This window comes from Xyrauchen texanus, chromosome 44, assembly GCF_025860055.1.
Source record: "Xyrauchen texanus isolate HMW12.3.18 chromosome 44, RBS_HiC_50CHRs, whole genome shotgun sequence".
Taxonomy (NCBI): Eukaryota; Metazoa; Chordata; class Actinopteri; order Cypriniformes; family Catostomidae; genus Xyrauchen; species Xyrauchen texanus.
In genome coordinates this window covers 21339057-21480942 of record NC_068319.1, presented here as the reverse complement: position 1 = coordinate 21480942, position 141886 = coordinate 21339057, and the positions used below count along the sequence as shown (strand labels likewise).

General features: G+C 40.9%; 3 protein-coding genes across 5 annotated transcripts; 2 read left to right on the top strand and 1 right to left on the bottom strand.

Moving 5' to 3' along the window:
* Positions 1–3296: 3296 nt before the first annotated feature.
* On the bottom strand, positions 3297–15753 carry adra1ab (adrenoceptor alpha 1Ab). Its single transcript, XM_052117795.1, has 3 exons — positions 15646–15753; positions 11855–13096; positions 3297–3966 (listed from the first exon to the last, which is right to left on the bottom strand). The coding sequence occupies exons 2-3, from the start codon at positions 12771–12773 to the stop codon at positions 3461–3463; spliced, it is 1425 nt and encodes a 474-aa protein (XP_051973755.1). The 5' UTR covers positions 12774–13096; positions 15646–15753; the 3' UTR covers positions 3297–3460.
* Positions 15754–20920: 5167 nt separating this feature from the next.
* tmem230a (transmembrane protein 230a) lies at positions 20921–24221 on the top strand. The gene is made up of 4 exons (XM_052117702.1): positions 20921–21111; positions 21686–21797; positions 21870–21992; positions 23633–24221. The coding sequence occupies exons 2-4, from the start codon at positions 21699–21701 to the stop codon at positions 23771–23773; spliced, it is 363 nt and encodes a 120-aa protein (XP_051973662.1). The 5' UTR covers positions 20921–21111; positions 21686–21698; the 3' UTR covers positions 23774–24221.
* Positions 24222–28469: 4248 nt separating this feature from the next.
* On the top strand, positions 28470–79270 carry LOC127636788 (protein turtle homolog A-like). 3 transcript variants are annotated; one of them, XM_052117521.1, is made up of 22 exons: positions 28470–28670; positions 52189–52281; positions 52998–53192; positions 60865–61014; positions 63202–63353; positions 63979–64096; positions 64366–64507; positions 64607–64752; positions 65654–65796; positions 66044–66184; positions 66702–66818; positions 70065–70215; positions 70314–70425; positions 70762–70949; positions 71499–71716; positions 71885–71969; positions 72593–72760; positions 72936–72972; positions 73082–75310; positions 75874–76055; positions 76618–76740; positions 77201–79270. In XM_052117521.1, exons 2-21 carry the CDS (start codon positions 52215–52217, stop codon positions 76725–76727), a joined length of 4851 nt encoding a protein of 1616 aa, XP_051973481.1. In that variant the 5' UTR covers positions 28470–28670; positions 52189–52214; the 3' UTR covers positions 76728–76740; positions 77201–79270. The 3 variants fall into 3 exon arrangements, with proteins under 3 accessions (XP_051973481.1, XP_051973479.1, XP_051973480.1); XM_052117519.1 differs by having other exon boundaries at positions 77198–79270; XM_052117520.1 differs by having other exon boundaries at positions 77144–79270.
* Positions 79271–141886: the final 62616 nt, after the last annotated feature.

Genomic DNA, 141886 nt, shown 5'->3' with positions numbered 1-141886 from the left:
TCTTCACAAAGATCACAAGCATTTTTGTACCATTTTCAAAACACAACAAACAAAACTCTATGAATTGTAAAATAGTCAGTTGCACACCTTATGTCCTCAATTAACCCCAAATTGATATCTGATGAGTTAATAATCCACTCAACACAGAAAAAGCCAATTTACTAATTGTTCACACAGCTGTCTTAATTACAACAACTACAAAAGGGGAAGAGAAGAAGAACAAAGATAAATGAGGAGAAAAGACAATAAAAAGAATGAGCAGTGGAAAAGGAAGAGGTGTAAGAGTGAGAGGCGGTGGACAGGGTAGAGGGAAAAGAAGAGGAAGAGGAGATGGAGAAGGAGCAAGAAGAGCTGAATATGTAGGAGAAAGAAGAGCTGAGGATGTAGGAGAAAGAGAAAGAAGGGCTGAGGATGAAAGAGAAAGAAGAGCTGAGGATGAAAGAGAAAGAAGAGCTGAGGATGAAAGAGAAAGAAGAGCTGAGGATGTAGGAGAAAGAGAAAGAAGAGCTGAGGATGAAAGAGAAAGAAGAGCTGAATATGTAGGAGAAAGAAGAGCTGAGGATGTAGGAGAAAGAGAAAGAAGGGCTGAGGATGAAAGAGAAAGAAGAGCTGAATATGTAGGAGAAAGAAGAGCTGAGGATGTAGGAGAAAGAGAAAGAAGAGCTGAGGATGAAAGAGAAAGAAGAGCTGAGGATGAAAGAGAAAGAAGAGCTGAGGATGTAGGAGAAAGAGAAAGAAGAGCTGAGGATGTAGGAAGAGGAGAAGAGAGAGGAGTAGAGGGAGAAGAGATGGATAGATTGGAGGGCAATGGTATAGTGGAAAGAGAAAGAATAGAACACATAAGAAGAGATGGACAGAGAGGAAGAGGAGGGCGAGGTGTAAGAGGAGGGCGAGGTGTAAGAGGAGGGCAAGGTGTAAGGCAAGGTGTAAGAGGAGGGCAAGGTGTAAGGCAAGGTGTAAGAGGAGGGCGAGGTGTAAGAGGAGGGCGAGGTGTAAGGCAAGGTGTAAGAGGAGGGCAAGGTGTAAGAGGAGGGAGGAGAGGTAGAAGGATAGGGTACACGCGTGTTTCAAATTAAATCAGAGCCACACTGATTGACCATGTCATAAATCATGGTCTCTCACTGAGAGAAGTTGGGCAGAGAGTTCAGCCCAATATAAACAGATCCACAGTGGCTTCAATTATCCGCACATTTCAGAGGGAAAACCGGTAAGTAACTATATCATTCTACTTCTAAAATGATAGTCCATGTAGTCTTGTTTGGCATAGGTCTAGATTTCTACAGTAAATGTTCCTGCTTGTCCAAACATTTTTCAGAATTGAAGTTCGAGAACATTCAGGTGGACGAACAAGACTTCTTTCAATTGAACAAGAGCATGCCATTGTTGACATGGTGGTCCAGAACAACACCCTCCGCCTCAAAGAAATTCAGCAAAGGATAACACAGGACAATCAACTGTTCCACAATATCCACCAATGCAGTCTCTCCACAATTGATCGTGTTCTAAGGAGAAATTCAATCCGAATGAAGCAAGTATACAAAGTGCCCTTTGAGAAGAACTCCGTTAGAGTGAAGGAGTTGCGATTCCAGTTTGTTCAAGTATGTGCAACCCAATTACTGCACTTTTATTGTCAAAACAAAGATATATTTTTTCTGAATTTTAAGTATGTGTCAAACTATTCCATGCTACTGTAAGTGAAAAGATTTAGGCATATCTATGTATACTGCTGCGTCAAAGTGTGAACTCAAACTTCAGCAACAGTTTCACAGTAGTATTGACTGCAATCAATGCCATTACTGTAAAACACTAACTTACTGTATTGTACCTTGTGTTCTTTTTACTCTAGAGAATCTTGGAGTTGGATAGCAGTGCAACTCATTATGAGTACCTGTATATTGATGAAGCAGGCTTCAATCTTCACAAAAAAAGGAGAAGAGGGAGAAATGTGATCGGCCGTCAGTGCTACAGTCAATGTCCCTGGACAACGAGGAGGCAACATCACTCTCTGTGCCACAATTTCTACAACTGGTGTTGTGGCACACAATGCTGTCTTGGGACCATACAACACAGCAAGGCTCCTACATTTTTTAAATCTCCTCAATGAAATCCTCTTTCCGCAGGGTGATCAGGAGCAAATGGTGCGGAATTTTGTAGTTGTTTGGGACAATGTCCAATTCCACCATTCAGCACTAGTGCGAGAGTGGTTTGAGAATCACCCACATTTCAGGATGGTGTTCCTTCCACCATATTCTCCTTTCCTGAATCCAGTTGAGGAATTCTTCTCCTCTTGGAGATGGAAAGTACATGACCGCAACCCTTACAACCAAGTAAGTCTTCTTCAAGCGATGGAAGAGGCCTGTGGAGATATTGGGGCACAAGCATGTCAAGGATGGATACAGCATTCAAGGCGTTTTTTCCCACGATGCATGACTCGTGAAAACATTTGCTGTGATGTTGATGAAATTCTCTGGCCAGATGTAATTGAGAGGCATGATCAATAAATTAATTGATTCAATGAATGCAGTTTTTTTTTTTTTTTTTTAAACCTATGTACTTATTTGCATTTTACAACTCCTTGTAATACACCTGGACTCATCATTAAAGAACTTAATGAAAAACATGTATTTGCATTTATTTCTTTGTGTATCTTCAGCTGAATTTGTTATCAAATCAACAGAGAACACACTTTTATGTGAATATTGGTGTTAATATTGAATTTTAATAAATGCATTACTAGAATAAAATGCTGTGTTTCATTGTGCAGTGAATACTTAACTGTTTCGCCAACATAAGAGTGTATTTAGTTTGCTGTGTTAACTGTTTTGAGAGCAGTTACCTGAGTTTGGAGAAATGTACCAAATCGATTGAGAAAAACTGTAAAGCGAGGTGATGATAAAGCAAGTACGTTAAAAATGCATTGAAATGCTAGTACATCTTTAAAAGTATGGTTTAATTCAGCACTACATTGCTAAAGTAAAATGTGCAAACAAAGAGTAAGTAAAGATTACTTGAGTATTTCTAATTAAGGCCACCAAGGATTGTGCGTAGCCTTACTTAAAAATATGATTATTACTTTTAATAGAAATTTCTACATGGAAGTAAACCCCACTCCAAATTTTTTTCAGTGTATATTTGTAATACAAATCACAAGAAACACAAACACAAATTAATAAGTTATCCCTGTATAACCTAGTTGGGTTATTTAGTCAGTAAACTCAAAATAATGAATCCTCAAAATGTAGACACATATTAATACACATATTAGAATACTAAACATAGAATATTGAGTTATCATTTTTGCCATTAGGTGGCATACGTGTACAAGAGATCCCTCAAATGCAGAGCCTTCTGACATTGTGTACCCTTCTACAGAAGCTTTCCAAGTTTCATAATGTTTTGTTCTTTGTAAAATGCCTATTTAAAAGTTCTCTTTAGAGACTGAAATTATTTCTGAAACATTTCATATAGCCTCACCTTCCATGTCACCTATAGTAACCTGATGAACCTTAGTCAGAGAGGGTACTGTAGTTGCATGCAGTTCCATGCCAGAGCATGCAGATTTCTCAGTGGTACTGAAGCAGCAGGTCTTCAGTACACACATACCATGGCCATGTGCAGTACAGGAATGCTCAGTCAGTGCCACAGTGGTAGGTGATGCCTTATTAGACATCCAGCATGCTGCTGAGTCAGCAGATCTAGATGGTGAACCCTGTGAAGGCAGGGCGAGGTTGAAGGGTGAGTCTGGTTTGGGGTCATGCAGGGTAATTGGGCTTCGACAATGGCCTGCCGGGGGGCTCCAGGGCGTTCTGTTGAGGCAATGGCCATGAAGAACATTCTGGAAAGCCTTCTTGAACTCCTGGCTGAAGCATGGGTAGATGATGGGGTTGAGGCAGCTGTTGAAGTAGCCAAGCCAGAAAGTAATTTTAAAGACAGTCTCTGAGGGTCTATGGGAGTGGGAGATGGAGCCTTTGGGGACATGGAGAGAAATGAAAGACAGAATCATTATCTGAGGCATGCGACCTCCAGCTGAATTCTTACCGTGACCCCAAGACACCGATTTAATATTTTCAAAGGCTGAGACTTGCTGCAATATTGCTTCTCTTTGCCTTTGATGTGGACATTTCTCTCAAGTGTTTTGAAAGCTTTACATTAAAAACACAAATTACTGACTCAGAGAGTATTTAATAATATCTTAGCTTTACACTAAGGCACAGGTCAATAAAAAGCTACAGCTGAAGTCACAAGTTTACGTACACTTAGGTTGCAGTCATTAAAAAAAAATGTTTAACCACTCCACAGATTTAATATTAGTAAACTATAGTTTTTTTTTAAGTCATTTAGGATATCTAATTTGTGCATGACACAAGTAATTTTTCAACAATTGTATACAGACAGAATGTTTCACTTTTAATTGACTATATCACAATTCCAGTGGGTCAGAAGTTTACATACACTAAGTTAACTGTGCCTTTAAGCAGCTTGGAAAATTCCAGGAATTAGCCAATTAGATTCAGATAGGAGGTGTACTGAATTGGAGTTGTACCTCTGGATGTATTTTAAGGCCTACCTTCAAACTCAGTGCCTCTTTGCTTGACATCATAAGAAAATCAAAAGAAAATCAGCCAAGTCCTCAGAAACAAATTGTGGACCTCCACAAGTATGGTTAATCATTGTGAGCAATTTCCAAATGCCTGAAGGTACCATGTTCATCTGTACAAACAATATAATGGAAGTATAAATACCATGGGACTATGCAGCCATAATACCAGTCAGGAAAGTGATGCATTCTGTCTCCTAGAGATGAATGTAGTTTGGTGTTGTAATGATTACCCTGTCTTGTCTCTCTGTTGCCCCCTTGTTTTCCATCTTGTCACTTTTCACTTCTTAAGTTTTCACTTTAGTCCCTTATTTAATTCCATAGTCCACCCTGTCTCGTTTCACTGTTGCCCTCTCGTTTTCCATCTTGTTGTCACTTTAGTCCTTTATTTGATTCCACAACCCTCTGTTAGCGTTCGTATTCACTGTTCATTGTTTACACCTGCCCTGGTTAATTTGCCTTTGGTTTCTGTTTATCACCTTGTTACCTTGTTTGAGTTCTGTCCTTTCATTGGCCACCTTTCCCACGTTTGTCTATTTATACCCCGTGTCTTTGTGCTGTCTTTGTCGATCGTTGTTTGGTGTAAACCCGGTATGTGTTCCCTGCCCAAGTTCTCCGTTTGATCCTTCGTGTTTTAGTTTACTGTTTTATGCTTTATTTCCCCATCGTGGGTTGTTTGTTTGTGTTTATCTTCTGTTTTTTCAAATAAAGCCTCAGCTGCGTTTGGATCCGTAACTCCTCGTCTGCCTCGTTACTCCAACATTACAGAACGATCGACCTCCCATGGATCCAGCAGCTATCCGAGCCAAATGTCGGCTGCTCAATTTGCAGCAAGAGCACTACCCGCTCGTAGACCACGCTCGCTACTTCCTCCTCCTGGCCAACGCTACTGACTTCCCGGACTCTGCGCTGATGGTCTTCTTCAGGGATAGCTTAAATCCCTCGCTGAGGGAGCAGGTGCCACAGGCAACGCCCGGCAGCACTCTCCGCGACTACCTGGAGATGACCCTACTAGCGTGCAGCTCACCGCACCCTGTCACACCAGCCCCACCTGTCAGCGAGCCTGCCCCCACGCCGGTCGCCTTCCATGAGCCAGCGCGGCCCACTGCGTCTGCCCGGAGGAGGGAAAGAAGACGGGCTTCCGCCTCCCGGCCCGCGCCAACCCCGGTCTGCGAGCCTGAGCCCACGCATGTCACGGTGAGCGAGCTAGAGCCCCCGCATTTCACGGTGAGCGAGCTAGAGCCCCCGCATGTCACGGTGAGCGAGCTAGAGCCCACGCATGTCACGGTGAGCGAGCTAGAGCCCCCGCATGTCACTGTGAGCGAGCCCGAATCCTCGCCAACCACGGTAACCCAGCCAGAGCCTGTAGCCTCAGACATCAATGAGCCAGTGCCGCAAGCCCCAAACGTCAATGAGCCAGTGCCGCAAGCCCCAAACGACAATGAGCCAGTGCTGCAAGCCCCAAACGTCAATGAGCCAGTGCCGCAAGCCTCAAACGTCAATGAGCCAGTGCCGCAAGCCTCAAACGTCAATGAGCCAGCGCCTGTAGCCTCGACCGTCCCTGAGCCAGCGCCTGTAGCCTCGACCGTCCCTGAGCCAGCGCCTGTAGCCTCGACCGTCCCTGAGCCAGCGCCTGTAGCCTCGACCGTCCCTGAGCCAGCGCCTGTAGCCTCGACCGTCCCTGAGTCAGCGCCTGTAGCCTCGACCGTCCCTGAGTCAGCGCCTGTGGCCTCGACCGTCCCTGAGTCAGTGCCCAAAGCCACGACCGTCCCCGAGCAGGTGCCAGTAGCCACGACCGTCCAAGAGCCAGTGCCAGTAGCCTTGACCGTCCAAGAGCCAGTGCCAGTAGCCATGACCGTCCAAGAGCCAGTGCCAGTGCCAATGGCCGTGACCGTCCAAGAGCCAGCGCCTCTCGAGCCTTCCAGGGCTCCTCCTCCCGAGCTTTCCAGAGCTCAGCCATCCGAGTTTCCCGAGCTTTCCAGAGCTCAGCCATCCGAGTTTCCCGAGCTTTCCAGAGCTCAGCCATCCGAGTTTCCGAGCTTTCCAGAGCTCAGCCATCCGAGTTTCCGAGCTTTCCAGAGCTCAGCCATCCGAGTTTCCGAGCTTTCCAGAACTCAGCCATCCGAGTTTCCCGAGCTTTCCAGAGCTCCGCCTCGAGCTTCCAGAGCTCCGCCTCCGAGCTTTCCAGAGCTCCGCCTCCCGAGCCTTCCAGAGCTCCGCCTCTCGAGCCTCTCGAGTCTTCCAGGACTCCGCCTCTCGAACCTACCAGGGGTCCGCCCCTCAAGCCTCTCGAGCCTCCCAGGGCTCCACCTCCTGAACCTCTCGAGCCTACCAGGGCTCCGCCCCCTAAGCCTCCTACGGCTCCACCCCCAGAGCCTCTCGAGCCTCCTGCAACTCCGCCTACGGGGCCTCCTACGGCTCCGCCTCCAGAGCCTCTGATTGCTCCGCCTCTCGATCCACTCAAGCCTCTGACGGTTCCGCCCCCAGAGCCTCTTGAGCCTCCTACGGCTCCGCCCCTCAAGCCTCTCGGGCCTTCCGGAGCTCCGCCTCTCAAGCCTCTCGGGCCTTCCGGAGCTCCGCCTCTCAAGCCTCCCAGGGTTCCGCCTCTCAAGCCTCTCGAGCCTCCCAGGGCTCCGCCCCTCAAGCCTCTCGAGCCTCCCAGGGCTCCGCCTCTCGAGCCTCCCAGGGCTCCGCCCCTCAAGCCTCTCGAGCCTCCCAGGGCTCCGCCCCTCAAGCCTTCCAGGGCTCCACCCCTCAAGCCTCTCGAGCCTTCCAGGGCTCCGCCCCTCAAGCCTCTCGAGCCTTCCAGGGCTCCGCCTCTCGAGCCTTCCAGGGCTCCGCCTCTCGAGTCTTCCAGGGCTCCGCCCCTCAAGCCTCTCGAGCCTTCCAGGGCACCGCCTCTCAAGCCTCTCGAGCCTTCCAGGGCTCCGCCTCTCAAGCCCCTCGAGCTTCCCAGGGCTCTACCCTTCCAGCCTCTCGAGCCATCCACGGCTCTGCCTTCCGAGCCTCCTCCTGAGCCTCCTACGGCTCTGCCTCCAGAGCCTCCAGCGGCTCCGTCTCCTGAGCCTTCCTTGGCTCCGTCTCCTGTGCCTTCCTCAGCTCCATCCCCGGAGCCTTCCAGGCCTCCGCCTCAAGAACTGTCTACGGCGCCACCGCCCTCAGCTCCGCCTCCTGAGCCTCCAGAGCCTCCCTCTGCTCCGCCTCCTGAGCTTTCCAGGGCTTCGCCCCCCGAGCCTCCTACGGCTCCGCCTCCAGAGCCTCCAGAGCCTTCTAGGGCTCCGCCTCTAGAACCTCCTTCGGCTCCGCCTCCTGAGCCTCCCTCAGCTCCGCCTTCTGAGCTTTCTACGCCATCGCCTCCCCCGGCTCCACCTCCCGAGCCTCCCTCGGCTCCGCCTCCCGAGCCTTCCACGGCGCCGCCTCCCAAGCCTTCTACGGCTCCGCCCACAGGGTACACCATGGCTCTGCCTGCCTCTGCTCTGCCCCCAGGGTCTCCTGTGGCCCTGCCTATGCCTCCTGCGGCGCCGCCACCCAAGTCTTCGACTGCCCCGCCTCAGAGGTCCTCCTTGGCTCCGCCTCACGCGGCTCCGCCAGCTCCCCCAGTGGCCACACCTCCCAGGTCCCCTGAACCGGCCATTGGCCCACGACCACCTCCCAGGCCACCGAAGCTGGCCTCTGTCCTGTGGCCTCCTCCCAGGCCTCCTGACCCGGTCCCTGTCTTGTGGCCTCCTCTCAGGGCTTCTGACCCTGTTCCCGTCCTGTGGCCTCCACCCAGGCCTCCTGCCCCTGTTCCTGTCCTGAGTCCTCTTCCCTGGCCTCCTGACCCAGTCCCTGCCCAGTGGCCTCCTCCCAGGCCCCCCGACCCGGTCCCTGTCCTTGCTAAGTGGCCAGCTCCCGGGCCATCTAAACCGGCCTCTGTTCTGCGGCCACCTGACCCTGGTCCCTTGACACACCCCCATAGACTGCTTGCCTGCCCTCTCGGCCTCATGGTCTATCTATCTACCCTCTCCACCTCCCTGGACTGCCTAATGGCCCCCGCGGACTTCCTGCCTGCCCAGTGTACCCCCCCTGGTCCGCCCATGTGCCCACTTGTCTCTGTCTGTTTGCCCCTGGTGCCCTCATTTTGGTTTTTCTTTGTGGGTCTTTTTCGGTCTTTTGTTGTTTTGATCGTCTGGAATCCGATCCTTAAGGGGGCTATGTAATGATTACCCTGTCTTGTCTCTCTGTTGCCCCCTTGTTTTCCATCTTGTCACTTTTCACTTCTTAAGTTTTCACTTTAGTCCCTTATTTAATTCCATAGTCCACCCTGTCTCGTTTCACTGTTGCCCTCTCGTTTTCCATCTTGTTGTCACTTTAGTCCTTTATTTGATTCCACAACCCTCTGTTAGCGTTCAGTATTCACTGTTCATTGTTTACACCTGCCCTGGTTAATTTGCCTTTGGTTTCTGTTTATCACCTTGTTACCTTGTTTGAGTTCTGTCCTTTCATTGGCCACCTTTCCCACGTTTGTCTATTTATACCCCGTGTCTTTGTGCTGTCTTTGTCGATCGTTGTTTGGTGTAAACCCGGTATGTGTTCCCTGCCCAAGTTCTCCGTTTGATCCTTCGTGTTTTAGTTTACTGTTTTATGCTTTATTTCCCCATCGTGGGTTGTTTGTTTGTGTTTATCTTCTGTTTTTTCAAATAAAGCCTCAGCTGCGTTTGGATCCGTAACTCCTCGTCTGCCTCGTTACTCCAACATTACAGGTGTGAAAAGTGCTAATCAATCCCAGAACAACAGCAAAGGACCTTGTGAAGATGCTGGAGGAAAAAGGTAGACAAGTATCTATATCCACAGTAAAACAAGACTTTTATCGACATAATCTGAAAGGCTGCTCAGCAGGGAAGAAGCCACTGCTCCAAAACTGCCATAAAAAATCCAGACTACAGTTTGCAATTGAACATGGGGACAAAGATCTTTTTTGGAGAAATGTCCTCTTATCTAATGAAAAAAAAATGGAACTGTTTAGCCATAATGATTATCGTTATGTTTGGAGGAAAAGGGGTGAGGCTTGCAAGCCGAAGAACACCATCCCAACATGAAGCATGGGGCTGGCAGCATAATTTGTAGGGGTGCTTTGCTGCAGGAAGGACTGGTGCGCTTCACAAAATAGATGGTATCATGAGGAAGGAAAATGATGTGGATATATCACAAAGCCCTGACCTCAATCTGGCAGAACTGAAAACGCGTGTGCGAGCAAGGAGGCCTACAAACCTGACTCAGTTACACCAGTTCTGTCTGGAGGAATGGGACAAAATTCAGGCAACTTATTGAGAGAAGTTAAACAATTTAAAGGCAATACTACCAAATACTAACAAAGTGTATGTAAACTTCTTGTTTAAGAAGATGAAATAAATAATTATCTTGTGGACTATTATTCTTCTTCTGATATTTCACTTTCTTAAAATAAAGTAGTGATCCTAACTGACCAAGACAGGCAATGTTTTCTACGATTAAATGTCAGGACTTGTGAAAAACTGAGTTTAAATGAATTTGGCTGTAAACTTTGTAGGTAAACTTCTGACTTAAACTGTATATCTCCACTGAATATTTAAAGATAGCTTAAATTATATCAATTTGTTTGTAAATACATCTGGATTCCATCCGGAATATTTTGTTTACTGAACTAGTTGCTGTTTAGCATATAGAAGCCTATTCTCGCAGACCTGGTCTATCACAACAAATTAGGGTGGTTGAAAGAGCAAAATACTCTCCCTTTCTCCCATAATTCATTCTTTCTTTCTAAACAGCCTCATTTAAATGCAATTTCAAAGGCCCAGGGAGGCTAATGGCAATGCAGTTTACACGTCACTTACAGCTCTGTTGTGGGAGTACAATGGATGTGTATTGGGTCATTTGGAAACATGGATCAGAATAAATAACAGAAAGTATATGAAGGCTTAACATCCGAAATGTGTTGTCCGTGCCTGAAAACAGTGTGCAGATACACTCATACACTCCTCATCTAAAACAACAAAATATTTTCAACATTACGTTTCCCATACAAATATTCTCTGAGTTATTGCATCTGTATAGAAAAAAGGTAAAGGAATAGTTCACCCAACAATTCTGGGCAATGGCGATGTGGAAGGCCCTTAAAGGTGTAGTTCACCCAAAAAGGAAAATTCTCTCACCCTCATGCCATCCCAGATGTGTATGACATTGTTTCTTCTGCAGAACACAGACAAAGATTTTTAGAAGAAAATCTCAGCTTTGTAGGTCCATACAAGTGAATGGTAGCCACAAATTTGAAGTTCCAAAAAGCACCTAAATGCAGAAAATAAACGAAATCCATAAGACTCCAATGGTTTAATACATGTCTTCTGAAGCAATCCAATCGGTTTTGGGTGAGAACAGACCAAAATGTTACTCCTTTTTATACTTTAAATCTCCTGATATGAAGTCTCCTTGTTGATCATGATTTCAAATTTGAGCTTGAAATCATGATTGTGCCTAGAGACTGCAATGGTAAGATGTACAGTGAAAAATGAGTTGTATTTTGGTCTGTTCTCACCTAAAACCAACTAGATCACTTCAGAAGACACTGATTAAACCCATGGAGTCTGATGGATTGCTTTTATGCTGCCTTTATGTGCTTTTTCGAGTTTAGGTCACTATTCACTTGCATTGTATGAAAAATGAAATTTGAGCTTGAAATCATGATTGTGCCTAGAGACTGCAATGGTAAGATGTACAGTGAAAAATGAGTTGTATTTTGGTCTGTTCTCACCTAAAACCAACTAGATCACTTCAGAAGACACTGATTAAACCCATGGAGTCTGATGGATTGCTTTTATGCTGCCTTTATGTGCTTTTTCGAGTTTAGGTCACTATTCACTGTATTTGCATTGTATTGACATAACAAGCTAACATCACATCTGGGATGGCATGAGGGTGAGTAAATGATGAAAAGAATTGTAATGTTTGGGTGAACAATCCCTTTAAGGCTTCAGAAGACACAAATCATATAGACAACCTTTATTATACTTTCATGGTGCTTTTTGGAGCTTGGTAGCATCCATCCCTGTTCACTTTCAATGTATGGAAAAGAGTAGCTTGACCATACTCTCCTTCTGAGTTCAACAGAAAACTTCATATGGGTTTGGAATGACATAGGGTGAGTAAATACATTTTTTAGGTGAACTATTCTTTTAAATTGACCACATTGATAAGTTTTGTGGTGTGTTTAGACTAGAGAAACAACTTGTTGATGGTACTCACTTATTGGCAGTACTACAAAAAAAGGCAGCCAGCAGAGCACGAAGCAGCCCACCACAATCCCCAGAGTCTTGGCTGCCTTCTTCTCCCGGGAAAACTTCAGCAGACGCATGAAAGTAAAGTGTGACTGCCTTGATCGCATGGCTCCTTCCTTCCCCGCAGCATCCTGAGCTTTGCGACAGTGAATCCGCAGTGTCTCCCCATGCTCCGTTAACCCATTAGTCTGCCATCCCTTATTCATGGAGCGAGTTTTGTGCCGGGCCACCACGTACACCCTACAGTACATTGCCAAAATCACCGCCAACGGCACGTAGAAGGAGCACGCAGCAGAGAAGATTGCGTACCCTGGTTCCTCGTTGACTCTGCACACTGATTCATCCTCCGGCATGGGCTCTCTCCATCCAAACAGTGGGCCGACAGATATGGCAGCCGAAAGGGCCCAGAGAGCTGCGACTGCGGCCAGTGCCCTCTGTCTTGTGGCTAGGAAAGTGTATCTCAGCGGGAAACTGACCGCCACACAACGATCCACAGAGATAACGCAAAGGCTAAGGATTGAGGCTGTGCTGCACAGCACGTCAAGCGCAGTCCAGGCATTACATAAAGTATGGCCGAACACCCAGCGGTCCAAGGCTTCAGAGACAGCAGAGAAAGGTACCACCACAGAGCTCAGAAGCAGGTCTGCTACAGCAAGATTGGCAATAAAGTAATGCGTTACAGAGCGAAGATGGCGATGGCATGCCACGGAGAGGATGACCAGGATGTTGCCCATCACACCGAATATTATAAAGACCATCAGCACCAAGCCTAAGGCTAGTGTCTTTGTGACACCTATCTCAAAAGAAGATATCACACTGCAATTTGGACAGTTTTCAGGAAAAATAGATGAAGTTAAGTTATCTTCTGCTGGAAGCAATTTGGTCATGATTTGAAAGAGTTTCTAGCTGTAAGTTAAGAAGTTAGGTTTGTGTACCTGCTTAATGTCATGTTTCTGTCAGAATTGTAGTTATATTGCAGACATGTTGTCCAGGACACAATCATCCATGGCTTTTAGTATGTATGTGGTGACAGGAATCATGTATTCATCTCAATGTAAATAGACTGTCCAGCCAAGACACAATGTTTCAAAATCAACATGCTTCAGTATCCAGTAGTTCAAGGCAAAAAGGTTTTGAAGGGAGCTTTGAGTAAAATTTCATCTTCTTGATTGATTCAGTCATCATTATATTTTGTATATGAACTTGCAACCTTGAAAAGGGAAAAAACAATAAAACAAAACTGAAATCGTTATTCAGTGGTAATCAAATTTACCAACATTTTTCAACATTTTATAATTTATGATTTATAAATTCTGGATGTGAACGTGGGGTTTATATAAAAATTTTAAAAAAGTCTACTGTGAAAAAGTCTTCACCGTAAGTCAAAATAATAGTATGAGATGGCGAAAGAAATAGAACAATTTGGCTTGTAAAAAAGTGATCAACTTTTACTCCTATAGAGAAAAATAAAATGATCAACGAATTATGTTATTATGATTTTTCTTAAGTTTAACCCCACACTCAAACCCTTAACAAAACCTAATTGTAATAGGAAAATAACTTTTTTGCAACGAAGAAAGAAAACATCGGGCCAATGCATAAATTGTGTGTGTGTGTGTGTGTGTGTGTGTGTGTGGTTTACAAGGACTTTTTTTGGTTACAAACCGGTAATTACAAGGGTATTATGTTATAAATGTGGTTTATGAGGACATTTCTAGTGTCCTGATAATTTACATCACTTAGACATACTAAACAATGTTTTACTGAAAATATAAAAGGTTTTTTGTGAGGGTTAGGTTTAGGGGTATGGGGTCTATAGTTTGTACAGTATAAAAATCATTATGTCTATGGAGAGTCCTCATAATTATAGCTGCACCAACGTGTGTGTGTGTGTGTGTGTGTGTGTGTGTGTGTGTGTGTGTGTGTGTGTGTGTGTGTGTGTGTGTGTGTGTGTGTGTGTGTGTGTTTTAAAGAGTTTCAAAGGCCCTGGTCAATGTGAACTGAACCGTTGCTAGATTTCTACTTTTGCCCTTGATGGACAAAATGCTTACAGGTTTGGAACGACATGAGGGTATAGCAGTTATGTCTTGTGCATGTTTAGGCATCTCAATTTGCAAAACCCTTAGGACTGATCTATATGCCAGTTTGCTTTAGCCCTGCACACTATAGACAAAATATACATCTTTCACTGAAACACAAGAAATTGGAAAATGATATTCATTTCATGCAATGAAAAAATCAAGCATGAAAATGCTGTCTGGTTGGTGAGCTGCCAAACAACCATATACAAAAGCTCTCAGGCTGATTGATTATACAAAGCTTTGGGAGATTTATGGGAACATATACCGAACCATGTCAATATGTTGGAAATATGCCTTGTGCTTAATAACAAGAGCAAGATACACAGATTACAACGATAAGGTGAAAGATACAACTAAAGAAGGTGGTGATCTTGTGTTAAGATTGCAGGATCAAAGTGGGATGTTTTAGATATATATAAAAACAAAATTCCAGCAGATCTTGGACTTTGTTTTGAATCAGGTATTTAAGCGTTTGTCCTCTACATTAAATCATGCACCATTAAATCGTGGTGTAGTGGTCTAAAGTGGTCTAAAGCACATAACTGGTAATCTGGTAATCAGAAGAACACTGGTTCGAGCCCCTCAACCACCACCATTGAGTCCTTGAGCAAGGCACTTAACTCCAGGTTGCTCCGGGGGGATTGTCCCTGTAATAAGGGCTCTGTAAATCGCTTTGGATAAAAGTGTCTGCCAAATGCATAAATGGTGTGTTCATCAGATATTAACTAGGCATTAAGTATGCCATTTACTCAAGTGAAGTCACAACGCAAAACAACTGCCCTGTTTATATCAAAATTGTTGCTGATGTGTATTTGTCCATTGATAGAACTCTTAATCCGAAATAAGCATAAATATCATCTACACTGTAAAAAGTGGTAGCCTGCAGTTGTCACCTTAACCCTTAAAATATGTTTTGTTGGTGTAACCTAATGTAGTCATGGTGATTTTGATTTTGTAGTGTTAAATAATATTTTTGACAAAAAGCTTACGTTTTAGGTTAAGATTTTTGTTCAGTGTAGCTAAATAGCTGCCTATTTTCCTTCTGAAATAAGGGACTATTTGTCACATATTTTATTCCAGTTAAAATATCTCAGGATAGGTTTGTTTTCAAAGTAAATGTTCTTGTTTTAAAGGTAGTCACATACCAAGTAACAAAGTAAAACTAGAATTGCAATTATAAAGGCTTACTTTTTTCAGCACAACTTAATCAGTAAATCAAATATAATTGTTTTAGATGATATAACATACAGTATGAATAATATATATATAAAAAAAAATTGCAGCAAAAGTAAAATAAACCTTATTAATGGAATAAATATATGTAAATTGAGCAATTAAAGCAGTTCTTCATGCAGACATGCAGGTATAAATGTGTGTTCTTTGCAGCTAATTCGATCCAGACATCAATCATTCCGTCAAAAAAAAAAAAAAAAAAAAGAAAACAATTGTATACGAAATTTGTATGTTCGTTTTATTTTCGAACAATCATTGTTTGTTTGTTTGTTTGTTAAGACTCAAACGCACGGAAATGAACACGTTAGTAATAACCAAGCGCAGTCTGCAGTCACAATTACTATCAAACAAACATTAAAATTATTAGGAATTGTAATTATGGACGGATTTCACCATTTCAACGAAATATAGGCTAATTCTTAAAAAATAAACGATTAAAACGTACCGTCGTCGTTCACTTCAACTCTCTCGTGACCTTGAGAAAACGAATTCCACGCAGCTGATGGGATGCAAGTTGCAACAGTGTTTGTACAAACATCCCATAAACATCCCATAGGCTACTCAGTGTTTTCTACCAGAGTCTCTCTCTCTCTCTCTCTCTCTCTCTCTCTCTCTCTCACTCTCATTCACACTCACTCACTCACACACTTTCACACACTCTCTCTCTCTCTCTCTCTCTCTCTCTCTCACACACACACACACACACACACACACACACAAGGACAACTTTTTTTTTTTGCATTCATTTCCTTTGTTCTCTTTCAGTAAATCATAGATTGCTATCAATGTCACTTATCAATTCCATTAGATTTGATTGCGCAACAAGACATTTAGTACTAGATTATCATATTGTTGGTTTTATATGATCATTACAAAATTTCTGAGCACAGTTCATGGTTGCATGAACAGTCAGTGTGAAAATGTGTATAAAGTCTCTTAAGGTCAGCTTTGGTAATGAATGTGACTGTCACAGGCAAGAAACCCAGAGTGATTTATGTGGTTTTATGAATGGCATGTCCATCTATGGCTATGAATGTTGCTCCCTATTTCTCTTTGTGTCCCTTGCTTTCTCTCAATTATTCATCATTATGATTTGTTTCACAATTCCACAATTATACCTATCCATCCATCCATCCATCCATCCATCCATCCATTTTAAACACAATATTATTGAGTGCACCTATAAATTAGACTAATAGCATGAACACTAGAACTTTAGTGCATGCAGGATTGATTGCATTGGCATTCAACCCAGATGTGTTTGACTTTCTTTCTTCTGCTGAACACAAACAAAGATATTTAGAAGAATATTTCAGCTCTGCAGGTCCATACAATGCACGTGAATGGTGGCAAGAACTTTGAAGGACCGAAAAGCACGTAAAGGCAGTATAAAGTAATACATATGACTTCAGTGGTTAAATTCCTATCTTCAGAAGTGATATGATAGGTGTGGGAAATGTATAGTAAAAAATGACAGGCTGAGTTTGGAATGGCATACTATTCATACTATTTCTACCATATACACATGTGGTATGCCATTTTGAGCTCAGCCTTAAAAAAAAATTCCCTAATAATTTTCACACATTTCTCACTACTGTGTGAACATTATCAAAACTCTTCATACAATCAGCACAACGTCAGTCTGTGGACTAAACCGTTTTAATGCAAAATCCATTCATCTCTATCAAAAGTCACGAAATCTTTAGTTTCCAACAAGAATATGGGAACTTGAAGTGGTATGTACTGTGAGGAGGTACAATTTACAGTTTTTTACAGAACTACTGCAGGTTTTTTCATTGCTGTCTTTTTTTTTTTTTTTTTTCTGCATGGATGTCATTTTGTGGCAATATTCTATTCACAATATATGACTTTACATGTAAGGAATGTGTAAAATGGACATGCAAATGTGAATTTTCTGTTTACATGTAACACATTGCTACATTGCTAAAGATCCTTTTTCTGTGTACTACAGTATTGTACAGTATTGACTGTCCCCAGTAAACTTTTACCTACTGTTGAAATCGGTATCTAAAAAGCTCAGTGTGATACACAATAGCATTCAGCTAGACAAAACTGACATATAGGAATATCTTGTAAGCAGTCAGTGTCAACAAAAAAAGTTGAATAAAAATAATATTTGTATATCACAAACATTTCCAGGGTTAACTGCCATGGTGAAAAAAACATCAAACATTTTGACCTGTATGGCACACACGATGACAAAAAATTTTCATTTTGGTGGCATTGGCCAATTTACTGACACAATAACTAGGTTTTGAAGCATGAATTAAATGTTTTGGGTGAGTTACTACATTTTGCAGACATGCAATAGAGATGTCCCACAAAACAGTCATGACAATTGCACTTACAGTTTAGAGAATGTTAAGACGGTTTAAAAATGAGCCACAGCGATTGAGAAAAACTGCAAACTTCAGTTCAAAGCCTCACACAAAACAAAATTTGACAGAATTGCTATATTTCTATTATAACAGTATACTGAAATACAGTATATCTACAATCAAGATAAGCAAATTAATCATAATAATAAAATAAATAATAAAAAAACCCAGCAGATTCCCATTTTAGTTGAAGACCTAGTTTATCAATACCATTACATCTCTCAAAAATTATATATATATTTTTAAATGATTACTTTTGCATGCATGGATCAACAACTAGGTAACAGAAAAAGAGCAGTTGGCAGGAGAAGGAGAGGAGTGCAGAAGACAAATGAGGGGAAGACCAAGAACTGTATAGTCTCTGATGAGATAAGGGCTACTGTTATTGATGATTTGATAAACCATGGTCTATCTTTGAGAGAGGCTAGACTGTGAGTGCAGCCAAATCTCCCACGCTCAACAGTGCTATCCAATGTGCGAATATTTCAACAAACAAACAAAGAAACAGGTAAGATATGCATTCATACACTCAGTATAGAATAGATTACATTCTACACAGTAAAGTGCCTCTCTTGCTTTGTAACAGAATATTGGTTTACATATAAACAAATTACAAATATTAGGACATGTGTTTTTGATTGACAATACATTTATATTGGGAGAAACAGTGTTTTGGTGAATGTATGAAGTGTTGTGATGGTTGTAGGGTGTTTTGGATGAAACATGAACTGTTGTGCTAGTTTATTGATAGAGATGACAGCGTGAAGAGGTTTGAAAATGCATCAGTATTGAGAAATGTGTGAAAATTATTGTAAACAACTGTAAATATTGATCTCTTTTTCATCCAAAGCAATTGTAGCACTTTCAGAGTCATTCATTTAACCACTGAGGTCTTATGGATAATCTTTATGCTGCCTTTCTATGCTTTTTGGTCCTTCAAAGTTCTGGCCACCATTCACTTGAATGGTATGGGCCTACATAGCTGAAATATGCTTATAAACATCTTGGTTTGTGTTCAGCAGAAGAAAGTAAATAATACACATCTGGAATGGCATGAGGGGTGAGTAAATGATGAGAGAATTTTCACTTTTGAGTAAACTATCCTTTTAAGCCATTATAACGCTTTCCCCAAGCTGCAGTCTCAAGACGTGATGCGAATGTTAAGAGTCCTTCAGTGTTTTGTTTCAGGGTTGCTTTGGAAATCAGCCAATAGCAGCACTTGCACAAACAATAAAGTATATAGAAGTAAGAATCTCCACTGATTAGAAGCTGGCAGACAGCAGACCAGATGACGGAACAGGTTTTGCAATTGAAAAGTGTTTTGGCCTGTGGAAATCACATCCGATCCAACTAATCCATTATGGAATATTAGAAATAAAAAAATGACATACTTACCAATCACTACTTACTCTCACTGTATTAATAAAATTCATTTTCTCTGTCCAGCATTGATGAAGATGTATTACTTGACATAGGTACACTGGCCATGCTTCCAAGGTATTCCAGAAGCTATTTATAACTGTAAAGTAACATAATAAACTTTCCAAGTTTCTCTGAAACTTAAAACTTCTACCACCCCTACCATCCCTAAGAAAGGGAACTCAATTTACTCTATTTTTAAGTTATGCAGAGAGGGAACAGCTGGCTTCTGTGAAATTACTGTCACTAATTGCCAATTTAGATAGCTGAGAGTTGGTGTTTGTGAAGAACACGGGGACCTGCACCCATTTTTAAAAGTCTATGAATTCCAATTAATTTCTCACATCAATCTGCATTTGAGAATGCTGAAAAATGTTGGTTTTGAACAAGAGGTGAACACATGACACATGAACACATGCCACAAGAAACCTTGAACAATGTGTTCTAACACTTTCTGTGTTCAACAGTCACTCATATCTGTCACTCATACAGATATGCAATCTGATCCAATGTAGTGCACATTGTGACAACTAATGGGTCATGATTAATTAATTTATTTATTTTATTCTGTCTTTTACTTTCTGTTTTTTTTTCTTCTTACATGTCTTTGCAGTATGTTTTATTCAACACTCTATATTAAATACATAAACACAAATACATATAAAGAAATAAACACACCTACACATTTGTGCATGAATATATACATAATTAAATGTGCAAGATATACAAATGAATAAATAATTGCACCTATTAATGCAAAATAATCCTTCACGCAACATGCCTAATGAGAGAATGTCAACAAATTTTCAGGCATCATAGACAAACTATCAAGTGTCTATCAGGTAGATATTCAGATGCCTACTGATATTTGATTGATATCCTCTCATTAAAGGTGCACTCTGTAACTTTTGTCTTTGTATCAACTTGGACTTACAGTGACACCAAGCGGCTTGAATGCAGCATCATTTAAATTCGATAGTTTTCAGTTTCAGATGTCATTGTAGAAATTTAGTGTTCACAGTCAGCCATGATTACTTTAATCAGTGAGTGAAAGTGTCAAATAACTGGACGGTTACTGAGATTAAGCGAATAGTATTCAGCTGGTCATGTGATTCTAACATGGCAGCCCCCACGTGCGGACCCTCTTCCTGTAGAATAAAACAGCTTTAATAAGGTTACTGATATGAGTCTTCACTTTAATGTGAGTTGTCATGATTTCCTACATATATTGCAAAATTACAATTAATGTCTTTAGTAGAGTTTGACTTTTCTAATGTGGAAAGAATAACTGAAAGCACCTTTAACATTTTGCTCAAAGATAAAAATAAATAGGGAACTACATACAGAAATAAATAAGTTATTAAAGAAATATAGACATATTGAATAAAAAAATCAACTTTCAGTTTAGCATTTAATTGAACATTTTTGCATTTTCAAATATTATTTATGTTTTATTTTTTATTGTTTTTGCAGTGATGGGTGTATTTGTTTTTTGTTAATTAATTATGTCTCGCACATGTCATTTTCATTTTTATATACATTTATATTTATGTATTTACGTATTTTCTGATTTTATTTATTTATGAATTATTCTTGCAGGTTTTGTCCTCCATATGTTTTCAACTCTCAAGAGAATAAATAAAAGGTGACGGATTAATGTTTATTATTTTTTATGTGCATTTCACCAATATTATATATGATGTTTTCTGTGTAAATTAATATCCAAACAATTAATATTATATTTAATATTAATATTCATTTAATTTTACAGCCAAAATCTTTATTTGTTTAACTCAAATAATTTGAATAGTTCTTATTTGCATAAAATCTAAGACGAGATACTATTGGATGTCGCCGTTGCTCTTTCCTGCGCTTGCGCAGGTTAGTATGAGAATCAGGAAGTAAACAATGACAACAGAAAGACGAGCAGTGTTTTCATAGGGGGAAAAATGGAAGTTTTATTATTGCTCTGGAAGTAGTCGTAGGAAATCAGCCAGTCTGCTCGAAAACGTCAAATAGCGACTTTGCTTATTTTGCCTTCTTCTGAAACAGTATTTGCTTAAAAGCACGTTGAAAGCGTGTTTTATTAGTTGGTGAGTATATAAACGCCTCAATAAACCGAGCAACTATTACATTGCATCAGACACTAAATACATTAAAAATGTATGTAATACTGAGTGATCGTTACAGTAGTCCAGCATCAGGCCACAAATCGAGTGATTTTACCTGTTCTACTTACTCAAAGAATGCATGAGAAACGGCAGCATAAAGAAATAAATGCATGTACGATTTCCCAGCAATTCATGCTCCTTAAATTATATAGGATTTATATGATTATATAGCTTCATTTTTAGAATTATGCTTGCAATGACCTTGAGACAGTGCACTTCATCAAGATGTTATTAATTTACTGTTATATTTGACATCTAAATGGGCTGGTAATCAGACTAGCACTGCACAGTCTTATTCCCATGACAGTTTTATCTAGTTGAAAACACCTCACCAAAATGAAATATATTGGTTCATTTTGAACCAACTTAAACTGGTATTTTATTTGAATTGAAGTGTTTGCTGCACTAATTGTAATGCATTATGAGCCAGAGTAAACCACACATGCGCTCTCAGATATGAGCTTTTATTTTGCTATTCCTGTTCATCCTGATCAAGCCAAGACACAATCATGATGCCAACTCGGAACAACACAACCAGTGCCGCTCCAAACATTAAAGTGAAATACTCCAGGCTGGCAGACAGCGATGAGGGCTACATTGATCTACAGGTGAGAGGAACTGAGGCATAAAATCAGCATATTTAAATTTATAGATTTAGCATAACATCTTCTGTTTTACAGTTCAAGAAAAGCCCACCAAAAGTACCCTACAAGGCTATCGCCCTGGCAACTTTCCTATTTCTGGTTGGCTCTTTATTGATTATTGTTGGATCACTGCTTTTGGCGGGATACATTCATGTTATGGTGAGTAGACCAAAAATATGGAAATTGAAAAGAAGACGTTTATGAATGAGAAATCAGTGTCATAGTGTGATATGTTTTAATATGATTCCTGCAGTTGCAACCCTTCACCTCAAATACTGACAGTTTAAACATTAATGTAAATGTTTTAAACTGAACAAGTAAACAAAGACTATATATATATATATATATATATATATATATATATATATATATATATATATATATATATATATATATTAGTGTGTGAATCAATTAATCTTCTCATGCCAAACATTGTTTGGGCTGAATGATTATAAATACCTGCACTGAAAACCCTAATAAGTTGACTTTATTCAATTGATTGAGTTATGTCGTCTCCAAAGCGTGTGCAATTAAGTTCACTTAACTTGGTGATCATCTTACAGAATAAACTCAACTATTTAAGTTATGGTAAAATAAGTACAAATAAATAAATAAATAAGTTCAAGGAACATAGATATATGAGTTATGAGCCCAAATCTTGACATTTCCGCTAGAGCTGTCGGAATTAACATGTTAATCACATGCAATTAATTAAAAAAGTTTAACTTTAATTTTGCTAAATCGTTATTAACACATTTACTGTTAATACAGCATAACCACTTGTTGGTAGGGCAGAAATGTTGTAATGTGTCTGCCCAGAGTCATTACGCTGACACACACACCACAGCAGCGCTTCCCTGTCAGTGATAACATGATGGAGAAAGGAGCTTTTAGCGCTATTATTTCATGTACAAAACAAGCCCAGATGGGACTTGTGATAGAAATCAAGTATTTTCAGCACATTTTATTTGCCACTATCACTATGCTTTTCCCATGGAGTTCAAAGTGGCGCTGGATGCTACCGTTGAGGCTCTGATGAAATCATGAAAGCAGCTTAGCAATTGCTGTAACAAAGTGGATAGTGGCAGTCTACCGGCATATTAATATTGTGGAGGATGAGAGTTTAAGAGATTTAATGTCCACTGCAATGAATACTAAACCTTTGGGGACTAAAGCTAACTTTACCCAGCAAAGGTGGCACATAAGCTGCATCTGAAGTGGCATTTAGATGTGTTTTCACAGGGCAGGAATAAATGCATTTACACAGCAGTTGCAAATGCATAAATAATGCTTTGAGATAAATATTTTAAATGTAAAATTATGAATATAGAAATACTGTATGAAATAAATTAAAATATGACTGACTACTCAACCTATGGGGACTAACCTCTCACTTAAACTATGGGAAACGTATAATGTTACTTGAATTGGTCCTATTTTAGTCCATTTCTATCTTTATATTGTGGAAGACTTTTTTGTAAAATGTTAATAAAGCATAATATTTATACATATTGTTTTGTTTTCTTTCCTAAGTTGGAAGTAAATGCATTTTGACAGGAAAATAATATACAGTGTAAAATTTCAGAATTTTCAAAATCTGTGATTAATCACTATTAACTTAATAAATAAAAAAATAAAAATGTTATTAAAAATTTTAATCAACTGACAGCTCTAATTTAAAGGAATTTGCATATCTCTCAGCACAAGTAAGAACAATGTAGTATTTTAGTTTTATTGACTATGTTTGGTATAAATGTATTTGTCAGTCATTTAAATAATAATGTTCCCTCTTGATTTAGTACCCAGATCGCACAATTCCAGTAATCATCATCGGCATACTCATCTTTCTTCCGGGATTCTATCACCTGCGGATTGCTTTTTATGCCTCCAAGGGGTACCGCGGTTACTCTTATGATGACATCCCTGACTTTGATGACTAAACCAATCCAGACGTACTGAATGCTGTTTACTTTGAGTTTTAGCTGCAACTGTTGCATGATTTGCCTTTGGACTGCCATCCTGTATTAACTCTGAGTTTCTCTAGAAGAGAAACTATGGCAAATGTTGGCCTGGCTAAGCTTATTTGAGAGCTAAATACCTTTATTTAACCAAACATAGAAGTGCAATATTTAGAAAAATAGAGTATTTATTTAGCTAAATCCATAAAAAGCCAACCAAAGTATGCTTATATTTTTGTAGCCTTTGGCAAAACTTTCTTCAAAGAAGTTTTCTATAGTTTTAAAAGCTTTAAGAGGTACCAAGTGTTTTTTTTTATATATATCGCCTGTGTTATTTTTATAGTTTCCATAGCGGTATTTGTTTTGATGTACTGGTTTTATTCAGCTTTGTATGTGGTTTGAAAATGATTGAATAAAGTACTGATGTTGACCTTCATTTGGTGTCACCATAACTAAGAGTGCGAAGGATGTGTTGTTATTGGATGGATTTAAGAATTCGTTAAGTATACATTATTTAAAAAAAATGTAATTACAAGGTTTGGTGATGCTTATTAGACAACGAAACGTTATTATAAACAGGTTTTTGCAGGTTGTGTTGACTTTGAATGTCACAAGTCATACCATAAATTTAGCAAGATAAAAAAAGTAGATTTTTAGAATCCAGAATCATGTTTTGTGTTTAGAATTTTTTCACTTGAAAAAAAAAAAAAGAAGAACATTAAGGATAATTTTTCATATATTGCTGTTCAGCCATGATGTCTATTTGTATGTGGAACCAGAAGGCTAATTCGCCATGGGTTCCCTCAGGAATTTCCTTTTTTTATTTTTATAATGGGATTTTTCAATTTCTGAGAAAAATACACCAATCAGCCACAATATTATTTTTTTTTATACCCTTTTCTCTCGATTTGGAATGCACAATTCCCACTACTTAGGTTGGAGGACAAGTCTTAGTTGCCTCCGCTTCTGAGACTGTCAATCTGCTCATCTTATCATGTGGCTCGTTGTGCATGACACCGCGGAGACTCCGTATGTGGTGCTCATGCTACTCTCCGCGATCCACGCACAACTTACCACATGCCCCATTGAGATCAAGAAACACTAATTGCGACCACGAGGATACCCCATATGACTCTACCCTCCCTAGCAACAGGGCCAATTTGGTTGCTTAGGAGACCTGGCTTAGGAGTCACTCAGCACACCCTGGATTCGAACTCACGACTCCAGGGGTGATAGAAAGCGTCAATACTCACTGAGGTACCCAGGCCCCGACCAAACACAACATTAAAACCACCTCCCTAATAATGTGTAGGTCCCCCTCATGCCGCCAAAACAGCACCAACCCGCATCTCAGAATAGCATTATTAGATTATATTCTTTTTACCACAATTGTACTGAGCTGTTATCTGAGTTACCGTAGACTTTGTCAGTTCGAACCAGTCTGGCATTCTCTGTTGCCCTCTCTCATCAACAAGGCATTTCTGCCCGCAGACCTGACCCTTACTGTATGTTTTTTTTGTTTTTGGCACCATTCTGAATAAATAATAAATAAATAAAAACATGAAGGTCACACAATATAAGGCAGGTGGTTTTAATGTTGCTGATCAGTGTAAGGTCTGTTGTAAACATTACTTGAAGATATTTGGAAGTTTTGCTCTACAATATTAATTACATACAGTACATTCATATATTGATTTTTTTTTTTAAAGCAGCTGTGTTTTTTAAAACTTTTTTAACATTGCAAACAAGTTGCTAGATAAGGACTAAAAACCACAAGCATGTGAGTGTGCGTGCCTGATGAAAAGGAAAATGATTGTAGTTCTTATCTTGCAACTTGTTAGCAACATACTATTTAAAAAAAAAAACAAGCCAGTTTCAAAATTCACATTTGAGGTTTGATTGTGTAACATATTTTAGAACAAAATGTCCAAGTATCTTAAAAGTGCACTCATTATTTATTTTTTCTCTCATTTAAAAATGTGTCAGTGTAAGCCACATCGACCTACAGTTGAACACCTTAGCCAAATACATTTCAACTTGTGTTTTTCACAATTCCTGACATTTAATTGTAGAAAACATTCCCTGTCTTAGTTCAGTTAGGATCACTTTATTTTAAGAATGTGAAATATCAGAATAATTGTAGAGAGAATGATTTAATTCAGCTTTTATTTCTTTCAGAAGTTTACATACACTTTGTTAGTATTTGGTAGCATTGCCTTTAAATTGTTTAACTTGGGTCAAACATTTTGTGTAGTCTTCCACAAGCTTCTAAAAATAAGTTGCCTGAATTTTGGCCCATTCTGAACTTTGTAGGCCTCCTTACTCGCACACACATTTTCAGTTCTGCCCACAAATTTTCGGATTGAGGTCAGGGCTTTGTGATGGCAACTCCAATTCCTTGACTTTGTTGTCCTTAAGCCACAACATTGGAGATATGCCACACTGAGGCCGTTGTGAAGAAGGCTCTTCTTCCTGAGATGGCTTAGGAAGTTGGGAATGAACCACCACATCCTCACACGATCCTGCACCAGCACTGTAGAGATCATCCTGACTTGCTGCATCAACACCTGGTACGGCAGCAGCACCGCCCTAAACCACAAAACCCTGCAGTGTGGTGTGAACTGCCAGCCACGTCATCGGAGGTGAGCTTACCTCCCTCCAGGACATCTTTACCAGGTGGTATGTGAAAAAGCTTGGAGGATCATTAGAGACTCAAGCCACCCGAGCATGGGCTGCTCTCACTGCTACCATCAGGCAGGTGGTATCGCAGCATCAGAACCAGAGGACATTTATCCCAAAAGTAAGATCTTTGTCCCCATGTGCATTTGCAAACTGTAGACTGGCTTTTTTTATGGAGGTTTTGGAGCATTCACTTTCTTGCTGAGCAGCCTTTCAGGTTATGTTGATATAGGACTCTTTTTACTGTGGAGCATTACTCCAGCATCTTCACAAGGTCCTTTGCTGTTGTTCTGGGATTGATTTGCTCTTTTTCGCACCAATCTACATTCATCTCTAGGAGACAGAATGTGTCTCCTTCCTGAGCAGAATAATGGCTGCGTGGTCCCATGGTGTTTATACTTGCATACTATTGTTTGCACAGATGAACGTGGTACCTTCAGGTGTTTGGAAATTGCTCCCAAAGATGAACCAGAATTGTGAAGGTCCACATTTTTTTTTCTGAGGTCTTGGCTGAATTCTTTTGATTTTCCCATGATATCAAGCAAAGAGTCCATGGTTACACCTCCAATAGACTCCAATTAGCCGATCAGAAGCTAATTGCCTAAAAAGGCTTGACATAATTTTCTGGAATTTACAAGCTGCTTAAAGGCACATTTAACTTAGTGTTTGTAAACTTCTGACCCACTGGAATTGTAATATAGTCAATTAAAAGTGAAACATTCTGCCTGTAAACAATTGTTGGAAAAATTACTTGTGTCATGCAAAGTAGATGTCCTAAACGACTTGCCAAAACTATAATTTGCCAATTTGATATGACTTCAACTTAAGTGTATGTAAACATCTGATTTAAAATGTACTGTAAAAAAATGACTGAGTGCACCTTTAAAGCGATGTTTACCACACACTGTTTTACTCATAAATCAAAACCTGCCATAAAAATCCACAGGACAAAGAGAACCCGTGGCTCAAAAATGCTCATTTTCTTCTGGGGTTTTTGGAGAACAAACTAATCGCCTATATTCTTGCAGTATATATAGAATGTGTACTGTCTCCCACAACGCAATACATGTACGCAAATGGCTAAATTATGCAGTAATGAGACAACAGTGTAAACTTCAATCGTTTCATAATGCGTATCACATACAATTTTTAAAGAAATAATGGGCAGTAAATAAAACATACAGTAAGTGCTCTGTTTTGAAGAGTTAGATTTACATGGACCCCATTGAATTGCACAGAACTTTACTGCCCTCTAGAGAAAAGTTGTTGAAAGTGTGAGAAACACCGCAGTCTGACCTCATACCTCCCGCCCACACTATCGCGGATGATTATACTGATAATCATAACTCTGGCACAAGCGTGCCCGAGTACCAGGAAAACTCGTCTAGACGGAGGAGAGTACAATCATTTAATAAACTGAAATGGTTGGCATTGTCTACTATAATTATTATTCAGAAGAAGGATGTATGATAGATAGCCTATATGATTTTACAGTAGAAGTTACTTTGTGTCTAAGAAATATAGCCCAAATCACCATTAAAGAACCAACACACTCAAATCATTGTCACATTATTTCACGTTCATTAGTTTAGTGATTGTAATCACAGGAGTGGTGTCAGAATCTGGGCCAAAGTAAAAAAAGTCAATAAAAAAGTCAATAAACACACCTTTGCATTATGAGGTCAAAGTTATCTGCCACATTTTTGTTTTGCATGTTTCTGAGGCACCTTCCACATAACAACACGCCTAGTTTATTTCTGTATTCAATATTAGCCGTCTTAAAGAAAACTTTTGAAACATCTAAAATAAAAAGGAACATTTCCATTGTAATTAACACGGAAAGTTTTGTTTTTCCAGACTTTTTTATTGCGCACCGGTCAGTGTGCGCTCTCCGCGCATGCGCTTCCGTGTTTGCATTCGTTATGAAGGAAGTGGGGAGGAGTGAACTGACGCGCGAGAGGTGCGCTGATGTCAAAGCTGCCATAGAGACAAAGTTTATGCGCTTGGTTTTCTTCACCACAGTCACAACGATGTGAGGAAAATGTTTTTTGTTGTTTGGAAAGTTTCTGAAGTTGTCCATAATAATTGCTTTTGATATGGAAACAACACTGAATGAGTAATATTATTTGGGATTATTATATGCGTGGTATATTTCCGAAAACAACGCTGCTGACAACAGCTGATATATGAAGTGATACAGGTGAGTATACTGTAAGCAATAGAGCTGACTCTGGCAAGATGTAAATAGATAGTTTATTTTAATCTATTTGCTTTTTGACATGGTCAGATTTGTTAGGCATTTCTAAATAATAATAAAATAAAATAATGAGGAAGAATATTAACATTATATTGTCCTTACAATGATAAATAACAGGGAATCTAGTTGTGTTGCTTGGTGACACTGTAGTATGGAATGACTGAAATGAACGTAGCAGTATTTAATTCTGAGGAAATAGTTAAAGTTGCTTGTTTAGCTTGGTTAAAGTGATTAGTGTTGGCAATAAATTATCTATCTATCTATCTATCTATCTATCTATCTATCTATCTATCTATCTATCTATCTATCTATCTATCTATCTATCTATCTATCTATCTATCTATCTATCTATCTAACTGTCTGTCAATCCATCCATCCGTTCATTAGTTCTTCCTTTTTTTTATACTTATGAAGTTGTACAAAACAACCACTGTCCAAGTAGATTATGACAAAATATTATGAGTGTGTTTGTTCATTGTAGAGATGGTTGATTTATTTAGTATTTGACTCTCAGTGGTGGGACATTGTGGAGGAATTCAAGGGTCCAAAGGGGTTTGTGGGGCAGATCGAGGCTGATGAGAGATGAGAATGTTTTAATATACGTGATCAAAGTATAGCCTGCCAAATCGCCTTGTATGCTAACCTTTATCCAGCGTCATAGTGCCCTACAATAAAAAAAATACTTAGGTTATCACATAGGACTAGTTATCCTATTTATGGCCTGTTTGTCTATTGCAACACAAAACTTCATGCATTTCAACATTTGATTGCCTTAATTTTTTTGCTTGTGTTTGTTAATTCTTGTACTGTCTTCAAAGTTCATTCAAATGCTAATCAAACTCGCCTAATCGAGTGCAAATAATTCTTATTGAGTGCAAGCAAGGGTTATGACAATGGATTTTCCTTTTTTGTGGAATGTCAGCCCAGTGTGGACCTAGGTGTACAGTAGATTCAGAGCAGGTCACATGCTTAATGTAGTCAAATTCTCAGTATACCACAGTGTAAATTTATGCTGGTCAGAGACTGCTCTAATAATGTTTTGTCAAGTTTTCACTCTTATTATACCCCTTGGCGTAGATGGCGTATTGCGAGAAAGCAGCATTCTTGTTTACATGCACTGTATAAACGGTGTACTCTTTACTCCGGTATACATCGTATCAGTTAGTAAGCAGCTTTCTCCAGACCAATGTAATTTTCCTGTGATGCTTATGTAAATAACAAACATGGTATCCGAGGAAGACTTCACTTTTATATTCTCTTTTGCTTCTCTTTATTTCAAGATATTCTAGAGCTGTTGCTGTGTTTGTTTCCTTAACTTTCAATTGCAACCTGCAGCGGAATTGCACTATAGAGGGGTTTCCCTTTACGTAAAATACTGGGATTCCCTCTATGTATCAGTGCTTATGCGAGAATGTGAGGGATCATCAATATTTTACTTTGGTGTGTATAAATGGGTATAGTTTATTGAATATGCTTTTCCCACTGTACTCCCCGAAATGTTTTATTGACTTGTTGTTGGGCTCCATCCTATGACGTTTGATTTTCGGTCTGTTCCACACACATGTGCACTCTTCAAAAACCTGTTTGAACACAGAGTATGTGTTTACATGGCTACATAAGCGGCTTTCTCTGGGAGAAACCTAGGTGTGTTAAACCATTTTCTCTTAATCCCTTAAATGAAGTAAGGAAATCGGCGTTCTCGTTTACATGATGTTTCAGAATACCGCTTTCTGCAAAAAAGGCCCGGAATAACCCGCTTTCTAAAGTGCATGTAAATGTTGTCACTGCATCCAGATTATCCTGGATTAAACAGATAACTGACTGTCTGACCAAATCTGTCATAATTCAGTGACCAGACATACACAGTGCCATGCAATGCATGGATTAAGGCACTTTATACACATTTACATGCCACCTGCATAGGCAAAGTTGTTACATTGTTAGCACTGATTTGGAATATGAATAATCCCAAATCCAAATCTCAATTGGTGAGTTGTAACTCAAGACTGGGTCGTTGGGTCCTGCAGATGGCAGGGGGATAAAATAACGCTGAATGCAAATAAAATGCAACTAAAGAAATAATTGTGCGTTGGGATCAATTTTGAATAGGGAGTTGGAAAAGCTCTTTGTTGCTGACGTCAATGGCTTTACGTCAAATCAAACGGTGTTTTGGCACAAATGTAACTGTTACTTGGTAGAAACTAGCCATATCAGTGTTTTGTGCAATGAATTCATGGTTTCAGATAAACAATTTTAGTACTGTGTTGGACCACCACTTCTTGTCGTGTTACATTTTGATCCTGAAGCAAAACTTGTTGACAACCACTGGCCTAGTCAATGCATCTTAAATAATGACACTAATGCTACAAATGGCATAGTTTGCATGGTTGACTGAAGTGCAAGGGGTTGTTCATTGAGAATGTGACACTTTAAGAAAGTGTTCGTCCTCTCTGTCATTGTGTAAACATTGTGTTTGCTCCCTGTCATGTCAGGAATTTGCATGTTGGTCAAGACTCCCAAATTCATGGTCAACTTTTGGTTTCGCATAATATATTTCAGCATGTGACGAACAGTGATCTCGTTTCTTCTCTAAGCTGAAATCAATATCAGTATAGCATTTTTAACTTGTTCACTTGGTAATAGAATGAGCATAATTGAGCCAGTTATCTATCAATATTGTATTTGTATAGTATCTCTGAAATGAGTGTGGAGAATTTTCAAAGTGCACATCTGGCTATATCATCTTCCCATCAAGGGTATTGTTGCCTGCTCTGTAAAATAATGCATATGGGTTAAGATCTCTGACCTCTACAAATCAATTGTTAGTGCATTTAGTTGATTAAATCCTTTCAGCTTTGGTGCACCCATGGTCATGTCAGCAGGGATTCTGCTCAGAGCCTGCTACTGTTGATTGTTCTGTTTATTTGTACTGGTGAAATAATAACTTTAGCAAGTAACACTAGCTTTCTCACTATGGGATGACTTCTGTGTTTATGATTTAAACAAGTATATACACTCACCTAAAGGATTATTAGGAACACCATACTAATACTGTGTTTGACCCCCTTCCGCCTTCAGAACTGCCTTAATTCTACGTGGCATTGATTCAACAAGGTGCTGAAAGCATTCTTTAGAAATGTTGGCCCATATTGATAGGATAGCATCTTGCAGTTGATGGAGATTTGTGGGATGCACATCCAGGGCACGAAGCTCCCGTTCCACCACATCCCAAAGATGCTCAATTGGGTTGAGATCTGGTGACTGTGGGGGCCATTTTAGTACAGTGAACTCACTGTCATGTTCAAGAAACCAATTTGAAATGATTCAAGCTTTGTGACATGGTGCATTATCCTGCTGGAAGTAGCCATCAGAGGATGGGTACATGGTGGCCATAAAGGGATGGACATGGTCAGAAAAAATGCTCAGTAGGCCATGGCATTTAAACGATGCCCAATTGGCACTAAGGGGCCTAAAGTGTGCCAAGAAAACATCCCCCACACCATTACACCACCACCACCAGCCTGCACAGTGGTAACAAGGCATGATGGATCCATGTTCTCATTCTGTTTACGCCAAATTCTGACTCTACCATCTGAATGTCTCAACAGAAATCTCATCAGACCAGGCAACATTTTTCCAGTCTTCAACTGTCCAATTTTGGTGAGCTCTTGCAAATTGTAGCCTCTTTTTCCTATTTGTAGTGGAGATGAGTGGTACCCGGTGGGGTCTTCTGCTGTTGTAGCCCATCCGACCTCAATGTTGTGCGTGTTGTGGCTTCACAAATGCTTTGCTGCATACCTCGGTTGTAACGAGTGGTTATTTCAGGCAAAGTTGCTCTTCTATCAGCTTGAATCAGTCGGCCCATTCTCCTCTGACCTCTAGCATCAACAAGGCATTTTCGCCCACAGGACTGCCGCATACTGGATGTTTTTCCCTTTTCACACCATTCTTTGTAAACCCTAGAAATGGTTGTGCGTGAAAATCCACGTAACTGAGCAGATTGTGTGAAATACTCAGACCGGCCCGTCTGGCACCAACAACCATGCCACGCTCAAAATTGCTTAAATCACCTTTCTTTCCCATTCTGACATTCAGTTTGGAGTTCAGGAGATTGTCTTGACCAGGACCACACCCCTAAATGCATTGAAGCAACTGCCATGTGATTGGTTGATTAGATAATTGCATTAATGAGAAATTGAACAGGTGTTCCTAATAATCCTTTAGGTGAGTGTAGATCTGTGTTATTATAGTGAGAATGGTTGAAGGTTTCTTGTGTGAAAAAAACATGGTGGTTTGTTAATGCCTGTCTTTGCAAAATAATTTGTGGTGTTTTCTTTGTCTCTTTGAAGTATTGTTCAAACTTAATGGCTTTGTTACATCTTAGAGGGTTGTCACTTCATTGTGTCTTTAGGAGAGCAGGCAAAAGTAACCCAGCATACCATACGATTAATTAAAAAAATTTAACGCATTAAATTTGGTTAATTGCGATGAACGCCTTTACCGTTAATACAGCATAAACCAGCAAAAAGGCTGGTGGGACTAGTAAGGAAACTTTGCGATGTTTCCACCCAGATTCATTACACTGATCCGCACACATAACAGCCTTGGGAATGGACCTCTAAGGACCTCATAACTAGGGATGTACCGATACTGGTATTTGTATCAGTTCCAATACCACACTCATGTACTGGTACTGGTATTCGTAAAAATGCTCTGATACCAAAACCGTTACCATCTGACATACGAATGTCATTATATCAACATTCAGCACACAAATTAAAATCACATTATGTACTAGTGAGATTATTTTACAGCAAAAACTGTAATTTAATAAAATAAATATATAGTTTGCATGAGTGCTGCACTGCGCTGCACTGCAAATGTGAGCATTTGTGCATGTGTGGAGACAGTGTCGTGCTGATGCCAGCTGCAGGTACCTTTTAATCCTCCTTGGCTCTTACAGGGAACACACCGTGATGAGCATCGAGCGCTCTGTTTGAAGCAGATGACAGCAAACAGAGCTTAAATTTACTTTGTAGTGTGAGACACAAACAGAGTACATACACTGCCTGGCCAAAAAAAAGTCGCTGTTTGGATTGAAATAAGCAGATACTTAAGAGCCTATGATTGGATCATTATTGCAGTGATTAATATGTTTCAGCTGGCAACTATTTGTTTAACCCTAACGGATGCAGTGTGTGGCTTCTCATTTCTTAAACAACCATGTCTGAAGATGGTCACGGAAAAGATGTTACCATGTTTCAGAAGGGTCAAATTTCTGGCCTGAATCAAGCAAAGAAAACAACTAAGGAGATTGCTGAAATCACTGGAATTATGTTAAGAACTGTCCAACGCATTATTAAAACCTGGAATGATAGTGGTGAACCGTCAGCTTCGCGAAAGAAATTTGGTCAGAAAAAAATCTTGAATGATCGTGATTGGAGATCACTAAACACTTGAAGTCACATCCAAAAAATTTCTTCACTGATGGCACGGGCATATTCCAGGATGACAATACCAAGATTCATCAGGTTCAAATTGTGAAAGAGTGGTTCAGGGAGCATTAGAAATTATTTTCACACATGAATTGGCCACCAAAGAGTCCTGACCTTAACCCCATCGAAAGTCGAGATGACGGGAGAGTGGTTCTACTCTCCCGTCATCAATACAAGATCTCTGCCAAAAATGTATGTAACTCTGGATGGAAATAAATGTTGTGACGTTGCATAAGTTTGTCGAAACAATGCCACAACGAATGCACGCCATAATCAAAGCTAATAATGAAATATTAGAGTATGCAACTTTTGGCTGTTCTTTTTGAATGTCTATGGAGGAGATGCTTCATTACGCTGAATAAACTGCTTTTGTGAGGAAACAGCTCATCATTTAAGGAATTAACCACATGCCTACTAATCTTCAACATGTTTTACACTAAATAATTATTTTGGAATGAACAGCATATGCAGTTTACTATGATAAAATTTCTTTTTTATAAGAGAAGTCACTGACAATTTTGCGACAGGTAGGTGTCAGTTTACGGCTCTCCCCTTTCATTTGTATGGTATCTGCAAATGGTGACTTGCTGTCGTAGCACGCTAGTCGACAAACGCAGAGATTGTTATCTCAGTATAGATTATCTCTGGCTCCGATCATATGTGAGAGCTCCTTGGCCAAAATAACACAGAAACACTTCAAAATAAAAGCTCAGTCAAAATAAAAGCTACATTTCAATAAAAAAAGTATGACAGAAGTGTAATATTCACTGTTATACTACTACTACTACTACTACTACTAATAATAGTGATAATAATAAATCAATAGTAATTGTATTATCTTTAAGCAATATCTCACATCTGTGATGCTCTGTAGTGCAGCACTTTATTTAATAAAATATAAATCCACTGTATTCTGTATTTTGCTGTGAGGTTCTGAATAAAAGCACTTAATTTGATTTAAACAGGACAAGGTCATGTTGAAAACGAATTGTTATACTTTCAAGTTTTAATGAATTTATTCATTTAAACACCATTGTTATGATAAAATTGACATAAACTGATGATATGCAGTTAAAAAAAAAATAAACAAAACAGGTATTAGACTCAGTATTGGTGAGTACCAAACAAAATGTATCGATACTTAGTCTCAAAAAAATTGTATCGGAACATCCCTACTCTTAATGCTATTTGTAGGGTACATAACAAGCCCAGGTGTGACTTGTGATAGAAATCAAGTACTTTGCAGCCTCTGTAAGGTGCAATTTAATTACCACAGAAGCAGGTGTCTTAACTATGTGGAGTTCAAAGCACTGCTTGACACTGGAACTGATGCGCTGAACATGGCTTCACTGTTGCTGTAACAAAGCAGAAAGCTACAGTCTGTCAGGTGATTCATATTGTGGAGGACGAGAGTTGAAGAGATTTTATGCCCATTGCAATGACAATGCATCCTATGTGGGGACTAGTTCTATCAATTAGTCAAACTCCCACAAAGACTTTGGGAAACAATTAATGTTACTTGAATTGGTGCTGTTTTAGTGCATTTATGTTTTTAATCTGTGGATGGCTGGAACATTTTAATAAAGCATTACATTGTTATATATTGTTTTGCTTTCTTTCCAAAAAAGGATTAATCACGATTAACTATAAAAACGTATGTAATTAATTGTGATTAAAATTTTTAATTGACTGACAACACTAGTTTTTAGCAATCTGATTGATCAAGACAAATTAAGTGAATGAAGTTTGATGAGAAAAGCATCCTTCATGTCAGGTTTTATTTGGTCTTTGGTCTCATTTAATAGGCTTTCAAAAATATACACAAAATCACACACAAAACTGGGCTTGTTGCTCTTTAAACCTAACACTCCCTTATTCCTATCTGATATGTTAGATCTTATAAAGCCAGCTTGCCCATTAGACATGTTTGATTTACTTTGTCATCATTGTTAACTCAACATTGGTCTGTTGTACACAGAATAGATCAAATACAAATAATTGAATGACTGGTAATCCTTGTGTATTAAGCTTAAAACCATAAGCTTTTAATGAATGATCTAGCCTATATTTAGCTTTCACGCTCAATTTGAGTCAGTTATTTTTCAACACAGCCAGATTTGTTGACTGAGACACATTTATTTAGTTTATCCACTGTAAAAAAGAAAGGAGGAATGAAATAGGGTTGTGAATCAAATTCTTTCAATTGCTTGAATTCGAATTAGCATAACCTTCAAAACTGACCCATTTCCAAACTGTGAAACTCACTGTGAATTTGGTGACAGTAGGTCAAAAGCTCTTCAGCTGAAATTAGTCTATGCTTACTGAAATTCAAACAACAACCCTAGTGGCCGTAGCTGGAAGTGGTGTTGAACTAATGGGCAGGTGTGAGCTCCAGTTTCCAGGTGAAATATCCACAGAGTGGCTTCAAAAGTGAATTGTATTTTTAGTTTTAAATTATCTAATTTAGTCAACAGGAATGCATATAAATCTTATGCACTAACCGAAATCCCAACCCTAATCCTAACCATCAGTGGAGTAAAAATTTTAATTTACAGTGGGAAAATTCAACTTCCAAATCACCCTTGTCACTGATTAAATTAACTGGGGTGATATCAGGGTACTGGAACATTCATTAGAAACGTCTCGGGTTACATGTGTAACCCTTGTTCCCTGAAAAAGGCGGAACGAGATGTTGCGCTGCTAAGCGCTACGGGGAACAGCTTTCGCTGTGAGCCGAGCTGAAATAATGTGTGGAACACGTCAATGAACATTGAACGGAATTTATAGCCTCGGTTGACGTAATCATTAGATGCACTTGAGGCCAGGCTATAAATGGATACGTCACCAGGTGTCGTCAGATACTTCTTTTTGAAGAGCAGTCCTGGGACGTCCCAGTGCGGCAAAGCAGCGCAACATCTCGTTCCGCCTTTTTCAGGGAACAAGGGTTACACATGTAACCCGAGACGCTCCTTTACAAAAGGCTTCACTTTGATGTTGCGCTGCTAAGCGCCACGGGAACGCAATACACACGCTGTCACGACTTGGGGCTGTCCGGACCCCTACGGTTGTGCAGTGTACTCACAAAACGCGAGAGGTCTCAGACATGAGCTTGAGATGTCGACTCAAGGGCATAAGAGCCCGGAGTAGCATAAACATCTAAACCATTCAATTTTGATGAATGTGTGTGGAGAGGACCAGCCTGCCGCATCACAAACTTGTTCAGGCATGAGCTGAGATGTCGACTCAAGGGCATGAGAGCCCGGAGTGCAGAACATCCAAACTAAAAAAGTCCAATGAATGTGTGCGGCGAGGACAACCTGCCGCATCACAAACTTGTTTAGGCATGGGCTGAGATGTCGACTCAAGGAGATAAGAGTCCGGAGTAGCAAAGCATCTAGCCCATAAAGTTCGATGAATGTGTGCGAAGAGAAACCTATCGCAACACAAACTTGCCATAAAACTGATGAATGTGAGCGGAGAGGACCAGCCTGCCGCATCACAAACTTGCTCAGGCATGAGCTGAGATGTCGACTCAAGGGCATAAGAGCCCGGAGTAGCAAAGCATCTAACCCATAAAGTTCGATGAATGTGTGCGAAGAGAACCCTATTGCAACACAAACTTGTCATAAAACTGATGAATGTGAGCGGAGAGGACCAGCCTGCAGCATCACAAACTTGCTCAGGCATGAGCTGAGATGTCAACTCAAGGGCATAAGAGCCCGGAGTAGCAAAGCATCTAACCCATAAAGTTCGATGAATGTGTGCGAAGAGAACCCTATCGCAACACAAACTTGTCATGAAAACTGATGAATGTGAGTGGAGAGGATCAGCCTGCCGCATCACAATCATGTTCAGGTATGAGCTGAGATGTCGACTCAAGGGCATAAGAGCCCGGAGTGGCAAAACATCCAAACTAAAAAAGTCCAACGAATGTGTGCGGAGGGGACAACCTGCCGCATCACAAACTTGTTTAGGCATGGGCTGAGATGTCGACTCAAGGGCATAAGAGCCCGGAGTGGCAAAACATCCAAACTATAAAAATCTAATGAATGTGTGCGGAGAGGACAACCTGTCGCGATCACAAACTTGCTGCAGAGGGAGACCTCTAGCCAAGGTTTTAGAGGAGGAGTGCCCTCTGGTAGAGTGCGCCCTGAAACCTACTGGCGAAGCTTGACCGCCACCGTGAGGCCCAGGCAATAATGAGGATGCCTCTTTGAGGGCACCCCGCCCACCAAGCCGTGGCAAACCGCAGTGGCCAAATACAGCCTGGCAGTGGCGAGGCAAGTGCCCGCTGACAGTTCTTTCTACAGAAAATCCAGAACTGAAGCAAACTGGCAGTTAGCTGGTTCTGTAATAAGAACTTTAGCAGAAGGAAACGCATGCAGGCGCATTTGGCGCTTATCGCTCAGCCCTCCCGAGGGGAGGGGGGACTGGGCCACTCGGGAGAAGTAGAGGAGACATTGCGCTTATCAACAGAGGCTAAGAGGTCCTCTTCTGCCCTGTAAAATCTACCCAGATCAGTTCCAAGTGGAGGGAGCCCTAGCACTTGAAATGCTCTCGATGACCTCAAGGATGAGAAGGTCCTCCCTGTTCGGAATCGCCCAAGCGAGCCGCCGAGGAGAGGAATTAACTCCGAGAAACATATCCTGTTCGGCCAGCTTAGCCATTATTAGGAGGCAAGACCCTTGCTGGTGAACATTGCCAAGACTCCCGGGAGCAGAGAAACCGGGAGAGAAACACATACAGACGCATTCTGGGTCATTTATGTGTCTTAACGTCCAGACCCAAGGGGGCTGGGTGATTTCAGGGAGTAGTAGAGGAGACATTGTGCGATTCATAGAGGTGAAGAGGTCCTCTTCTGCCCTAAGATCTCACCCAAACTTGTTCCAAGTGGAAAAAGCCCTGCATTTAAAAAGGTCTCGATAACCTCAGGAGAGAGCCCTGTGTCCCTCAGTTGGTACCCTTAGGGGCCAAACATGAAAGATTCCACAATTTGGGGCAGGGATGAAATATTGCCCTGTGCCTGAGATAGAAGATCCTTCCTGTTCGAATCGCCCAAGGCGAGCCGCCGAGGGAAGAGATTAGCTCCGAGAACCAAGCCCTGTTTGGCCAGCTGGTGCTATCAGTAAGAGGCAAAAACCCTTGCTGGTGAACTCTGGGCAACTACTACCTTAGGGTGGAGTTCTTAACTCCCCGCTGGTATTTCCTGTCTGGACCGTGAATCTGCTCTCGTGATAACGGGCATCCAGGGATATAACTGACCTGAGTGACAGGAGCTTACCCTGGGCCCTAAGGAGAATCCAATGTGTCAGAAATACAGCTGACAAGAACGTGGGTCTCCTTGAAGATTTATGTAAGAGGCTACCGCTGTATTGTCCACCCAGCACCAAGACATGGCAGCCTCAGGAGGAGGTATTTCAGGGCCAGAAATACAGCCATCAACCCGAGACAGAGACTGTGACAACCGAGCTGATGACCCTCCTATCCCCTTAAGCTGGATCTGACCACTTAAGGCCGCTACCCCGCCCATCAGGGAGGCGCCTGTCGTTAGCAGTCTGCGACAACAAGACGCACCTAGAGTGGGACCCAAGGCAGAAAACCGGGTCTGAACCACATAGGAAGGGAACGAAGCCTGAGGCGCTAGAACCCTATTTAGCCCAGGGGTTTTGGCCCTTGGAAGAAATCCCCTGGCTTTTGGCCACAACAAAAACGGTCTCATGAGCAGAAGGTCCAGAGGGATCACCGTGGACGCTGCTCAGCCCTGAGACCTGGAAATCATTGGTACTGATAACAGTGCAACCTTGACCTAGCCTGACTTTGCTCAGGGTGATCTGAATGGACTCAATCCTAGCGGGAGACAGTTGTGCCCGCATTGAGATTGAACTCCATGCCCCGATAGACAGTGTTCTGAGTGGGAGAGAGGACGCTTTTCTTGGCGTTGAGCCTCAACCACAGAGAAACAGATGAGCTAAGACGATGTCCCTGTGCTGAAGTGCCAGTTCCTGGAACTGCGCTAGGATCAGCCAGTCGTCTACGTAATTCAGAATGCAGATGCCCCGGAGTCGCAAGGAGCCAGCGCTACATCATGCATTGTGAATGTGCGGGTAAAAAGGGCTAGGCTGAGTGAAAGAACCTGACCCTGGAAGACTTCGCCCCGAAGTGAACCTCAGGAACTTTCCATGTTGTGGCAGAACTTCTAAATGAAGTATAGAAGTGCGCCATAAGATCGATGGTGACCAGCCAAACGAGTTGTAGGGCTTGAGACACGACCGCCTTGACAGGCATCATCTTGGACTTGAACACCCACGGGTAGTTCAAGCTTTAAGATCTAAGCCAGACGCCACCCCTCACCCTCCATGGGAAACGGAAGTATTTAGTGTAATAACCTAACTCTCTCTCTGGAAGGGGAACACATACCATGGCCCCTTTAACCAGGAGATTGAGTTTTTTTTGTTTTTACAAAAAGAAATCCGGCTTACGGTAGTGAGAACACGCCGTTGAAACACGGAAAAGCGGCGAGAGAATTAAATCCTGACGCTCTTATAAGACCCACAGAAAAGAATATATCCGCAGAAGTTTCCACGCTGCCAGGATCTCTGAGATGGGTATTATATTTTAACACTTCCTGTTGAGGGTTGTCGGGTGTTTTAGCGCCCTGAATAAAATGCAGGAACAGCTGAAAACACCCGATTTTGACGGAAGCCTCTGCAACCCGAAACACCAAGAGGTGGCGGAATGGAGGGGCTTCGAGGGGGTACCGGAGGGGTGAAGTGAAGCACGCGCCCGCCCCAGGGGAGCTACCCCAATCTAGGTGCAAGACCGCCAGGGTTTCTCTTACTAGAATTTATAGTCCTGAGGTCTTGCTTCGGGGCTGGCGAGGGCGGTGAGACTGTCCCCAATCCCTGGAAGGAGGAGCACGACTCGCCACGCTTTGCTTTTGAGCCTCCCTTCAGTCAGGACTGAGGTGGGTCTGAGGCTTGCTTGTCAAGCTTAGAACCCACACTCAGGTCGCCCAGGAGGTCAGCCTGGTACGCCTGAAAAACAGCATAGTGTGCAGAGCAGCACCAGCCTGACCTGCTGCTTGATAAGCCCTTCCCACTAAAGTGGAGGTTGTCCTACAAGACTTTGAGGGGAGAGAGGGCTTTAGTGACGATGCCGAGCCCGGCGAGAGATAGCCCTCAAGCCGCCTCTTCGACCGGGCGGCATCACTGAATACCCCGTGCCTCAGCACCCACGTATAGTCGAATATAATGACGCCGAGGGTATGTGAACACGGGAAGAAAAAAAAAAATATATATATATATATATATATATATATATATATATATATTTTTTTTTTTTTAGGGTTCTCCATGAGAGAAAAAGCTCTTCATGGAGGTTATCAAAGAAAGGGAAGGGACCCATGAGGCGCTCCCTTTCTGAGACTGGAAGATAAAATCTATCCCCTAATTTGGAGCGTTTGGGGTCTCTTTTCGCGTGGCCAGTCCAATCTGGCAACCGCGACGAGTAACAACATCGAGCAATTCCTCCGTGATATTTTTTATCGCGGACGGAAAGCTCGAGGCGGAAGAGAATTGCGATCCACCTCATGATCCGAAGAAGCGCCGAACGCCGCCGAGATCATGTGAAGGACCAGCTGGGTTTGGGGAGAGAGTGAGAGAAAGGATCAACCCATCTCTTGCACCTCAGCCAAATCCATGCACGAGCCCCACGAACGATCTTTTCGTGAGTGCTGACTCCGAAGCAAGCGTAGGCGAGCACAACGCACTCTGCCTGTTAAAGCAAATCGCAGTGCTCGCGACCGCCCTGCTGCAACGCCAGAGCAGCGTGCTCTTACCCCCAAACAAACAGCAAAAACTGATGTGTGCCGCCTTCAGCTATAGAGCGAGAAGAGAGGAACACGCACTGTTTGCTTTCAGTCATTCTCTCTTTTTTTGAAATATATATATAATATTTTCTAAACAGAAGAGAAAAATAGAACAACATTCACTGCACACTGCCTAACTGATTCTATCTCCTAACAGAGGAAAGAAAGTTTTGACAGGGTGTGTGAAACACACAGAAACAGAATCGCTCTGAAAAAAGAGTTTTCTGACGACACCTGGTGACGTATCCATTTATAGCCTGGCCTCAGGTGCATCTAATGATTACGTCAACCGAGGCTATAAATTCCGGTCAATGTTCATTGACGTGTTCCACACATTATTTCAGCTCGGCTCACAGCGAAAGCTGTTCCCCGTAGCGCTTAGCAGCGCAACATCAAAGTGAAGCCTTTTGTAAAGGGAACATGTTGTACGATCTTATGGGCAGAAGAATTATTCATTTCCACGGTGAAGGAACGTTAAAAAAAATCATCACAGAATTACACCAAGATGGCATTTTTTCAGGGTAATGCCTCTAAGCATTGAGAAAGCATGAATGTGACAAGAAGTCTTGCTGAAGCCTGCATCTGGCCAATAAATAATTGTCAATGAACAAAGATAGTTCTGTGGATGCACCAAGATTCTTCTTCTCCATGTCATAAATTTTCACATGACGTCTCAACCATCTGCAAGAGACTCCCAAGAGGTCATCTTATATCCACACTCTTAGAAAATCCTCACAACTTGCGCACACATTCCAAGAGATAGATAAAGAACTGTTGCCATGGAAACCCCATGGAAAGCTAAGATACTCGTTTGACCTTTGACACTTAAAATTAGACATTTCCTGTGTCATTTGCTAAAAATCTGTATGACACGAGAGAGTTAAAAACTGTCTTAATGTCTTTGAAAGGATCCCTTTGAACTCTTCTTAAATCCAGGAACTTTGACAATTGCAAAACTAACCTTTCTTGGGTTTTAACAATGCATATACATTTATTATGAGCTATAATACTATTAGAATACTTCATTGTATCGTCCTACACTACATAACGCACAGTCTCTTTTTGATAGTAAAATTTTATCGTACACAAATGATTGTAGCTTGATCTAACCTTTAAAATATGTTTAGTGATTTGTAATCACTTATAACTGACAAATTGATGATTATAATCTTTAATCTTGTTTTATTAATTACATTTTACTAGAATGGAAACCATTCATGACAAGCACATACATTTTACTATTGTTGATATTCTTTCTGCATTTCAGGAATGTTTATGTTAATAATTTTTTTATATATTCAATTGTATCCAAGTGTCACGTTCCTCTGTTGTCTACCCTGTGTTCTGTGTCTCACTATTCACGTTCATGTCATGGTTCCTTGTCTGTGCCGTGTTTTCCATTTCACCCGTCACCGTTCACGCTCCATGTCACGTTTTCCTTGTTGTCCGCCCCGTGTTTCACTGTCCTTGTCTAAAACTACATTTCCCACTATCCACCTGCCATCAGCACTGCCATTTTGGTTCATTGTTCTCACCTGTGTCTAATCCAGTCATCACTCCCTTTGTATTTAAGCCCTGCTTTTTGTTCACTCCCTGTCGATTGTTGAATGTTCCTGTCTGGTTTCTTGTTGTGCATTTGCCCTTGTTTCCTGCCCTTCGTGTTCATTCTTCCAGCTGTGTGTTCGTTTGTGTTTAGTTAAGTTTTTCCCAATGTGGACTGTTCTTTTGTTCTTGTGTTTGTTTATTTTGCTAGTTTGTTAATAAAAACCTGCTTTTGGATCCGCAACCCCTGTCTGCCTTCTCCTACTTCCCACATTCGTAACACCAAGATATATAAAATGTATGATTAAAACATGTACTTTTTCCAGTGGGAAATGGGACAAAGTAACATTAATCCCCTTCAGAAGGAAGGACAGAATTACCATTTGACCTAGCAAAAGTCAATTCTGATTGGCTCAAGACACCTTTGAGGTGTGGTCAATCTGAACATTACAAAGCCTTCCCACCTTGGACAAACCCTCTCTTTCCTTCTTCCTCTTTTCAGCTTGCTTCATCCTCCGCGCTTTTACCCTCATGTCTCTTAGCCCTCGCTCCAGTGCTGCTCTGTCTTTGCATTCCAAGCTTCCTGATCTCTACATTGTACAGAGTTCCAATAAGAGTTTTCTTCTCTGCTCTATGGCTCACACATGTGATGGGAGTTGTGAGGCTCCCTCTCAGGAGGCCTCGTTTCATCATTCCAGCAACAAACTATCCACGATCTTAATAGATGTCCAACACATCGACAGAACAAACAGAAATGTCTACTGACACAGCCAAAGGACCAAAGCAATGCAAGGACACTCAGTGGCACACAAGTACATCTCCAGATTTTTGCTGAAAGTGCTGATGTCTCTTTAATCTAATTTGAGGAAGCCAATTGCAAATAGAGTTCGACTCAAAGAAGTATCGAATGGTTCACAAGGCATTGTCTATGGACTCCATGAATTTCAATTTTCCAATAATTTCCATTCACTTTCTGTACAACTCACTTAAGCCATGAGAATAGTTTTACTCCAATAAGTGATTTAATCATAATACCTTTTGTTTGGCCTCATGTATTCAGATGTAAGACAAAGGCAGGCCTACATACAGTCATAAAGCCTGACTATTTCTCTTCCCTCTTCATCCGAGTCGACTTCGCTGTTTTCTCCGCCAGCTCGCAATAATCAGCAGCCGGTACGGTATGCCCGCCGACTGAGTGAGGAAACGTATTCCCGTCATCACCCGAGCTTCGAGGAACCGAGTCAGAGTCAAACGATGGAAGAACATATTCTACCCACATCCTCACGCAATTCAAGTAAGACGTTTACGTCTGGGCAGAGATTATTATAGTGTGTTATTCTTGTATATCAAGGTTAATGCTTGTACAGTTTGCTGCTAATAATACTCAAGGTATTATTGTAACAGTATTATTTTAACAGTATTACTGTTACCACGAATGAGATTTGCTGTGTTGTAGTCCAACCACGTTGGACTGTTGTGTATTTCCGCTATCGCGGGTTAGACCGGCACACTGAATTTAACTATTAAAGAACAAAGGATCGCCGGTTTATGAGCCGTTCACCGCAGCTCTAAATGATAAACTAACAGTTGCCTTCTTCCCTCACGATTGCGAAAACCCACTCACTCTTTTCTCTTTTTCTCTTGTACTAAACGCACACACATGCAACCCCTCGCAAATATACCTGCACACACATGTGGCGATAAAGCTCAGCTTTGTCCCCAAGTTATCATGCAAGTGGAGGCACATTACAGATGCCATTAACCAGCCTCTTTACATTCACGGCCATATTCTCTGGCCGGAAACCTCACGTGACATACTCTCCACGAGAGCCATGTCCACAATTTCACACACACACACACACACACACACACACACACACACACACACACACACACACACACACACACACACACACACACACACACACACACACACACACACACACACACACACACACTTTCCCCTCATCTTTTAAAGGCTCATTTTGTTACCATATCTAATCATGTTACTGTTTAGTTTGTAGTTGGAAGTCAGAATTTATTGACTGCATTGTATTGATTATTAATTGATATAACTGTATCAATAAACTTTGTTATACTTTACAGAGAAGTGTTTTGGTTTGTTTTGCATACACCTGTGTCAAAGTCTGGCAAGGCATGTCAGTGCTCAGATTAAAAGCCTTCATTGTTTTCCTTTCGAATGTCGATTTTCTCCGTACGTCAACTTTCCTAAGAGAACAATCCTATAATGAGACTACTATACTGTCTGGTTATACTGTCCAGGGTGGTGCCCCGGTGATGTTAATCCTTATTATTATTACTATTATAATGATTTTGATAATTGATAATTTTCTTTGATGGTTGTTGATTTAAAGGATTTAAAAGCTAACATTGATTCTAATCAATGTTCTATTGATTTTAATCATTAATAATTATCTTTGATAATGATTAATTATTGCTAATAACCAAACCCGCTTCTGAACGTAGTGCACAACACCTTATTAAAACTAATTCCTTAAATATAAATTGTGAGCAGTTACAACAAGCCATTGTATTATTGCCATTGGTGGAGAATTTTATTCAGTCAAATAATATAATTTTTTGTCATTTATCTTCCTTATAATGGTGGTTGAATGCGGCTAAATCCATTATAAAATTCCTACGCAGACACTTTAATCCATACTGTGTGCATTTATACTACCAAAATTCCTACAATGTAGATGTCCTATTTGATTATGTTGCCATTTCCCAACCTTAAAAGCATAGTTTGGAGTCATTTGAAGCAAGGCTGTAACTATGTAATAAGGATTCGGGGGTCCGGAAGTTAATTTTTAATAATCAACCATTGAAACCAATACCAGTTAACCACTAATCTGAATATGTTTGGTGATTACAGCCCTGTGGTGAATATGTCTGGTGGTTACAGACCTGACAGAGAGAAAGGAGTGTACAAGTGCAAGTAAAATGCTTGCTTCCTTGTTAGATGCTATTTGAAAGGGTCATATACTCTAACCCTTGCGCCTGAAGGTTAATAAATTGAGTTTTACTGCCGCTTACTAAAACTACAATAGTAAATCTAAAAGTTTTTGTTTGCTTTGTAATTTATGTGGGACTTTGGTCTAGCTTGGATGGTGCTGTCAACCCTTGACAGGCAGCAAACATTAGCATAAAGCGTACCCACCAGCTTTTTTCAAAGAAAAACTGGTTTACCAGCATACTAAAGAGCTGATTTAGTATAATGCATTTTTTTGAACTTCATACACACCCTGTAAATACAAAAAAATATTTGGATTTTGTATCACAATACAAGTTGTTCCCCTTCTGTCGCTCTCTCCACCGTGTGTCAGAGAAGCGACACTAGGGGTCTCTCTTGAGCGCCGATATCCACCTCTGATCTATGAAAAAAGGCCAATGAGAGTTGGCAACCAGTATTTGCATGTCCCGCCCCCGGACATACGGGTATTTAAGCGGCGCAAATACGGGAGTTCATTCAGAAATTTTCTTCGGAGCCGATGGTTGTGTTTGCGGACTGCTGCGTATTACACACCGAGGTGGTTTTCGGATCTCACGCTCCTCATGACAGCCCCTCCCTGGCGAATTCCCCTGAGGAAGGACCTTCTTTCTCAGGGACGGGGCACGCTCTGGCATCCGCATCCAGACCTCTGGAATCTCCACGTCTGGTCCCTGGACGGGATGCGGAGGATCTAGCCGGCCTACCTTCGGCCGTCATAGACACTATTAACCAAGCCAGAGCCCCTTCGACCAGGCATCTTTACGCCCTGAAGTGGCGTCTGTTCGTGGACTGGTGTTCTTCCCGAGCCGAAGACCCGCAGAAGTGCGCAGTTAGGTCAGTGCTCGTGTTTCTTCAGGAGAGGCTGGAGAGGAGGCTGTCCCCCTCCACCCTCAAGGTGTATGTTGCGCTTATCGCTGCCCACCACCTACATGGTAGACGGCAAGTCTCTTGGTAAGCACGACTTAATCGCCAGGTTCCTAAAAGGTGCCCGGAGGATGACTCCCTCCCGGCCTAACCTGTTTCCCTCCTGGGATCTCTCGGTCATCCTTATGAGACTCTGGAGACCCCCCTTCGAGCCGCTTGACTCAGTTGGACTCAGGGCCCTCTCTCTCAAGACCGCCCTGCTGATCGCGCTCGCTTCCATCAAGAGGGTCGGGGACCTGCATGCGTTCTCTGTTAGCGACGCTTGCCTGGAGTTCGGTCCGGCAGACACTTTCGTGATCCTAAGACTGCGACCGGGCTACGTGCCCAAGGTTCCTACCACACCCTTCGGGGATCAGGTGGTGAACCTGCAAGCGCTGCCCCGGGAGGAGGCAGACCCAGCCCTTTCACTGCTGTGTCCAGTACATGCCTTACGTATTTACCTGGACCGCACACAGAGCACCAGACGCTCTGAGCAGCTCTTCGTCTGCTATGGGGGACAGCAGAAAGGAAATGCTGTCTCCAAGCAGAGACTCGCCCACTGGGTTGTCGACGCCATTTCCCTGGCTTATCACACCCAGGCCGTGCCCTCCACTTTGCGGGTCCGAGCCCACTCCACCAGGAGTGTTGCGTCCTCGTGGGCACTGGCTAGGGGCACTGCCCTAGCAGACATTTGTAGAACAGCGGGCTGGGCAACACCTAACACTTTTGCGAGATTCTACAATCTCCGAGTTGAGTCAGTATCGTCCCGTGTTCTCTCAGGTACCGAGCCCATAGAACTCGGTGGCACGTCCACGATCTGACCAGGTGAATCGCTTGCACCCAGCCCTTCCCCTAACCAGGGAAACAGTGCGCTTCTTTCCCAGGAGACCCCAGGTTTGGGACACTGGTTGACTCCTCCCTAGCCCTCGTGGGTCGCAGTTCTGCGGAGGAACTCGCCGACCCAAACCACTGCGGGTACCACTAGCTACCCTGTACTGGTTTAGGTGCCCCACAGGTAAGGCCTCCTGTTCGGACTCCCCCTGTGTGTAAAACCACGGTTCTGTCCCCTCACGAGAGTTGACTCCATATTTTCCTTAGGCAGTTACAGCTGCCTCGGGGGCCGTGCTGTATGCTTCCCCTCTGCGAGGCTGGATCTACCACCAAGACTACTGTTCCAAGATAAGACCTAAGTATAGGCCATGCGATGTATTTGCCACTCAAAATTTGCCTCCCCTCCCGGGGTAGGTGTGGCCTCCGCAGGGTCTTCTCCGCCCTACTAAGGGCTAAGACCCCCTTCCCTCAATGCGTGTAATGGCCTCGGCCGTAGTTGCTCTATGCGAGAAACATAGAGAGAAAAGAGGCCCAGCCAGGCTGGCCCGTTCCCATGTTGGCGGCCGTCAACTTGTTCCCCCCTCCAGGGTAACGATAAGGAATCCTGATGGCTTAAATGGGGCATTGGGGAAGGGTACGTGCAGCCTGATACAGTTGGTCGTTCTGTACGTAGGAATACCTGCTCGCTCCTGTATCAGCAGATCACGTACACGGCTCAGCGCATGGCTCTTTTAAGTGGACCCCTAGTGTCGCTTCTCTGACACAACGTGGAGAGAGCGACAGATGGGGAACGCCTAGGTTACGTATGTAACCTCCGTTCCCCGATGGAGGGAACGAGACGCTGTGTCTCCCCTGCCACGCCGCTGAGCCGAGCCCCTGTTGTGGCCGGACCATTTCCGGCTCCTCAGAAAAATCCTGAATGAACTCCCGTATTTGCGCCGCTTAAATACCCGTATGTCCGGGGCGGACATGCAAATACTGGTTGCCAACTCTCATTGGCCTTTTTTCATAGATCAGAGGTGGATATCGGCGCTCAAGAGAGACCCCTAGTGTCGCTTCTCTGACACAACGTCTCGTTCCCTCCATCGGGGAACGGAGGTTACATACGTAACCTAGACATTTCCTCAATCATTCAATAGATGCAAACAAAGTAAACAGACTTGGAGCTGAATGCACAGTGAGAAATATGTGACCTGTGGGATTGTCTTGGGGTCCCAGTCCCAGGAGTTTTTAAGAATAGTTCTCAACCTCATTGCACAGGGGTTAATGTGCAAGCATTTGCACTGTGCACTGATGTGTAATGCAGGGTCAGGGTGCGCAGTTTAAGAGCTAAGTAGAGAATTGGATTCACGTTAAATTTGCACACGAGTGTAAATCCGGCAGGATGACATGCTGCAATTTTGCATATAATGTGCAAGCTTTATAAATTTGTTGATGACACTCATTGCTAACATATATGTGCTGTTTGGTGTTTTTCACCCACATTATCAATTGTTTTTCATATAAAGTGACAAAATTAATACTAATGATTAAGATAAATGATATTCAACAGTTAGTTCCAGTTCCCTATCTGTCACTCACTCAACGTTGTTGATGTAGTGACACTAGGGGTCGCTCTTGGGAGCCCAAAACACCTCTGATTTTGAGAAAAGGCCAATGGGAATTGGCGAGTGGAATTTGCATGCCACTCCCCTGGACATACGGGTATAAAAGGAGCTGGCTCGCAACCACTCATTTAGGTTTTGTGCTGAGGAGCAGTGACAGGGTCCCGAACATTTCAGCAGGTAGTACAGCACGTAGCCACCCCCAATGCTCCAAAAAATGTCATATAGTTCCCCATATCCCTGTGGGTGGGTGGGGGGTGTATCTAGTATGGGAGCAGGCCGTGCCAGCCACAGCCTTTACTCTCTGTGTTTTCTCTCCCCAAATATTTTGTTTTTTGGCTGGGATTGTCTCTCACTCCATGGTTGCTTGGATTACTTCTACACTATATCTGAGAAACAGAGTATCATACTTTAGCTGAGGAATAGAGTTAAACTAACAGCTGCAGCATTACTGTTTATCACTGCAAGGTAATCACATGCTCAGTCTCGCTTTCTCTCTCTCTCTCTCTCTCTCTCTCTCTCTCTCTCATCCACACATGTCCTTGTTTCTCCAATAACTTGTTAGAAGCAGCCAAGGCTGTTGTTACTAGTTCTAAAGTGTGGTTTTCTAAGTAGTAATGGAAGCTTGTGTGCATCATTCCAACAAGCAACAGCAGATCCTGATCAGTGTCAAGTAGTTCCACAAACAAAAGTTTTTTGTTTTTTTGGGACAGTTCTTAGTCCTTACTTATTTATTTACTTGTTTGTTGAACTGTTGTATAAAAGCAACATCCCACTCACAATTGTGCTGTATTTTCCATCTATCAGCATGGCTGTAATTACCTGTGGCACCCGGCCGCTCTTGCTAGTGTGATATTGCTTAATATTATAACTGAAAGGAACACATTTCTATTTTGGTGTTGATGTAGAGATACTTGAACCTTACTGATAGGGGTGTGGTGGTAAATAAAACAAAAATGGTTGGAAAACATAATAATTCGAAGAGCTTTTTTATCATTTATCTCTGTAATTCATCTAAAAGTTACATTAAACAAACTGTTTTTAATCTGTTATCATTTTCATACATGCATTTTTTTTGCGAGAGAGAGACTACTTACATTTTTTGAACTTATAAAAATAATTTTGACTATTGAAAGATTTTGCAAGACTATTTTGCAAGACTATTTAATGGCAACTAAAAAGTGTAACCAAAATGGTGAAATGGTGTAAAATTAGTTAGAGCACCTTTTCTGTAATGTCTGTCTGTCGATTTATCTATAAATAAATAAATACATTTTAAAACAAAGGACATTTCAATGGAAATAGATCATCCAAATGTTTTAAATAAAAAAACATTTTGCTACCCAATATGGAATGTCAATTCTGAATGCACTATAAGTCCTCGTGGTGGCGTAGTGACTCGCCTCAATCCGGGTGGCGGAGGACGAATCTCAGTTGCTTCTGTGTCTGAGACTGTCAACCCATGCATCTTGTTGAGCATGTTACCACAGAGACAGTGTGTGTGGAGGCTTCACGCCATCCACCGCAGCATCCACGCACAACTCACCACGCGCCCCACCGAGAGCGAGAACCACACATTACAGGGATTATATGGAGGTTACCCCATGTGACTCTACCCTCCCTAGCAACCAGGCCAATTTGGTTGCTTAGTAGACCTGGCTGGAGTCACTCAGCAGACCCTGGGATTCAAACTACCAAGTCAACATCTTTACTCACTGAGCTACCCAGGCCACCTGAAATAGATCTTTAATAAATGAGAGACTATTTTATTAGATGTAGCGTGTTTAATCACGTTTATGTGTGCTCATACTTTCACGAATGGGAAACGGCTTACACAGAGAGGAGCGTAAAGATGAAGGCATCATGTGCCAGACTGTACTTTAACCTCTTTGACTCATAGCAGCTTCTGGAGCTCATTATTCAACCTTTCTTTCTATGTGCATTAGGGTTTCTAACCAAGTTTATACATGAGTGAGTTCAATCCAGATTTTTTGTCGAGGTTATGTGTATATACAAGATACAATACATACATAAAATCCCATAATCCGACTGTGTGCTGACAGATTACAGGAACAGTTGGGGTTGGGGAAGTGTTTGTGACATATCATAGGATTCAGCTACAGTAATAACAGCCAATTAGCCAACAGAGTTTGTTTTTAAGCATTGTCTGAATGTTGTTTTGATCTTGATGTTTGATATTCTGCAGGTTCAGAGATATGTGAGTCTTTATGAATGCCCAGCATGACACAGAAGATCCTTTCTTTGTTGGAAGTCATTGTTGCAGCCTTGTGCCTATTCAGTGAGTATTTTACAGTAACTAGACTACTTTAACAATGGACACATGCATGCAAAAAAACATACATCACACTGCAGGAATAGTTCACCCACAAATTAAGGTTCAGTTATCATTTACTCACCCTCTTGTTGTTTCAAACCTGTTTCTTCATTGGAACACAAAAGGAAAAGTTTAGCAGAATGTTTACACTGTTTTTTTCCAGGGGCTGTCAAGCTCTACAAAAGCTCTGTGTGAGGAACACATCAAAATTTAAATTGTTATTCACTGAAAATCTGAAAATGTGATGCAGTTTTATGCATTATCAGTTGAGGTTGAAAAAATGATGACGAATTTTCTTTTTTTGGTTGAACTATCCCTTTAAGTGATAAACTGTGGAAACACTTCAAAGAAATGATGAAAGCATATAAAAATATAAACTTTCCACTATACATACAGTGTATACACATTTTAACTAGGGCTGTCAATCGATTACAATTTTTAATCAAATTAATTACTTGGTGTCCCGATTAATCGCGATTAATCGCATATACACATATTTGCTGAGAAATCCCCTCATATAATAACTCAATATTGAATGATTATACATATTTATATCAATATATATATATATATATATAATATTCAGATAATTAAAATGCTGTTAAAAAGACGTTAATGCCTATTTGTGAACTATGCAATTGTGGTTTTATTTCTCATTTTTATTTTTCTCAATACCTCAGGTCTAACAAATGCCACTGAGGTTATTGTGCGTGCCAAGAAAGGGGGCACTGCTGTGTTGATGTGCAGTTTACCTGCCCCTGACCAGGGCAGCGCAGCCCCGCAGCACGTCATAGAGTGGGTGCGTCAGGACTATGATATTGCCATCCTCATCCAGTTTGGAGTGCACGACCCTCGTGTGCATCCCAACTATGACGGTGAGTTCCTCAATACTGAGAACTTATTTTAAATATGACTTGCTTAACTACAAATGTTTACTATTCAGTTTGTTAGACAGAAAAGTCAATGAAAGGCCAATGCTTAACTAGCATCCAGCTCTTCCTCAGATTAAAATATGCTCCATTTCAAATTATTCAAATCGCATGATAGTTCAACTAGTCAATGCAGTCAGGGTCGTAACCACCATAGACACTGACCATGTTTACATGCACTTAAGAAAACGGTTTAGTGCAGGGTTTTTGCAGAAAGTTGCTTTCTGAAACATCATGTAAGCAAGAACGTTGATTTTCTTACGCCATTTAAGGGATTAAGAGAAATCGGTTTTACACATCCAGGTTTCTCCCAGAGAACGCTTCTTATTTGGCCATGTAAACACATAAGCAGCATTCTGATGGGTAATTGAAGAGTGTGCATGTGCGTGAACAGACCGGATAACTAACGTTATAAGCCAACAAGTCAACGCAGCAGAAAGAATAAAACATTTCTTTGAGTACAGTGGGGAAAGCATATACACTATAAGCTATACCCATTTATACACACCAATGTAAAATATCGACTGTCCCTCACATATATACACGTACATTGGGGAATCCCAGAATTTTATGTAAGCGGAAAGCCGACTGTTGAAGCAAAATTCTGCTGTAGATCGCGATAGGAAGTTAAGGAAACAACACACAGCAACATATCTGGAATATCTGGAAACAAAGCAAAGCAACAGAGAATAAAATAGCAAAGTTTTCCTCAGATGCCTTGTTTATTATTTACACAAGTGTCACAGGAAATGACATTGCCGTGGAGAACGCTTCTTACTGACCGAGCCGCATGTATAGGGGAGTAAAGATTATGCTGCTTATACAGTGCATGAAAAAGGAACACAACTTTCTCGCAATAACACGTTTTCTTGCAATAAGCTGCTTTCTGGAGTTCATGTAAACATAGTGACTGTTATATTCTGATTAGTGGTCAGTTAATATTGTTTTTTCAGTGGCAGGTTCTTAAGCCTATATTTTGGTCCCCCCAGCCATGAACATTTGGTTACACCTTGGACATAACCCCTAATTGGTACATACATCCTACTTTTCTCAATGCAGAATCTCTCACCTACTTCTTATTTAATTTATTCATGTCTCAGCTTATACAGTAGCTGTGCTCTTTTGTGTGCTGTGAGACCTGCATGTTTCTCCCCCTCTCTTTGCAGAAGTTCCTTTTGTCTGTTTGGGAGCTGGGACACAATGGGTGTCTATGGGGAAAAGAGGCTTTGAATAGCCTGAAAATACCTTTTTCTTTTTCCCTGTCCTTAAAAACACTATGGCTCTAACAGAAAAAAATTGCCATTGTAACACTGCAAGTTTCTGTGCATGGACGAGTCCTAACCTCTCAGGCAGCAATTTAGCCCTACAGTTTATGCATGGCCACAATGTGCCTCTTTGCATTTAAACAAATTCTGGAAGACTGCACTGCATTTGTCTGTGGCAATGTTGCCAGGACGATGGAATGCAAAATTGGGAATCGATGGGAATCATCAATAAATCATAACAGTTCAACTTTATATTAATTTACTCATGCAGCAAGCAATTCTTTAAAAGCAAAATGTATTTACTCATGCATCAAGCCAAGGTTTATGAGCAAATATATGAGTTAAAGTTGAAGTGTGTAGTTTCTGTGCCACCAGTGCCACTAAAGGGTCAGGTACAGCATGAGAAGAGGTAAAGGGTGAGCTTGGTTTGAATTTCATCTCTTCGGGCTACAGTATATAGTGTCTCATGTGTCCGTTGTGGAGCTGATTGTCATATTAATTCACTAAGGTGTAAGATATAAGATGTGAAGACTGTTAAACCTTACATAATTAAAAGCACATTCAGGTTACATGGTGGTTACGGTGGTCTACTACAACCAGATCAGATAAATTTGCTAATTAGAAACTACAAATTAGATTGACTGTTGTCAGTATAGTGCAGTAGAGATCCCAATTATAGTTTTGTTAATCGGTATTTTTGTCTTGTTGTCCAGTAAAATATCTAAGCATCCTTAAAACGAGATCGATTTCCATGAGAAGCTAAATTTCGTAAGATATTAAGACTTCTTTTTAGAGAATATATCTTCAAATGAGTTCATTTATATTACCCAATTTGGCAAGAAATTATCCTTAAGAAAAGGGACATATTTTTTTTTTAACTTGTAATCTAGCGATTTTTGCCTCTCAAGTAAATTAATCTAGTATTGATAATGTTTAGATATTTTTACTAGAAAACAAGAAAAAAATTATGATTTTTACAGTTTTCTGTTGAAGAACATCAACATCTGAACACTTGAATATGCCCTCTATTTCATATGTCCGCCTTCCCCCTTCTTTTGCTACCATTTAAAAACCCTTTTGAGTAAAACCTCTTCCTAACCAGCAGCACGTTATTTTCAAAGGCCATTCATCTAAACAAACCAGCAGCCCATCATGATTCAAATTTCAGTTTCTTGAAGCACAATAATAAGAATGCTGATGACAATTTTAAAGTGAAACCTGACCCTCGCTTTTCTGAATTGAAACTGGAGAGTCACTCTCTGGGAAACCTGTGCCAATAGGTGACAAAATATCTTTTGGACCCAAAACAGAAGACTCTCATAGCCTGAAGTCAATGGATTCATTGAATACAATATGCAGACATATAATCATGAGCCTTAAATTTAGAAGGGTGGAAATGTTGAATTCGGTTTTACTCAAAATAACCATATTACAAGTCCTTTCTCACGTACACTCACCTGCCCAACATGGTCTTCTGCTGGTGTAGCCCATCCGCCTCAAGGTCCGACATGTTGTGCATTCTGAGATGCTATTCTGCTCACTACAATTGTACAGAGTGGTTATCTGAGTTACCATAGACTTTCTGTCAACTCAAAACAGTCTGACCATTCTCCGTTGACCTCTCTGATCAACAAGGCATTTCTGTACCAGAACTATTGCTCATTGAATGTTTTTTGTTTTTGGTACCATTCGGAGTAACTCTATAGAGACAGAAAATACCAGATCTTTAAAACAAAATAAACATTTTATTGATCTTTCCTTGATAAACACATTTGAAGCCATTTACATGACTTTATATGCTGTCGGGTTATGGAGGAATAACTGGTGTAAGATCAAGTGTGTAAATGCTCTCACCGTCTGATAATGTTTGATTAAAGACACCATTGTTCCATAAAAAGTTAAAAGTTTATATTTATTATTGATAATAACAACCAGAATAATATGTAACAAATTGGCCATTTATAGAGAATGTGCACACAGGTGTGTTTATTTGAACACGGCTCATCCAATCTATTGTTTTTTTATACATGAATTACAAGTTATAACATTAATCTTATCAAACATTTGCTTTGTATGCAAAAGCTAGTCTGTAATAATCTATACTGTTGTATTGGATGCAATTGACATCACATGTTACTTCATACATTAAGGAGCCTAATATTAGTTTCTCCTGAGATTTGACTTGCTGTCGACTGAGCTTCTGTTTGTATGACCAGGATTTGCTCAGAGAGACATTGATAGTCACACATAAGTAAGCAAATGAACAGAGTTAATGTGTGGTTGTGAAAACATGAAAGAAATCTTTGCTGGACCAGAAAACAGTTGAACACACAGATTATGTTTTTTTATGCATTCACATATTTGAATAACTTTAGGAGATACTTTCCCTGTGCTTCCTTTATCATTCATAAATGGACTAAATTATGTGCCCTCTAGGCTTAGTTTACTCGTATTCAAACTATACCCAGAGAAAATTGGTATTGCTCAGGTTGCTCTTTCAGAGCTCAGGCGACTTAATGGAGTTTTCAGTTATGTTTCATGTAAGTGTCACTGGTAACACTTTACAGTAAGGTTGTATATAATAACAGTAGTTAAAGGAATATTCTGCAATCAATTTAAAATTAGCTCAATCAACAGAAATTGTGGTATGCTGCTGATTACCACAAAAATGTATTGAAAAATAAATAAAAAATCTGCGTTACAGAGAGGCGCTTACAACGGAAGTGAATGTGGCCAACCCATAAACGTTAAAATACTCACTGCTTCAAAAGTATAGTCTCAAGGCGTAAACAGTCTGCACGTTAACATGATTTTAGTACGATAAAATCACATTAACATTTTCTGTGAAAAGTTAGATCCAATTTTACTACTTTGGTGCATTGGCGACATATTGCCTTGCTGTAAACCCTTTAATTCCACAGAAATGACTTTACTTTACAGCTCAAATAATAAACAAGTTTTAATAGAAGAATTAATGTAAGTGCTTTTATGAAATCATAAGCTTCACATTTCTGCCTTTAAACCCTCCAAAAATTGGCCCCATTCATTTCCGTTGTAAGTGTCTCACTGTAACCTCAATTTTGTATTTTTTAAAAGAAAAGAGGGACGAGTCAAATTTAATTTTTGTTGTAATCAACATTATGCCACAAATGCTGTAGATTGAGCTTAATTTGTACTGAACCCGGATTATTCTTTTAACACAACAGCTAAGATGAACTAGCAATGAGCAATACTTTTAGAGCATTTATTAATATAATGTCTAACACTACGTACACAAATACATTTTTAACATTAAAAGCTGTATGCGTAAACATTAGTTAATACATTATAAACTTACTTAAATATAAACTTAACTAATGCTAATCTATACACAACCCTATTGTAAAATGTTACTATATCAACTGTTTCAAATGTTTTTTTCCTAAAATTCTATTTGAGAAATAAAAATAGAAATATACAAGACATTTGACATAGAGTAAGAATATAGAGCTATAAATATGGAAATCATAACAACAAATTTGATGATATAGCAAATTAAATGTTTGAGTTCCCATTGAAATCTCTGCAAAGAGTTGTTTTTTGATTGCAGAGTTTGAAATATTGGCAGATCAGAGCACAATGTAAAACATTTCCAGAAAAATCTGAGATGCAGGAGACTGCAGAAAAAGTCTCAATTTGCTCTCCATTAAATCTCATTGCTGTGTAGGAGAAACAATCAAGATATTTAAAAGATTCCCCATGGGCAGATATATGCACTTTATCTCTTTAAGTCTTAAACGGTATCAGTTTCCCTTCTATAGTAGCCGTTATATGTTAAACATAGCAGCTTACTTTTCCTTAGCTGTTTTCAAGAGTGTTGAGTAACTCGAGAGTTCAAACTCCTCTGAAGCCCCGCCCACGAACTGATTTAAATTCCTGTCACCACAGCAACTAAATTCAAATCCACACCACTGGCAGCAGGTACCATGGCAACATTTTAGTGCAGGCTTATACCCTGTGTGTTTGGCTTGGACAGGAACACATTGTATGGCCCAAATCCTGTAGGATCGTGTCTGTGTCCCTTTTTTTCCTGATCTCTGGCTGTCGTGTGGGTAAAATAAACAGGGGCGAGTGGATTGTGATTTTTTCAGCTGTTATCTCAGACTGTGTTTCCACAGTCACTCCACTCCTCTTGGGATCCCAGTTAATGATTGCTATCACCATCCATTTACATAAACATGTCATAGCTATACGCCATGCATTGACTGCACATGTATCTGTGAATGATGAATGTTCAATTTGAGTTTGAACTTTGATGTGGCTCTTGTGGTAAAGACTTCAACCACTGGTCTCTTTAAATGGCTACAGAAACAAAAAAGTCTTTGAAAAGCTTGTTTCAATGAATGAGCATGAAATAAAGAGAGGGAGAAAGGTAGAAGAAAGAGCAGGGAGGGGTGAGTCAGCAAACACCATCGTCACAGGGTGCAGTCACCTGGCAACTGAGAGATAGAGTTTCAAGAGCTAAAAATATCTAGACTAAACACTCTCACTATGCATGACCAAAAGAAATTCTATTGTATATATTTGATGCTTAAAATATTCATTCAAGTGTTTTCTTTTTTTGTTTAAAAAATTACAATAATTATTTACATTATATAAATATATATAATATTTACAATTATTATTTAAATTCACAAAGAAATTAAGTGTAACTTTTAAATTAGCTCGTTGAGCTAATGAGATAAAGTGTATATTTGATATTTGAAAAATATAATTCTGCACTTTTTAATGAGTGAGGTGTATTTTAAATAGTTTTTTTTTTATTTGGTAAATGGTTATATAGCACCTTTTTAACCTCAACGGTATCCAAAGCGCTTTACACTGTGACTCATTCACCCATTCATGCAAGGTGCTAGTCTGCCATTGGGAGCATCTTGGGGTTCAGTGTCTTGCCCAAGGACACTTCGGCATGTGGAGTCATGAGGGCTGGGATTTGAACCACCAACCCTGCGATTAGTAGTCGACCCACTCTACCAACTGAGCAACAGCAATATACAATATATTCTTATAACTAGTTGTTAGTGTTGGGCAGCAGTGAACAATGAACATAATCAGATAGCTGATTTCAAATACTTGCAATTAAATTGTATTACATTTTTAAATGTGTATAAACAGATCACTGTACATTTTTATGGATTACATGATTACATAGGGATTACATTATCTATGCCATTGACTAATAAAGTTGTTCGAGATGATACAAATTTGAAATCTTTTAATAATCTTGTTTAAAAAAACATGTCTAGCTTGTAGAAATGTAATCTTTTTGTCCACATTGGTTTCATATATTTAAAAAAAATATTTATAGCATTTCTTTTAAATAAATAAATACAATTATTTAATGACGAAAAATGTAATGTGGTGTATCCATTATGTAAAATATATTACAATTATTTCCTTGAATACACGAGAGTGTGTACAGCTTAGTTATTATTTTCAAAAGAGTTTTTCAAGGAATTTTTTTTAACAAACATCGTATATTTTTCAAGTCAAGAATATCAAGAGTTTTTTTCAGGATTACTCCATATGACCTGAACAAAAGGTTCTCTTTTTTCTTGTCAAAATATTGATATTTAATAAAAAATATTTTACAAGAAAATTATTTTTGAAAAGTGATCCATATTTTAAAATATATATATATTTTAATTATATATAATAATTATAATCATACAAGTGGTGTATTTAAGTAATTGTTTTGTATTCATTTCATTTTTGTAGTATATTTCAATAATTGAATAGATCTGGAATGTAAATTGACCCCTATTAGTTTATTAATTTTATGTTTGCTAATGTTTAATGAAAGGAATATACATTTTGACTAAATGCACGTAAAATGAGATTTATGTCAAAACATGCAATAAGAAATTCAAAGGTATTCTGAGTAGATTAACTAAAATGTGTAATCAAAAAGACAACATTACTGATTACAATTTTAGTTGTTTATTTTGTAATCATTACTGGATTACATTTCAGAAGTAATCATATGTTAAAAGTTAAAAACATAAAATATATGTTATCTAATCACAAGGCTGTCGGTACTGTATATTGTAGAAATGGCACAACAGTTTAACTAATGTTAATCACTCTAATGGTACAGTTGCCAATGCTGATAGTCTCAAAATATCTAAATATATCAGCCTGGCTGACATATGATTATATCACTACTCATAACTCATGATTACAATGTATTTTCTATTTTCTGTCCTTTTAATACTTTTTCTATTGAAGTGTAAAAATCTGAATTCAATTTAAATGTAATTTTACTTGTTGAGCTGTTGGTTCTGTGACCCTCCCTTTTTCCTGATAATGCCCAGGCCGAGTGTCGCTCATCGAGGGTACATCACTGCAGGTAAGGGGGCTTCGCCTGGAGGATGAGGGCTTGTATGAGTGCCGAATTCTTCCCCTGGACAAAACGACAGATGAAACTGAAAGCAGTGGAAGCTGGACTCTACTCTCCGTCACAGGTGAGAATCACCGTGCCCCATGAGGAGGGTGCCTGAATTATTGATCTAAAGAATATCCAATTATACCAGTAATCAATATTGCCTTGAATCAAATCATCAAAACATTTCACTTTATGTCTGATAAGTAACAATGCCATTATATTCATCCCGCTGTCCTCAACTCAAACAGGACTTCATACAAACATGCAATTAACAATAGCTGAATACACAGCCCGGCATGTTTGCATGCACTTGTTACCTGGCTGTGCTCTGTGCACCTGTTAGAGAGAGAGAGAGAAGGCCCTGTTTGTGTCAGCCACACCTTAAATGCAGTTCTCTGATCACTTTAGCGTCACTTAAACGCAGATTACAGAAGCTATTTGAGGACTGTGGTAACAATAGGTTTAGTCTTCAGCTCTGTTGTTTGAGTCACAGGATGCGAAGCATAAAGAGCATCTTGGAAGCATTGCTGGACTCCTCAACTGTGTCTTTCACTAAAGATCACAGTAAACAAAGTCATGAAATCAATGTTTAAATCAACAGCTGGAAAATGAATGGAAAAATGTATAATAATTTATGACTAGGCTTTCTAACTGTACAGTGACCTCATAACGTATTTGGACACTTAAACCACTCTTAAACATTTCTGAATGCCATTGCATAAGATAACAAAATATCAAACAAAGTGGCATTTATTTTAAAGAAAGATAGCACATGAACAATTGTCAATCAAAACATTTCACAAAATAAGCTTGTTTAGATTTAAATACATCCACTAAAAATCACCTTGGGACAAGTTGGTTCAAATTCTTTGCAAAAATTCCTATGAAAAGGGAACACTTGAGTCCATATTCTATTTGGGGGCACTGTAAACATATATTTTCTTCATTGTATATCATTTTTAATTGATCATGTACGAACCAGTATAAACATAAATTGTATGTCATTGCTGTCAGAATTAACGCGTCAATGCATGCGATTAATTAAAAAAAGTTTAACACGTAAATTGTTCTTAATCGCGTTTAGCGCATTTATGGTTAATACAGCACAAACCAGCATAATCACTTGTTGTAAGGGTGAAACCTTTGTGATGTGTCTGCCCGAAGTCATTAGACTGACGCACACTTCACAGCATACACACAACAGTTACAGCTCTTCAGAGATAAAATGATGGAGAAAGGACCTCTTAACGCTATTTGATGTACACAACAAGCCCAGATTTGTAGTAGAAATCAAGTACTGCATTTTAATTATCACAGAAGCATGTCAAGTCTTAACTATCCCCAAAATGCAGAATGAGACATCTTGGAAGCACTTTTCATGTGCCGGCGCTTGATGCTGTTGCTGACGCCCTGACTTGAATCATGAATGCAGCTTCGTGATTGCTGTAGCAAAGCGGGTACTTACAGTCAGAGTTGAGCAGTAACAGAATACATGTAACAACGTTACTTATTTAAAATACAAAATATAAATAACTGTATAACACTACAGTTACAATTTAAATAATTGGTAATCGGTAAATCAATAGTTACATTCAAAAAGTATTTTGGTAACTGAAGAGATTACTTTACATTTTATTGTCATTTGTTTCATTTAATATTTACTGTAGTCTATTCAATTGGAAAACATAATTTTAAAATGATGCGATTTGATAATTTGTTAGTTTGAACAGCTGGGAAACATTATGATGTATTACACATACGAGTAGACAGAGAACGCTCTCTTAATGTATCTATGAAAATGTGTATCTGATGCCATTGAGGATGTATAGCAAGTTAGAAACAAACACTCTAACAGATGAAATATAAATCCAATAAATACAAGATTGACGCTATATGGTTTGTCCATTTTCTATGTGGTGTGGGTATTTGTTTTCACTCCCACTTAGACTTTGGGAAACGTTTAACGTTACTTGAATTGTGCTATTTTAGTGGATTTCTATCTTAATACTATGGAAGGCTTTGTTTGGGAAATGTAAATAAAGAATTATACGGTTACATAATGTTTTGTTTTCTTTCCTAAGATGGAAAATATGAATTTTGACAAGCAAAGAAGTATACAGTATATAGTGTCATATTTCAGCATTTCAAAAGCTGTGATTAATCGTGATTAACTTCAAAAAATTATGCGATTAATTGCGCTAATTTATTTTTACTCAACTGACAGCACTAAATATTATAATTTATTTTGCCTTATTTCTATTTCTAGCACCACCTATGTTTACTGAAACCCCAACTCCTGTCATGGAAGTATTTGTGGGTAGATCACTAACACTGAGGTGTGTTGCCCGTGGAAACCCACGGCCCATAATTACCTGGACTAAAGATGGAGCGCCAATCAAACCTCAAAACAAATTGAAGGTGGGCATTTTGCATTAGTTAGTGAAGATCAACCCAGCTATTCATTTTGTATTTGAAAACCCCAAGAAATAGTTTACAAATGCAATTGTCTTCCCTATGTTTACATGTTTCCTATTGAAACAAGACGTTGTGGTGAAAAATACTGTATCAATGGGCCCATCCTTTTTTTAAATAGCCTTTAGTTCTTGCAACATATAAGTCACAAATATGTAATTATATTATAGATCAGAAATGAATTGTAATGCTAATGAATAGTTTTCCCCAGGTACAGTATTATAGACCTCATTGGGTTCAGGGGGTTTTAAGGTGAAGGGATATTATTATACAGTAATAGAGTATTTTACTTGACAAAAATCTAAATATGCATTCATCAGTATATTTGGTCTAATTTCCTGGAAGAAAAATACTATAGAGTTAAATGTGCATATCTGTTAAAAAAAGTTAATTTTGTCTACTTTTACGACTATACTTGCATATACAGTAGATAAAAATACAGGTACTAAAAGCCACAGAAATCATCACAACAGCATAGAAGGATCAAAGCTAAAATACTGTTTTCCTATTATGTTTTCTAGTCTCTCTTCCTCTTTTCACACTCACTCTATCTCTCATTTTAATCCTGAAGTTCATGAACGGAAGTCTAACTTTCCATGCTGTACGCAGAGAAACATCTGGCCAGTATCAGTGTCAGGCCTTCAATAAAGAAGGAAATGTAACTCACATCACAAAGCTCAGAGTCATTGGTAAGTTAGCTTTATTGTCCCAAGCTTATTATTGTAATTTTTTAGAATGATAAACAATATTGTTTATGTTTATTGTGTTGTGAAAGTCAGCTATTAACGTTTATGTTCACATGTCGCCATCTAGTGGTGCTTTTGCAACCTTTGGTAAGCCATTAGTGTGGAAATCTCACTTGAAATCCATATATGACATGTCACTCAGCCTTGAATTTATCTGAAGAATTTCCCAATCTATTGCAATATTACTTAAAAAGTTTATATTCTTAAAACAGGCCCCCCGGTGATCATAATTCCTCCAACGGACACTGTTCTCAACATGTCACAGGATGCCAAGCTGAAGTGCCAGGCAGAGGCTGACCCACCCAACATGACTTATGTGTGGCAAAGAGAAGGAGAAGACATTTACCACATTGAGTGAGTTTCTCAAACTAGACATTTATAATTAAGATTTACATTTTTAGAAAAATGGCATGTTTTGCATTTACTGTATGAATGTGTTTGTGTGTTTTTCAGGTCTCTGAAGTCTCGTATAAAGGTCATAGTGGACGGCACACTCCTCATATCATGCTTGACTCCAGGGGACTCCGGAAATTACACTTGCACACCCACTAATGGACTTCCTGTGTCCCCTTCTGCCTCAGCTGTCCTTACTGTGCAGTGTAAGTGCTTATGTGTGAAATGTAATGATGTGCTTAAAGATCTGGGCTGGTAACTGAAAGGTTGTAGGTTCATATCTCACAAGATGCAGTCCATGAACAATTATGCACTTGAGTAGGACACTTAACCCCAAGTTACTTAATAGGGAATGTCTTCGACTTTGCAAAAAATGACAGTTAAAAAATAGAGGCTTAATACTGACTGACTTATATGTAAAATATAAAATGGTAATGTATTCCTTTGTTTAAATGTATGTCATGATTTGATGCAAAATGAAAATGTAATGCATTTTTTTATACATTGTTTATAAATATATTTACATATGTTGTTGAAATGTTTGTACTAGGAATTGCAAAGGAAATCTAGATTCATTATTTAATTTTGCACCAAATTAAATTTAATATAAATGCAGGAATTCATAGTCATTTATATATTTCATGCAAATTTAATAATGAATAATTATTGAATAGTGTGTTTGTAAATGAATATGATGGGAAGTGCCTTAGCTAATATAAATTTCAACATATATTAAAAACATTTTTGAATTAAAAGTTTATTGCATTTAAAGACCTTTTCTATGAATTATGTTCCAACTTTCATTAATATTTTATGATCAGAAAGTGTCTTGCTGTCTTCAGTATATCTCTTGCTTTCCAATTTCGAACCTAACAAACATCTTTTATTAAATGATTTGCTTGAAAATTCCTGTATCTTCTTATGGTATCTTCTTATTATTATTATTTAAAAAAAAATAAATGACACTTGATTTGATTTTGTGTTAATGCTATGACATTCATAAATGTTTAATTGAAAAAACTTTTTGTAGCCACTGTATTTTCTCTATGCTTGTTTTCGATCCACATAGCAATTCTTGATGAGTTAAAATGTGCCCTCCTTTAACAGACCCTGCTCAGGTGATTCAGATGCCCAAGCTGACCTTCCTCCCGACAGATATGAAAGGCATCATTTCCTGCCCTGTCAGAGCTGAACCTCCACTATCACGTGTTGACTGGATCAAAGATGGAAATCCACTGGATTTAGACATAGTGAGTAACCGCTTGTTCCTTTCCCCACTATTTTTCAACTTAATTAAACACTTTAGCCTTTTATAAGTAATTTATTTTTATTAGCACACGTCTGTAGCTAAGTGCTTTAAGTCTTTTAAGTACTACTACTTAACATATTGATTTTATTGTGACGTCATACTGTGCGCATTTATACCTCACTCCAAGTCTTAAAGCTCTCCAAAGAGCATAATTAAAAAAAACAATCACCATGAAACTCTCTCAACAGTATCCTGGATGGACACTGACCTCAGAAGGCTCTATCATTATAACAACTGCCAATGATGATGCTGCAGGTGTATACACGTGTACTCCATACAACATCTTTGGGACAATGGGCCAGTCTGAGCCCACCACCGTTATACTAAAGGTTGGGATTTTTAGAGTATATACTGTATGTTTTTTCCCTATAATTCTTATACATGAAAGGATTTAAGAGATAGCTTCAATTGGTCATTGATACAATTATAGAATTGGTCAATATGATAAATTAGAAAAATGGAATCGGATATGGTGAACATGTATTCTAGAATAGTGCTTCTCAAACATTTTTGTAGTATATACCTCCTCAGCCTCATTACTGAAGCAGTTATCTGTTATATTATAACTGCACTTAGTTTGATATTGATTTGATTAAATGAGAAATTTGATGGACTCAAAATATTTTTAGATACAAGTTTCACCTATATTAATTGACAAAATGTACAAATGTATACATATTTTTTTAATATATTTTTTATTTATTCCTTTCTGTAACTTCTATTTAAAGTTGTACAGATTTAATGGTTTAACCAAGCAAAATCCAAATAATTTCAAGTATCCCTGGAATCTTCTTAAGTTGTAGAACCATAAATTAAGAGCCTTAAACTTGTGTTTTTGTCTTTTAGGATCCTCCATCATTTAAAATGTCACCTCGTAAGGAATACAGACAGGAAGTGGGGAGGATGCTTGTCATACCCTGTCAGATGAATGGTAATCCGTCTCCAAAAGTCAACTGGAAAAAGGTGATTGTCATTGTCAATCTGCTCTTCCACACATCTCAAAATTCTGCCCTTGGTTTACTTGTCAGAGCGAAGATATTTTGAATATTCTTCTTTTTTATTTACCTTTTGAAAAACACACAAAAATGACAATATTTGCCATAAGATAGTTTAGCCTTATTTCCCACAGTTTTTCACCTAGATGAAAAAGGGGACAACCACTCATGCTATGACACAAAATAAATAATACGTAATCAAATAATTATTGTAACAATATTAATTACCATGAAGAATACCATGTTTAGTTGTAGGAATGTTCCTGGGTTAATACAACTTTTATCACAGAAAACTATTTTGACTTTTCCGTTGTACTGTGTTTACAGTGATGCACTTACAATAGAAGTAAATTGGATAAGGCAATGCAAAGGGATACACATTAAAATACACAAAAGTATAACTACTTAAACATTATATACTGTATGTTTAAGTGAGACTAGTGTGACAAGATTGCTTACTAAACATGTAAATGCGAAGTTACAGTATGTCCATTCTTTCACCTCCTGTCATGACTATGTAACACTGGTTAATCCATGAACTTTACATGGTACAATGAAGAATACCAGAAAGGGCCTTGATGTAACTATCAGCAAAATACAGTTGACATGGAGCAAACTTATGTAGAGCAAAAATAGCAGTAGTCCCACAGTTTGAAGGATGATTTCAACATCACACCTCAAATTAATTAATTAAGAATGAACACTTGGAAAGCTTGGATGGGCCCGCGAGAAAATAAAAGTCAAAATATTAATAACTACAGTCTAGACCAACTCAAAATAGGTTTCGTTTGAAAGCTTAGAAGCTTTACTTTCCATTGCATGCAGGCATTATGACCAAAACTGAACAAGTGCTTAGAAATTTGCAGACAAATCAAAAGTGTTCAGTTTTGATCATTAATAAAAACAAATGTCACTTTACATATTATTGTAATTGGTAAAAACATCAAACTCATCAAATAGCCATCTGTCATATGTTATTGGAAAGCTCTCATAGAAAGCTCAACATAGCTAACATATGACAGATGGCTATTTGATGAGTTTAATGTTTTTACCAATTACAATAATATGTAAAGTGACGTTTGTTTTTATTAATGATCAAAACTGAACACTTGATTTGTCTGCAAATTTCAAAGCACTTGTTCAGTTTTAGCCAAGTATATGTCCATGACAATTATGTCGGAGTGATTTATATGCAGAGTTTTCACTTATCAACCTCACAAAAAATAAATGGAACATAAATCGGATGAAAAGATCTTTAGATAATCCACACGAAGCACAATGTTACATATGGCCACCAGGAGATGGCGCCAAGTACACAAACAGACTCGATGCATAAAAAAGCGCTCACTCTGTGAAATCTCATTACTAAAATCATGTCTGCATGCTATGCATCCCAGGTGAAAAAGACGTACAATTAAGTGTATTAAAAATGTACTTAAATATGTTTTTAGTACAATACAAATATAATGTAATGCATTTTTAATACACTTAATTGTACGTCTTTTTCACCTGGGATACCTTTGGTCATTGTTGTGTTTGCATGTGTAATTCATTTTTTATTAATTATTTTTTTAAGTTTTATTCATTTGGAGAGGGTTTTGGACACATGGAGATGTTTTTGGACACTATGATAAAATATTTTTGCAATGCTATCACTTTTGATTGTTTTTCGTGTCAACACAAAAAATTATTTCAGATACAGTTGTCTTGATTGGGAACAAAACAAAAGTTTTTTCTGAGACACTTTATTTATACATATATAAATAATGTCAAATCAGAATAATAATAATAATGAAAAGTTAATATTTAGCTTTTTCAGCAGTTTCTTAGACTGAGAGTCTCAGAATGTATCATAATCTATCATTAAAATATTATTAAAAAAATTGAAAAGTTTTCTTTATAAGGATACCGAACACTTGTTCTTGTATGTCACTGAAACAGGAAATCTTTTAAAACACCCTCAGAGCTTAAAGTGTTAATGCAAGTGCTTTAAAGGGGTCATATAATGCCATTTTTGTGCAAGTTAATATGAATCTTTAGGGTCTAAATGAAAACTTTGTAATATACTTTTATTAAAAATTCTCATTAGTATTTTAAGAAAACACAAATTTTACCTGCTCAAAAACAGCTTCTTAATCAGTAACATACAAGTAAACCAGGTGTAACTTAGTGTTACCATGTTAACTGTAACACCTGCGTACACGGTTTTTAATAACACAATAACCATAACGCGTTGTGTAATGTAATGTACCCTGAATGTAAACATTAGCCACATTCATTGTGAAGCGTGCAAGTGATTTGCAAAGATTAATATAAAGGTTAATAAAACGTTACACTTACTTCTTCTGGAGGTGCAGAGGGAATATAAATAGTTGGTACCGAATCTTTTTTCAGCAGAAGCTTCTTAGCAAAACCAGCTTTATACTGACCCTCGTTTATAAAGCAGTCTGGTGAAAAATGATTCGCGCAAACATGAACGCATTGACGTATATTCCCATCGTAAACAAAACTCAGCCGCTGCGTATTCAGCGGTTCAGATTTAGGAACATCAAAATGACTGCTGTGTTCGTTATTACACCGAAGAACAGAACACCACAATCGCTTAGGCGCCATTCTGCTCCAGTGTATCAACAATGATGACGGACTATGATTGACAGCTCGCTCACGAGTGAGGGCGGGGTCTGTGTTGAAACACTGCTGTCAATCAACAATCCTGGGAGGGGCGTCCGACCGTGTGACGTCACACGGTCGAACGGCTCGATTTGAGGCAGGGGAAAATATATAAGGAGATTAAAACAAAAACACTGGATGGATTTTTATCATAATAGGATGGTTGTGTACAGGCACAGCCAACACACATTTCAGTACAATCAACTTGAAAAAGTGCATGTACCATTATATGACCCCTTTAATAAAAAAATACAAGCTTCACATCTGATTTCAAACCCACTGAAATGCACTCTGAACATTCCTGTGATGTTTGTTGACAATACATATGCTCAAAGTGCATGTATAAAACTGTGCTTATCAACATGGAAATTCACATTAGATACAATTATACAGTACCAATCCTGCACACAAAAAACTTAATGAAGAATTTTCAATTCCTCCACATATTATAAAGCATCTCCTTACAGCAGGAAATCAATTTACAATTAAAATGAGCATTTAATGACATTATCTGCTTTACGCTTTCATGCACTGCTCCCCTTAGTTTGGCGCAGCCTCTCACTCGCTGTTTACTCGTGCGGTGAATGGCTCTCTCATTCTGCACCCTCTTAATAAAGACCACCAGGGGGAGTGGGAGTGCAGCTCCACCAACCAAGTGGCTACTGTCTCTGCCAGAACAACAGTGCTTGTGCTGGGTAAGACTATAACATCTATAATCTTACTGTCACACCTCATGTGTTCATACTGTATGTCATACATATTTTATTTCCTGCTCATTCTCTCTGATTCAAAGGTACAAGTCCTCATGCAGTGTCCTCAGTGTCTGTGATCCCAGGAATGAACCAGGCCAATGTGTCCTGGGAAGCTGGTTTTGATGGAGGATATACCCAGAAGTTCACTGTGTGGTAGGTGTCTGTCTTGTCAGACAGTGTTTACTACCTTTGTGAAAGTGGGGGACCAAATGTCGACCACAAGGATAGAAAAACCTGAAATGAAATCACCTACATTGTGGGGTTTATTCATTATTCCAATGAATAAAACTGTAATAAACATATTAAATAATGTTTTCATTGAAATTAAAAAAATCCAAAACATTTTGTGTGAGGTTCAGGGGTAATGAGCTTATTATATAAACAATAGAGGTTAATGGAATGCCCCCATTATGATAGAACAACATACGTTTGTTTGCTTTTATATATCTTTCTTTTGAAAACTCACAAATACCCTTTTTTACTGTCCAGGTTTAAGCAGACGTCAGCAGTAAAGACAGATGAAAAACAGGAGTGGTTGTCTTTTCCAATCCTGTCCACTGAGAACAATTTGTTGGTCACTAATTTACTTCCTGCCACTGAGTACCAGTTCAGTGTCATGGCCCAAAATAAAGTTGGCACTGGGCCCTTCAGTGAGATCATCACAATCACAACACTGGGTAAACATCAGCTGTGCATTAGAAACTGTAAAGATTCCATGAAATGGCTTGACAAGCGCAGTTTTCTTTCCTGTGTTGACATATTTACTATTGAAATAGGAAGTTGGGTTGGGACATATTAAAGGGCTGTTAGTTTACACCACAGATATTAATCATAATTTGCTACTTGCTATTTATAATCAGTGGTTAGTGGTTAAAGGAAGAGGGACATTCTAGTGAAACTTTTATTGTACAAAAAATGGTATACATCCCTTAGCACAAGATGAATCATAAATTTGGTCTGAGAAAGAGAAAGACAGTCAATTTTAAATGTGCATATCTGCAACTATTAAGATAAAACATGCTTATAGATAGACTCAGAGCTAATAGACGTGGACAATTTTGATTTAATTTATATTTAAAACACTTAGCCTTTGTGATGGCTACCTCATGCTGACCCAAGTTAATGTTATACCATCTGTGTGTTTGCTACACGCTGTGGGTAACTGAATTGATACATGCTGTTCAACTCGATATCTCTCTCTTATTTAATATGATACTCCTTTACAGATGCACTTCCTGTTGTGAGCAAGCTGGAACCACCTACAGGTCTCTCAATCAATCAGAGCTCAGAGGGAATTCTTTTGTCGTGGTCATTGCCCCAGTCCAAGTCTCCACCCATTGACAGTTTTGTTGTCCAATCACGTCTTGAAGGGCAGGAATGGCTTAATCTGAAAGAACACATTAGCCCAACCAAGAATCAATTCTTTCATGGGGGGTTGTGTAAGGTACATGATGTTTTCATGATCAAAGATATTTTTGAGAGTTCGATTTTCACATCTTCATTTTGCATGAATCAGCCAGCTTGCCATTTCTGAAGATTTTATAGATCTAACTCTTTCTTACGTTTTCTTTCATTTTTCCCTCTCACTGTCTATCATTCCATCGCTCTAAAGGACTGCAAGTATGAACTTAGGCTTCTGTCTCGGCATGGAGATGAACTTAGCATTCCCAGTCCATCGATCAGTGTCTCCACCATCGGTCAGTTTTTATTTACACAAGTTGCTATTCTTGTTATATTTTTGTTATATGTTAGGAAGACAAATGTTCTATTCCAAAACCTAGTGAGCTGCCTTTGGAGGCAGCATTTTATGGCTTTATTGGTGCACTTCCAAAGTGTTTTTGTTTCCGAAGTTAGGCAACTTAAATATGCTGCCTCCAAAGGAACCTCTTGTTTTGGCCAAATTCTATGGCAGCATCACATGTATCCTTTGCGGAAAATGCAATCTCAGAATGCACTCCCATAAGCTTAGTGAAAAAAACATTTATTTATGTAAATACTGACAAAATAATACATTTATTATTTTACTAAACATTTGTGGGTGAAATTAATTTTCTTGCTTATTAGAATATTATGTTGTTAGCTTAGCAAAATGCGAAAATGAAAATCAATTGCGAGTCTCCTTCCCATTTGGATCGCTATTTGTGTTGAACTGCCTATGTAGAGTGTTCCAGATTTGTCAATTTTCTGGTTCCATGATGATTAGCATGCTGCCTATTTAAGAAGGCAGCAAGTCAGCTCACTAGGTTTTGTTACAAAGGTTATTTGTCTAATTTTATAAACAACATCCAATCATTAAACCAATCATTCCTGGATTCCACAGGAATGGGCATGCCCCCAGCTAGCCCCCACCTCCTGGAGTTTCCTGATCAGCTAATAGCTGGTGTCATGGGTGGAGTGATACTGCTGTGCCTCACCCTTATCCTAGCCATGGCAATAGTTTGTTTCGTATTTCACAGAAGGGGCCAAAGGCGCAGACAGAATATAAAGGGTAAAGAAACAACACTTTGATCTACCACTTAGAACTTTTATGACCATCTGCCACAATTTATTTACCTTAGAGGGGGCTCTCACTCTTTTACCTCATGTCAAAATGTTATTCTTCATCATTCATGATCATTTAACCTGTCCCTCATTCCATTGTAAAATCTGTTCCCTCCTTTCAGATCTCCCTCCTGCAATAAATAAGAACCCACCTGTCAAGTAAGTGCACCCATCCTACTTCATGATATATTTTCATTATATCATGCCATTAATTTCAACCATGTTCTAAATTCTTATCCTATTCCTCCCCCTTCCTGGTGTGTCTCAGATCTGACCTAAGCAGCTTTGACAACACCTTGAAACAACAGCTCCTACCAGATCATCCACTCTCTAACACTTCCTCTTCTTCCGATCACTCCTCCCTTGACAAGTCTATTCGCAGTGATTTTCAAGGTCAGCAACAACATCTTCTGCCCCAAGCTAACCCTCCATCCCACCATTCACTCAATGAGAGCCACCTCCAATGGGCATCTCTTGCCCCTATGAATTCGGTTGAGTACATCAACCGAGGGCCTGATGGCTGCTTTGCTGTCCAGACTTGTGAAGACATTGATGTTACTAGTTCTAAAATAAAACGGAACCTGAGTCAAAACTCTCACCACTCGTCAGATGGAAATAGGAGCTTTGCAATCCAGAAAACCCAGTCTTTGAGATCCTACAGGGATGAAAGAAAGCCACCATTTGTCCTTTCTGTGGATCTTCCACTTTACGGATCAGATATTCCATCTTCCAGCAGGACTCGAGTTATGGCTAAACATCTCTCATTAAATGGCCATTACATGCCTATTCATGAGCAAGAATTCTTGAATGGACAAGACCAGAAAAGTATTTGTTCAGATAGCAGTGGCTCTTTTCTCTATCCCGATTCAGAAATGACTTTGGGTCGCCAATCCCAGAAACGAGGTAACAGCCACTCTACAGCAAGTACCCTGGTTTTGCAGATGGAGCATGAGAGGGAACAAGGAAACTTGAGCCGTTGTTTGACTTTGGCACGTGAGAGAGAGGAGCTTGAACGGGAGTTGCGCAAGTACACTTTTGAACAAAATCCATCTATGCATGGAAAGATATCTGACATATATGGAGAAATGTATCCAACACGAGAAACTTCAACACCTCAGAGCAACTATCAAGCCATGAGACAAAGCCTTTTATTAGAGAATACTACCATTTTGAAGGGAAGAGCTGCCTCTTGCATTCCATGGGAAGCAAGGCACAGGATTTCTTCTGCCAGCTTGGTGCCTTTACATACCTCCTACGGAAAGGACAACAAATATAGCCTGAATCCACATGGTTATCATACAGTTCAGAGACCCAACCAAAGGTCTAGAAGTCTAGACAGAGGGGAACTCCAAAAATCACACACATGGGACCATAGGAGTTGCAGAACGCCTGTTGATTCAAATCTTGCTAGAGTGATAGGTGGGGCCTCAATCTACAAAGTGGAAAAGACTCATGTTGGTGTAGGACATAGTCAGAAGAGAATCGGTAGAAGTCAACAACATTTTGACACATATACACATTCATCCTCTGACAATCAGCAGGGGCGGACAATTGACAGAAGCACCAGACAGATGAATCAGCCTGGTGACTATTCGGAGATAAGTGCGGATGGTCCTGATCTTGAGAGCCTGAGGTCTCCATATTCAAGGTCTATAATGGGCTCGAACCAAAGTTACGAGACTTTAGACTATGACAGACAAAGATTATCAGAGCTTGAACAGAACAGATCCTTAGAGCAAAAGTTAGAGTCCGGGATTGCAGTTTCAAGGAGAAACCAGGAAATGTTGAGCAGAACTGGGTCTCCAAGAGATGTCTATGGAAAAATGCTTCATAAGACAAAAAGTTTGGGGTCAAACACTTGGAATCGAGACAAGAGCACCCAAAGTTTATACTCTAAAACAAACAAGGAGCAGTTTTTGCCCCCTGATGTCTGGATTGACTCTCTGACACTTGGTCGAGATTCTACAATGTCCCCCTTTGCAAGCAGGCCTAACTCTGGGGCAGAAAAAACGAAAAGTAGTCCCAATTTGAAAGCAGATTCACTTGTACCTTCAGAAAGTAAATTGCAAAACCTTAACTCTCATGCCTCTAAAGCCTCTGGTGGCTCTACCAATAACTCAGAGTCCCGCAAAAACCTAGCATCAGGACATCACGCTCATACCACCTTGTCACCAGGGGGTTCAAGCTGGCCTTTGTCTTATTGCCCTTCTCTGTCAGCCATACCATCTGGAAGCCAGAGCCAAAGCCAAGATGACGAGAGAGATGAACAAGATGAAGATGTGCAGGAGGTGGATGTGGAAATTAACCAATACAGGAAGAATTCAGAGACGGAAGGAAGTTATAGGAGCTATGCAAGCCAAAGCAGTGGCCGAGGCAGCATGGATGCCCCTACCAGCAGGCAGTTCTCTCTCAGCCCATCTCTCACCAGCTCACCCGAGACCACACAGGACAGTGACAGAGATGAGGCAACCCTACAAGAGCATGAACTGCAAGAAAGGTAAGACGAAGTCTCTCTTTTCTTTGTCTTTCTCCATACCATGTTTTTATAGCATTTACCATGGTAATGCTATGTTATTTATAACTTTTACAAAAGTTATACCTAGCTCTAGTACATGTATTTTGGACATTTGCCATGGTAATAAAAACTTATGTGGGCATATGCAATGGTAATACATTGGTACTCTTTGAAGTTCAATGTAAATACCATGGTTGGTTGGTTTGTTTGTGATTTGAACACATCACATTCCAGCTTTCATGGCTATTTTCATGGCAATGAACCACCACAGTACTTTTTTCAAGGGTAAAATTTAAGTTATATTAAACACAAAATATCTGCTGATGTCTATAATTTGTATTTCTTATTTTGTAATTAGATCACTTTGCTAGCAAAGAAATTATTATTTTATGAAACATTATTCAAAGGGTAGGCTGTTACTTCTTTAAATACTCTTCCTGGCCTTTTGCACCTTAATTTGATAACCAAGCACAGTGCGATACCAGTAATTACTGTATTCAACATAATTTTATGTATTTTAAGCTTGTTTTATCTTCTGGCTTTAGACCTAGGAGAGCCTTTGTGGATGAGAGCTATGAGTGGAACTCTGCCTATGTCCCTATGCATCCTGTGGGCCCCAAAGCTTCAATAAGCAATTCAGGACTACATAGAGAACTCATTAATCAAGGAAAGCAAAGCAGAACAACTAAGCATGACTACAGGCCAGATTTAGACCTGAAACCAAAAGGTAGGAGAAAATTATTGCTGTGTATACACAGCATAGCTATGTCTTACAGTAGGGAAAATACTGTAAATCTTCAGGAAAACTGGAAGCCTTTTGCTTCACTAGCAAAACATACAAAATGTACCATGGTGTTACCCTGGTTTTTTACTATAAACCATAGTACTAAAATGGTATTCTAATTTAGAGTACCATGTAAATCCCATGGCATATCAATATTGTAAACTACTTTAGTCAAAACCATTGGCTTAATTGATAAATGGTAATAGGCCCATATATCAAAGTAACAAGGTATTACAATCTGATTTCATCACTGTACCATGGTACATTTTTTAAGGGTTGTGAGTGTCAAATTTCGAAGATAGAAGTTTAATCTGTTACCAAAGTCGGCAATATGATCTCAATCCTTCTCAGCTCTTCAGTAATCATGAAGATATTTCAAAGTATTTTAATTATATCAGATTTAAGTCATTTTGTTCTTTCTGGTTTCATTCATCTGCGTCTGTTTTTGTAACCTGAGGTCTTTTCCCTCCGGGTGGTTTAAAGGTTTCTGTTCCACTCTTTATAGCTCCCGCTGCTCTATTTCCTCACTGTGAGCAAGAATCACTCCTTTCTCTGGAGATTCAAAAGAGTTCCATAGCATTACCAAACCCAGAGCCTGACACCGTTCTCTTCTGATTGCTGACAGGAGGTACACCATTCATATTGCTGATTAGCTATGTCTGTTTTTGTCTCGTCTCTACCACTTTAGAAATTCATGGGGAATTAGTTCCATGTCTTAAAAACAGCATTTATGTTGCCATGGACTGCTTTTTTTAGTGCTTTACACTCTTTAAAAAAGAACAGTTCACCCAAAAATTCTGTCATTTACTCAGCCACGTTCCAAACCCTCTTTTCCATGTAATGAAAGTGAAGTGGGCTAAAAGAAGACAACAAAGCTCCATAGAAGCATCTTAAAAGTAGTCAATATTTCTCAGAAAAAAATACAAAGCTTTTGGGTAAACTATTACTTTAAATATTAGGAAATTGTTTAGAATCATTTTGGATGATTACATTTGTTTATAGAGAAAATAAGCTAAATGTTTTGTCTCCAGCTTTCCTCTACAGCTTACAAGTTATCTTCATATTCTAAGCATTATCTTCTCCAGCAGAGATGTTAGATTGGAAACAACATTGTTCCTCTCAACATACATCTGAATGGTCAAGATAAGAAGGGACACAGGAAGTCACCATTCAAGCAGCAGAACAGAACCCAAAAACAAGCACTCCTCTCCCTAACTAATGGAAATGATCTGATGGGTGGACAAAACCACAACTGTCTTCTAAAAAGATTGCAATAAGCACTAGAGTTGCCAATCAAATGGTGAATAAATAATAAAGGACATTTTTCGGCACCCTGCTGTTGCTTTAGAAACCACATTTAAAGGTAGACTAAAAGATGTGAAGCAAATTGGAGATGCACTTGAATGCCTCCATGTAATATTTTACTGAAAAGTTTGATTGAAGGACTGCTTTTCTTGACAATCATTGTTCCTCTTCATCCATTTATACCTACCTCATATACCCCACCATCCCAATGACACAATTCATATGAATTCCACACACAATTTTAACAGTACAATGCCATAGTTGTGGAGTAAAGGATTGCATTGATCAGTTTGTTGTCATGCACCATCTTGTACTTGATAAGACTGGCAATTGAAGTGTTAACCCTTTCAAAGAAATAACCTCACTCCATAACCTTTAGTCACCTGTTACTTTATGGTTAAAGTTTCCACCATTTTCATTTCTCTGATGGTGTGTGGGTTTGTTTATTTTGACAATTCATCGTAAACATATGTTTTTATTTCCAGTGTCCAATAATATGTTTGAGCCATTTAATGAGAAATCAAGTGTAAAACCAGTGTGATTATTTGCATCAGTGTCCTTTTTAGGCAGAATCTAATAAACTGATGATTCTTGTAATTCCAAGTGCGACTAGAAGGAAATTATTAAAATTCACTGCAGGTCACAGCTGTTAATTACATATCACAGTGCGCTACAGTCTGGTCCTTTTGCTTACACTGAATATAAAAGTTATTTTAACATTAATTGAGCTTTAAAGTTGTAAACTATTATACAGTTAAAGTGAACATTTCAGTTCAGACTCGCTTTTCATTTGATTATTTAAAACACACATTTCCATATGATAAATTCTACTTTTTGCAGTATATAGCCTATTTCTTTCATTGGTTCTGAGAGTTAAAAGCACATGATATTTATAAATGCTCTATGACAGAAATTACATTCCTCCTTCTGAAATATGTCTGTAGCTATTGCCGACCAGGCAATTAATTGAATATATCTAATTCTTTGCAAATACTGAATGTCTTTATGTAATTACATGTCATCTTTTAAAAATTAAGTTGATGTGCATTTAAAACAAGGTTTTAATAAAAAAAAATGTATAAGTTGAAATTGAGAATTGGTTTATGCATTGTTTTTGACCCAATACCTTTGTTTTTTTACGTGTAGTAGCTATTTCATGTATAGTGGATTTATATACTGATTTAAGGCAACAATACGTTGATTTGTGTTTGTGTACAGATACTGCTAAGACAGAAAGAGCTGAGGTGCTCTTTATCCACTAGGATGTGCTGTGCTTTCACAAATTATCTTTTTTTTTTTCCTGAGGTAAGCGTTGCAATTATTTTTTTGGTATTATTATTGTACACCTTTTCATGCTAAAATAAGCCCCTGAAGGATATTCTGACATTTTCTGAAAGGAGTCGTGGAACAATTGCCATTTTCTGACCACAGCGTTTCAAGTGAACGTAGTGATCTGTGGGAGACATATCAATCCCTTTTTTTCTGTCAAGCAGCAAAATATGCACTTCTCCCCACATTTCATTTCTGACTTTCACAGAGAACTCTTTTAGTGATTGGAATGTGAAATCCTGACAGGTTACAGATGGACACATTAGCGTGTGAGCTGAACATATGGAGCCCAGACTCCATCATTATCTGTGGCTCCCAGCACTGCCACATGCTACATTACTCACAGTTGAGGTGAAAGGCAAGAGCTGTGTCAAAATAAGCATCCATACTGTATTTCCCTGATACGTTTTGTTGGTTTTCCACTTTTTTGAGTTGTCCTCTTTCCAAATTCAGTGTAATATTGCAACGTTAATTAATGCATGTTCTGTAACTGGACTTGTAACTAACAATGGCAACATAAATAATAAAAAATACACACTATGATTAAACACTACTCATTAATGTGCGCCAAAAACACAATATAAAAAGCTTTCTCATGAATATTTATACTTGGCATTCACATGCTTCATACTTCACATCCATGTAGTGCTAATCCACTCACTAAACCAGCATAAACCAGTTTGACCAGGCAGTGTTGTTATAGTTTAGAATTTTTTGAGTTAATTTAAATACATTTTAGTACATTTTATACTAGATTGTCCTATTTCGATCATTTTTTCCTTTTGAATTAGTTTAGTTGGCAGTAGTTTATATGCTATGAAAACGTCTCGGTTACTGATGTAACCTCTGTTCCGTGATGGAGGGAATGAGACATAGTGTTGATGCAGTGACACTAGGGGTCGAACTTGGGAGCCCCAATCACCTCTGATATTTGAGAAAAAGCCAATGAAAATTGGTGAGTGGAATTTGCATGAATTTGCATAAAAGGCTTGCGTTCACTCATTCAGGTTTGTGCTGAGGAGCCGTGACAGAGTCCCGAACATTTCAGCGGGTAGTTCAGTGTTATGTCAGGAGGGACACAACGTCTTGTTCCCTCCATCAGGGAACAGAGGTTACAACTGTAACCAAGATCAAACGGTGAAGGTGCAGATGTAGGCAGGCTACCGCGGTAACTAGTGCACACAGCCCCATTGTAACCTTCCCAATGCCACACATAATTCGCATAGTCCCTCGGGGGGGTTCTTTTCCCCATGGGAAAAAGGGCACTGCGGATACCACATCCTGCCTAAAGGAAGGTTAACATGTGGAGAACACATCACATGGACTTACCAACAGGGAAGTACCACACTAGGAAAAGAAGTCCCGCAGTAGGTCCTACCTGGAAGGGAGGAGCTCTACAAGCACAGCGATTGGTGGCTCTGCCCAAGGGAAGACATGGGTTTACCATCAGGGAAACCGTACCGTGGAAAACACCTCATATGCGATTACCGACAGGGAACCACCACATATGGAGCAATTATCCCAAGTACAGGGGCTGACCTGACAGTGCTTACTTCACTAGTACTGGACATGGCATTGAATTTGGGTGCTGGGGGAGGAAATTTATCCAGGGTTCGCCGGTCACGGGAACTCACATGGACTAAAAAGCGCACATTATTCCCTCAGGGAGGGGAAAGGCGCTAATTGTAAGCGGTACACCCAGCCAGCTGCCTGCATATTTACTGGTTTGTACCTGCTAACACACGGGATGAAACTGTCTCAACCCGGATATTGTAAAACCTCGCAAAGGTATTAGGTGTCACCCAGCCTGCTGGTCTGCCAGTGTCTGTTAGAGAAACCCTGTTCGCCAAGTCCCAGGAGGATGCCACACTCCTAGTGGAGTGTGCTCATACTCCCAGGGGGCACGGCGTGCCCTGGACCTGGTATGCTAAGGCGATGGCATTCACGCTCACGTGGGCAATCCTCTGTTTGGAGACAGCCTTCCCCTTCTGCTCTCCCCCAAATCAGACAAAGAGCTACTAAGAGCGTCTAAAGCTCTCTGTGCAGTCCAAGTAAACACTCAAAGTACCGGACACAGCAACGACAAGGCTGGGTCTGCCTCCTCCCTGGGCAGCGCTTGCAAGTTCAACACTTGATCCCTAAAAGGGGTGGTGGAAACCTTGGCCACAAGGCCTGACCACGGTCTCAGGATTACGGGAGAATATGCCAGACCGAACTCAGAGGCACGTATCACAGACAGAGATTATTGGAGTATTCCTGGGTCTGTCTAACGTTATTTGGTTGAGGAAGATGACCCATTTTTGAGGTAAGTAATGTTAACCAGCACTCTACATTGTGAGTAAATCACTCGCATATGCCAGTAGATTTCGCTTTATGTGACCAAAAAATGTCTGTTATTAGCCACTGGCAACAAGTAAATATTAACTTTTCACTTGCCAGTGATAGTTGTGTAGTTTCAAAGCACCAAGCCATTTTTACTAAATAAAAAGCAGTTGCTTAAGAAGCTGGATTCAGCCTCGTCTTTCCCTGCATGATGTCTCATGTGTGCAGGAAAAAACATTTGTGTCTCATTCAGTTGAACTCAGAGCATCTCAGGGAACCGCACTGCGGACGTCATGTGAAGATGAATCCCTTCTCAAGCACTCTGATGTGCACACCATCTACAGAGATTTTCACCAAACTCCCACGAAAATTTTAACGAGGTATAAACGTATTAGTTTAGTGAACGCAAAGCACTCCAGTTTCACTTAACAGCCATGTTATGTCAAATATCCGTGGTCATTGTGGGTTTATTCAAGCAGTGTTAATAACAGGCAGTGAGACAGAGGAGATGCCCTGCTCTATTTCTGTGGAGATGATAACATCCAAGAAAGAGAATCTTGAAGTCTTCCTTCATGAGAAAAAAGGGCTTGTGAGTTAATCAGAGAGCCTTATAATAATGTGTGAAAGTGAAGAATTTAAGGCAGAAATATTTTACTATTGCATAATATAATTAGTATAATACAATGTAATGTAATGTAATGTAATAATATATAATGTAATATAATAGCTCTACAGGTTGGCTGGGTTACAAAAGAAGCAAAAGTTAAAATCATGATGATTAACGTAAATTAAATTAGCATTACTAGGTTAATTGGCATAATGTTACACTGCTTACAGCTTCACTGGCTAGTTATCGTTAGCAGTCTGAGGTAACATTAAAAGATTAAAAGCTGAAACTGACATCACTAGTTTGTACCCTGCTTTTTAGAATTGTTAGAGCACGAAATTGTTAAAGCTACAGTAGGTAGTATTTATTCACTGAAAAACTTATTTTCTATATAAACATGGTGTCTAAGTTAAATGAGGCCCTGTGAGAAATTAGTTAGCCCCACAGTCTCAGTGAAAGGCAGGCCTTCGCTCTGTTTGTGAACAGCTGTCAAGTAACCCTGGCTGGGGGTGAAGAGCATCATGTATATGGGGAAGAATTAGGGGTGCTGTTTCTCACAATTCAATTTATTTCAAAGTTGCCTACTGCAGCTTAAAGAGCACAAAACTGTTTACAAGAGCACAACACTAACCTCTTAATTTTGCTTTCAAAGTGCACCAGATGGAAGTTTTATAATAATGGAATGTATATATTTTCTGTATAACCAAGTTATGTTACACTAATGAATTGGTCTTTTTGCATTATCTTGAGTATTGTCTAGCATTAATTTTATGTGTTATTGTAGTTTAGCTAAAATTACACATCAATCCTTATGGCACTATATTTCACATGCTTTGCAGTTATGTAAGCTTACCTCTCCAATATGATGAACGCCAATTCAGGGTCGGTTTTGATCCACAAAACCGAACGGAGGTCCCTCCAGGAATCAAATGCTTGCCGATGTTTACTCTAGTTTTTGCTTGACCACGATCACGTTCCTGCTTAGCCAGACGGGATTCAGTAGATACATTTTTTCTATAAAGCTATAGTTTGTGTAGGAGTCTGTGTTGTGCTGGGAGACGGACATTTGCTGTATTCCATCTCTAAGATAACGTTACATAGTGTTGCAGTTTGTTGTCACTGTTTAATAGCGGAAGATAAGCTATTACTGTTTGAGGCAAGGCTCTCGGGAGCGCGCATATACTTCACATACTTTGGATTTTCCTGGCGAAAGCGACCCACTCTCTTTGCATGAATACCAGCCTACAGGCTTTAATATGCAACCTAGGAAGTCCGGGAAGGGCTAATTTTTTATGTTGCGTTACAAGCCGTTCACACATTGGCAAAATAAAATGTCCAGGTTCATATATGTAACATTAAATAATATAGTACATATGATTAATTATGTTTGTATAAGGTAAAATATCAGATTTATGTATGTGTAACATTTGTATGTTTTTCTTGTTAGATTTATTTGTTGAACCCATGTAATATTAGGTGTACTTAAGCATTTGATATAACACACTCATCATGTACATACTTGTTGTTGCATTGTACTTAAATTTTTACACTGTTTACCTCAGCCATAATCCTTAACCTAACCATACCCTAACCCTAAACCTACCATACCTCAAGGTCAGTAGCTGCAAATGTTAATCTTTTGAGAAATTTGCAGAACAACATGTAGTGTTGCACAATACAATAATACATTGTATTGTATTTTTTTTTAACCTTGTGCGACCTCACATCCATACATGTGGATAATGTATTTTGGCTTCGCTATATGCAATGCATAATTTAAAGGCATATAAAAAACGACTGAATACTGTTCGCAAGACTCTAGACTGTCATTTAAAGGGTTAACTTCTGCCACACTGAGTCACGTGGCACAACAGCATGCTGTCGATTTCCTTGAAGCACATTTTGTTGTTTAATTTTGTTATCTCTGTGCAATACAATTCTATTCATTAACATTAGTAGTAAATGTATTCCTACATACTGTATTTACTGTTCATTTTCTTATTTAGAAAAAATGGGTTCATCCAAAAGCTGAAAATTATTTGCTTTCAGTGGCTTTTTATGGATTTAGGATGAAAATAAGTTGCATTTTTAACTGTTTTGAGACCAGTGCAGGCAGACAGCACACTGGAGGTTAAGTCATTCACTAAATAGTGAGCAAGGGAGCATAATATGGCTTTCTGTGCTGCTAAATGCAATCCTATAATCCAACCAAAAGTTCTGTTTCAGGCAGCAGATGATGTTTGGAACATTCAACATGTTTGGCTGACACGAGACAATGGTTATCAGTACATAGATTCAGAATTTTGTAATCCTATATTTTATTCTAACATGGTTGGCAGTGATTGTATGATGCTGGTCATTACTTTGAATAAGAATGATTTACTCTGGGGGTCAGGGTAGCTCCGCAAGTATGCTGACTACAACCCCTGGAGTCACAAGTTCGATTTCAGAGCGTGCGGAGTGACTGCAGCCAGGTCTCCTAAGCAACCAAATTGTCCCGGTTGCTAGGGTAGAGTCACATGGGGTAACCTCCTTGTGTTCGCGATTAGTGGTTCTCGCTCTCAATGGGGCACGTGGTAAGTTGTGCGTGGATCGCGGAGAGTAGCATGAGCCTCCACATGCGGAGTCTCCGCGATGTCATGCACAACGAGCCACGTTATAAGATGCGTGGATTGACGTTCTCAGAAGTGGAGACAACTGAGACTTTTTCTCCACCACCCGGATTGAGGTGAGTAACTGCGACACCACAAGGATCTATTAAGTAGTGAGAATTGGGCATTCCAAATTGAGAGAAAAGGGGATTAAAAAAAAGAATTGTTTACTCTGTAATGTATCAAAAACATGAATAAATAATGCTCCTGGAAACATAATAAACAATTTTATGAAAAAACAAATCAGATTTTCTATAGCTTAATGTTATTAAAAAAATTCCCAGTGTAGTCTTGAGGTCCACATATGTAGACATTAATTTGTAGGAAAACGATTTGCTCTAGATTTTGTTTGCTTGTTTATTAGGTGCTATTAGTTTCAAATCAAAAAGCTTTCATATCGTAAGCTTTGAGTGTAGACGATGCAGTACCATGCCTTATTAAATCTTTATCGGAATCTAGTGGAGGAAAAAGGGTTTAAACATTCAGTGTGGAGCTGTGGAAGTACAGAAATAGAGAAGAAATGGAGCGGGTGTATACAGACAGAAGCTTAAAATATTAGAAGGATCCAGATAAGATCCATGAGAGAGTGACACACGCCAGTCTAGTGTTGACGTGTCCCGAGAACCAAAGAGTGACTAAATGTTAATAGAGAAATGTATGTTGATGTTGTGTATTACCGCGTTTCAGGTTTTTCCGCTTTTCTCCTGTTTCATCTGCGTGTATTTTACCGGTTGCTGCGGGCACCTAGCTAGAGTCTGTGTTTGTAGCCTGCTAGTTTTTTCTAGCATCGCATATATATCTGTTTTCAGCCGTTAATCCTTAAACATCTGCCATTTTTAAGAACGCATCGGGTCTTCCTGTATTATTCTCTTATCGCGATTCAACTGCGTGCATATTCCACCTGTATCCGCGTTCTATTTTTATCGTGGTTAAACTGCAAGCATTTTTTCAGCGCACACCCGTTTTTTCTCCTCTGCGGTACACAGATTATTGCAGCGATCTCAAAGCACCACTTATCAAGAACAACCACCACCAACAACAAAAAATTTTGTGAGGGATTCACATCAATCTCAAACCCTCACCGCTCAGGAACAACAAACAATTTGCGGTAAGTCATGGCATCCGCTCATGTTATTTATTCCTGCATTGCATGTCACATGTTTAAAATAGCCTCCTCCGTCAGTAGTGAGGGATTCACTTGTGATAAATTTAAGGAATTAGTCAGGCTGAAAGGGAAGGTTGATGAGTTAGAGACTTGCATCTGAAAGCTAGTAGAGGTCAGTGAGAAAGAGAAGCCGGTAGATACTGTTTCGGATGCGGGCAGTACAGAGAGCAACACACACACTTTGGTTCCGGCTATAGAGCCCCTGCAGCAGGGCATTTGGGTGACGTCTCGGCGGCATACTCGCTCAGCAAAGAGACACCACTCTCCCGTTCCTGTTGGGGTTTCCAATCAATTCTCCCCACTCAGTGATACACCCACTGAGAATCATATTGAAAGAGCCCTTGTTATCGGCGATTCTATTGTAAGGACCGTGGAAATAGAGACTCCAGCCACTATAGTTAATTGCATTTCGGGCTGCTAATGCTAAACGTAGATTTTCTAAAATTGTTATCCATGTCGGCACTAACGATGTCCAGCTTCACCAGTCGGAGATCACTAAAGATAATGTTAAAGAGGTGTGCAAATTTGCAAAAACAATGTCAGATACTGTAATATGCTCTGGTCCCCTCCCTGCTCGTCGTGGAGATGAGGTTTATAGTAGATTAGTGTCACTGAATAGCTGGATGTCTGACCCAGATAGCAAAAAATGTCCGCACGGCTTCTTTTTGCCGCCGTCCCCAAGCTGTCGGCTATAGGCGCGTCCCACTGGCGGGGATGAAGCGTTTGCCGCCGAATTCGTCACTCCCATTTCTTGCGCGATGCCGCCGGTGGTCAGACGGCGGGCCGCCCGCTTCATTTTCTCTGGCGGTTGCCTCGCGGCAATCGACCGCGGCCGGCCGGCGGCAATCGACCGCGGCCGGCCGGCGGCAAGCTGCTTTGAAATAGCCTACAAGGACAGCTTAGACTCTCAAAATCGACCAGCCATGTTGGCTATTATTATTTTTTGCTCCAAAGCCATTAGGGTTTATAACAGATTCTTGACTCTTGATTCCATGATAAGGTAAGGTTTAGGAAATGACATTTAAATTACTTTGAAACTCTGAAGCGATTATACAGTAATATATGTAAAATATATTGAATTATTTATGCACAGGTGAAAATTGTTTACATTTCTTTGATTGATGCACATTGAGACATGCAATAAACCAAAAATAATTCCTTTTTGTAAAACTTACTTGACAATAAATATCTTTCTGATTCTGATTAGGTTTTAAAATAGATATTTAATACAGGGTATGAACAATTTAGCAGAATAAATTGATGAAGTTAGACTTTTCACCAATGCCTGTATCAGTGAACAGTGAAAGACATCTGCAACATGGCCAAAATATCGGGTATACTTTAATTATTTTTTATTAATTTGCAACCATGGTGATATCTATCATAAACATGAAAATCCCTGTTTTGACGTGAAGGATAAACTCAATGAAAAAGCGAAATTATCCTCTGGTTTCACAGTTGCGTAGAAATTTCGTTTATGTCTACATTTTTTCCAACCTCGATTTTTTTTGTTATTTTACCTTTTACAGGTTTTGCAATTATGACCTGTACAAATGTTTAAGAAAGTGTTAAAGTCCCTGTAAAGGCAATAAAAAAATCTAAACACATTATAAATGTTAAAAATGTATTGCTAAAACACATGACAAAGACTGAACTGTGAAGTTCCGCTGTCGCCATATCTGTTTCCGGTTTACTTGCGCGTCGCCCAAAATGTCTTTTTACTCGATGTCTCCAGAATCTTCAGAAAATACGGCGTCAGCGATGTTCATCGCATTGTTGATGCCTGGTCCCCTGCTCCGACAAGCAAGAGGGACAAGGGCTTTAAACTCTACATATCGAGTTATCTGCACAACTACAAGGGTAAGTATTTTAATCTAATGTGGTGTACCGGCAGATAGCGGCTAAGCTAGTTCAGCCACGTGTTCATTTTTAATGTAACGTTAGTATAGAAGCTTGTTTTTCTTAGTTTTAAAGCAGACTGTTTGTTAATTTTTGTGATAATTGTGATATCAATTATATTAACTTGGTCTCCTCTCAGTTTCTAATAAAGATCAGGACACCGGTGAAGTCACTGTCAGGGCATTGTGTTACAGGTCCATGAGAAAATCAGAATCAGCTTTATTGCCAAGTAGGCTTACACATACAAGGAATTTGTCTAGGTGACAGGAGCTACCAGTCAACAACAATACAAACAATACCAAAAAACAGCAGCAAGACATAGGTAATTAAAAACAAAAAAAGAACACAAAATAAATAATTATACATATACGTACATACACTCACCTTCATACATACCCACATACACACACGTGAGTGCAAATCTAATACAATCTGTATATAAAGAACAAAAAACAGTATATTATGTACAGAGCAATGTAAGTAAAAGCAGATAAACCTCACAGTTTGAGTGTATGGTGAAGCTAGAATTAATAAGACCGCAGTTATAGGCTTGTTACTTTAATAGCCCGATGTTCTTGGGGACTTCGGCTAAGGTTATTCATGTTTAATGTAACTCAAATCAAATGAAAACAGTTATTGTAGGCAGGTAAGTTTCCCTAACTGGTCCCCTCTGTGTAAAATGCGTTCTTATTCAAGTTTTCAACTCAGTCATTTGTTTAAGATGCAATCTTGTGTTATAAGTATTAGGCTATCATGATTATACAGTGAGCAAGCTATATAAATAAGTATTTAATATAATAAAAGTGTAGAGCAACAACCGAGGGTGTAAGGTAAAGGCTGAATATTGTAGATTTATTACAATATGTTGCATGTTTGAATTAAAATACCTGTGGATATGCAACTTCCCACTAATGAAAGTTTTATTCAAAAGGAGCACACACTCTACAAAGGCCTGACTGGAGATTTGCCTGATCTATCCATCCTTCAGGTGAGTAGGGATATAACAATAGCACATTTCACTGTACAGTATGATATATCAACCAAAATCTGTATACCAATATTTCATTTTCTTTTTCCTCCCTTTTACAAACAAATATTCTGCTTCAAAGAAAAAAATGAAATTGATGTTATCATAAGGGTTCTTCATTATGAACTTGTATGCCATGCATAACATACTGTGGATAGAAATTACAGGGAAAGTTACTGGTATGATAATTGTGGTTATATTATATTACTATTATATTTAGTGTATTGCTAATCAATATATTGTTACTTCCCAGATGACAGCGGCTCGCTTCAAGAGCAGGTGAAGCAAGTTGGGACAATGTTGAAGACATTTGCTCGCACTGGGCAATCAGGCACAACTTGCAAACAACACCTGTGGTTGTTGGTTTAATTCCCACTGGGGCCACCTGTACATGTAGTAGACCTAGATATAAATGTCATAGTTTAGTAGTTGAAGGACCAGGACTGACTACTTTATTCTTTTATTCTGGGAACCCCTGTAGGTGCAGATCAAACCCTAATGCTGCGACGTCTTGGAATTTGGCGATGTTGTGCGTAGCATGGACGACAAAATGCTATGCTGCAACGTTTCAGTGCCAATGTGTCTATTGGAGAGTTATCCCTGCCAGGGGATCTGTTACTCCCCCCTAGACACCCAGGAAGATTTGGCGTTGCTTGACAACAGTTTGAGGCAGGATAAAGAGCTCCAGCAACGATTTGTAAGTGTGCCGATTTCGTTTATAACGGTATAGGGTAATCTAAAAAGTACAATTAAGATCGTACACTGCATATTCTACAGTCTGAATCCACAGCCTGTCACATTTTAAATTTATGAGAAGCTTCAGAGAAATGTAATTTGTAACATGTTTTTTTTTTGTATTTTCAGCTTCGGTTTTTGGCAATCAAATGTGGGAGGGACCTAAAGACAACCGTGTGGCGAATGCTTCAGAGTATCTTCTCTAATCACCTTTCCATCAATACAACCTGGACTGGTGTAGGGGATAAAGCATGTTTTAGAGACATGTTCCTGAAGACCATTGTTCAAAGTAAGTTGGATATTTTTTTATATTTAAGTAGATGTGTATGACCTTATGCCATTCAAATGGAATGACAGATCTTTATTTTCTACAGGAGCCATCCGGAAGAACCCGGCAACACAGGATGCCACTGATGAGGCGATCCAGGTTAACGTTACCTGAAAGGAGCATCTGAACATGAAGGTGGAAAAGGCGCCGCACAGCTGAGAGGGACCCACAGCCGACCCCTTAAACCTAGGCTGACTACTGACACCCCAGCATCACTGACAACTGGAACCCTTTCTTTATCCTGCAGTCAGTAACATCAAGACCCCTAAAAAGCCTGCTAAAAGTGTCAGACTACACTCACCCAATCCACACAGTTCACTGTGGAAATTGCTCTTTTTTTTTTTTTTTTTTTTCTCGTGACCCTGCTTTGAGGGCAGCTCCTTGGATGAATATGGGATGGTTTGTCCTTTTATACAGGCATACGAGGAATCACTGAAGATATGCTAATTTGCACTGCCTCATTCTGGAGGTCGGGGAAAACCGGTGATTCTTAGCCCACTACGCCACACAGTCCCCAACCTCTCCAGACATTCTGATTGGCTGTGTTCTCTACAGCCAGATTTTCTGCTGTTAATTATATATATTCCCACTTGTTGTCATGTGTAAGTTGAATGTCAAAATGTATATTATACCTGTTATCCTGCACATTCCTTGATACCAAAGATCTCAATTATTTCATATACAATTTGCTGCTTATTTCATTGTTACAGTGCTTAACTATTCTATTTATAAATATAGCTTGTAAATCCTAGATTATACATCTAATACTTGATATTTGCACATTATCTGGTATCAAATATTCTACTTACCGTGACTTTAGTATTGGCTTATTTCATTCCGTCAGTGCTTAACAATTCTATTATAGTTTGTAAATCCTATTTCATACCTCTGATACTTGATATTGCACATTAACTAGTACCAAAAATTCTACTTTCATTCCATCACAGTGCTTAACTGTTATTCTTTTGTTACATATAGCTTGTAAATCCTTGTGCCACAGGTCAGCATTGCAGTTATAATGGTATATTCTACTCCAGACCTTTACTCTAAATTATTACCACTTAACCTATTGTTAGAATTGACTTGTAAATATGATGTTATACCTCAATTTATTTGGTATCCTGCACTTTCTTTGGTACCAAATATCCTCATTGCTTATGTTTACTGGTAATTCTTTTCATCCCAGAGCTGACCTCTTTATATTATTAAAAATTATTGTAAGTGTTACAATAGTGTTTTTTAAAAAAAAAAGAAATTGGAAACCTGCATGTTCTTTTGTGTGTGTGTGTGTGTGTATATATAATGTTTGTATTTTTCTGTTATTTATATTTCAGTGATCTGACATCTTGTTTCAATGACAGTTACTGTACTTTGAAATGTGGAATTAAAACGCCAAATGGAAATTTATCTGGTTTGATCAATCATTATTCTTGATAAACTGCATGCTATAAATATATATATATATATATATATATATATATATATATATATATATATATATATATATATATATACACAATAAGCGGCGGCAGATCGCTCGGAAAAGCGTTTGCCTCCGACGGTCCGCCTCGATATAACGGCGGCGGAGCGGCGGCTGGCCAGCGGGCCGTCCGTGTATCGAAGCGGTAGGAAAGCGGCTGCCGCTTTTAAGCGGCTGCCGCCGGCGACCGCCGTCAAATGTGTTTGCGATATCGCCATTCTGCCGCTTGCTATCTGGGGAGTGGTGTCTGAAGAATAAAATAGGATTTATAGACAATTGGAAGAGTTTTTGGGGTAGACCTGACCTGCTAAAGAGAGACGGACTCCATCCCTCCAGGGAAGGTGCCGCTCTCCTCTCTAGTAATTTGGCTCATAGTCTTAATAATGATAGTAATTGACTAACTGGGGCCCAGGTCAGGAAGCAGACAAACTGGTTAATCCGAACGTCTGCTAGCTGCCTTGAGACATCACACATGTCACATAAACTACAACACATAGAGACTGTATCACCTAGATATCTCATAGAGACTGTGTCTGTTCCCGAACTACGAAACACAATACCCTCACTAAATCATTTAGAAAAAATTTGATTAAGGTCAAACTTGAACAAACTTGAAAATATACATCATATAAAAATAGGGCTACTAAACATTAGATCTCTTTCTACCAAAGCACTAATTGTCAATGAAATGATTACAGATCATAGATTGGATGCGCTCTGTTTGACTGAAACCTGGCTTAAACTGGATGAATATATACGTTTAAATGAATCTACTCCCCCAGGTTATTGTTATAAACATGAGCCTCGTCTGAAGGGTCTAGGAGGAGGTGTTGCTACAATTTACAGTGAAGTTTTTGGTGTTACTCAGAGGACAAAAGTCTTTTGAACTAATAATGCTTAATGTGACACCGTCAAATATAAATAAAAAATCTCTGTCGTCTTTTACACTTGCTACAGTGTATAGATCACCTGGGCCTTATTCTGATTTCCTTAGTGAATTTGCTAATTTTCTATCAGATCTTGTAGTTACTGTAGATAGAGCCTAATTGTTGGTGACTTCAACATTCACATAGATAATGAAAATGATACATTGGGATTAGCATTTATCGATATTCTCAACTCTCTTGGAGTCAGACAAAATGTAACAGGACCAACTCATCGCCATAATCATACGCTAGATTTAATTCTTTCATATGGAGCTGATGTTGATAATATAGAAATTATGCAGCAGAGCGATGACATCTCGGATCTTTACCTCGTCTCTTGTATGCTGCAATCAACTAATGTTACTCAATTTACACCACGCTATCATTCAGGTAGAACTATTCTTTCGACCACTAAAGATAGCTTCACTAATACTCTTCCAGATCTATCTCATACACTCAATAAACCCCAAAGCCCATAAGAACTTGATGAAATAACAAAAAAAATTTATGCAGTCTTCTCTAGCACCCTTGATATTGTCACCCATCTTTAAGAAATAAATTTAAGTTTAAATTCAAATTTAAGAAATAAGCCCTGCACCATGGTACAAATATCACACTCATGCTCTCAAGAGAGCAGCTCGGAAAATGGAGCGCATGTGGAAAAATACAAAATTAGAAGTATTTCGTGGTGCATGGAAGGATAGTGTCTGTAGCTACAAACATGCACTAAAATCTGCCAGGTCAGCATATTTTAGTAAACTCATAGAAAATAACAATCCTAGATGTTTATTCAGTACTGTGGCTAAATTGGTTAGGAATAAAGCCTCAACAGAACCAGATATTACGTCACAACTCAAGAGTAATGACTTCATGAATTTCTTTACAGATAAAATTTAAATAATCAGAAATAAAATTGGAATTATGAAATCATCTGTCATAGCACCTCAGAAAACAGTGTCTAATAATTTTCCTCATGTGCAACTTCAATCCTTCGCTATCATAGGTCATGAAGAGCTAACAAAACTTATCGAAACATCAAAAGCCACAACTTGTTTGTTAGATCCTATACCAACTCAGCTCTTAAAAGAGGTATCTCCTGTAATCTCAGAACCTCTTCTTAATATCATTAACTCCTCGCTATGCTTAGGACATGTCCCAAGAAACTTTAAAATGGCAATTATCAAACCGCTTATTAAGAAGCCACAACATGATCCTGGAGAACTTGCTAATTATAGACCAATTTCAAATCTCCCGTTTATGTCAAAAATACTAGAAAAGGTAGTATCCTCCCAAATATGTTAATTTCTACAGAGAAATAGCATATATGAAGAATTTTAATCAGGATTTAGGCCTCATCACAGTACAGAGACTGCACTTATCAGAGTTACAAATGACTTGCTCTTATCATCTGATCGTGGCTGCATTTCTCTTCTAGTGCTTTTAGATCTTAGTGCTGCATTCGACACGATAGATCACAACATTCTCTTGAATAAGCTGGAGAATTATGTTGGAATTTGTGGAGTTGCATCAGCATGGTTTAGGTCATATTTAGCAGACCGCTACCACTTTGTCTATGTAAATGAGGAATTTGTCAAACCAAGCAAAAGTAAAATATGGAGTGACACAGGGATCAGTTTTAGGGCCTCTGCTTTTCTCCATGTATATGTTTCCCCTGGGAGATATTATCAGGAATCGTGGAGTAAGTTTCCACTGCTATGCTGATGATACACAACTTTATATTTCTTCAAAACCTGATGAGATTTCACAATTCTCAAAATTACCAGAGTGCATTAATGAAATAAAAGATTGGATGGCCAGAAATTTCCTTCTACTCAATTCTAATTATTGGATCAAAAAACTCTAAAAATAAGCCGCTAAAATATAATTTGACTCTAGATGGATGTACTGTTACATCATCTTCAACAGCAAAGAACTTAGGTGTTATATTTGATACCTATCTGTCCTTTGAAAATCAAATTACAAATGTTTGTAGAACAGCATTCTTCCACCTAAGAAATATTGCTAAATTAAGGCATATGCTCTCTGTTGCTGATGCTGAAAATCTAATTCATGCATTCATGACCTCAAGACTAGATTATTGTAATGCATTACTGGGAGGATGTCCAGCAAGATCAATAAATAAACTTCAATTGGTTCAAAATGCAGCAGCCAGAGTGCTAACAAGAACCAAGAAATATGATCATATTAGCCCCATTTTATCATCGTTACATTGGCTACCTGTTAAATTCCGTATTAATTTTAAAATTCTGTTAAATACATACAAAGCTTTGAATGGTCTAGCTCCACAGTACTTAAGTGATCTTCTACCACGCTATATTCCAACACGTTCATTAGGATCGCAAAATTCTGGCCTGTTAATAGTTCCTAGAATATCAAAATCCACAAAAGGAGGTAGATCCTTTTCATATTTGGCTCCTAAACTATGGAATAGTCTCCCAAACACTGTTCGAGATGCAGACACACTCTCTCAGTTTAAGGCTAGACTAAAAACTCATCTATTTAGCATACACCTAATTTATCCTCCAGCCCACAATTAGGCTGCTTTAGTTGGGTCTGCCGGAACCAGAAACCAGAAACATTGAGCATGATCTCTAACTCTGCAATAAATGTAATGACTCCTATCCTGAGGTCACCAGAACTGGCTGAATCCAGCACCATTCCTGCTTCATGTTGGACTCCACTGCTACATGTCGCTGAATGATGATGACTAAATGCAGCCGGTGCCAGCCATATATCACTTCAGTCTATTATGATGGACTTCAGAGGATGAACTGACTATTGCCAACAAAAGCCTTCATCAGCCAATTAACAAGGACAATTGCATCTATATGAACTTCTGCAATTAATCAAGATGGACTTCAAAGACTGTGATCATTAATCTTACAGGTCAAACACAATCGATGTTTAAACACTGACCCTTAACACTTACTTAGTTTAATAATTTTAAACCATGATTTTAACTATACATAAGTAATATTTACATTACATTCATAATGTTAGCCAAAGGGGAACTGGCCCCCACAGTGAGTCTGGTTCCTCCCAAGGTTATTTTTCTCCATTAATCTACATCTTATGGAGTTTTGTGTTCCTTGCCACAGTCGCCTACAGCTTGCTCACTGGGATTATTAATACAATTATTATTTAATTATTTTTAAACACGATTAAGAATCGTATTTTATCTAAATTACACAATGATGATTCATCGACTTTATAGACATTACAGTTTTATCTTCTGTTAATGCTGATGTTCTGTAAAGCTGCTTTGAAATGATATGTGTTGTGAAAGGCACTATACAAATAAAATTGAATTGACTTGACTTGATAAGCCTGCCAACAGAATTAAATGTGGGGACTACTTTAACACTCAGTTGTGAGCCGGACAGTGAATACATTTTATTCACATGATGCCGAAATGGACCAGTCAGCAGGATGAGTGGGTATAATTTTGTAGCATCTTGATGTTTGCGTTGATGAGGAGCGTGCCATGCCCAGCCTTGAATGGGATTAACGTAGGTGAAGCGAAAGGAGGTATTTGAAATTGAAGTTCTGATAAAGCCCATAAAACAAGTAACACGATGCATGGTCCATGACATGTTAAGCTTCAGTCAACAGAATATTCGGGATCTACTTTGCAAGAATGCTAATCTGGCATGCTTTATCAAGAGATAACAAATCTTACTTACCTGCTGCTAAACAGAAGCTGCCCTGATCACAAATATATTTACAGTGTATTGTAGAAAAATGTAGAAAGCATTGAGGAAGTTTGTCTTACCAGGTGGAAAATTAACTGTAGCTTAATTGAAATAATGAGCTTTTGAAATTTCAAACCTGTGAAAGACTAATCCGGCACAGATTTATCCAATGAGTAAACAAACCTTACTTACCTGCTACATATAAAAACTCAATTACCATAGATATTATTATATGGTTACTATTACTAAAACCAAATTACCATATGGATACTACAGTAATCCTGTTGTAAAACCATGGTTAATTGTATCAAAACCTTAGTTACAGCCAAAAAGAAGAAAAAAACATGTTTACTATAGTCATGGTTACTATAGTAATGCAATATTAATATAGTACATCCATGGTAAGTTTCATAACGATATAATTTATTAACAAGGATTAAAGATCGTTATCAATGTTTTAACAACTTAGCCTAAAACGCCTAATCAAGGCATACCCAAAGTAAATTTAAAGCTGTTCTTGAACATTTTGGAGTACATGCATGGTTTTGTCACTTTTGAAAAGTGACACTCTGAAGTATTTTCCCCAGCAGTACTGATTTTGAGTAATAGAAGTTTGAACATGTTTTTTTTTTGCATACAGATGCCTGCAGATGACTATAACTTGTAGCTATTAGCTTGAAAACATAATGGGATCACAGCATGAAGCCTTACCTTGTCCAAGTTAAAATTTCATGAATATTTTACACTTGTTTTTCTAAGGGTACACCAAGGTGTTTTACAAAAGTGCCTTTTGGATACTCCAAAAGAACCCTTGGTAACCATGGCCATATACCTAGGATAAAAAGGCTACTACTTTTGAACGCTTCAAGGGTATGTTATGTTTACATTTTTAGAAACTGTCATCTTTTTGCACTACTGAGTACTGGTCGGCGCTGCACTGTCTATTGTCCTGTTCATTGTCAGTAATTTGTTGTACTGTCCTGTACTTTTTGCACATGTTTGCACGTGCACTTTATATAGGTATATATAGGTAGTTTATATAGGTATTTTATTTCGTTGTGTTGTCTCATGTGGTCCTATGTTGGTCCTTTGTTGTTTTTATGTAGCACCATGGTCCTGGAGGAACGTTGTCTCGTTTTGCTGTGTACTGTACTAACTGTATATGGTTGAAACGACAATAAAAACCACTTGACTTGACTTGACTTGACTTCAACTTACAGTCATAATTTTGGGCTCTAATGAATGACATCATATTATATTCCATATCCAGATCCACTATTAGTTTTGCTGACACAGAGTAACTGAAGCATAAACACATTACTTTTCCCTTCTTGAAACTAAATGTTGTGCATATAAAAGAGTCAAAACTAGTGCTATGGTGGAAAATGTGTTTATATAAAAAATACACAAACTATTTACAAACATTTTTCATTTTCGTTCCTTGAACTGTTTTTAGTCCCTGGTTTACAGTGTTCCATTTAGGGGTGAGTAAAGCTCACATATACAGTATTACACCATACTACAATAACAGACCAGAGCATTACTAATTTGGAGTGTGGCAGGATGAATGAGGCACAGACAAACTCTCAGGTGCACGGTCCCACAAGGGTTGTTTTATTGTGACAATAAGCAATACTGCAAATAAGCAAACTTTCAATTCTTGTAATCAGATTACAAATACTGACTTTAAATTAAGTTAAATACTTGCAAGTACATTATTTGGGTTACACACATTTCTAATATATTATTATATAGGTAGAACTTAAAACATGAATTATGTTAATATGAACATCTGTTTGCCTTTCTGTGAAAACTGATGGGCATACACCCACTAAAACTCAATGTCAGGGAAAAACGTGTGCTGCTGAGTGTATGACTTGCATGTGACTATAGATGTAACGGTATGAAAATTTCATATCACAATTATCGTGAACAAAACTATCACGGGGCGGGGCATGCAAATTCTGTCTGCCAACTTGACATTGGCCTTTTCTCAGGTTCAGAGGTATGTTTGGCATCCCAGGAAGACCCCCTGTGTCACTTCATTCGAACACGTCTTTTTAAAGATGTCTTTCCGCCTCTGTGTAGTTCCTGGATGCGGTTGATTTCTCTCCACCTCTGACGGTCATAAAAGCTGCCTCGCGTGCCTTGGCTACGATCACACTCAGGCAGCATTATATGAATGGTTCATGTTCTCAGTGCGAGAACATAGCCATGGCAAAATTGCGGTCGTGGCTTTCTTTTCTCACGAGAGAAACTTCAGCCGCCCCCCGCGTCGTTCCTTCCCGCAGGATTAAGGATGACCCGGCTGGTGATGAAGGTGATTTGGGGATGACGACGGGCTCGGTTTCGCTGGGTAAATCCCCATGAACCACCCCCCCCGGTACGCTTGCTTGCTTCCGTCCGAGCTCGAGATGGGTGCGGCTCGCCTTGCGGCTAGCCAGCATGTTCCATTGAGCCCCCGGAATTGGATGACGACATCACCTGAAGATGGCCCTCCTGATCGAGTTAGCCTCCATCAAGAGGGTTGGGGACCTGCATGCATTCTCTGTCAGCGACATCTGCCTGGAGTTCGGTCCGGCACATTGTCACGTTATCCTGAGGCCGCGACCGGGCTACGTGCCCAAGGTTTCTACGACCCCCTTCAGGGACCAGGTCATGAGCCTGCAAGCAAGATGCTCCGGGAGGAGGCAGACCCAGCCTTCTCGTTGCTGTGTCCGGTACGTGCTTTGCGTATCTATTTGGACCGCACGCAGAGCTCTAGATGTTCTGAGCAGCTCTTTGTCTGCTTCGGCAGACCGCGGAAAGGGAACGCCGTCTCCAAACAGAGGTTAGCTCACAGGGTCGTTGATGCTCTTTCCTTAGCTTATCGCACCCAGGCCGTGCCCGCCCCCTTGCAGGTTCAAGCACACTCTACAAAAAGTGTGGCATCCTTGTGGGCACTGGCCCATGACACCTCCTTAGCAAACATCTGCAGAGCAGTGGGCTGGGCAACACTCAATACCTTTGCCAGATTTTACAATCTCAGGGTTGAGTCAGTCTCGTCCTGTGTTTTGTCAGGTCCGAGCAGGTAGAACTCGGTAACACGGTACAACCGATCGGGTGTTCCGCTTGCACACAGCGTCCTTCACCAAGTTGATCCAGTGCGCCTTCTATCCCAGGTTAGCCACCAAGCGTCGCTCCCTGGATGTTCTCCTCCCTAGCCCTGTGTGTCTGTGTTTCACCTCTGTCGGTTTTGTTAGTGTTCAGGCCAGCCATAGACTGAGTGGAGGAATCCAATCTTCGCAACGCCATCGCTCAACAAGGTGCTCTCCACGGTTGTCAGCAGGAACAATTTGCAGCGTCCGGTCAAATGACTAAGGACATGGCTGGACAAATTACATCGCTGGTACAACAACTACAGCTCTCTCCCAAGACTGGACCCACAACGACTGAAGCTGCCGCTACCTCTGCTGCAGAACCCTCTACAGACACTCTGAGCCCAGGTTGAATCCACCTTCCCCTACTCTGGTGAGCCTAAATCTTGCCGGTTTTCCTGTCCAAATATTCCCTGGTATTTTCTCTCCAGCTGTCATCATTCACATCTGAGTATGCTTAGGTGGCATACGTCATTACCCTACTCACAGGTAGGGCTCCCGAGTGGGGAACGGTGGTTTGGGACAATAATCACAGGTGCTGCTCGAATTTTTGTTCCTTCTCGGCAGAACTCTGTAAGGTGTTTGACCATGCAGACAGTGGTAGTGAAACAGTTAGGGTGCTCTCAGATCTCCATCAATGAGAACGGACATTTCGATGTGTGAGTTCCACACTCTCACTGCATCCTGTGGTTGGAACGAGCAAGTCTTCTGGGACCGGTTCTTGCATGGCCTCTCCAACCGGGTCAAGGAAGAGATCTACATGCCGTCGACCTCCCCACATGCTTTGACATGGTCGAACTAGCCATCAGGGTGGACAACAGGCTAGCTATCCGCCGTTGCCAGGTTACTCTGTTTAGCAACTGCACAGCCATTACTGGGTTGTCTCCATCTTATGTAGTGCCGCCTAATCCTATGTCAGAGGAGGAACCCATGCAAATTGGGAGAGCTCAGCTATTGCCCAAGGAACGCTATCACCACTTTACCAATGGCCTGTCTTTTCTGCGGAAAACCGGGGCACATCACTGCATCTTGTCTGGTAAAAGACACAGTTCACAATTAGGAAGGGGGTTACTGGTGAGTGTAACACCACTGGACAAATCCTCCAGAAGTAGGACTCTCCTCCAGCCAGGTTGCAGTATGGATTACTCTTAATCAGATTTCAACACTTGTCGACTCTGAAGCTGAAGGTCAGTTCTTGGACTTTAATCTGGTTTATCAATGTCCAGTCCCAATATTGTGTTAAAAGGACCCTATCTCTGCCAGCACACTATGTGGAACTCCTCTCACCAAGATCACGTCTTTCACATTCATGGCCTCCTGGTAGATGTGATCTCTGACAGAGTCCCTAATTCATGTCAAGGTTTCGGACAATTCTGTCAACAGATGGTGCGACTGTGAGCTTGTCATTTAGGTTTCTTCCCCAGACTAATGGGGCATACCGAGCGAGTAGTTCCAAATTGACCTGGGTTGAGTATGCACATAATTCCCTTCCAGTCTCATCTACGGGATTATCACCCTTCCAGTGCTGTTTAGGCTACCATCCCCCATTGTTTCCCTCCCAAGAACCCAACGCTGTTGTTCCGTCCATGCACGCCTTCATCCAGAGATGCCGTCGCACTTGGAGGGTCGCCAGAGAAGTCCTTCACTGGACTGTTAACCTGAAAACAAAGCGATGACTGACCGTCACCATTCTAAACCAAAAAAATGGCCAAAAAAACTTGTTGTCCTCATGACACTCATGACATTCCTCTTAGACTTCCCTCATTAAGATTCAACTTTATTGTCATTGTGCTGAGTAAAGGTACAGAGCCAATGAAATGCAGTTGTTTTTACATATCCCAACTAAGCTGGGGTCAGAGCGCAGGGTCAGCCATGAAACGGCGCCCCTGGAGCAGATAGGGTCAAGCGCCTTGCTCAAGGGCCCAACAGTGGTATCTTGGCAGTGCTGGGGCTTGAAACCCCGACCTTTCGGTCAGTAACCCAGAGCCTTAACCACTGAGGCACCACTGATCCCAGAGCCGTAACCACTGAGCCACCACTGATCCTCATGTAAACAGGTTCCTAAATTAATTGAACCATTTATGATCTGTAAGGTATTTTGTCCAAGGAATGCTATCGCTGCCTTACCAATGGCCTATGCCTTTACTGCACACCAATGCATTTTGTCCGGTAAAAGACACAGCTCACCAGTAGGAAGGGGGTTACTGGTGAGCATAACACCACTGGATAAATCCTCCGGAAGGTTCATCAACTTGCATGTTGTTCATGCAAGTTGAAGCTGCCATCCCATTTATCTTTTAAATATATTCTGACCTGAAAGGCAAAATATTATAAAAAGAACAGGGTACAATGGCTTAAATTAGTAAGGTGATACAGCTTGGGCTTTTGATTGAGACAGCAAAGTGTGATTGTATCAGTCAATGCTGCCAACAGTTATTTTATGTTTGCAGAATGTACAGAATAGAAACCTTCAGGTAGATTTTATAGTCCAACCACAAGAAGAAAACATGAGTCCAACCTTCATGAAACAATTTTTTTTTATAAAATGACTGTGCGTTTCTCTCCTCAATTTTCTCTCATAAATAAATAAATAAATGCATTTAATTGTAAAAGCATTAGCAGAGATGATTGAGATCCAGTATGTTCACCATATTGTTAGTTGTAATTACTCTTTTCTGATTAGTTGATTTGAATTCTTTTTTAAATTCCCTTAGGTCAGTTATGCATGTGGTATAGTGTTAATAATAAAATACACATTGATTTGTGTTATTGAACACATTTGTTATATTTGATTGTTTATTTTTATCTTTTTGATGCAGAATTGATTCTGTAAATGGATCTTTGTATATGTTGTCTGAAGTATAAGAGAGTGTAGAGGTAAATATGACATGGATATCTTCAATGCTTACATGAACTTCATTCAAAGAATACAAATAACTCTATAGGGTAACACTTCATATAAATGTACTTTCAAATGACTAAAGTAATTTACAAATGTGTTATAAATCATTTATATGTGGTTGAAAAGGTGACTTTCATGCAATACCTTCCAAATAGTGCGCATTTTAACGTAGATGTTATAAATGCTTAATAAATACACTTATTCATATTTATATAAATTAAAAACACTAATGCCCTAATTCATGATTGTTTTCGTAAAACTGTAAAACAGATTCATACAGTGAATTAAAACAAGCGATTTAATCTCTATAATAGGATGGGTTACTAATGTTGAATAAGTGTTATTAAGCATGTATAACATGTGATGTGAGAACTTAGATTTTGGTTTGTTCCTCACACAAAGCTAATGTTTGTCTTCAGAAGACTTGCAATATATAGCACACAAGTAGAATGGACTACATTAATGGTGATTTGTCATTTTTGGATTCTTATGGTGGAAACAGGTGTAATTTATTAGTTAGGGTTAGGTTATGTAAAAGAGAAGATGGGGTAAGCACATTGATTATGGCATGTTTTATATGGTGGCATTCGAATGTAATTTGAATACTATACAAGAGTGACAGTTTGGTGATGCAGGATGACTTTTCCATTAGACTGAGTTGGTTTGGTCAAGAGCCAGGCTTTATGTTAGTCAATAACACTGTCTCAGTAAATCCAAATTTAGTTACTTACATGTCAATACTCTCTTTCCCAGGTCTTGTAGAGCTACAAGCATCTAAAGATTGGCTCTTGGCATGGTGCTTCCTTGTCCCTTGTGTCCTGTGGCTTGGCTGATTTAAAAGAGTTGGAGAGTGACAGTCTGTTTCTGATGATATCAAACCTCATTCAATGACTATTTGATTCTTGAATGTACAGAAACAGCATTACGAATACATTCAGCACAACCAGACCCCTCTCTGACAACTTACTGAGATCCTCTCTGCCTGCAAGGGGTTTTAGGACAAATATTGAAAATAAGAGAGTACTGCAGAATGTGAATATATTTGAGGATCTATAATGTCAGTTGGTGTGTTGTTTGATGGTAAAATAGTGCCTGAAAGATTTGCATGCGCTGAGTGAGATTTGTGAAAGCGTAAATCAAATTGCAAGCTTAAAAATAAATTGCATGCACACAGATCATTATGTAAAAGTGTTTACAAATCAATTTGCAAGCATAAGAAAAAAATATTAGCAATATTTAATGCTTTGCATAAATGTAATTCATGTGTTGTAAATTTGTAATTTCATATTAACACAACGTAAATGTGGTTTGTATTCTTCTGACCTTAATTTTACGTGCTTACATTTTTTGCGCTGTTTTTGCACGTGAGTTTCTCCTGTACTGACGAACCTCCAGCTTGAGTTCTTTATTGTACGAGGAGGAGGGCGTGGCCAGACCGTGATGGGCACGGCCATTGCTGAATCAGCTGATCAGCGGGAGAGCGAGATAAGGGGCGACCGGAGACGCCAGTTCGAGAGAGAGAGAGAGTCGCACGTAGGCTGGTTCCCGCCTTCTCCTTGGCCATCCTTATACTTTTACAATCCACTATTTTTATAAACAGTCATTCTTAATGGAAACTTAATAAAGAACATGACTGATTGTTCTAGTGGTTACTTTTTGTGTCTAGTTTTTAGAGGTTCTGGTTTCTAATTCACCCAAATATAACTTTTTATTACAATAAACCAAGTTTGCATCTGTATTTCAGTGGATGTGTGTTACATTTGAAAAATAAAATGTGGGGAGACAAAATTCACCTTTGGCATGCAATTTGTGTAAAGATAACGTTGGGCCGTGTACAATGGAAGTTGGTTTAATGGTCAGATTAGCAAACACAGACACATTTATTGACCGATTTGTATTTGAAAAAAAACAGCTAACTCTTTAGTTCAGACAGCGACAACCCCAAACTGAGCCTGAGAGTGATTAAGAGAGGGAGATAAAGCCAAAACACACACTCTACATACACACAAACAATACGGCCAAGAAGGCAATCACAAAGGGGGACATATTTTGCTTTCTATTTCCTGGAAAGAGTGCTAGCTTCAGAAAAAACTGCTAACACTAAACAACACTGATAACAGCCACAACGAACATTTATCATAAAACACCTTCCTGCGCCGGATCGCCAATCAAAACATTACAGATCAGAGGAAATAGAAACAAGAATGTTTAATCTGGATTATACACATACTGGACGAAAGCTATTTCAGAAAGTGCTGAGGATATGTCTCAACTGATGGAAATATATCAAATAATCATTCAATGAAGAAATTAAATCTCTTATGTCTTTTTTCTCCATGTATTTGTCCATATTGTTGTTGTGGTTAAGGAAATAAGCTTAAAAAACTTAAGCCTGAGAGTACCCAATCACTGCACATGCGCTGCAGCAGCAAGTACGCAATTAGCTGCTGCTGTAAACCATCACGCCATTGGCAACTTCTTTAACCTATGACACAACTGACCACTGATATACTTTCACATGATTGGCTGCCGCTGTAATCAATCACATGATCAGTCTGTGTAGTCATTTGTGTGTCCAGTGACAGTTGAGAAAGATGAGGTGAGGTTTTCCTTGACCAGTTAACTCTGACCTGATTGGTTTAATAACGTGACAGACAGCTTCTTCTTCATAAGGCTCAGTGTCGTTCCTCTGGGTATCTCTCCTCTCTTAAACATTAAACTTTAATATTAATACATACACATACTTTTATTGTGAGAGTAAAGTTGAGTTTACACCATTTATTTGTATAATCACCTGAGCTAAATTTCAAGTCATATCAAAGGGTCTGAATACTTTCAAGTTTTTTCTTTCTAATAAATTTGCAAAGTTATCAAAATTCTGGGTTTTTCTTTGTTATTATGGGGTATGGGAGTGTAGATTGATTTTAAACAAATTAATAATTTAAAGCATTTTAGCATAAGGCTGCAAGATAAATGTGAAAAAAAAAAAAAAAATAAGGGGTCTGAATACTTTCTGAATGCACTGTAGATCCATGTAAGGGAGTTAAAATAAAGTTCACAGATTTTGAGTTCCAGTCCTGTACTCAAGCCCCTCTGTTATGGACAGCACGCCAAATTCTTTTACTTAAGTGCATTCCATGATTATATAAACCCATGGACTTGTGAAATATATTTAATAAATATAATAACTCAGATAAGTCAATATATTGTTTGTTGTATTATATCATTGAACATAAGTTTATAACTGGCCAGCAGTTATCCAGTTCACAATTAAATACATCATAAGCTTGGTTTCCATCCATGTATTTTTATGCAAATTTTGGTATATCGCATAAAAACTGCTGGATGGAAACACCAAGATGCGAATAAAATAAAATAAAAAATTCATAAAAAATGTATACACTCACTTGAGGTGGATTAATTTTTTATTCCATAAGAAGAAATGTGCATAAACTATGATGGAAACACATTTACCGAAAATAAACTCCTACTGAATTTATTAGGAATACAAAATTAGCTTTAAACAAGTCACACGACTGAACAATTCTTTCATATCTTGACTAACCAGTGACCAATCATTGCATCTGAAATGTTATACTGGTCATCCTGAACTAACGTGTCTACAAAATCCAAAGCCTGCATAGAGTTTGCAGAGCAAATAAATTTAATTCAAACTTGAACTGTGTGAAAGAGCAGGTTTATTGACACCTTTGAAAAATATATTAATGATCCGCACGGCAAAGACATAAAGAAAAAGGCAAGTTTCAACAGAAAGCAAGCCACCCCAGCTGTACCCCGCATTGCTCCTTCTTCCCACGGGATTGAGGACGATGCGGTTGGCGCTGGGGGCGATTTGGGGGCGGCAGCGGGTGCAGTTTCACCGGGTAGCCCCCGCGAACCTCCCGTTCCCTGACACGCTCGCTGGTCCCCATCCATGCTCGCGGCGATAGCGGCTCGCCTCACGGCCTGGCTGTCTATCCTCCCGAGCCCGAAGCAGATGAGCTCGCCACTGCATCGGAGAGTGTGATGTCTGATGCCGAGGACTCCCCTGGACTGCCGCCTTCGGGCCAGCAGGCCCAGGCTGAGGACGACGGTCAGATGTCTCACATGTTTTCCCGGGCCGCCATGAGCGTGGGGTTGGATTGGAACCCTCCATCCTCCCCACAGCCTTCACGGTTGGATGACTGGTTCCTGGGGGCAGCGTGCTGTTCGCGGCCTCGCATCCCCACGGTCCCGTTTTTCCCGGAGGTGCATGACGAGCTGATGTCTACGTGGAGAGCCCCGCTCTCCGCTCGTCTAGGTGCCACCCGCTCCACTCTCACCACCCTCGACGGCGGAGAGCGCCACGGATACGGGGTGATTCCCCAGGTCGATAGGGCAGTTGCGTACCATCTATGCCCCGGTAGCCCTACCTCCTGGCGTGGCCGCCCCGTACTCCCATCCAAGCCCTGTAGGACAACATCCTCGCTCAACGCGAAGGCCTACAGTGCGGCTGGACGTGCTGCCTCCGCCCTGCATGCGATGGCTCTCCTGCAAATCCACCAGGCCAAAGCACTCAGAAACATGCACGGGGGTGGACCTGATCCTGATGTGCTACAGAAACTGCGTTCAGCGACCGACCTCGCCCTGAGAGCGACGAAGGCCATAGCGCAGGCACTCGGACAGGCGATGGCCACCCTAGTGGTCCAGGAACGCCATCTCTGGCTCAATCTGGTCGAGATGCGTGAGGCCGACAAGAAACGCTTCCTGGACGCACCTGTCTCCCAGATTGGCCTTTTCGGCGACACCGTCGAGGACTTCGCCCAACAGTTCTCCGCGGTGAAGAAGCAGACGGAGGCCATCTCTCACATCATGCCCCGCCGCACACCTGCCGCTACGGGCCCTGCCCCGTCTGCTCGCCGAGGGCGTCCCCCTGCGGCGAAGAAACCAGTTCCTGCTCCGCCCCAACCCGGGCCCAGCTCTCAGCCCCAGCGTCGAGCACCCCGCAGGCGGTGTACGCCCCCTGTCTCACGAACCCCCTCTAGGACCCGGAAGGCTCCCAAGCGTTCCTGAGACAGTCGACCCAGAGCTGAAGACGTTAGCTCCGGAGGTGGTAAGACCGCTCCGTCCCCCGGTGGAGGGCCGGGTGGAGAATCCTTTGTTTTTCATTTGCCACACCCCCTGACGGGGGCTGTGGTACCCACATTCTCAATAAAAGAGCTATTTCCTCAGTACACGGCGAGCATGCCAGCTCCCTGCGCACGGAAATCGCGACCATCTTAGCCAAGGGCGCGGTAGAGCCCGTCCCTCCAACCGAAATGAGGAAGGGTTTCTACAGCCCTTTCTTCATTGTACCCAAGAAAGGCAGCGGCTTACGACCAATCCTGGACCTGCAAGTTTTCAATCGCGCCTTGTTAAAATTCCCGTTCAAAATGCTCACGCAGAGAAATATTCTGGCTGGTGTTCAGCATCTAGATTGGTTCGCAGCGGTAGACCTGAAGGACGCGTACTTTCACGTCTCAATTCTGCCACGACACCGACCCTTCTTACGGTTCGCGTTCGACGGCCAGGCGTTTCAGTACAAAGTCCTCCCCTTCGGCCTGTCTCTGTCCCCTCGTGTCTTCACGAAGGTCGCAGAGGCGGCCCTTGCCCCGCTACGAGTAGCCGGCATCTGCATTCTCAACTACCTCGACAACTGGCTCATCCTAGCACACTCTCAAGAGTTACTATGCACACACAAAGACCAGGTGCTCCGGCACCTCAGCCGCTTGGGGCTTCAGGTCAACTGGGAAAAGAGCAAGCTCACTCCGGTTCAGAGCATCTCTTTTCTCGGGTTGGAGTTAGACTCAGTCTCAATGACAGCACGTCTCAGGAGCGAGCGTGCTCAGTCGGTGCTGGACTGCGTCGCTTCCTTCAAGCCAGGCACAGTGGTCCTTCTAAAACTTTTCCAAAGGCTCATAAATCGTCAAGGCGGCGTACACTCCCACCACATGTCACAACTCGCCCGCCGTCTCCTCCTATGGAGCCAGCAGCGACTCAAGTTGCTGCGTGCCACTCACATCCCCGGCAAGCTCAACGTCATAGCGGACGCGCTATCACGACAACGCCTGCCCGGCGGGGAGTGGAGGCTTCACCCCCAGTCGGTCCAGCTGATTTGGGAACGGTTTGGCAAGGCCCAGGTAGACCTGTTTGCCTCCCAGGATACCTCCCACTGCCCGCTCTGGTATGCCCTAACAGAGGCCCCCCTCGGGACAGACGCGCTGGCACACAGCTGGCCCTCGGGGCTGCGCAAGTACGCATTTCCCCCAGTGAGCCTTCTTGCACCGGTGCTGTGCAAGGTCAGGGAGGACGAGGAGCAAGTCACGTTAGTGGCCCCCTACTGGCCCACTCGGACTTGGTTCTCGGAACTCAGACTTCTCGCGACAGCTCCTCCCTGGCAAATTCCCCTGAGAAAGGACCTCCTCTCTCAGGGACGGGGCACGCTCTGGCACCCGCGCCCAGACCTCTGGAACCTCCACGTCTGGTCCCTGGACGGGATGCGGAAGAGCTAGCCGGCTTACCGGTGACTGTTGTGAATACAATCAACCAAGCCAGAGCCCCCTCTACCAGGCACCTTTACGCCCTAAAGTGGCGCTTGTTCGCAGATTGGTGTTCTTCCCGAACTGAAGACCTGCAGAGATGCGCAATCAAGTCAGTGCTCCTGTTCCTACAGGAGAGGCTGGACAGGAGGCTGTCCCCGTCCACCCTCAAGGTGTATGTTGCCGCCATTGCCGCCCACCACGATCCTGTAGACGGCAAGTCTTTGGGTAAGCACGACCTGATCCTCAGGTTCCTGAGAGGCGTCCGGAGGTTGAATCCCTCCCGGCCAGGCCTAGTTCCCTCCTGGGATCTCTCGGTAGTCTTTGCAGGACTCCAGAGACCTCCCTTCGAGCCGCTTGAATCAATTGGACTCAGGGCCCTCTCTCTTAAGACGGCCCTGCTGATCGCGCTCACCTCTATCAAGAGGGTCGGGGACCTGCAAGCGTTCTCTGTCAGCGACACTTGCCTGGAGTTCGGTCCAGCAGATACGTCTGTGATCCTAAGACCGCGACCGGGCTATGTGCCCAAGGTTCCTACCACACCCTTCCGAGATCAGGTAGTGAACCTGCAAGTGCTGCCCCGGGAGGAGGCAGACCCAGCCCTTTCGTTGCTATGTCCAGTGCGCGCCCTGCACATTTACCTGGACCGCACACAGAGCACCAGACGCTCTGAGCAGCTCTTTGTCTGCTTTAGGAGACGGCAGAAAGGGAATGCTGTTTCCAAACAGAGGCTCGCCCACTGGGTTGTCGACGCCATCACACTGGCTTATCACACCCAGGCCGTGCCCCTACCCTTGCGGGTCCGAGCTCACTCAACAAGGGGTGTTGCGTCCTCATGGGCACTGGCCAAGGGCACCTCCCTAGCAGACATCTGTAGAGCCGCAGGTTGGGCAACACCCAACACCTTCGCGAGGTTTTACAACCTCCGCGTTGAGTCGGTTGCGTCTCGTGTTTTGTCAGGTCCGAGCCCGTAGAACTCGGTAACACGTAGACCGACCGGCCGGGTGGATCGCTTGCGCCCAGCGCCCTTTTCCTGACGTCAAGGTAAAGTAGTGCGCCTTCTTCCCAGGGCGCCCCACTCCGAGTCGGGACCCTGGTCGATTCCTCCCCAGCCCTCCGGGTCCGCGGTTCAGTGGAGGAACTCGCCGACCCAAGCCACTGCGTGTACCCTGATGGCTACCCTGTACTGGTATAGGTGCTCCACAGATAAGGCCTCCTGCTCGGACTCCCCCTGTGTATAATTCCACGGTTCTGTCCCCTTATGAGCGGACCCCCGTGTCTCCCTTAGGCAGTTACAGCTGCCCCGGTCGCCGTGCTGTAGCAACTCCCCCTTTTCGAGGCTGGATCTACCACCGCACCATACTTTCCACACAAGCCCTAAGACGGCCGTGTGACGTGTCTACCACTTTTCCTCCACAAGAAAAAGGGCAGGTGTGGTCTCCGCAGGGTCTGGGTAAGACCCCCTTCCCTATATGCGTGTAAGGGCCCCAGCCGTGATTGCTCTATGCGAGAAACATAGAGAGAAAAGAGGCCCAGCCAGGCTGGCCCGTTCCCATGTTGGCAAACATCGCCTTGTTCCCCTCCCAGGGTAACTAGAAGGATTCCGATGTTCTTATGGGGCATTGGGGAAGGGTACGTGCAGCCAGGTACAGACGATGCGCGGCACTGGATGAAATCCCTGCCCGCCTCTGTATCGGCGGTTCACGTACACAGTTCAGCGCATGGCAAGATTGGAATGGGTCCCCTAGTGTCGCTTCTCCGACACAACGTGGAGAGAGCGACAGAAGGGGAACGTTTGGTTACGTATGTAACCTCCATTCCCCGAGGGAGGGAATGACACATTGTGTCTTTCCTCCACCATGTCGCTGAACCGAGCCACTGTTGTGGCCGGACCATTTCCGGCTCCTCAGAAAAATCCTGAATGAACTCCCGTATTTGCGCCGCTTAAATACCCGTATGTCGGGGGCGGGACATGCAAATACCGCCTGCCAACTCTCATTGGCCTTTTTTCATAGATCAGAGGTGGATATCGGCGCTCAAGAGAGACCCCTAGTGTCGCTTCTCCGACATGTGTCGTTCCCTCCCTCGGGGAACGGAGGTTACATACGTAACCAAACGTTCTGTATCTTGTACCATCAACGCCGCATCAGCAACCACTCGCAAACATGCAGGGAGGCCTTTGACGCGACTGGCACACTGAATAAGGCAGAACACAAATCAATAACAGTAAGATGAGTGTGATCTGCTGGGATGGAGTTAATGGTTTTGCACACATCAGGAACCACTGGTGACAATGGAACAATTAAATCATTAATTTCCCTCAAATCTTGCGTTAATCGCCATGTACCATTAGCTTTCTTCATGGGATTAATTGGTGTGTTATATGGTGAGTGAATGGGTTTCAAAATACCTTGTTTCAGGCACTGTTGTATTATTGGAACAATATCTTCCTCTTTTTCCTTTGACAGAGGATACTGTTTGCAGTATACTGGCAAGTTAGAACGGAGCTTGACAACATATGGTCATACTTGGTAATCTTCTACTTCTCTTTAATTGTAGATCAATATACAGTATATGACCCTCATATTCTATTGAATACAGACTCAGGCCCAGCAAATGGAACAGGGGCTCAAAGAGAGAGCAGGTGACCAAGATGACAGCTCATCTGATGAAGGCAGTGCATCTGCAGTAGCAACACTGGTAAGAAAATATAAAGACATCCTATTTTTTCCCATTTAATTTTCAGACGAAAATTAACTTCTTTGATTTTACCTTGATAGTGTTTTATATTTTCACATATATATTCACAGAAGAGGCCAAATCTGTCTGCCCTTGGGGATCTGTATGCTGAGGAGGACATGGCAATTGAAGTAAGAACAGAGACCACTGTCAGCAGCACTATTGAGAAGATTCATGCAGAGATACAGCACTACAGATTACTTCCATCTACGCTGTCCTCAGTGAGTCCAGTAACCTGGTGGTGGGACATGAAGGACACTCTGCCAATGCTCTCTGATTTGGCAATAAGGTATCTGTGTGTGCAAGCATCATCCACACCCTCAGAGCGTACATTTTCTACTGCCGGGGACATGATCAGTCAGGAGTGGGCTTGTCTGTCTCCTGAAAAAGCAGACATGCTAATTAGTTTGAAGAAGAACTGCTGAGTGATTTAAAGATCTTATGTATGCGGTAGTGAGCCTCACATACTGACTTGAAACTGTTCATTTTGCACAAAAAAATATTTGAACTTTATTAAAACTATTTGCACTAATTTACTGTGTTGGTTGCATTTTGTTCCTTTGTGCTTTTTTGTTCATCGTGGGAGCTGCAGTGGCTCAGGAGATGAGACTTTGAGTCTGTAAAAAAAGGTCAACAAACTGAAAAAATAAAACCAATGTTTTTTTGAGGTAATGTTTGTAATCTTGTTAAAACAAATTTTATAAAATTGGTATAAAAAAAATATGTTGTTTAGGAACTGGTATTTAAGTCAAGGTATCGGTATAGTTATCAACATTTTTTGAATGATACCCAGCCCTACATGTATATATAATCCCACTGCGGATTTCCCCACCCGCCTTAATCGTTCACTTGACCTCACTCATAAAACGATCGCTGAATGAGCCGAATTATTACGAAAAATCCATTGTTTTGGTCAAAATAGGGTTTCCTTGACTATAGTCATATTTGAGATATAAAACCTCCTTATTATTTGTCTTTCAAAATAAGGAGTATATCATATCATTCCCTGACGTTTATTGTTCAACACATCATTATATATTGTTCAGCAAAGTAACGCTTTCACTAGACTAACCAATAAAATCATTCTTTACCTTATATAGACGTGACATACATATTTGATATGAGATACGTGAGGGCTTAGGACAGAGAGTACAGATACAAGAAACCCATTTCTAAAAATGGCAGTTTGTCGATACATCATGATATGAAACAGGAAACAGCTTGCAACACATCATCTGTCCCGCAGAACATGAAGAATAAGTTGTACTGACTAAGAAGTTGCTGGCCTTATTATTTTACAGTAACTATAGCTGCATTAGCCGTGGAATCAGCTAACAAGCACATTCTGAAACATTCACAAAATATAAAGAGCGATACTTACATCTTCAAGATATAAAGCTGGAACACGAACAGTTGGTACTGATCCACGCTTGAGAATCCAGTTTTTTGAAAATCCTGCATTATATTGACACTCATTCACAAAGCAAAATGTAAAATGGTTTGCACAAACAAACACAAATTTTTTTATGTTTTGGGGCACATTTCCTTCTAAAACAAAACTTGTCCACTGTGTCTTCAGTGGCTCTGATGCTGGAGTACATGAAGACTCTTATTTTCAATTTTACAGCCAACAACAGAACACTTATGACGCTTATGAAGCGGAGACATTATTCTTCTCACTTTATCTGCTCCAGCATAGTAAAAAATGCCGGACTGTGTGTAGATCACTCAGGGGAGGATCTATGATAATGGGTATAGTCCATCACCAGTCGTGGGCGAGGCCTGCTCTAACGTGACATCACTTTAGAACGTGACATCACTTTAGAGCAGAAACGAAAACCATACATTCTGACACACTATTTCTGATTAATAGAAATATAAGAAAAAGAGTGGGTGGACTTTTAACATTTGAGGGTGGTTTTGTACACACACTGCCGACTCACATTTATGTGCCATGTAAAAATGAATTTGGCATAATAGGTCCCCTTTAAAATAAAATAGTTTGGCCCACAAAAGATGCTATTTAGTCCAAACATGTCCAACCAGTGTGTGCATGCATGTAAGAGAGAGGGAGATTTTAGCTGTTTATCGATTTTAGATGGACAGATGTATTTTTGAAATATTTGAAATATTTTAGGGGATATATTTAATATTAAAGCTACGCTATTTAACTTTTTTTTTTTTTTTTAATAACAAAGTGTTATTAATGAAAGAGTGCAACAAAAATCCATCCAAACCATGTCTTTACCCAAATACATTTTGATAAACCTATAATATTGGTTTATATTTTAGAGCTGTCGGGACGGAGTTCGTTGGAAATTGCATACAAACTTCATTCACCCGTTCGTGTTGATGTCATATCCGTACACAGATAAAATAAGCTACGGCTACTGTAGTGTGTGTATGGTGTGGGAGTAGTGTGAAACGAATGAGAAAAATTGACCATGGATCATTCAAAATGGCAAACCTCCAGGGAATCACTGGTTGTAAAAACAAAGAAACCCCGAGCAGAGTATACAAGCAAAAAGGGAAAGCGACAGAGTCTGTAATAAAACCAAATCAACATCGGTTTGACTTAACAGAGGTGGAAACAACTACGAGATATGAAAGGATTTAAAAGCGACCCAGAGAAGGCTTTTTTCTTACTCAACATGTAAGATATTTTAATTATATAGTTTATGTGTAGTTGTGTAATCACACACACATCTGTGTGTGTGTAGTGAAATACAATAACTTTTCTCTTGCTAGCACACGTGTGTATTTTTCTTTATAACGGCACAAATTTTTATAAATAAATCCTTTAGTCCTAGGCATGTGAGTCTTGAAATGATGTTGACAACTGGTTGGTAACAATGAAAATCTATAAATTAGTTACTAACGTGGTCTATTTGGCCAGACTATCCTGCAGTTATAACAACTTTACAACATTTGACCTTATCAGCCTAGCAATCGTATATGTATAATATGTATAATGTTACCAAACGTTGCCTAACTATTGTAATGTTATTTATTTCAAAACATTAATGTTTCCAATAAGTCATAACAACAGCATACGATTTGGCACTTACCTGCTCAGATGGCATGTTTTCAGATATCAGTCTTTTCCTTTCTTTCATTATTTATCTGTCCATTTACTCTGATAAGATGTCCTGTATACATGTGTACACCGGTGCCTCGAACCACATTCTTCCTCAAGAAGAAATTTTTAGCTACATAGTGTAGCTTTAAGAAGATATTTATTGAAAATATGTAATTTTACTGTATACTTTGATTGTTATGATTTCTATACAGATAATTCCCCCACATGAGGGGACAAAATTTTATTGCTTACTATCACTTATTTTGGTTAAGGCAAATCCCTTATTTTGAGCTTGTTTTTCCAGACCAGGCCCTTTTTTTCTTCAGAGATGGTAACACTGGAACTGGCACATACCCACCCTTAGCACAGAGTACATCATTTAAAAAAAGTATGTTATTAAAAAGTAATTTACATTCATTCTAACCAGTTATCAATTGGAAAGGAGGCAACAGAATGAAAAAAAATATAGTTTCTGCTCAGAACGAACCGAAATGAAAAACATTTAGTTTTTAGTCCCTGGTGTCTGCAACATTCTGTGTACTCACCCTCCAAAATAAAGTTGTACTTTCAGGACAAACTTATTTAAGGCTGTGCAGATTATTGATGACTAAATTAACAGAATTGACAAATTGAATAAAATGTAAATAAATAGTCACAGTCTAATAATGCATGCAGCTGTAGAATGTCTGTAGAATGAACTTAATAAATATATTACTAATGATTGACCTGGAACTTACACATCTTGCAAATAACAGTCGTTGATATGTCCTATGGTGTATCAACTTATTTTAAACAGCATTTTATTATTATTAGGCATGTAGCCTCATATTGACTACATGGAATATTTGTACTTCTTTCAACAGGAGAACTCTAATTTAACTAATTTGTATGAGATGGCAAAATTGTAAGATGACAAACTTGGTTTGTATTAAAATGTACAACTTTTAATCCTATAGAGACCAAATCAACAAACAGGAATAAAATGGATACTACAGTATACAGGCATAAAATTGTAGCTCCGGTTAGGTTTAAGGTTTGGCAAAGGGATAGACTTTATGCTTAGCATTGTAACAATGCTCATTTAAACATCGATCGTTGCTTTGTTTTTCTCTATGGACCAACTCAGAAGAAATGTTATGGTTTACAAATGATTTAAATACATTATTGAGATATGACTACTGGAAATAATCCTACACTCCTCCACAGACTCAGCCTGTCACTGAACAATGATATCTCATTATCGCTATTGTTTTCTTAGTCAGCCTGATTGTGTCCATGATTCCTCCACTGCACGTCAGATTTACCGGAGTACACAACGTGTGGATATTGCGTAGCGGTGAAGACCATCCTGTCACCCCTGTTCTTCTTCCATCACTCCCCTAAAGCCACGGGGAATGGCATACATGCCAGCCAAAAAAGAAAAAACACTACAGTACCCTCCTGTGGGTGTACCATTGTTTCTCTTGTCTCTCTATTTTGGTGCATGTGTCCTGTCGCTCTCTCTCAGTCTCATAGCCAGCTTGCTTCAGAGAGAGCAACCCTGTCATCATCTTCATGGGATCTTGATGCAAAAGGTTTCTTTCAAGCCCTTAGAGTACATGTACAGTGATTGATTTCATCGGGAGTGACCTTGTTCCTGGAGTTATGTGCGTTAATTTAAAGAAGCACGCCTCTGGGCTGCCTGCTTGCCGTGGCTCCCATAGGCCAAATCTCACTTTATGCATTTACTGTGTTTGTGTCAACTACGTTTAAGCACACAGTCTACAGTAATATAATTAAGAATGGATTACAAACAGGAGAGATAATTAGTGTGCCTCAAGTTAACTTTATAAAGCATACTGTATGAGATCTTTAAAATGATATACACTAGGCTATATACACTCCCTGAGCACTTTATTAGGTACACCTGTTCACCTAATTATTCATGCAATTATCTAATCAGCCAATCGTGTGGCAGCAGTTCAGGAGCTTCAGATAATGCTCACTTCAACCATCAGAATGATGTAAAATATTTTGACCTTTGCATCATTTTTAGTGCCATACGGGCTGGTTTGAGTATTTCTGTAACTGTTGATCTCCTGGGATTTTCAAACAACAGTCTCTAGAGTTTACTCAGAATAGGGACAAAAACAGAAAACATCATCCAGAAAGCGTCAGTTCTGCGGATGGAAACGCCTTATTAATGAGAGAAGTCAATAGAGAATGGCCAGACTGGTTCGAGCTAACAGAAAGGCTACTGTATCTCAGATAACCACTTTGTACACTTGTAATGAGCAGAATACCATCTCAGAATGCACAACATGTCAAACCTTGAGAAGGATGGGCTACAACAGCAGAAGACCACATTCTGCACTTTTTTAGGACCATTCTATGTACTATTCTGCTCACTACAATTGTACCGATTGGTTATCTGAGTTACTGTAGCCTATGTCAGCTCGAACTAGCCTGCCCATACTCTGTTGTCCTCTCTCAACAACAAGGCCTTTCCTTCTGAAGAATTGCCACTACTGGATCTTTTTTCTGTTTTTGGCACCATTCTGAGCGAACTCTAGAGACTGTTGTGCATGAAATTATTTTTTCCCCATTCTGATGGTTTATGTGAACATCAACTGAAGCTCCTGACCCATATATGGATGATTTTATGCACTGCACCGCTGCCACACGATTGGCTGATTAGAAAATCAAATGAATAAGAAGGTGTACAGGTGTTCCTAATAAAGTGCTCAGTGATTTTATTTGTAGTAGGTTACTTTAACTTACCCAAAACTTAAGTTTTGGGTAAGTTAACTGATCACATATTAGACCCAATATTGGGATATGTTGTCACACTTTAGGGAAGGAAAATTAACAGTACATCAATTATGCAGCACAAGAAATCATTAAAAATCTAAATGGTAATGAGGCAACAAAACAAACCATTGTTTTGACCGCAGACATTGTAACTAAACAATATAAATGTGTCAAATTACTATAAAACTCATGTGCCAACGTTCCTAAATAAAAATGTGACACCCTGCCCTGGCCAAACTTATATGAAAAAATACCCTTTTCCCAAGAACACAGTTCAGTCTTTCAGTTGACCCTTGCCTGAATGTATGGGAGTGTTTTAACACACATTTTGCTTTTGAGTTACTCAGATGTAACAACTGGCCCCGGACTCCCCTATACTTGAAAGCTACACCGACAAAGCTTGCACAGACATTTATTTACTAACAGGCAAAAACTTACAAACAGTAAGTTTATGTAAGTTTCTTCTACATAATCTCTAATCTGATCATTTTGAGCATGAGCGTGTCTTTAAAGCTAGTTTCCAGCAAAGTTACACACACTTTTCTCTTGTTACCACAGTAACCCAGCAGCACATTGGCAGCAGATAATTTTGCCTCTGGTAGTGGAACTTCACAACAAATTTCCATTCCATTAGACAAATGAGGCTCCTACTTTTAATTAAAGAAAGTCTTCCCACTACATGTGTTGCCAAAATACCACTGGACTATCCCTAGTCCTTAGTTAGAAAAATTTTTAATGAGAATAAAAACAAAAATATTGCTAACTAAGATATGAGCCGATGATTACATGCATGTATTTCCAAGAGCAAAGCAAGGAACTGAATAACAAAAGGGCCACATGCCATTATTTTCCCTATTTTAAATACCATTAGCTGACCCTTTCTGTCTTCATTATCATTTGGCACTTTCTTATAAATTGGTTGAAATAACACATACCTACAATAGTCTCCTATAGTTAACGATGCATTAAAAAAAGGCCCACTCACAGTAAAACATTTCCCCTTGTGTCTTGGATCCAGTTGCATTGAGCTTGATTCCACAGAGCAATGTTACTTTAATTATCTCCTCACAGAATAGCTGTCATATTTAGAAGCATTTACATAATCAGAGTAATTTGCATATGGGCCAATAGAGTTTGCCGTAGGAGAAAAACTACAGCAGATGCTTGAGTTGATGCCGCTGTTGTCCTCATAGATGTTAATTTAACTTGGTATTTAAAGTATGAATGATGGGGTCGATTCTAAACTCTGAATGCATACCTGTATTTTAGAGTGCAATTATAAAAGCAAATTTATTGACAAAGTTATTAATTAAGCGAAATTCCTCCCCTAAGGGCAAATATTATCACTGGTAATTTTTCAGATCTTACTCTCTGTAATTTAGATAAATTGACTTCATCATGCCATAAATAAAACCACTAGTTATGCTAATGGGCAGGAAATTCCAGCACTGCACATTTAGTGCTTCCTAAGACCATGAAGGTAACACAAAACTTTGCTTATTATGACAAGAATAAGGTCTAATCTGCAAGCACTATTATTGTTTTCGAATAAAGAGAATTATTTAGATTAAATTAGATATGCAATCCAGGGTACTTAGCTTTGGAAAGCTCAGGGGCCAGAAAGCAAAATGTATTTTGCCTAAAGGGCCACAGTTAAAAAAAATTTTAATTAAAAAATACATTTTATATCAATGAGACAACTAGTGTGTCTGTAGTATGACCAAAATCGTACAGTTGGTAAGAATTGAACTTTTTTTTATATCTATTCAATATCACACATGCAGGATTTGCTTTTGTACAACAAGTTGCAGACCAAAAAAAAAAAAAAACATTTGGCCATTGTGATTTTGTTCTTCACCACCAACAATATACTTCCAAATACTCCAAAGCAAGTATTACTCTGTTCTCTTACAAAATGCATGTTAAAACATATGATTTTAGTGATGAAAATAGCTTACTTACCTTTTTTGTGTAAAGCGAAATCGTCTAGGTTACGGATGTAACCTCCGTTCCCTGATGGAGGGAACGAGACGTTGTGTCGGAGAAGCGACACTAGGGGTCTCTCTTGAGCGCTGAATATGCCTCTGATCCATTGAAAAAACGCCAATGAGAAGTTGGCAGTCAGTATTTGCATACCCCGCCCCCGGACATACGGGCATAAAGGCGAGGCAAATACTAGAGTTCATTCAGGATTTTTCTGAGGAGCCGGAAATGGTTCTGGCCACTACAGCGGTTCAGCTCAGCGACGTGGCCGGGAAGACACAACGTCTCGTTCCCTCTATCAGGGAACGGAGGTTACATCCGTAACCTAGACGTTCCCCGTCTGTCGCTCTCTCCATGTTGTGTCGGAGAAGCGACACTAGGGGTCCAATTTAAATCCACCATGCGCTGAGCCGTGTACGTGTTCTGCTGACACAGGAGCAGGCAGGTATTTGTTACGTGCCAAACGACCAGCTGTGCCAGGGCACGTACCCTTCCCCAATGCCCCAGAAAAGTCGTCGGGATCCTTTTGGTTACCCTAGGCAGGGGAACAAGGCGACGCTTGCCAACCTGGGAACGGGCCAAGCCTGGCTGGGCCTCTTTTCTCTCTATGTTTCTTGCATAGAGCAATAGACAGCCGGGGCCCTTACACGCATTGAGGGAAGGGGGTCTTACCCAGTTTCCCCTATTTTCAGGGGGGGAAAGACCCGCGGAGACCACCCCTGCCCAACTGGGGAGGTATGGTGGTGAATACGTCACATGTGTTCTTAGGCGACACGTGGAAGTGGCGCAGTGGCAGATCCAGCCTCAGCGAGGGTGGAGTTGCTACACACGGCGGCCGGGGGGCAACTGAAACTTATCCAAGGAAAACGCGGGTCTGCTCGTAAGGGGACCGTATCACGGAAAATACACACAGGGGGAGTCCCCGTAGGAGGCCCTTACTCTGTGGAGCACCTATACCAGTACAGGGTAGCCATCAGGGTACCCGCAGTGGCTTGGGTCGGCAAGTTCCGAGTCTCCTGGGAAAAAAGACGCACTGTTTTACCTCAAGCGAGGGAAAGGGCGTATACTGCAAGCGATTCACCCGGCCAGCCCATCAGCGTGTTACCGAGTTCTACTGGCTCGGACCTGAGAAAACACGGGATGAAACTGACTCAACCCTGAGATTGTAGTATCTCGCAAAGGTGTTGGGTGTCGCCCAACCCGCTGCTCTACAAATGTCTGCCAGGGAGGTACCCTTAGCCAGTGCCCACGAGGACGCACACTCCTTGTCAAGTGAGCTCGGACCTGCAAGGGTGGGGGCACGGCCTGGGTGTGATAAGCCAATGAAATGGCATCTACAACCCAGTGGTAAAGCCTCTGTTTGGAGACAGCGTTTCCTTTCCGCTGTCCCCCAAAGCATACAAAGAGCTGCTCAGAGCGTCTGAAGCTCTGCGTGCGGTCCAGGTAGGTATGCAAAGCACGTACCGGACACAGCAACGAAGAGGCTGGGTCTGCCTCCTCCCGGAGCAACGCTTGCAAGTTCACTACCTGGTCTCTGAAGGGTGTGGTAGGAACCTTGGGCACATAGCCCGGTCGCGGTCTAAGGATCACATGAGTGTCTGCCGGACCAAACTCCAGGCAAGTGTCGCTGACAGAGAACGCTTGCAGGTCCCCAACCCTCTTGATGGAAGCGAGCGCGATCAGCAGGGCCGTCTTAAGGGAGAGGGCCCTGAGTCCAACTGATTCTAGTGGCTCGAAGGGAGGTCTCTGGAGGCCCGCGAGGACTACCGAGAGGTCCCAGGAGGGGAACAGGCTTGGCCGGGAGGGATTTAACCTCCGGGCGCCTCTTAGGAACCTGATGATTAAGTCGTGCTTACCAAGAGACTTACCGTCTACTGCGTTGTGGTGAGCCACGATAGCAGCAACATACACCTTTAGGGTGGAAGGGGACAGCCTCCCCTCCAGCCTCTCCTGCAGGAATAAGAGCACTGACCTAACTGCGCACCTCTGTGGGTCTTCGTTCCTGGAAGAACACCAATCTGCGAACAGGCACCACTTCTGGGCGTAAAGCTGCCTGGTAGAAGGGGCTCTGGCTTGGTTGATCGTGTCTACGACGGTAGGTGGTAGACCGGCTAGATCTTCCGCGTCCCATCCAGGGACCAGACGTAGAGTTTCCAGAGGTCTGGATGCGGATGCCAGAGCGTGCCCTGCCCCTGAGAAAGAAGGTACTTCCTCAGGGGAATTCGCCAGGGAGGGGCTGTCGCGAGGAGCACGAGGTCCGAGAACCAGGACAGGTTGGGCCAGTAGGGAGCCACTAGTGTGAATTGTTTCTCGTCCTCCCTTGCACAGCACCTGTGCAAGAAGGCTCACTGGGGGAAAAGCATACTTGCGTAGCCCCGCGGGCCAGCTGTGCGCTGTTCGGCCATACCAGAGCGGGCAGTGGGAGGTCTCTTGGGAGGCAAGCAGGTCTACCTGGGCTCTGCCGAACCGTTCCCAAATCAGCTGGACCAACTGGGGGTGTAGCCTCCACTCTCCACTGGGTAAGCTCTGTCGTGACAGTGCGTCCGCTACCACATTGAGCTTGCCGGGGATGTGAGTGGCACGCAGCGACCGGAGGAGGCTCCAAAGGAGGAGACGGGCGAGTCGTGACATGTGGCGGGAGCGTACGCCGCCTTGGCGATTTATGTACGCTACCGCAGTGGTGCTGTCTGACCTGATTAGGACGTGTTTGTCTCGAATTAACGGGAGAAACCGCCGCAGGGCAAAGAAGACAGTCAACAACTCTAGGCAATTGATATGCCAGCGCAGCGGGGCCCCTCTCCAACGGCCCGCGGCTGCGTGCCCTTTGCACACGGCGCCCCAACCCAATCTGGAGGCGTCGGTAGTGACCAGGACACGTTGGGACACCTGCTGCAGGGGCACTCCTGCCCGTAGAAAGCAGAGGTCTGTCCAGGGTTGTAGTGTTTTTCGACAGGCGTGGGTGATCATCACACGGTGCGTGCCGTGGCGCCATGCTCGTCTCGGGACTCGAGTCTGAAACCAGTGCTGAATCGGTCTCATATGCATCAACCCCAGCTGCGTGGTCGCGATGGAGGATGCTATATGCCCCAGGAGCCTCTGGAAGAGTTTTAAAGGGACCGTTGTGCCTGGCCTGAATTTGGCGAGGCATTTCAGCACCGACTGCGCACGCTCGTTGGTGAGACGTGCGGACATTGAGACTGAGTCTAACTCCATGCCGAGAAAGGAGATGCTCTGGACCGGGGTGAGCTTGCTCTTTTCTCGGTTGACCTGAAGCCCCAAGCGGCTGAGGTGCCTGGGCACCTGGTCTCTGTGAGCGCATAGTAACTCTCTGGAGTGGGCCAATATGAGCCAGTCGTCAAGGTAGTTGAGTATGCGGATGCCGGCTTCTCGGAGCGGGGCAAGAGCTGCCTCTGCGACTTTAGTGAAGACACGAGGGGACAGAGACATACCGAAGGGGAGGGCTTTGTACTGGAACGCCTGGCCATCGAACGCGAACCGTAGAAAAGGTCGGTGTCGCGGCAAGATTGAGACGTGGAAGTACGCGTCCTTCAGGTCTACCGCTGCGAACCAATCTAGGTGTTGGACGCTTGTCAAGATGCATTTGTGCGTGAGCATTTTGAACGGGAGTTTGAGCAGCGCTCGATTGAAAACTCGCAGGTCCAAGATTGGTCGTAAGCCGCCGCCTTTCTTGGGTGCAATGAAGTAAGGGCTGTAGAAACCCTTCTTCATTTCGGTTGGAGGGACAGGCTCTATCGCGTCTTTGAGTAGAAGAGTAGCGATCTCCGCGTGCAGGAATTTGGCATGTTGGCCGTGCACTGCGGTAAAGCGGACGCCCGTGAAGGGGGGCGGGGGCCTGACAAACTGAATTGCGTAACCGAGTCGGATGGTCCGGGCCAGCCAGCGAGATGGGTTGGGAAGTGAAAGCCACGCATCCAATCTCTGTGCTAGGGGCACCAAGGGAACGGTTATTTTTGACGTACCAGGCGGGGCTTCGCAGCGGGGTGGAGCAGGTAATACGCCGTCGGGAGGTGCGGCCGCATCCTGAGACTCTGGTGCTGAGAAAAAACTCAAAGCACTTACCTTGCTCCGCACATCCGGCAGGGGGCGGGTTGGTGACTGAGGAGGAGGTCCTATAGTGGCGTCCTCTGGACTCGTCAGAACCGGCCGGCCGGGGGACAGTCGTGGGGCTGAAGGCGGATCTGGGGCCACGTTCAGCGTGCCGGGACTGTTGAGGCCTGGCGGCAGAGTGCCGTGAGAACGGCATTTGCGGGCCAGGTGACCCAGAGACAAAAAAAGGAAATAGCTCTATTATTGAGAATGTGAGTACCGCAGCCCCCATTAGGGGGTGTGGCAAATTAAATTAATTCAACAAAAGATTCTCCTCCCAGCCCTCCACCGGGGAACGAAGTGTTTTTACCAGCTCCGGAGCTAACGTCTCAGTCTCTGGGTCGGTCATCTCAGGAGTGCCTGGGAGCCTTCCGGGTCCTCAAGGGGGTCCGTGAGATGAGGGGGCGTCCATCTTCTGCGGGGAGCTCGACGCCAGGGCGGAGAGCTGGGCCCATGTTTGTTGAGGCGGAGCACCACTTTTCTTTCTTTCTTGAAAGCCGCAGGAGGACACCCTCGGCGAGCAGACAGGGCATGGCCCCTGGCGGCACGTTTGCGGCAGGGCAGGATGTGTGAAATAGCCTCCGTCTGTTTCTTCACCACTGAGGGCTGCTGGGTAGAGTCATCAGGTGGTGTCACCGAATGGACGGAGCTGGGAGACGGGAGCGTTTGAGACCTCTACTGCACTCCTCTACTGCGACCAGGTCCAGTCCATGTGTTGAGTTTCCGGACCACGAGGGGGGCCATCGCGTGTTCGAGTGCAGTTCCTGCAGCACGTCAAGAACAGGACTACCCAAGTGCACATTTTTGGAGCCTTGACCCGGTGGACTGCAGGGGGGGCCATGGCGTGCAGGGGGGGAGTGGTCTGGGACCGCTCTACCGCCGAGGGTAGTGAGAGCGGAGCAGCGAGGACGCTTGGCTTGCTCAGCTCGTCATGCACGTCTGGGAAGAAAGGAACCGGGGGTGGGGCGCGGCTGTGAGCGGCGCACATGCCCGTGGAACCAAACAAGTAGCCGTGAGGGGGAGGGGGACGGGATTTTCCGGTCCAACCTCGCACTCGCTGTACCCTTGGGAAGCATATCGGACCTCTGTGCATCAGGCTCAGACTGGGCGCGCAGACCCGAAGGTGGCGGCGCAGACGAGTCATCAGCATCAGAAGCCGCTGTAATGCTCACAGATGCAGCGGTGATTATCGTCATCCAATCCCGGGAGCTCAAGGGACCTGCAGGCCGGCCGTGAAGCAGGCCGCACTCATCCCGAGCAGATGGGAGCAAGCAAGCGTGCTGGGGAGGCGGGTGGTTCACGGGGGGGTACCCGGCGAACACAGCCCGTCTTTATCCCCATATCACCTTCATCGCCCGCGGCGCCTGCCCCAATCCCGTGGGAAAGAGGCGAGGCGCGGGGGGGCTGCTGAAGTGGCTTTCTCTCATGACAAAAGAAAGCCTATGACCGCAATGCTGCAACAGCTATGTTCTCGCACTGAGAACATAACCTTATTGGAGAGAAAACGCTCATCCCGAGCTCGGACGGAAGCCAGCAAGCGTACCGGGGAGGCGGGAGGCTCGCGGGGGGGTACTCGGCGAACACAGCCCGTCTTTATCCCCAAATCACCTTCATCGCCCGCGGCGCCTGCCCCAATCCCGTGGGAAAGAGGCGAGGCGCGGGGGGGCGGCTGAAGTGGCTTTCTCTCACTACAAGAAAAAGCCTACGACCGCAATGCTGTCATGGCTATGTTCTCGCACTGAAAACATAGACCATTCATAAAAACGCTGCCTGCGTGTAATCGCAACCCAGGTACGCCAGGCAGGTTTTATGACCGTAGGAGGTGGGAGAAATCGACCGCATCCGGAAACTACACAGAGGCGGAAACACGTCTTTAAAAAGACGCGTCCTGAAAAGGACATTCAACGCCGCTGTGTATTGCTCTTTTAGAGAAAATCACTCTCTTAAACAGCTCTCTTAGAGTTGGGTTTCTGAACTGTCGAAGCGCCCAGGGGCAATTGCACTGCTGTGCAAGAAGGAGAAATCGCTGCTGTAATGCGCCCTCAATCCAACAGCATGCAGAGCGTCAGAGGAATACAGGAACTGGTGTGATCTCACGCGAACAGCATGCACAACCAGCGGCTCTGAAGAAAATTTCTGAATGAACTCTAGTATTTGCCTCGCCTTGTCCGGGGGCGGGGTATGCAAATACTGACTGCCAACTTCTCATTGGCCTTTTTTCAATGGATCAGAGGCATATTCGGCGCTCAAGAGAGACCCCTAGTGTCGCTTCTCCGACACAATGTGGAGAGAGCGACAGACGGGGAACCAATTTTACAACTTGTTTGCTGTGACGGCAAAATGGTGCAAACCCTAAAACTAAGATTTGAACAACTTTGCAGCTCAATTAATACATAGGCCTAACTTTACATAGAATAACTAATGTAAGTGGTTTTATCAAATTAAATTGTCCTATTCACTTCTAATGTAAGTGCCTTGCTGTAACCTCGATTTTTGTTTCTTTTTTTTTAAAAGTATTTTTTGTGGGAATAACCAGTATGCCACAAATGCTGTCAATTGAGGTTAACTTGTTCTGATTTTGCAATATTCCTTTTAAGTACCCATGAATTGCATTGAAGAGTGCAGTGTTATTCAATGTGTTGACCTAATTCCTTTTGAAACAGGAAGATGGGGCGGGACATATAGAATGGCTCCCTTTTTAAAATAGCCATTAGCGTTTAGTTTTCATCACAGCCGGTGCTAGTATCATGGACACGAACCACAGCAATAACGATATGTTGGATTCCATTGTGGAGGATTTTTCACAACCTCTTCACCTATTCTTGCGGACTTCGAAGAATATTCAAGGGATAAAGAAAATAACCCAGCGGTTGTCTTTGGAGTCAATTGCAGCCAACAACAGAGGATGATAGTTCTAATGAAGAGGCAGATGGTCATCACCGGGAGGCCGTTGATGTGTCTCAATGGTACGCTTTCAAATAATTTGTATCTCTAAGCTATTGACTGCATACCGTTGTAGTTATAGGCACCAATTTGTTTGAATGTGTATAGAATAGTACAGCAAACGTATGATATTATCTAATATTGCAAGCCTATGACTTATGTTGCTTTGGTTGCATTTTATCGTTTTGACATTAAGCTTCAATGTATTTTAAAACCCACTTTTTAAAAACATGATTTGATATTTGACAACTGTAGCTCATTGTTTTTAACAGGTGCACTTGTGGTTTCTGCCAGAATATGGCAACTGGTGCTGAGAGTTTATGCTGTAGGGAGGTCAGGCAGATTGGTGAAAGTGTAGACAGATTCCTGATAGGATAGTTCAGTGTTCAGTTATGTGTACAGAACATGTTCATAAAAACTGACAAAAAAATAAATATCAGATAGTGATTTCAGGCACTGATTTATATGATTAACACTGCTTTTAGGTTAGAAAATTTGAGCCCTAAATCTGAGTATCCCTTGTTGCATATACACTAAAATGTTTGGAATAATGAACAGATTTAGCTGTTTCGGAAGGAAATTGGTACTTGAATTCACCTAAGTGGCATTCAACTGATAGTATACAGTATAGTCAGGACATTAATGTTGAAATAAACAGCACCATCACTATTTGAAAAAAGTCATTTTTTATCAAATCTAGACAGGCCCCATTTCCAGAAGCCATTACTCCAACACCTTATCCATGAGTAATCATGCTAAATTGCTAATTTAGTACTAGAAAATCACTTGCCATTATATCAAACACTGCTGAAAGCTATTTGGTTCATTAAATGAAGCTTAACATTGTCTTTGTGTTTGTTTTTGAGTTGCCACAGTATGCAATAGACTGGCATGTCCTAAGGTCAACATGGCAAAAAAGAAACAGCTTTCTCTAGAAACTCATCAGTCAATAAATTTTTTGAGGAATGAAGGCTATACAATGCTTGAAAAACTGAAGATTTCATACAAAGGTGTACACTACAGTCTTCAAAGACAGTCTTCAAAGGACTACTGCATCTAACAAGGACAGAAAGAGATGTGGAAGACCCAGATGTGCAACTAAACAAGAGCATAAGTACATCAGAGACTCTAGTTTGGGAATAGATGCCTCACATGTCCTCAGATGAGAGCTTCATTGAATTCTACATGCTCAACACCAGTTTCATGTACAACAGTAAAGAGAAGACTCCGGGGTGCTGGACTTATGGGAACAATTGCAAAGAAAAAGCCACTTGAAACCGAAAACAAAAATAAAAGGTTAGAATGGACAAAGAAACAGACATTGGACAACAGATAATTGGAAAAGAGTGAGCTTTTGTGGGATCAGCTAGACTCTAAAATGCGTGAGAAGTGCCAATTTGCAAATTGTATAAGTATTTTTTCATTTTATTAAATGTTCTCCACATTTTAATGATGATACTGACCAGTACAAATGGCTGATTGTGCTCTTCTGCCATTTTTTCACATCCTCACATCCCTGCTCCTTACCAAGTGCATTCAACTTCTTGGATTGGCTTTTGTAGATAAATGAAAAAGTTCAGATAATAAGTAAAATGAGGTCTGTTTTTTTTAAACACATTTTTAACATTAGTGTTACTGTGGAACAGATGCACACTCAGACGCCCTTCTTTCTCCATCCTTACACTGATAACTACTTCATTACTCTGGACTCAAATGTGACAATTATAAGGCTTTTTTGGGGGGGAAAGAGTATGAGGGCATGTAGAAAGGGTTCAGAAAATAACTTCAGATCATAAACTAAGTCAGAAAATAAAAAAATGTTTTCAACCTACCTGTACAAGCTTAATATCCAAGACCCTGTTGTGATCCAAACTCATAGTTTATGAGCCATACTCAGCATAGTGGCCTGTGGAGGAATAAATATATGTACATCATGTCAAAAAAAGTGTTTAGAGTAATGGAAGACATTTTTTAACTCTGTTATACAGCAACCTGGTGAGCCAGCTCTCAGGTCACCTCCCAGGGTGACTGGTTTTCCAGCTTGCTTGATCCTGTCAATGAGCTCTAATCAAGAATTCACTGATGGAGAATGGCTGGCTGGAGGTAGGCACTCTGGTGTAAGAAAAAAGTCCTGGGGCATATGCACTGGAGCCGGAGGGATGACAAAACTTAAATTAACAAATACAGAATGAAAGATAAAATTACAATAACTACTATTATTACCAAATAGCAATTATAACTGTAACCACTATGTGACTACTACAATAGCAAAACAGCAATATAGTCACTCATTCTCGCCTTGTGGACTTTAATGAATGAGGCACCGTTGAATGCCACAGCAGCTGACAGTTGTAGGTTTCCTACTATAATGTTCGCAATGTAAGGTTGGCTTTGCCACCAGGATTGTGCAAACATTGAGGACATTTCTGAGGAAGAAAATCAAATAATTATTAATGCTCTGGGTTACCGATCGAAAGGTCGGGGTTCAAGCCCCAGCACCGTCAAGATAACACTATTATAACACTACTACTTAAGCAAGGCCCTTGACCCTATCTGCTCCAGGGGCGCTGTTTCATGTCTGACCCTGCTCTCTGACCCCAGCTTAGTTGGGATATGTGAAAACAACTGCATTTCATTGGCTCTGTACCTGTACTCTGCACAATGACAATAAAGTTTAATCTTAATCTTAACATAATGATTGGGGATGTGTTTTTACCTGGATCACAGACAGGAATGTTTCAATGACATACTTCTCCAGTGTGCATGTGCGTGTACTCATACAGTAGAACATGCTTTCAACAACTGAAGTGAGTTGTCTTCAAACACTAATTACCTCCTTTTGGTGTACAGTGAACCACAAAATTATTTATTTAATGTTAAAAAAAGGCTACATGAGAAAATGTAAAGCTAGAATTGCACACACCTGTCAGAACACAGGGTGGTATCCCCCTGAGTGGCATTAGGCAAGAAAGTGGAGACTGGTTGTAATGGAGTGACACGTGCTGGCATTATATGACAAAGGGCTGAAACTAAGGTCACCAAGCCTTGGTCTCTTTATCGGCGTTAATGTGCACACTGGTACATCCGAATCTCTGCCACAGTCAGCTGACATGCATGACTCACTCTTGACCATAGGCCGCACTTGTATTGCTAATGCAAATGAATGCAAAATGAATTGTACTTTTCAAGCGGTTCCTTAAAACCAAAGTCCTAATGCAAATGGGCATAAAACAAGCATTAAAGTTACATTTGGCCATATTATATAGAAACTGTACATTCAAGTTGCTTCTAATACTATGACAGTACTGTTAGAAATACACAGCACAATACTTTAATTAAAATGTTTTATATTATATACTGCCTTTACTCCTCCTATACGTTTTTGACTTCCTGACTTGAAATGCCCACGTTAGCTGTGTTTTGCACAAAGTCATAATGACATCAAACATATCTAGTTGCTGGACATATGGAGTTTAGAAAAATAATTGTAGAAAATTAATTGATTTTGAATCCATTTCATTTAATAATTGTCACATAAAATACGTATACTGGAGGGGATGTCCCCACAGTGTAAAGGGTAGTCTCTACCAATTGAGCTGGCACAAATACCTCCTTTTTCAAAATGTATGAACTCAAACCATTTCCTTCTCAATCAAATTACTGTTGGAAAACTGAATAAAATGCATGCAATCGAACAGCCAAAGACACACTATGACCCATGCTTGCTGATATCTCTCACTCAACAATGAATGGTGACATCGGCAGTGATTTATAATGTAGGGGGCGGGTTGCTATAGATTCTTGAGAGCATCTGATTTGACAGAAAATCTGAAGTGCAGAATGAGTCATCAAAATGTTTGATCAAATCACTTGAGTCGATGATTCAATGACCCTGTTTACATACACTTAAGAAAACGGTTTATTCCAGGGCTTTTGTAGAAAGTGGCATTCTGAAACCTTACATAAATGTGAATGCCATTTTCCTTACACCGTTTAAATTGATTAAGAGAAAGCAGTTTAACACAACATGTGGCCTAAAAACGTAAAGTAATTAGTAATGTGATAACAACTGCTCTGTCAATGCTTGGAGGAAGGAGCTGTACCTCAAGATATGAGAGCCTGCAACATCGTCACCCTGTAAAAAAATAAAGGAGACCGAAGCGACTGTAACAATTACAGAGGTATATCTCTGTTAAGCATTGTCGGCAAAGTCTTTTCTAGGATAATCCTGAATAGACTACAAATGCTAGCAGACAGAGTCTACACTGAATCACACCATGGGTTTAGGCCAGAACACTCTACAATAGACACAATTTTCTCCAGATTCAGGAGAAATGCAGAAGCAGCCACTGCACATTGCCTTCATCGACATAACCAAGGCCTTTGACCTTGTTGGATGGACTCTTCAAAGACCTTGCAAGAATCGGCTGCCCACATGAACTGCTCAGCCTGATTAAGTCATTTCACACAGATTTCAGCCTGACCATCAGACAGAAAACGCAGCTGATGGGACAAGGTGTGGAAGATCCCCAATCAATCAACATCAACAAACACAAACTGGAGGTGGTTCATGAATTCACATTCCTTGGCTCGACTGTGAAGTATGACCTGAGCTTTGACACAGAGATAAACAGGTGCATCCTCAGAGCATCAACAACAATGTCCAGGCTGACAAAATGGGTATGGGAAAACAATAAGTTGACAGTTTACACCAGGATGTACACAGCTATTTTTTATTTTCCTGGTCAATGGCTGTGATGTCATTCCTTATAATCACACAGCATGTTTTCATCAGCTGAATGGGAGACTAAACACTAATAAAGTGAGACGAGACTCATGCTGCATGTGCAAGCCATTCACTCATCACAAGTTGATCAACCATTCAGCCCTTTTTGGTGAATCGCACCTGCAAAATTATTATTTTTTTCATTTCATTTATATTTTGAATAATTTATATTTTGCCAAGTGTGTTTTTTGTGCCACGATGTGGGTTTATGTATTAATCTTTTGATATAGGAGGGTGTACCTGTATGCTGGGTTGGAAATCTTAAGGATAAATAGGCTGCTCGCCCTGCGGAGGCTATTGCCATTGATCCTGGGCAAGCACGTGTTGGTCCGGTCAGACAACACAGCAAAAGTAGCATATATAAATTGCCAAGGCGGTGTAAGTTCTCCTCGCATGTCACAACTTGACCGCCATCTCCTCCTCTGGAGTCAGCAGCCCGCCTCAGCACAGTTGCGCTGGCACACAGCTGGCCCCAGGGGCTGTGCAAATATGCGCCCCAAGGGTGGCTATCCCCCTCCACCCTGAAGGTGTACATAGGTCCCATAACAGAGCTCCATGACGTAGTTGTAGGTAAGTCCCTTGGTAAGCATGACCTGGTCCTTGGGTTCCTGAGAGGTGCCAGGAGGTTGATCCCTCCTTGGCCGCGCCTCTTTCCCTCATAGGACCTCTCCGTGGTCCAGATGGACTTTCGGAGAGCCCCGATCAAGCCCCTAGAGTAAGTCGAGTTAAAGGCCTTCTCATTAAAGACTGCCCTCCTGACAGGGCTCACTTACATCAAGAGGGTTGGGGACCTGCAAGCATTCTCTGTTAGCAAAACGTGCCTGGAGTTCAGTCCGGAAGACTCTCATGTGATCCTGAGACCCCGACCTGACTATGTGCCCAAGGTTCCCACGACTCCTTTTATGGATCAGGTGGTGAGCCTGCAAGCACTTCCACAGGAGGAGGCAGACCCAACCTTATCGTTGTTGTGTCCGGTGTATGCTTTGCGTACCTATGTGGACCGCACGCAGAACTTTAGATGTTCTGAGCAGCTCTTTGTCTGCTTTGGTGGAGAGCAGAATAGGATCGCTGTCTCCAAACAGAGGCTTTCCCACTGGGTCCTGATGCCATCACTTTGGTCTATCACACCCAGGCCGTGCCCGGCCCCTTGCAGGTTAGAACACACTCGACGAGAAGTGTGGCATACTCATGGGCACTGGCCAATGGCACTTCCGTAGCAGACATCGTCAGAGCAGCTGGCTGGGCAACACCCAATACCTTTATGAGATTTTACAATCTCAGGGTTGAGTCAGTCTCTTCCCGTGTTCTCTCAGGTCTGAGCACGTAGAACTCAGGAATGCGGAATATCAGTCCGGGTGTTCCGCTTGCACATAGCGCCTTTCCCCTCCACTGAGGTGATCACGTACGCTCTTTTCCTCCAGGAGAGTCCACTAGATTTGCGGTCCCTGGATGCTCTTCCTCCTTTAACCTCTGGTCCGCAAATTCAGCAGAGGAATTCCCCAACCAGACCCACTACGGGTACTAAAATTAATCTGTACTGGTATAGGTGCTCCACGGGATGGGCCCTTGTGGATTAATCCCCCTTGTGTGTATTTTCCACGGTACGGTCCCCCTACTGGTGGACCCGCGTCTCCATTGTGCAGTTTCCGCTGTCCCTCGGTCGCCGTGTTTGTATTTTTTTTTTTTGTATCATTTCCACATGTGTCCTGAAAACCCATGTGACATATTTCGCCACTCTTTACCTCCCACCAGCCTGGGCAGGTGGTGGTCTCCATGGGGTCTTTTCTCCCTGAAAGAATAGGAGTTGGAAAAGAACTCCTTCCCCGATGCTTGTGATAACGTTAAGATGGCACCATCTGCTTTAACTCTATGCAAGAAACATTGAGAGAGAAAAGTCAAGGCTGGCGTGTCCTGCTCCCATGCTTGGCACGTCGTTTTGTCCACCCCCCCCCCTCGGGATGCCGGGAACCTAAAAAGTTTATGCCGATTTTTGTTCTCCATTGGGGAAGGGTACGTGCAGTCTGACACAGCCTGTTGCTTTGGCACAACTGTATGCCTGCATCAGCAGCGAATGTACACGGTTCAGCGCATGACACGATTGAATAGGGACCCCTAGTGTCGCTTCACTTGACACAACATCGAAGTGAGCGACAGACGGGAAATGTCTAGGTTACTGTTGTAACTTCAATTCCGAACCGAGCCACTGCAATGGCCAAACCTTATTCTCGGCTCCTCAGTGCAAAACCTGAATGAACAGATGTATGATTCCTTCCCTTTATACCCGTATGTCTGGGGGAGGGACATGCAAATTCTGTCTGCCAAATTCTCATTGGCCTTTTCTCAAGTTCAGTGGTAACCGAGGCCTTCAAGAAAGGCCCCTAGTGTCGCTTCACTTGACACAACGTCTCATTCCCTCCATCAGGGAATGGAGGTTACAACAGTAACGTAGACGATATATGCTTTTCCTAACTCTCCACTCCAACTAGTTCACATATCGGACTGAATGCTCTGGCCGCAACAGTTCTCGAGTCAACAGTACACCAAACTGATAATTGCCTCTTTCTGAGGTGTCCAACACACTGAGAACTGATGAGATGCTGATACTTGGTATGCGTGTGATTAAGTGGCAAAATTTATTTTCTGGTGTATTTTGCTAAACATCAGAAAGTATCACAAATAAAACAAATTGGAAATGTTTATGATTTGATTGTATTATTGTTTTATCAACGTATGAAGATAATCTGGTCGCAACAGTTCTTGAGTCAACCGAACAATGATCCAGGGACAGCAGCTCTACCTTCAACAGTACATTGATTCGATCACAGAAATTTGCGAGTCACCAGCACACTGAACAGAGAATCGCTTCTTTTGGACGTAATACTGAGTACTGCTGATCAGTGAGCTGCTGATGAGCATGCGTGAAATGAGGACTTGAATGAGGGATCGAAACGTTTCATTCGAGAGCTGTAAATGAATTTGACTTAAGTATTGTGCATGCAGAAGTTGTTATGAACTGGATCATGGTTTCTGAAAACAAAAAAGATTGAGTTGATTAAGACAAGTCCAATCATTGTCAGTATTGGGTGGTTTGAGTGTAAAGTTTAATATAGTCTGTATTATAAGAAAACTGCATTAAACACTGATGACAAACACCCTTATTATTATGACTTAATTAAATAAAATGTAATAATCAACAATATGCGCTTACATATGGCTTTAGTGAATGTGTTCCACAATGCCGGGGTATTAGCGTTATGTACAGTGACGTTATTGCGCAAGAACAAAGTTCACGGAAAAAAAATAGTCTGCCTATCACTACTGACTACAGTGATCATTCAACCAAACTGATGCAACAAGGGGGTGGAGCTTAGACAGTAACCTCTTTGATTGGTTAACAAATTTCAGTCTCTTAAAGAACCACACACACACATATATATAATTAAATCTGAAATATATGAAACCAAATACATTGAATCCAGATTTGTTTTAATCTAGGTTATACCTTCATTTGGAGCGAGTGATACAGGGGGAGTGACTTTATTGCGTCAGATGTCACTTTACTTGTAGCTGATTGGTTCAGTAATCATTCGCGATCTGTAACCGATAATAAAACCTGCTAAACTCAAATTTACCTGGGCAGCCACAGAAACTGGCTCCAAGCATCAGACCTCTTACCTACAATTTAGGAAAAATAACTTTTTTGATATAAACACAGTTCATCCTTTCAGTTAAAATCTCCCATTATTATAAAGTATAGTTGACACTTGCCTGACTGTATGACATGTACATGGATAAGTGGCGTTCTTATATAAGTGATGTTCTTAGAGGTTTTTGTATAGTGCACATGTGCGTGGAACAGACTGAATAACTAACGTCAGAGGATGTAACCCTGCAATATATGAAGTAAACACAGTGAAATTAAAAATGTTTAGGAGTATAGTGGGAACACCCCCCCCCCATACACACAATAACCATTTTTATATACCATTTATAAATATCTACTACAGTCCCTCATATTTGTGTTTGCACTCAAGTACATTAGGGGCATCCTGGAGTTTGACATAATAGGTAAACTTTCTGACTGACAATATCACAACATTATGATACTGAGTGCTTTTTCATGCACAATTGTACACCAATCAAGCTTAACCCGACACCATGTAAGGTCATCTAAAGCATTCTGCATGTGTGTTTACATTTTGATTTTAAAACTAGACAAAATATGATGAATTTAAATCTGTGCAGTTTTGATCCTTTTTTTTTTCTTCTACCAATTAAGTTGCTAGTACTGCAAATGTGTTACAGCCAAAAAAGCACCAGCTGTATTTCTGTGGAAATGAATGCAGGTTAAATGTCCATTTGAAGTGTAATTGTTAGTAAATATTTTTACAATGCCAACCATTCTAATTACTGTACTCTGCCTCTATTACAGTCTATGACTCTCAAAAGCATTCTGAGGTTATTAAAACTTCATTTAGATATGGGGTAAATCTGAATGCTTGTAATTTTAGATAATTTGTTATATATAAAAATAATTCTAATCTGAAACAAAGGGCAATAGGTTTTTTAATTATTTAAGCTACATTCACCACTGTGATTGAGCTCATGTAAAAGTGCATTGATTTTGCCCAACCATTTATACCCATTTTAACTGCAGTGACAGCTCTGCAGAGCTGTACAGGGCTCGTGAGACCCAGTAAATTACAGTGACACAGGAAGCGTGAATTGAATAAAATTAAAAAAGGATGAAAGAGAGCCAGTTTGACTTGTTCCAGATATTGCTTACCAACATTGCTTGCCATGCAACTGATCAATAAAACATGTCCACAAACAAGAGAAACAAACTAAGGACAAGGTGGTGCAGAAGTCGGTGGCAAAATCCCTGGAATCATAAGTTCTGCCTTGCTAGTTAGCACCCGAATGATTTCACAGTGAAATGGGAAATAGCAGGTTGGCTTTTTTTTTGCTAAACTCGGTCTTTACTTCCCAATATTTTAAACATTGCCCCGAGTGGCCAAAACGGTAAGTGCTGTTGGGTGTATGGGCACTTGTAAGCTCCATTCTCTGGGTATATTATACAAGGAGGGGCACCAAAAGAAAGTAGTTTTTTCAGTTGTTTGCAACCTCTGAATCACGCCCGTAACTGATTATGCAAACGCAATTACTTGCTGGTTTCAATGTGGGATCCGACCTGGGTCTCCCATGCTGCTGACGTAATCCACTTCTGGTCGAGCCACAAGGGAAAGTAAACACGCAGGAGCCAATGCAAAAATGTATTTTAGGAGATAGCGCTTGTGAGTCAGTTAGCATAATTTGGCCGATCCTAGGGAACTCAATCTCTCTGAAACAACAGGTCGACTTCCCGTGTGATCAAGTTGTTCTTATATCCTCCGCATAAACAAGGGTGTCAGTGTTTGTCTAATGGGATTAAATATGTCTGACAAGTTAGAACAATTGCATTTCAGGTCTTTTTCAGGGTTCGTGTTCACCCTTAGGTGTTAAAATAAAGTAAAATCAACAAGATTGCCAATGTTTGAGAGTGCACTACTATGTAGATGGCCTCAATTATAGGTAATATACAGCCGTGGCCAAAAGTATTGGCAGTGACATCAATTTTGTGTTTCACAATGTTTGCTGCTTCAGTATTTGTAGATTATTTTTAGTTTAGGTTTATTTTCACATGTTTCTATGGTATACTGGAATACTGCAATGATAAGCGTTTCAAGTTTTAAAGGCTTTTATTGGCAAAAAACTCAATAATCAATATTTACGGTGTTGGCCCTTGTTCTTCATAACCTCTGCAATTCACTCTGGCATGCTGGATATCAGCTTCTGGGCCAAATCCTGACTGATGGTGATCCATTCTTGCCTTATTAGTGCTCAGAGTTGATCACAATTTGTGGGCTTCTGCTTGTCCACTCGCCTTTTGAGGATTGACCACAGGTTCTCTATGGGATTAAGATCCAGGGATTTGCCTGGTCACAAATCCAAATTTTCAATGTAATGATCTCCGAGCCACTTCATTATTACTCTTGCCTTGTGACATGGTGCTCCAAAATGCTGGAAAATGCATAGATCATCACCAAATTGCTCCTGGGTTGTTGGGAGAAGTTGCTCTTGCAGGACATTTTAATACCATTCTGGCAGTTTTTTTTGATGAAAAGAAACCCCACACATGGATGGTCTCAGGATGCTTCACTGTTGGCACGACACAGGACTCATGGTAGCGTTCACCTTTTCTTCTCCGGACTATCGATTTTCCAGATGTCCCACACAGTCAGAAGGGGGCTTCATCAGAGAAAATAACTTTGCACAAGTCTTCTGCTGTCCAATCCTTGTACTTCCTGCAGAATTTCAGTCTGTCCTTGATGTTTTTCTTGGAGATTCTTGGAGTGGCTTCTTTGCTGCCCTTCTTGACACCAGGCCATTGTCCAAAATTCTTTGCCTTACTGTGCGTGCAGATGCACTCACACCAACCTGCTGCCAATATTGAGCAAGCTCTGCACTGGTGGTGACACGATTCCATAGCTGACTCCTCAGGAGGAGACAGTCCTGGCACTTTCTGGACATTCTGGGACGTCCTGAAGCCTTCTTCACTGCAGTTGAACCTCTCTCCTTGAAGTTCTTGATGATCCCGTAAATGGTTCTTTCAGGTGCAATATTCTTTGCAGCAATTTCCTTGCATGTGAGGCCATTTTGATTCAAAGCGATGATGGCTGAACATCTTTCTTTAGAGGTAACCATTGCTAACAAGAACACAATGATTGGAAGCACTTCTTCCCTCATTTAATAGCAATCAGTCTGCTCATATAATCAAATCAGAATGATATAGTGATTTCACCTGACTAGTACTCATTCACACTTTCCCAGGTGCTGCTGATATGATTAGTGAAAATATGTTAGCTGGTCATTTTGTGCCAGGGCCAAAAAACTGTGAAATTTGGGTTTTTGTGATAAAGTTGATAAAGCTTTTTAAAATTATTTAAAATGTATCTGATCACTCAGCACAATAATCTAGAAACAATGTGAATCAACACCACAACAAATGAAGCAGAAAACTTTGCAAAACACAAAATGTATATCACTGACAATACTTTTGGCCACGGCTGTATGTTACACTTTTAAGAATGATGTGACGTCCACTTTTGCAACACATTTATTTCTGTAAGAAATATGAACAATACAGATTAGATCAGGAGTGCTCTCGTAGCGTGTACACTTGAACTCACTCTTCACGTACTGAATGCTACTTCTGCTCTATCAGCATCAATTTCCTTAACCAAGTACCATAAACAATATTACGTCTTATAGTGCAAACGTCTACCCATATACTTGACACTGGGCACATTACTCTTGACACAGGTTACCTTCTCTAAATCCATAAACATTATAACAAAATAAACCTAAACATGTTCAGTACCTACTCTTTCATGGCATAGAGGTATGGCAAATAACATTATAGTATCATATTATATTCGTTTAACATGAATACAGGTGAATAATGCACAAATTCTATATGCATAACCTTGAAAATAACAATTCGGGGCATCCACATTACGCCAACATCAATTATTATATGAACTTATCTTACTTATCTTATCTCTCTTTATCACTGCCTTGTTCCTTGCTGTAATCACAGTTTTAAACACAATGACTTATGCTTATGAACTGACTTTATCTTACTAACTTGTTTAACACAACATTAGTTACTGTGTTTCTCCCATATTATACTTACTGCAAAAAATAATAAAAACATTTCAACACTGAGTCTGAAACAATCTCTGGCTAACAATACACCATGAAATGCTCTTTTAAACTTAATGGCTGAGGGAATGACACAAGCTGAGGTATTAACATGTTAGTGGGGTGATCATAGGCCTGTTAACACATGTGCTTCTAAGTTTAGCCTGCTCGGCCTTACATACGATGATTCAAACTCTACTCAGTTCATCATCCATCATTCATCTCACATTTTATTCCCAGATTTACGTCTCAACCATATGTGCTTCTGAGCACTCATGTGTCTCACTTTAGCTCACACTGAAATTTACTAGCTTTTACCAGAGTTATTCACATTGCCGTCCGCCATTTCAGGTGCTAGCGCATGGCGGTCTTCACACTATTTATCACGGTCAAATTCAAAAAAATGTATTGTCTCCAGTACAAACTAAAGCTCTACAGAAACATAATACTGTTGTGCATTTTTAGAGTATTAATTACTGTCAGCTTACCTGTAAGAAATATAAAAAATACAGGTTAGATCAGGAGCGTTCTCCATAGCATGTACACTTGAACGTGTTCGCTCATCATGTACTGAATGCTACTTCCTGGCAAAAACCCATTCATCCATCCATCATCTGAGTACAAACATTCAGGGCTACATATAAATGAACTAAAGGCCATTATACTCCAATTTGTATCTCATGGGGTCTTTAACATAATTTTTCAAAGGTGGAAAATGAAGGAAATTTAAATGATATGCTCTGTTATTGTAAACAGTTATTTGCCAGAGAAATCATGTGCCACAGTTGTGATGCCAATTCATGCAATACAGCTTGAAAAATCTCTGCTCACAAGCCTGAAATGCTTATTAAAGGTTTATGTTGGCATATATTGTATCCAAATACATTTGCTACAACCCAATGAACATTTTGAAATGAAAAATGAGAGTATGGATGTTTGTCGAGGCACACATATGGATTTGTATAGAGCTGTCTGTCAAATAATTACTAAGATTTCTTTTGGTAGTAGCCCACACGCTCACCCGATCAATTACCTGCTTGATATGTTTGACATATCCTATCTAATTAGCCATTTTCATCTCTCTAATTAGAGTTATCAATCTAACCTGAAATGAAAGAAAAAGATTTAGAGAAACCTCTATAGCAGCTAGATAAATCATGAAAACCCTTTCTAGAAGCACTCAATCACATTCAAGTGGAATATTAATGAATTGTCAATTATGGGCTGTGTGCATCTTGTTTCGTCAAGAAAGAACTATGGAAGAAGATTATGTTCATTCATTCTGTAGTACAGATTCTTAATAATGCAAAAAAGCTCATGGAGGAGACAGGAACCAGCAGAATTGTCAATATAACTTTAATGACATAACTGAACGTAAAACAAACATAAACACACACAACGCCCGCCCGACCGTCTCTCTCTCTCTCTTTCTCTCTCTCTCTCTCTCTCTCTGTCTGTCTGACTCTCTCTGTTTGTTTCTCTCTCTCTCTCTCTCGTGCGCATGCGTGAGCGTCTGTTGAGCGAGTGGAGCGTGGTGAGTGTGGGTGTGTTTGAAGTTTGCGTGAGTACTTTGGATTTCTAAAATCTTTCTCTCTTTTTCTAATTTTGTTTTGTGAAAAGATAAGTGATAGTTTGGTGGGTTGTTTTGTGCGGGCTGTGTGCTGGACGCTTCTTTAAAGAAGCATGGCAGCTCCGGGAATGCCAGTACTGATCAGCCTTATGCAGCGCCACGGAGTGAAAGTGGCGAACGCAACAAGTGTGGAAGACTGTTGTTTAGGTGTGGGTGAAGTGGTTGGATATGATTGTGTGTTGTCAGCGTCATGAATGAACAATGCAACAGTGATTTTTCTGAATACAGTGGAAAAAGCAAATGTATTGGTAGAGAATGGTATTGTCATTGATGGTGTTTTTACCCCAGTACTGCCACTCTCTTTACCTTCCAAAAAAGTAACTCTGTCTAATGTTCCACCATTTATTAGTGATGACATTCTTTCAAAAACTCTCTCGCAAAAAAATTCCCATGGAATGTGAGTCTTATATGATAGTGAAAGATGATGCAGAGTTGGATGTAGCGTTTAATTTTCGAGTAGATGATTTTGATTATGTTGTTTTTGCGACAACTGAGAAAATGAAGTGTTTCGGTTGTGGCAAGATAGGACATCTAATTCGAACTTGTACAGACAAGGAGAAAAGAAAGCAAATAAATATGTCTGACAGTAAAAGCCTGACTGATAAGGCTGAGGTGGGACCGTCTGAAACTGGAAAGCACATGACTGAACAAGTTGTAATAAAGATGACTGTTGACAAATTAGTTAGCGATGAGCCCATTGAGGATGATGTGACACAAGCAGATCTTTCGAGTGAGGTAGAAGAAAATATACAGTCAAGTAAAAATAAAGAACAGGATCTACAGATTGTAGAGACACGCGGAATGTTTAGCGATGACCGAGAAGTGGAGCATGTAGTGTTTAAGGTACCTTTAAAAAGAAAGAAAAGTGATGTTTTAGTGATCTGAAACCTCTGAAGAAGGCAGATATGGATGAAACTAGAGTGAATGATGATACAGAAAGCGACAGTGAGTTATCGGATCCTAGTACAATTTTTTCCCAAAGTGAAAGTTTAAATCGGAATTATGAAGTGGAAGACATCAAGTCTTTTCTCAGATCGACAAAAAACAGGAGAGGGGTGAATGTAGATGAATATTTCCCTGACGTAAAGCAATTTATTGAAAGGTGTTGGATGGCTGAAGGGAACTTTACAAACAAAGAAGTGTATCGTTTAAAGAAATTACTGAGAAAACTCAACATAGGGTTAAACAATGATGGAGGTGAAAAATTATAATCTGAAGAGACTTATAGTTTTTTCAGTTTGTTGTATTGTTTTTATTTTTCTATTTATACGTTTTGCTTCAGTAAATGTGAATGGAGCAAGGGATTTGAAGAAGAGAGCAGACATTGTGTTTGTTCAAGAAACTCACAGTGATGAAAAAAATGCCATAAATTGGTTAAGAGAATGGGAAGGAATATCAGTTTTCAGTCATAACACGTCATTTAGTGGAGGAGTGGCAATTCTCTTCACCAAACATTTTAGCCCAGTTTCTTATAGTGTTGAAGAAGTTATAAGTGGAAGGCTTTTAAAATTTAAAGCATGTTTTGACAATATTGTTTTTGTATTGATTTGTGTTTATGTTCCAACTTCAGCAATTGAGAGAATGTGTTTTTTAGACACTCTCTCATTAACCCTACAGGATTGTAGTGATGAAGATTATTTATTTTTAGGGGGGGATTTTAACTGTACTGAAAAAGAAATAGACAGGAATCATATTGAACCACATTTACCCTCTAGGAAGAGACTTATTCACGTCATTAAGAGACATGATTTGTGTGATATTTGGAGGAATTTTCATGAGGAGCAGAGACAGTATACTTGGGTTCATACCCGTGATAATGTAATTTCATTAGCTAGATTGGACAGATTTTATGTACTAAAACATCAACTTGGTAATTTCAGTAACTGCGCAA

What these genes read in the sequence shown, in the direction of transcription:
- adra1ab (XM_052117795.1), bottom strand. Translation starts at nt 12,773, where the DNA reads ATGACCAAATTGCTTCCAGCAGAAGATAACTTAACTTCATCTATTTTT. An exon ending in TTTTGTAGTACTGCCAATAA is followed by an intron (nt 3,967 to 11,854) that starts GTGAGTACCATC and finishes ATGTCCCCAAAG; the next exon opens with GCTCCATCTCCCACTCCCAT.
- tmem230a (XM_052117702.1), top strand. Translation starts at nt 21,699, where the DNA reads ATGATGCCAACTCGGAACAACACAACCAGTGCCGCTCCAAACATTAAA. An exon ending in AGGGCTACATTGATCTACAG is followed by an intron (nt 21,798 to 21,869) that starts GTGAGAGGAACT and finishes TCTGTTTTACAG; the next exon opens with TTCAAGAAAAGCCCACCAAA. An exon ending in CGGGATACATTCATGTTATG is followed by an intron (nt 21,993 to 23,632) that starts GTGAGTAGACCA and finishes CTCTTGATTTAG; the next exon opens with TACCCAGATCGCACAATTCC.
- LOC127636788 (XM_052117521.1), top strand. Translation starts at nt 52,215, where the DNA reads ATGCCCAGCATGACACAGAAGATCCTTTCTTTGTTGGAAGTCATTGTT. An exon ending in CAAAAGTCAACTGGAAAAAG is followed by an intron (nt 66,819 to 70,064) that starts GTGATTGTCATT and finishes TGCTCCCCTTAG; the next exon opens with TTTGGCGCAGCCTCTCACTC. An exon ending in TTTAGACCTGAAACCAAAAG is followed by an intron (nt 76,056 to 76,617) that starts GTAGGAGAAAAT and finishes CACTCTTTATAG; the next exon opens with CTCCCGCTGCTCTATTTCCT.